The sequence below is a fragment of the Onychomys torridus genome, chromosome 4, assembly GCF_903995425.1.
Source record: "Onychomys torridus chromosome 4, mOncTor1.1, whole genome shotgun sequence".
Lineage (NCBI taxonomy): Eukaryota > Metazoa > Chordata > Mammalia > Rodentia > Cricetidae > Onychomys > Onychomys torridus.
In genome coordinates, this window is record NC_050446.1 from 139,797,825 (window position 1) to 139,942,003 (window position 144,179).

General features: G+C 43.0%; 3 protein-coding genes across 4 annotated transcripts; 1 reads left to right on the plus strand and 2 right to left on the minus strand.

Annotated features, from left to right (window-relative positions):
* Positions 1-10,468: 10,468 nt before the first annotated feature.
* Eif2s2 (eukaryotic translation initiation factor 2 subunit beta) lies at positions 10,469-28,005 on the plus strand. The gene is made up of 9 exons (XM_036185294.1): positions 10,469-10,636; positions 16,552-16,729; positions 17,104-17,207; positions 20,695-20,830; positions 21,424-21,524; positions 22,299-22,447; positions 23,807-23,863; positions 25,632-25,717; positions 26,388-28,005. The coding sequence occupies exons 1-9, from the start codon at positions 10,622-10,624 to the stop codon at positions 26,561-26,563; spliced, it is 1,002 nt and encodes a 333-aa protein (XP_036041187.1). The 5' UTR covers positions 10,469-10,621; the 3' UTR covers positions 26,564-28,005.
* A 2,610-nt stretch (positions 28,006-30,615) lies between these two features.
* Positions 30,616-82,570, minus strand: Raly (RALY heterogeneous nuclear ribonucleoprotein). Of its 2 annotated transcripts, XM_036186078.1 has the most exons (9): positions 82,512-82,570; positions 39,189-39,453; positions 37,175-37,247; positions 36,950-36,997; positions 34,910-35,076; positions 33,525-33,638; positions 33,144-33,385; positions 31,973-32,021; positions 30,616-30,942 (listed from the first exon to the last, which is right to left on the minus strand). In XM_036186078.1, the coding sequence occupies exons 2-8, from the start codon at positions 39,442-39,444 to the stop codon at positions 31,977-31,979; spliced, it is 945 nt and encodes a 314-aa protein (XP_036041971.1). In that variant the 5' UTR covers positions 39,445-39,453; positions 82,512-82,570; the 3' UTR covers positions 30,616-30,942; positions 31,973-31,976. The 2 variants fall into 2 exon arrangements, with proteins under 2 accessions (XP_036041971.1, XP_036041970.1); XM_036186077.1 differs by lacking the exon at positions 36,950-36,997.
* LOC118581956 (translation initiation factor IF-2-like) lies at positions 82,515-112,624 on the minus strand. Its single transcript, XM_036184347.1, has 3 exons — positions 112,574-112,624; positions 111,672-112,481; positions 82,515-82,594 (listed from the first exon to the last, which is right to left on the minus strand). The coding sequence occupies exons 1-3, from the start codon at positions 112,622-112,624 to the stop codon at positions 82,562-82,564; spliced, it is 894 nt and encodes a 297-aa protein (XP_036040240.1). The 3' UTR covers positions 82,515-82,561.
* Between the last annotated feature and the right edge of the window lie 31,555 nt (positions 112,625-144,179).

A 144,179-nucleotide genomic window follows, 5' to 3' on the forward strand; every position in this document is an offset into this window, starting at 1 on the left:
TATTTGCTGTTGTCCTAGAGCCAAATTATAAGGTGTTAACCCAAAATGAGGGGTTTGGCATACACATCCTTTGAAGTGGTCAGAAGCTTCTGCTGAAGCACCTTTAGGAACATTGCATTATGAAATAAGACTCGAAACTTGTAATGAGTATGAGACTAGGGATGCTGGAATGCTGTACAAACTGCTAATCAAAACATTGTCATAAGAGTTGTTTTTGTTTGTATCTATATGATCTTTATAAAAAAAAAAAAAAAAAAAAAAAGACTGTCAGGCATAGTATCCTGATTTTAAATGAAGAAACAGGCACACTGAGCAAAGAAAGGAATAACCAAGAACTGCAGTCCTGGTCTTTGGACATCCTGTTACGTGTCCTTTAAAATAACACACACACACACACACACACACACACACACGTTGTATTGTAAGCCACTTGATGTAGGTGCTGGGAACTGAACTCTGGTCTTCTGCAAGAGAAGCAAACGCTCTTAACCACTGAGCCATCTTTCCAGCCTCTTGTTCTTTGCCCTTTTATGTGTGGTAAGTGTCAGCAAGATGGCTCAGTGTGTAAAAGTACTTGCCATACAAGCCTAACAACCTAAATTCAATCCCCAGAACCCACATAAAGAAGGAAAGTTGTCCTCTGACACATGCCTGCTCGACACACTCATGCCTGAATTTACACACATTCACACACATCATACATACATGCACAATACACACAGTATTACAAATTAAATTAAATTTTTTAATGTGGTACAATACACATACTCTATCATCTTGTTCAATTTTATGTGCACAGTTAAGTTTTTCCTACTCAAAATTCTAGAATTCTTTTCATCCTACTAACTAAAATTCTATGCATCTTAACCAGCACTATCCCCTATCAGCCCCTGTCAACCAATATGAATTGTATTACTCTGGATGCCTTGTATAAAAGGTTCAAGAAGATATTTGTCTTTTCAAAAGATGTGTTGTTATCATGCCATGCTGGTCCTTGTTGTATTCATAGGTGTCATGACTGGGTTGGATTGTTGGTTGCTTCTCTCCTTTGGAAGCTTGCATGTCTTTTTTGTTTGTTTGTTTGTGTTTTTTTTTTTTTTTTGAGCCTGTCCTGGAACTCACTCTGTAGCCGAGGCTGGCCTCGAACTCACAAAGATCCTCCTTCCTCTGCCTCCCTAGTGCTGGGATTAAAGGCATGCGCCACCACTGCCTGGCTCAAGATGAATAAAATTTTAAAACCTGATATCTTTTGGTAGCACAAAAGCCAGTCAGTCCTCAAGAGGGGGCTATCAGGTCATATCCACCTTGGGGGGCTCTGGGCATGGTGTCTAAGGGTGCAGTAGCGATACATTCATGCCTTGGTAGTTAACCTACAGCTCTCTGGTTTGATGTAAGACACACTCAACAAGAAAGAAATCATGTCGTCAACTGCCCAGGGCTAGTCAAGTCATGGATCTTGAAGAATCTACAACCACCATTTTACTAAATCGGCATAATCTCTAACTACATTACTTATACCCACAAATAAGTGGAGTCCTCACGCCTCATCAAAGAGACTTCTCTTTGCAACAGGCAGAGACCATTACAGAAAACCACAACCAATCAAAAAGCAGGGTTGTGGAGCCCAGTCCCAACGGATACATCTGCCACACAACTCCTGCACCTGAAGCTCAGAAATCATTACCAGTGAGATGTCAGAAAGAACATAAGAACCAGAGGAACAGGGAGTTTGTTGTGACAGTGTGTCTCCTATAAATATCAGAAGTCTCACCCATGAAGTCTCACCAATATGATTGCCTCAGCATGACCTTAACAAGGAGGTCACCAACAGACATGCTAATGTAGATGGTGAAATAGCGTGAGGCCTCAATCCTAGACAAAGAATCACAGGCAACTAAGAAGTACTGAGAGCAGGAAAATTAGTCTTCCCCAGGGAAGAGCACACCAATTAGTTATCCACTGCCAAATGGTCAGCCTTGAAAACATATGCATACAAGTAACATTATACAGAATGAGCAGGGTGTATTTATGTCTTTAGGAAACACGCACATGGTAATATAACAACAATGAAAGAAAAAGAGACCATGAATTTGAGAGCGAGTAGAGTGTGGGGGCGGCATATGGGAAGGTGTGGAGGGAGGAAATAGAAGGGAGAAATGATATAATCTCAAAAATCATTCCAAAATGTGTGTGTGTGTGTGTGTGTGTGTGTGTGTGTGTGTGTGTGTGTGTCTAGAAAGGGGCATCAGATGCCATGGAGCTGGGGTTATATATAGTTCTGAGCCACCTGACATGAGGGTGGGAATGAGCTCAGGTCCTCTACAAGGGCAGTCTGTGCTTTTACTGCTCAGCCAACTCTCCAGCCCCCCAGTGTTTGTCTTTTTATAACTGGTTTGTTTCCTTTAGCAGACTATCCTCAAGGTTTATCTATGTTGTTGCATATAGCACAAGTTCCTTCCTTTTAAAAGCTCAGTGATGTTTCACTGTATGCACATAGCACATTTTTGCTTGTTTCTTTGGTGATAGATTGTTTCGTCCTTTTGACCATTGTAATAGTGTTGCTATGAACGTGGGTGTAGACCCTGCTTTGGGTGCTTTCAGATACATACCCATAAGCAGAATTGCTGAAACATGTGGTACTTCAATTTAAACTTTATTTTATTTTATTTTTTTATTTTTTGTTTTTTATTTTTAGGAATAGCCTTACTGTTTTCCATAGTGGACACAGCATTTAGCCTTCCTACCAATGGTGTGCAAGGCTTCCAGTTTCTCCATATCCTTGCTAACATGTGTCATTTTTTGGTGTAGGAGTTTTTTGGTTTCATTTTCATAGTGACCATTCTAATGAGTGTAATGTAGAATCTCATTGTGGTTTATTAAAAATCATCTTCTAAGATAGCAAAACATTAAGTAGCCCGGATACCACCAACTATTTATAACATTACAATCCTACTGGACTTAAGACACTTCGGGGCATACCTTTAACATTCACTATACTCATTTTTTTTTGTTTTTGTTTTCTGTTTTTAAGACAGGGTTTCTCTGTAGCTTTGGAGGCTGTCCTGGAACTCGCTCTGTAGCCCAGGCTGGCCTCGAACTCACAGCGATCCACCTGGTTCTGCCTCCCGAGTGCTGGGATTAAAGGCGTGTGCCACCACTCTTGGCTATACTCAGTAATTTTAAAGCTAGTTGTGAGCACTTGAGAGGCAGATCAAAGAGGAGGGTCATCCTTCACTGCATATTAAGTTTGGGGCTAGCTTCAGCAATATGGAACGCTATCTCAAAAAGCTAAAGAAGAAAAAAGAATTTTATAACCTTGTTGGAAAGAAGAGACAGATGTGGTCTAAAATAATAATGCATGATTAGGCGTTGTGGTACGTTTTTATAATCCCAGCTCTTAGAAGGCAGAAATAGGATTACCCATGAGTTCAAGGCCAGCCAGAGCTACACAGGGAGACCCTCTTACAAAAGAAAAATTAGCAAAGAACATTAAAGTGCCTATCCAATAATACTGATAAATATTAAATCATAACAGAAAAGGGCGAGATTGTGGTAGGCTGGGTTAATTAGGAAAAAGCTGTAAAAAGGAACTAGCACCTAAAGTCATTTTGAGAGGGTGGACTTAAGTGATCTAAGATGAGAGAGAGTGAAATTCTTTATTTGACTTATTAATTTGTACATCCTTTCAGATCCACTATTGAATTAATTCCTAATTCGTACTGGGCAGTGTGTGGAGTTTGGGGGTTGCCTCTCAAAAGCAAGGGAGACAATCTAAGGTTCTGAGTGAGTTCACGGAATACGGAAGCACTCCTTCCAGGGCCCTCTGAACTGTTAGGAATCTTATCATCCCCTTTTACAGTGAGTCATGAAGGGAGGGTGTGAAACACGTCTCTTTCTGGACTACACCCATACCAAACTGAACTCAGCTGGAAGTCCCCATTGTGTTCTAGAAATTAGGCTGTGTGCTGGCGATTTAGTTATGAGTCCTCATATCTACCACCTCATTAGAGTTTTTCATTCACATATATGTGCTACACTTTGGGAAAACAAAGAAACCTGAGTAGTACACAGATCCTATCTTCCAAGGCCTCAAAGAAAGCTATGCTATCGCATGATAAAGGCTGTGAGACAGTAATAGAAGAAAGGCCTTTTTACCGCCTCCTTAGAAATAAAAGTTTCCTTTGACCTCTATACACATGATATGTACGGCATGCACTCACACCCACACACCCAGTAAGTGAATAAATGTAAAACAGTTTGCAAATAATTCAAGGTGAAGACTGAAGGATCTTGGGTTTGAGGCTATCTTAGGATACATAGTGAAATCCTATGTCAATAAACAAACAAAACAGAGCAAGCAACAAAGAGACTGGACCTGGCATGGACTTTTGAAACCTCAAACCCACCCCCAGTGACACACTTCCTCCACAAGGACACATGTCCTAGTCCTTAAAATCTTTCAACAGTTCCACTCCCTGATGACTGAGAATTCAAATATATGAGCCCATGAAGGCCTTTCTTTCCTTTCTTCCCTTCTTTCCTCCTTTCCTTCTTCCTTTCTTCCTCTTCCTTCCTCCTTCCTTCTTTAAGATTTATTCAAAAAAAAAAAAAAAAAGATTGAACGGTGGTGGCGCACGCCTGTAATTCCGGTACACGGGAGGCAGAGGCAGGTGGATCTCTGTGAGTTCGAGGCTAGCCTGGACTACAAATCGAGTCCCAGGAAAGGTGCAAAGCTACACAGAGAAACCCTGTCTCGAAAAACAAACAAACAAAAAGATTTATTTATTATGTATATAGTGTTCTGCCTGCATTTATGCCTGCAGGCCAGAAGAGGGCACCAGATCTCATTACAGATGGTTATGAGCCACCATGTGGTTGCTGGGAATTGAACTCAGGACCTCTGGAAAGGCAGTCAGTGCTGTTAACCTCAGAGCCATCTCTCCAGCCCCCATTCTTTTTTTCTTGTTTTGTTTGGTTTGGTTTTTTGAGATAAGGTTTCTGTGTAGCCCTGGCTATCCTAGAACTCACTCTGTAGACCAAGCTGGCCTTGAACCCACGCAGATCTGCCTGTCTCTGCCTCCTAAGTACTGGGATTAAAGGCGTGTGCCAGCACTGCCGGGGGCCATTCTTATTCAAGCCACCATACCCAGCAAGCTTCTTTACTCTCTAAGCAATCCTGCCAACCCAAAATCTTGGTTGTAATTCAAATACTATAACAACTTTAAGTCATAGTCTCTACAGACCTGCTATTTTGTGAGTGTATTGTGTAGCTTTTCCTGGGGAGACATGAACAATGCCTATTCAACCCAAATGGGTTCCAATGACAGAACAAAGAAATGATCCCACACATCTTGTTTGTTGAACCATTAAGTTTATTGGAGTTAGTTACAGGAGTATAGTTGACTCACAGGCAGCTGGGTCACTGAAATGCCCACCCACCCCAACACGGGTGAGCACTTGCAAAAGCTGCATCCCTGGAGCTCTGGTGTTAGAGTTTTCCTGCCTGGCCCAGAGACAAAGTAAGTTTCCTCTCCCCCAAACTATTCCTTGCTTTATTAGATTTGGGGGAGGGGCTTTGTACTGTGTAGGGCTTTTGGAGATTTGTATTTTTCCTGCTCTCCTCTACAAGGGAATGTTTCAGGTAGGAGAAAATAGCTATACAACATTGGTCAACTGAAGAGAATAAGGACTGTTCCAAAGCCATTGAAAACATATATTTTAATATAGGGCAGATTAATTATCTCCATTAACTTACCATTCAGCGACTGAAGAACTGGGTTGATGCTAGGCATAAAGAGGAGTCCAGAGTAAAGAGTCCAGTAGACTAGTAGACTCTTGATACTTTTATAGAGTCCATAATTTGGCTTCTCTATTTAGAAAACAGGAAAACTATAGTGATTTCCCTCATGGGTATGAATTGAAAACTATTAAATGTCTTATATGTTTTACAGGGATTACTAAATGAAAAAAGCTACTAAAATACAAATGATTATTTGTGTTGATGCTAAGTGGGCTCTTATCTCTTAGAAAAACTAGAAAAGTTTAGCTATTATTGCTTTGTGACTTTGGCTACTTCACCAGGGAATCCTGGCTTTTCTTGGAAAGCAAACTACTACCTTGGAAGAAAGATGAAATCTCTGAAGGAAAATTTCCTTCAAGTGGACAGGTGAGGGTAGTTACACTGGATGCTATGCTGAAAAGAAAAACTTTTCACAGAAGCAATTTGACTGTTTTTGAGGTATACCAACATCTCCCAAACAGGGAGTAAAGGGACGAGAAGGTCTTATGAAGACTACTATCTTCCTTGGGATGACTATTGTTATGATGGAAAAAAAAAAAAGACCAAAGCAACTAGGGGAGGAATGGGCTTGTTTGTCCCACACTCCCACATTGTAGTCACTGAAGAAGTCAGACAGGAACTCAAACAGGAACCTGGAGACAGGAGCTGATGCAGAGGCCATGGAGGAGTGCTGTTTATTGCCTTGCCTGCCCCATGAGACTTGCTCAACCTGCTCTTTGGAACCCAGGACCACCAGCCCAGGGATAATCCCAACCAAAACGGGGCTGGGCCATCCCACCTCAATCACTAACAAAGAAAATGATCTGCAGGATTGGCTACAGTCCAATCTTATGGAAGCATTTCCTCAGTTGGGGTTCCTTCTCTCAGATGACTCCGGCCTGGGTCAAGCTGACATAAAATGAGACAGTACAACAGACTCCTTCTCAACTTGACATGCAACTTGTTTGTTTGTTTTTCAAGGTAGCATTTCTCTGTGTAGCTTTGCGTCTTTCCTGGAACTCACTCTGTAGCCCAGGCCGGCCTCGAACTCACAGAGATCCACTTGCCTCTGCCTCTGCCTCCCGAGTGCTGGGATTAAAGGCGTGCGCCACCGCCACCGCCACCGCCACCGCCACCGCCACCGCCACCGCCACCGCCACCGCCACCACCACCCGGCAAAAGTACACTTAGCTTCAGGATTTCTATGATGAAAAACCATGAGTAAAGCAAGTTGGAGAGGAAAGGATTATTTCACTTACTCTTCCACATCACAGTCCATCACTGAAGGAAGTCAGGACAGGAACTCAAGCAGAACAGGAAACTGGAGGCAGGAGCTGATGCAGAAGCCATTGGGGAGTGCTGCTTACTGGCTTGCTCCATGTGGCTTGCTTGCTCAGCCTGCTTTCTTATAGAACCCAGGACTGATAGCCTAGGGATAACCCCAACCAAAATGGTTCCCCCCCCCCCCCCCCCCATCAATCACTAATTAAGAAAATTCTCTGCAGGCTTGCCTACAGCCTAATCCTATGGAAGCATTTACTCAGCTGGGGCTCCCTCCTCTCAGATGACTCTAGCCTGGGTCAAGCTGACATCGAACTAGACAGCACAACTACCTTAGTGTGTTTGTTTATTAGAGTCAACTAACTCTGCTAGCATGAACTGAATTATGGAAGGGTGGTTCCGGGTAAACTTCCTTCCTCCATTTCTGTCACTTTCCCTTTATTTCTCCCTTTTTCTTTCAGTCTTAATCTTTGAATAAACAGGCTTTTCAGAAACTTGGTCCAGTTTGCTTCTCTCCTCCTCAAGGCCTCCCAACCCGGTGAGTTGAGGACACATTTGTTCTAGCTCAACAACCCAGGAGGGGATAAGATATGAATACAAGTGGTTCTCAATCAGGGGTGATGTTTACCCCACCCCCCAGGAGACATTTGGCAATGTCGTGAGTGGAAGAAGTGTACTGCTAGGATCTATGACCATAGAGCAGGTCCTGAGTGTCCTCAGTGCGGAGAACATCAGCCTGGACAGAGTTGTCTGGTCCAAGTTGCCAATAGTGTTACTGGTGAGGAATCCTGGTACACATATATGCTGCTAGCTGAAGAAGACTGTGGTACGGTGGCAGAAACTCAGACTCTCAAGGTAAAAGCGCAGCCACCAGTATCAAATTGTCTTTGGTTCTCTGTTATTGTTGTTGTCTGTATATAACTGTGGGTAATTTTTTCAATGCTAGACAACAGATTCTTCGTCCAGAAAAGGAGGCTAATAAAATAGCTCTCTCACTGAAGTGTGAGCTCCTTCAGGGCAAGGACATGCTTGCTTAGACTAGGAATGGATATGCAGCAGGGAGTATTAAATATTTGTGGGTTATCTCAGTTATTTTAAGGCCTAAAGCAGAGAACATATCAGGCATAATGAGGAGAGTAGCCTCGGATAGTGGGGGAGGTATGCTGCATTATTATCTAGGGTGCGCTGAACTAATTTCATAGAAAATTGTTTTAATTCAGTTTATTTGTTTTTAGGATAAGTTAATACTTAGTGCACAGCAAGGTGATTGATAAGAAGATCTTTTTCTTATTCTTTCTTTTTCTTTTCTCCCCCCCCCCCTTTTTTTAAAGACAAGATCTTTTTTCCTCTTTTTTTTCTTCCAGTCTTAGTCACCTTTACTGGTTTTAGCTGGATGCTCCTGCAGCAGCTCCTGCTGCTGCTACTGTAGTTGAGGTAGGCTGGGAGGAGGCATAAGCAGGTCCAAAGTTGGGGGTGTCTCAGTACCCTGAGGGCTGGAAGCTTTGTCCCAGATCCTGCATCGGCTGCCTCTTAAGCTGTGGTCTGCTCGCCAGATCCTGTTCACCTTCCTTCTGTTTCAGCAGCGTGGATTCCACAGCTGACGTCAGTCACTGCTTGTTTCTCTCTCTTCCAGGCTGTCTGGATGCCTGACAGAAGTGCATCTCTAGTAGCGGCAAGACCAGCCCATCCCTTCCACCATTTGAGTCTTGAGGATCGAACTCCAGTCATCCTGCTTGGTAGTGTTAGTTATTTAGTTATTTAGGTGCTCTTACCCCGCGAGGAGCACGTCCCGAACACGACAAATCCACAGAAGAGCTGTTTATTAATAGAGGATAGAGGATAGATGTGACAGGCCTGTGTGAAGCACACAGGTGAGTGAGGAGAGGAGAGAAGAGAGAGAAGAGAAGAGAGGAGAGGAGAGGAGAAAGAGGAGAGAGGAGAGGAGAGAGAAGAGAGGGAAGAGGAGAGAGCAAAAGACAAGATCTTACATAGTCTAGGCAGCCATGAAATTCTGACATTATTCTTGCCTTTATCTTCCAAGTGCCAGAATGGTAAGTGCCACCATGCCCAGCTTAGACAGACCACCCTGCGATTTCAGTAGATAAAAACAGATAAACAACTCCTACAATCATATATGAATACAAAAATAAAACCGAGGAGAACATTTGTGCCAACCACAAAAATAACTATTCCCCATCTCGTGTAATGAGGGGCGTTTCACCAATCTTCACTTGATTCTTCTTATGCAAGAAGCATTAAACTCTAATAATTACTCCCACCTCATGATAGCATGTGTTTACTTGAACGTGCCCCTCAATCACCTAAAAAGTCCAAACTGCATTCTTTCTGACAGTGATGCCTTGCTGATCCTCATAGTTACAAGCCCAGTTTGTCTAACTACAAGGGTAGTCTCCCACAATCTTAGGTTGTTTTTTTTTTTTGAGACAGGGTTTCTCTGCGCAACAGTCTTGGCTGGCCTTGAACTCACGTTGTAGATAAGGCTGGCCAGGAATTCAGAGGTCTGCTTGCCTCTGTCTCTAGAATTAAAGGCATGTGCCACCATCGCCTGGCTGTCCTCAATCTTTGACTGGATGGCACTGAAGATAATGAGACCACCCCTAAGTGGCAGCTGTGTCTCCCCAGGGAAATTGGATGATGCATCCAGAATTGTCTAGCAAAGGCTTCATAAACAAGTAGTCACGGGCCATATAAGGAAGCTTTTGCAAAAAAAAAAAAAAAAAAGAACATAGGACCACGGACCCAGATTATATCGCCCAGGACATTGTAGTGCCTTTCCTTGTGTGGTGTGAGGTTCGTCCACAAGCTAATAACCTACTGGACACATTTCTCTACATATCCCCTTCATTAAGAGAGTTATGAGTGTATTTCGAAGCTTCCTGACAGACTGTCGCTTGCTGGGTTGTTTGTCAGTCTACCTCAGGGGAACCAGAGAAGACACTTCTGAAGTAAAAAGCCAGCAAGTTAAACTTCTCACGAAGTAAAACGCCTTTAATGAGGTGCATGCCTCCAGTTCCCTTAGAATTCCTCGACTACTAGAACACCCCAGGGGTATGTGGGAAATTAGCCCCACGGGTTCATGTTATGGAGCCTCATAACCGAACTCCGGAAGAATGGCCCCAAATTCACGCTACGAGAAACCCAGGGGTTTCCGCACCGCTGAGGTACCCAGCAGCCCAAGAACCCGAACCTCCTGACTTTTGCTAAAACAGTCGCTAACGACCACGGGAAGTGCTTTAACTCCCGCGCTCTTTTCTTCCAGGCAAACTACAAGTCCCAACATGCCTGGCGCCGGGATGTCGCCTGGTAACTCGCGCCTTAAGAAACACGCGAGGTTGTCTCTGCTGTACGCCTGCGCTTTGGCGAGTTCTGCGCAGGCGCACTTCCAACGCTGGCGAGGAGGGCGGGGTGTCGTTCCCTTTCGCTGATGCAAGAGCCTAGCGCGGTGCTGGGAGAGGTTTCGGTAGGAGCTGCGCCGACTCCGGGGTCTGAAGCTGACCGGTCTGACTTTCCATCCGTGCCGAACCCGCTCGAACCACAGCCATGTCCGGGGACGAGGTGAGCACCTGAGCACGGAGCCAGTGCTAAGGACTGAGGCAGGAAGCCGAACCCACAGCGGTGTGGGGAGCCGGGCCTGCGGCCTAGCGGTCGGCGGCCGCCATGTGGAGCCGCCGGGCCTAGGCGGCTCGGAGCTGTGGAGCCGACGAGGACTCCGGATCCTCAGACTTGGCCGCTCCCAGCCGTCCTCAGGGCGACGGCGTCGAGGCCGGCCTCCTACCGGGATCGGCGTTTCGGAATGGAAAGCACGTTGAGGCGCCCCTGAGAGGGTTTGGACACCCCCTTAGTTTCCCCGACAAACAGGACTGGGGCCGGCGGCCCCGGCATTGCCCTCAAGACGCAACCGCCGCTGCTCCCATGCCGAGTGCCCAGGGCGCCTGGGAAGCTCCCCTCGGTTCCGGCAAAGTTTGTAGGCTGGCTTTCCCGGGCGGATACCTCGCTCCCGTTCCCCGCTCGAGGCTTTATTTCTTAAGACAGGGTGTGAGGATCAGAGAAGAAGATAATTTAGTTCAAAAAGTGACCATCCTTGGAGGAGAGTTTCCGGGCGCGAGTCCCTAAGTTCCCTTTAAAGGGCGAGGTGAGCAGGGAGGTCCGGCAGCGAAGCTGACTGGTCTTTCTCTACCGGGCTTGGGTCTCAGTAAAAATTTCAAGCCCCCTTCCCCCATTTCATCTTATTTTACTTTTTGCTCTTTCAGACTTATCCTACCTAGTTCACATAAAATTAAGTAACTTAAAAAGGGATTGATTGCAGTTGACTCAGTACTTATTGCTTAACATTGGACCTAGAGGCCCAGTCTTCTTCCTCCTTAAAAAAGTACTTTATGAAGAATTTGTGTTTACTTGACTTAGAGGGCTTTGGAGAGGGATAAGAGGAACAGTTGGAGGCTCTCTACATAGTTGGCTTTTGAGTAGGCTCTAGAGATGATTAGAATTTTCTCAACCAGTGAGAAAACTGACTGCAAAGCATTTATGGCCAAGAAAGGAAAAAGTGCTTAAAGAAAGTGACATATTCACCAATTTGGTTGAAGTAGATACTGGCTAGTTCATGGAGGCTTAGAAAACTGCATTAAGGAATTTGAGATTGATGCTTTTTTGTTGTTGTTGTTGTTTTTTGTTTTTTGTCCGTCCGTCCCCCCCCCCTCCCCGAGACAGGGGTTCTCTGTGTAGGTTTGCACCTTTCCTGGAACTCGCTTTGTAGACCAGGCTGGCCTCAAACTCACAGTGATCCACCTGCCTCTACCTCCCGAGTGCTGGGATTACAGGCATGCTCCACCACCGCCGGGCTGAGATTGATTCTTGAGGGAATTAAGTCCTAAGTCCTTCGTTGATTTCCACAGTTCTGTAAAATAAGGTCCTGTCGGTCCATTTTAGAGATGAGGAAACTAGAGTTGTACAGCACCTATAATCAGATTCCAAGTGGCTGAGCTAGTAGTAGAATCCCAGATCTGTGTGATACTGCCTCCATCTAAATGACCAGGAGTCTCTCCCAAGCTTACTAAGTAGTTCAGTCTGAAGGAGATAGATGGTTCTTACCTGAAAGACATGGTAGGCATTGCTCTTAGCTACTGTATTATGCACTGGAAAAGTTCTGAGAGGAAGGGTTTCCTACTTATGTTCCAAATTTCATAACTACCTATATACTGCTGTAGTCTATTTTTCTATCGTGTAGTAACAGGTAATAGCTAACACCTGTAGTGATGGGGTGGGGTTGAGAGGTCATTTTTGGTAACAAGATCTTTTGAAAGGTGTTGGGTAAGAATTCATTGCTAGAGGATGAACAGGATTTTACCAAGCAAAGATGGTGGAACCTGCCTTCATACCAGCAGTAGTCTCTTGAAAGTCTAAAGTATGTAGCTCTGCCCTTAGACCTGTCATTACAACTTCATTTTATAAATGGAAAGTTAGGGCCCAGGGAGGTTAGGCCATTCAGTAAATTGAATGGTCCTAGCACCCTAGCCTTGGCTTTACTCTCCTGGGAAAGGGAGAGGTGAACATGGGAAGTGATTCTGGTTTACCTAGTGAGTGCTGTTGACTAGGGAAGTGTTACCATTTAAGCTTTATATAAAGTGAACACATTTTTTAAAACCTGATTGTAATTAAGTGCCAAACTCAGTAAAACATGACTCCTTTTCACCTAGTAAAACCATTACCTTTAAAAGGTGTCATAGGAATGTGGATGCTCCTCCTTGATAAGGAGGGGAGGATTCCCTAATGTTCAGGCATTCAGAAATGTTCAGACTAAAGTTTTATTGCCTTGAGACAATCTTACTGTGACCCAGTCTGGATCCAAATTTACCATCAAGTTAGATCCTCCCACCCCCAAAAGCATGTCAGTATCTAAACCTTTCTTACTCCTGAGTCCCATTCACAAGATGTTAAGAGCATTGAGTTTTCAGATCCAGTGAGGTATTTTTGCCAGAGAAACTTAAACATTAAAAATTCTGATTATAGTCAGATCATACCTTTAATCTCAGAATTTGGGAGTACACAGAGACAGGTGGATCTCTGAGTTTGAGACCAAGCAGGACAACATAGTGAGACACTCCACCCACCCCAAAAAGGGTAAAAAGAAGGCTGAATATGTAGCTTCTTCATGGAGTGCTAAGCATAAGGCCTCAGTCCCCACTGTCATCAAAGCTAAACTTTTTAAAAAAGAAGAAAAAGCTTAAATGGTACATTGTCAGCAACCATTTGTTTCTTGAATCTAAAGTAGTCTTAAAATATTTGGAATGCAGGCAACTGCTAATTTGAAAGTCAGATATGAAACTTTTAGTTTTTGGTTTTTCAAGACAAAGGTTTCTCTGTAATAGTCCAGGCTGTTCTGGAACTCAGAGATCCACCTGCCTCTACCTCCTCTGGGATGAAAGATGTGCACCACCACCGCCTGGCCAGATGTGAAGCCTTTTTAAAGTCTCAATGTATATCTCAAGCTGGCAAGTATGATCTGGTGAATTGGGGAGCTCTGCTTTGGGTACTGACTTAGGATCTCTGGTTTTTTTCATATAACTTTTACAGGGTTGTGTGAACACAAGTAATTATTAGTTTATAAACGTGTAAATGTTAAGTACTCGGGGAAAGTAATTGCAGTACATGTTATTTCAGCATAGACCTTTGCCTGTTTACTACTTGTCTTTACTAGGCTACAGTCTACCGATTATAGACCTAAATAAGAATTTTCTTCAGGGATGAAAAGGTAATTGTGAAGCTATCATTGATCATATTAGGATAGCTCCCATCTTATCTCAAATCACAACCTCAGAAAAAGCTACTAGTAGGTCAGGGAAACTTAGACTTGAAGAAAATGAATGGATTGTAAGACCTGTCAGAATCATCCGTCCTTGTGCCAAGTCTTCCTGGTTCAAGAACACAGCTTATTTGATGAACATGGGATGTGATTCTGGTTTGAATTACAGCATTCCTTCCATGTTAGGGTGACTTCAGACCCTGTAGTAAGTCAGCACTGGACTTGCTCTTGGTAATGGTGCTACATGAAAATTTGCAGAATACCTTGTCCTGTGAGGACAGTAGCCCTCCTCACCTTACCTCAGACTACAGCTCAGTTTCAGTCCTGCTTACTAGTTTCCTTACTGTACTTGGGACATAAAGGAATTGCAGTTAATTATTAGAATCAATTTAGAGATTTTAAAAACAGTTTTGTGTTATGTTTGGAAAATCAAATCCCCCTAGGTTGAGGAAATTTCAATGACAGAACCAGTGTTGTATAAGTTATAATGGCAATCATTTGATTCTCCTAGTAACTTGGTTGGTTTCAGTTCTCTCTGTCGTGCAGATGAAGCATAGGATTAACCCACATAGAAGTTAAAGTCAGGATTGAACTCAAGGTAGTTAGGCTCCAGACCTGTGCTTTTGATCACTACACAGTGAACAAAATGCTAAGTTTAAGCATGGTAGGGAAAAAAATACTTTGGACTCAAATCCAATTCTGTGTGACTAAAGACTTTGCTTTCTTAGCTAGTAGGAATATGCCCTATATGTTCAAATTATTTCAAGGGATCAGTGCAAATAATCTACAGATTAGAAACTAATTTTTCACTTGTTCTATAGCCAGTGAACATTTTACATCCCATAACAAAAAACAGTAAGGATTCCTTAGAAATTTTTCTTATAGTAAGGGTTGCTGATAGGGTTTCTTAAAAGTTAAGATTGATATGAACTTCAGCTAAATTTAAGATTTTTTTTGGAATATTTTATTTTACTCTTTCATACTTTTTGTTTTTAATTTAATTTTCTTTCTGTTTTTTGAGACAGGGTTTAACTGTGTAGCCCTGGCTGTCCTGGAACTCACTCTGTAAACTAGGCCACCCTCAAACTCACAGAGATCTGCCTGTCTCTGCTTTTCTAGTACTGGGATTAAAGGAGTGCACTACCAATGCTTAGCACTTAGACAATTTCATACATGTGTACAATATATCTTGATTGCATTTACCTCCAAACACTCTTCAACAGATATTTTTTTAAATATATTTATTAAAATTTTTTTCATTTTATATACCAACCAAAGTTCCCCTTCCCTCCCCTTCTCCCGCCTCCTCACCTCCCTCCCACTCTACCCCCATCCACTCCTCAGAGTGGGTAAGGCCTCCCATGGTAGTCAACAAAGTCTGGCATACCAAGTTGAAGGAGAGCTTAGCCCCTCCCCATTGTATCAAGGCTGAGCAAGGTATCCCACCACAGGGAATGGGCTCCAAAAAGTTAGTTCATGCACCTGGGATAAGTCCTGGTCCTGCTACCAGGGACCCCACAAACAGATCAAGCCACACAACTGTCACCCACATTCAGCGGGCCTAGTTTGGTCCCATGGAGGTTCCTGGGCTGTCAGTCCAGAGTCAGTGAGCTCCAACTAGCACGGTCAGCTGTCTCTGGGTTTCCCCATCATGATCTTGACCCCCTCTTTTTTTGGAATGCCAAATGCCATTTATTGAAGGAGGGAGGAGGTCTTAAATACAGGCTTGTAGCACAATGGGAGAACCCAGGATGGCAGAAGTTCGCTTCTGATTTTTTTTTTTTTTTTTGAGCTGAGGATCGAACCCCGAGCCTTGTGCTTGCTAGGCCAGTGGTCTACCACTGAGCTAAATCCCCAACCCTGCTTCTGATGTTTTACAAACTTGCATCTAAGCTGTTAACGCCCTAGAGCTTCCCTTAAGCATTCAGGAGGATGGAATCTCGAAGGTAATTAGTATAGGGATGATGTCAAGGTCAGCAAGTAAGCCTACAGTTACCCAAAACGGGAGCCAGGACCCTACAGGTCCCCCCTATTACTAAAAAATGAGCTTCTGACTTAGATGCGTGGGATGTCAGCAGGTCACCTTACCCGTCATGGAGACACCTGTCCAGGCCACACAGGCGTTCTGTCTTAGGTTGGTGAGCCCCCCCCCCCCCCCAGGCATTACCAGTCTCTGAATACTCATTATCACACAGGCTTAATTGTGTGAGAGTCAACAGATAATTTTAAAAACTAAGTCTCAGGTGTCCTGGTGTTAACCACTCTAGATTTTAATCAACCTTAAATAAAATGTTTATCATCTGCTTAGACATTGTTGATCTCACCCATAAATGAGGAATACAACATAGTTGTTGCTAAGGTCCTTTTCCTAAACTTCAGGATTTACTCATGAAAATAAAAATGAAGTTATTACAACTTATGATATCTTATAAATTAGAAGACATGTGGGTGTAATAAGGTGAAGGAAGTTAGATGGACCTTTTGTAAGCCTGTTGTTTGTATTTTTGTTGCATGTATTGGATTCGAAAGAGTATGCAAACAAGCAAGTAGTAGCGGGAAGTGCTTTGATACTTTGAGGCATCTCCCAAGCTCCTCTTTTTGGGGTTTTAATATATTTGGAATGTGAACATCATTAAAAAATAATCACTTGGTCTTTTTTAAATTTAAATAGATGATTTTTGATCCTACTATGAGCAAAAAGAAAAAGAAGAAGAAGAAGCCTTTTATGTTAGATGAAGAAGGTGATGCCCAGACAGAAGAAACCCAGCCTTCAGAAACAAAAGAAGTGGAGCCAGAACCAGCTGAAGACAAAGATGTGGAAGCTGATGAAGAGGACAGTAGGAAAAAGGGTGAGTAGTTGTGTTGCTCACTGTTGTGGAAGCCTTAGTTGCTGCACTGGTTGGTAGAGCTGGAGCCAGAGATTGAGGGATAGAAGGTGGTGGGTACAGGCTGGACACAAGTAAAGAGGTACAGCGAGATGGTGTCTAAGAGCACTTTCTGACACAGTGTGGTCAGATTGTTGAGTTTGATGTTCTCAGCCAAAGCCTCTAACCAGATTTTTCTAGAAAGCTTTGAGTTGGTTTGTCAGTTTCTTCAGAACTATAACTTTGGTGGTAGTGGTAGGATTGATTGCCCTAGCAATACATAAAAGGAGTTGGTGTGACTCAACTTGATGTCTTGTCTTCTAATTGTTAATAATTGGAAATCTTTAATCTGTTTTTAGATGCTTCTGATGACTTAGATGACTTGAACTTCTTTAATCAAAAGAAAAAGAAGAAAAAAACAAAAAAGATATTTGATATCGATGAAGCTGAAGAAGGTGTAAAGGTAGTATAGCTTTCTTATTGAAGGTAAAATTGGAATTCTGGAAAGACTGCTAATAGCTGTTTTCCTCCTTCATCCCATCTCTTAATATCTGTGCTTTGGTTGTTTAGCATTTAGCCACTACTATTAAGGTAATTTTCTTAGGAATCTTATCTGACTACATTGTATAAAGATATAATAAGAGCCAAGCAGTGGTGGTGAATGCAGATGCAGGCTGATCTTTGAGTTCAAGGCCAGCCTGGTCTACAGATTGAGTTCCAGGACAGCCAGGCTACACAGAGAAACCCTGTCTTAAAAAACCAAAAAAAAAAAAAAAAAAAAAAAAAAAAAGGAAAGAGAAAAAGTGTATGTGAGATCAGAGGGATTTAGGTCTTATATATTGTGTCATTAAGATGGTCTAAAAATGCCCATTGTCTTTAACCATGCTAAAATTGTTTGGCTCACAAAAGATATCTCTGTAACTGAGAAATCTTGAAAACAAATATTAATATAGCTTTTTGTGTTAAACTTTGATCTTGTAGGGACTTGATCCATCCTCTCACATTGATTTCTATTACACAAATCTGAAAATTATTTGAATAAAATGTAGATAGGTAAGTAGGAAGGTGAATAGGAGGGTAGATGGATGAACAGAGTAGCTGGAAGACTATTCTTCCTTGCTCAAGAGCTACCACTTTAAAGGTAGGGGCTAGGGAGAGCACTCAGTGACTGAGGTGTCTACTGGGCAACCATGAGGGCCTAAATTTGGATAACCAGGACTGGCATTAAAGCCTGCCTGGCAGCATGCACCTGTAAGCCTGATACTGGGCAGGGTGAAAACAGGTAGTTCCCTGGACTCACTTTTTGTCCAGACAGTCAATAAAAATAACATGGAGCAGCAGTTGAAGAAAATATTCAGAAGTCAACCTCAGGCCTCTAACACACAGACATAGACAAGTGTATACTGACACACATATGTACATACACAGACTCTGCAGAAATCACTTTTAAAAAGCCCACACATTTATTTATAAAAAGCATATAGTAATTTTGTGTGTATGTCTGTATGTATTCACAAATATATGTTCGCAATGAAAAGAAAATCATATCAAAAGCTCTGATTTTTACTATGTATTACAGTTTTTCTTTGGTAGTTTGCTCAAACCTAAGTATGCGAAGTGTAGCCTACATGTACAGGTAATTTAGTTTATTTGGAAACAAGGTCATAATTTAGATGACATTCCATTCAGCAAATTGTATTGGTAATTACACTGAGTTGGTGTGCTCAATTTGCATTGAAATGAGTAAGATTGTTTTACTGGTGGTTTTGTTTTTTCCTCAGGTATTTCAAGGATAATTTAGAGTATTTAAAAACTATTTTTAGGATTTTTTTTTTTTTTTTAATGTGTGTATGGGTGTTTTGTCTGTGATTGTGCACCACATGCATGCAGCATCCTCAAAGGCCAGAAGAGGTGAGGTCATCAGCTCCCCTGGAACTGGGAGTTACAGATGGTTGTGATCTTGGTTAATACCTGACTTTGTTGATTGATTTCTTCTAGTAGTTTTTGTCCCAAAAGGTTACTGATGAGTTCCATTTCAGTTAAATGCTGTGATACTTTTTTCTCTCTTCTGGAGTTAAAGCCTGAAAGGATGTTACAAGTATCCTAGTTAGTTAGGTACAGTGTGCATGACTACAACCTTGCTGGTGTGTGCTTGCTTATATTCAGCATTTCTAAGTTTCTTATTTACTGATCATCATAGAGACTAGGTCACTATTTGATGTGGCACCAAAACTACACAGCTAGATTTAGGATCTCATATTTGAGTTTCACTTATTCCCACCTATTTCAGTTTATCTGCTAAGATCTGTGAAATTAGCCATTGTCAACAATCATTCAAGACAGACATACCAAAAATGTAATTGTGATCACATGTTGGCAGTATACTTGAGCAGGATAAGCTGGTGAGAAATTAGAGGCCAAGAAACATGCTGAGCCTCTGTTCTTTTGTGGAATTTATGATTCATCTCTTAAGACTTAATGTGCCTTTTTCACACTCAAGCCTATAGCCAGTAACCTTGGAGCCAGGCTGTATCATGTCTGTCCATTCATCACATGACCCGGATTCCCCATGAGTTGTCTTTCCCTCTTTCATGTTGTCATCTATTGAACTGATACCCAGCAACTTTTTCAGTTTGGTGCTAAGCTGATAATATGTAATAAATATAATGAAAAATAATTAGGTCTTTACTTCTGGTATCCCCACGTTCAACTCCTGAAAACCCCTGCAGTCTTCAAAGGTAATACTTGTTTACTCTTGAGAAATCTAGTGTCCATATAGGAAGATCAAACTATTACTAGAGTTTGGAATTTGAACGGCCTCTGCTACCTCTGTGGGTAGACAGTGTGGACGCTGAGTTCTGTCACCACTAAGTGATGGAATTAAAAAAGCTTCCAGGTTGGTAACCTCACAGAAGTGCTGATAGGGTAGCATGTTTAGATACTTGGCTTTTTTTGTTTTATACATTATTTCCATTTGGCTGTTCCTCAGTTAATCTTATATATTAAAAAAATAATAAGTAAAACTTTGCTGAGTGCTGTGAGTTTTAGCAAATTACAAATTACTGAATAGGGGCCTAAGGTCTTTGAATTTGTAGCTTAGCAAAAGTGTAAGTGAAACTTACTACGTCTGAAATGAAAGCCCTTAAACTACGAAGTCAAGTTTTTACACATACAGTATCTGATTAATTATTTCAGGTAATCAATATTCTACCTAGTTTGTATTGGGGAGTTGGAGAATTGTGTAAAATATAACAATGTATTTGATGTCAGTAGGAAAATTCCTTCCATTGACTGTCATATTTAGAAACTTAAAGGGGATGGGAGGAGTTGAGGACAAGGATCAGCAAAAACAAGTATACCTGCAAATGCAGTAATGAAATCCATGACATTGAAGCAAGAAAGTTTATTAAGGTATAATTCACTCAGCATATAATTCATCCTCTTGAAAACAAAGCCTGTGATCATTGTCACTCTCTACTTCTCACTAAACCCCAACCTGAGGCCTCAGCTGCTGCTAATCTACTCCCTCTGTAGATTTACCTATTCTGAACATTTAATATGAATAAAATACAGTGTGGGATGGCAGAGAAATTTAAAATACTCTTGAGCCTTGCTAGTTCCTGCTGAATATGGCCAGTCAGAAGACTGAAGAACATTCAAGTTTCTCAAGTGAGTCAGGTAGAGCTTGGTTAGAATACAGACAATAATAACAAGATCCTGAGACTAATAAAAAGGAAGAGCTGAAGAAAGGGGAACAACCCTACATAATTGTCTGGAGGAATATACAGTTTAAGTATTTGGCAGAGTCTGAGGCATTTTGGCCTATCTGTGGGATGCATTTCTCATCTATAATTTTAACTTTGACTATGTTAATATTTTAAAATGATAGTTGGCCATGTCATTAAATAGTTTCTAGTATCAATATATTGAGACTTACGTTAATTTCTTAGGATCTTAAGATTGAAAGTGATGCTCAAGAGCCAGCTGAGCCAGAGGATGACCTGGATATTATGCTTGGCAATAAAAAGAAGAAAAAGAAGAATGTCAAATTCCCAGATGAAGATGAAATATTAGAAAAAGACGAAGGTAACATTGGGAACTCAACATCTTGGTTTTAAATTACATAAGCCTTTGATCTGGGTCTCTGGCTGACTTGAGAAGCTTTTAAAAAATATTTGTTCTGCCTTTTATTTCCACTGTGTGATAAAGAAAAAGTGTCTGAACTTGATAATGGTAGACAAAAAAATTCATTTTATTAAAGTATAGTAAAAATTATATATGAAAAATCATTTTGATTCAGACAGGAAAATTATTGTAATTGAGTTTTAAACATTTACTCCCCCACCCTCCATGTAGGTTTTTTTTGTGTTTTGTTTTGTTTTTTTGGCTTATCCTGGATCTTGCTCTATAGACCAGGCTGGTCTCGAACTCATAGATCTGCCTGGCTCTGCCACCCAAGTGCTGGGGTGGCACCACTGCCCGCACATTTAAAATTTTAAATGTTCATAGTTTTATATGCTGTAGGGTTTTTAGAAAGTTTTAACAGTTAAACAGATGGGTTTTTATAGATATAGAAGTTTCTCTTAAGAGCAGCATGTGAAGCTTTCATTCTCTAGATCTGTGCTCCCCTCTGGTGGATCAAAGCCTACTACTGTTCATTCGTACTTTGTTATCTGCAGCTTTAGAAGATGAGGACAGCAAAAAAGACGATGGCATTTCATTCAGTAACCAGACTGGGCCTGCTTGGGCAGGCTCAGAAAGAGACTACACATACGAGGAGGTGAGGCTTTTTACTTTTCGGAGCTGAGGACCCAACTCAGGGCCTTGTGCTTGCTAGGCAAGTGCTCTACCACTGACCTAAATCCCCAACCCCCGAGACTTTTTGAGGAGGGACTTAAGGCTATCATTTGGTTCAGAGAAAAGTAGGAATTGATCCCTGCATTGGAAGAGCCACTGAGATACAGCTGGCAGTAAAACAGATTCTAGTAGGCCATGTAGCCGGTGCATGACAATTCACAATACCAAACTTGTGGGGCAGCATGCTCAAAATCTGGCTGTTACTAGTATTCACTAGAAGGTATGGAGCCCTCTGGGAATCAACGGGGCTTTGGTTACAAGTGTCCACTTTGTGGTCATTTTTTTCCCATGTGTCAGGTGCTTTAATGTAAAATCAGTAGAATGATCAAGGCTTATTTTCTTAACAAGGAATAATTGAGCATCCATTAAGGCCCAGATATTGATAAGTAATGAGCTGCTGCCCTCAAGAAGTTCCCAGAACATGTAGAGATTTACGTGTACATTTAATAAAATACAGCTAAAATACAGCTTTATTAAAGCAAAGTGTCTTTTTTTTTTTTTTTTTTTTTTTTTTTTGCTTTTCAAGACAAGTTTTCTCTGTGTAACCACCCTAGCGATCCTGGAACTCACTGAGATCTGCCTGCCTCTACCTCTTAAGTGCTAGGATTAAAGGCCTGTGCCACCACCATCGAGCTCAAATAGAAATTTTATACTCTTGCTATTACTAAGAATGTGCTTGAATTCCCATTCCTTATAGTTGCTGAACCGAGTGTTCAACATCATGAGAGAAAAGAATCCAGATATGGTTGCTGGAGAGAAGAGGAAATTTGTTATGAAACCTCCACAGGTTGTCCGAGTAGGAACCAAGAAAACTTCTTTTGTCAATTTTACAGATATCTGTAAACTGTAAGTGGGCTAGTGGAGACCCTTCATTCCAAATACCAACCACAACCACATTTTGTTGTTAAATGTTTTTATGGTTCTGTAGGTTGGAAAGTACGTAGGGCATAGATTGACAGAAGTTACAGTTCATGTCTGTTGTCAGCACATTTTATCTTGGCATCTAAAGATGAGAAAAGTAAGTTTAATACTGACTGAGAAGAGGGATCCTAGGGGCTGGAGAGATGACTCTGGTACGTACCCACAGGGCAGCTCACAACTGTCTTGTCTATAACTCCAGTTCCAGGGACTGTGATGTACAGGCAAAACACCCATACACATGGTGTGTTGGGGATGGAGTAGATAATAACCAGAGTCAGGAGTGAAGAGGGTGGATATAATCCTCAAGCAAGGGGTGGACCTACCAAATAAGCAGTGAACTGGGGAAGTAGCTGAATGTAAGCTTCCTTGATTGTCAGGACCCAATGGAAGAAATTTTTAGTTTTTAATCACCATTGCATCTTGTACTGGGGCCAGTCCCAGCTCACTGCCTGAGCCTGCCTTTTCTCAGATTTGTTCAGCTGTGTCCTTTCTGGCAGGTTTTCTCTATCCACTCACTTTATCTACTGTTTTTCAATTTCATAAGTCGTACTTGCTTGTTACAGAAGTGGCAACCCATTTTCATTACTTTCAGCATTATTCAAAATATTTTACTTTTTTGATGATAGCAATAGTGTCTGTTTACTAGAAACTAGAAAAGATACAGTAAGAAAATGATTATGTGCAAATCCACTTTTAGGAGGTAAATAATCATAGCCTACCTATGATTTTAATGTTTTGTTTTGCTTTCATGCTTTTAGGTGTTTACTTAGGTGTGTTTAGAAGTAGCACATAATAGTTTATTAGTATCAAACAGTAAAGCAGCATATATTATTTTGTTGGCTGGTTTTTTATTTATTTTTTTAATGTGTATATGTGTTTTGCCTGTCTATATGTCTGTGTAGCTTGGAAACAAGGCCAGAAGAGGGAACCAGCTTCCCTGGAAGTGAAGTTACAGATGGTTGAGCTGCCATGTGGGTGCTGGAAATCAAACCTAGTTTATCCTCTGGAGGAGCAGCTAATGTTTATCCAGTCTATTTGTTTTTGAAACAGGCACTCACTGCCCCAGGCTGGGTTTGAAATTGAGGTTGATCATCCTGCTTCAGCCTCTTGGATGTTGGGAGGATATTGGGATTATAGCTAGTGCTACTTACTTTTATGCACAAGTGAACTGTGCACTGAGATTCTCCTAATAACTGAGTAATCCCAGTAAAATAATAAACAGCATGGTTTCTGTTTTGTTCTAGGATTTCCATGAAATATTTAAGTATTTGATTTTCTTTTTAGATTACATCGTCAACCCAAACATCTCCTTGCATTTTTATTGGCAGAATTGGGTACAAGGTAAGAAACTGTACTCAAAGAGTATTGTTTGACACTCCAAAAAATTCATCTTAATTCCAGAGGATTATTACAGTTGTGGTTTTTACATTACACACATTGTTTAAGCATAGGGAGGAAAGGCAGCCATGTATTTTACTTCTCAGAATACCCTGCACTTGGTATAGAGGTGGGGTAAATTCTGGCAAGTTGTGACTAGTGAACTTTTTTTTTTTTTAAAAGATGAGTGTTTTGTTGGTTTTTTTTTTTTTTTTTTAAAGATTTATTTATTATTTATACAGAAGAGGGCACCAGATCTCATTACAGATGGTTGTGAGCCACCATGTGGTTGCTGGGAATTGAACTCAGGACCTCTGGAAGAGCAGTCGGTGCTCTTAACCTCTGAGCCATCTCTCCAGCCTGTGCCTAGTGAACTTTATAGTTAGTGGGTTAAATATTTCAGAGTTCTTGGGAAAATTCCCATTTATTTTCCTTCATTTTGGACAGTGAAATATGCTCTACTTTGGAATCAGGGTAGGCTAGGGAGGGAGGGATCAAGGGTAACAACGCATGGTATGTGATAGTAAATCCTCAAAGGAAAATCAGTTTCATCTGCAAAAATTCACTGTTTTAGCTTGTGATTTATCATTTTTAATAAGCAATAATGTCTAACAAGGCTGGCTCTGTACTCCTAAGCTCATGTAGTGATCCTCTTGCCTAATCTACTTGATGACTGGGATTACTGGTTCACACCACTATATCTGGCTTAGATTATTACTTATATATTGATGTTTTGAGAAAGGGTCTCAATATGTAGCCCAGGGCTGCCTTAAACTTGTGGAAGTCCTCGTCCTCCTGTTTCTGCCTCCCACATGCTACAGGTGCACACTGCCATGCTGATCTTCAGAATTTTAAAAATAACATCCAACCTTTTTTACACTTATACCTCCCTCATATTTGCAGTTGGTATGCATTCAGTAAGAATTTCTTTTTCTTATATTGAACAGGCAATCAGATCCACACAGTGTGTGTTTTGGACTTAGAAATCTGATTGTTAACTAGAGATAGCTGAAGTTGGATTGCATATTAAGAAATATGAGTATATTTTTAAGGAGCCTGGCAATGGTAGCACATATCTTTAATCCCAGCACTCAGGAGGCAGAGGCAAGTCAGGTGGATCCGAGTTCAAGGCCAGCTTGGTCTACAGAGTGAGTTCCAGGACAGCCAGGGCTACAAAGTGAAACCCTATCTCAGTAATAATTTTGAGGGGCTGGAGAGATAGCTTAGTTAAGAGCAGATACTGCTCTGGCAGAGGACTTGAGTTAGGGTTCCAGCACTCTTAACCACCTATAACCAGTTCCAGGAGATCCAACACTTGGCTTCCACAGGAACCAGCACTCACATGCACATAACTCTACACAGACATATACACAAAATTAAGAATAAAAATCTTTGCAAAAGATAAAACTCTTAAAATTGAAAAACATTTTGAGGCCAAGTACAGCAGTGCATACGAGTAATGTTAGCACCTGGACAGCAGAGGAAGATCAGAAGTTCTGGGCCAGCCTGGGACATATTAAGTTCCTGCCACACACACACACACACACACACACACACACACACACACACACACACACAAAGAAATAAAATTTGAGGATCTAGATAGTGAAACACCCTAGAAATTATCCTACACTATTGAATATATTTTAAGTTCATTAAGGTATGCAGGTGCTGGAATTGGGCTCCCTCAGGAAAACAAAAGTAATGGGGATATTTATGTTTTCTTTCATAGTGGTTCTATAGATGGTAATAACCAACTTGTAATCAAAGGAAGATTCCAACAGAAACAGATAGAAAATGTCTTGAGAAGATATATCAGTAAGTGTATAATTGGACTTTATCCTATCATTCTGAAATGGTCTCTTTAGGCTGTGGTGTTTTGAAATCCATTTATAATGAACCTGGGAAAACGGGGCTGGGCATGGTAGCACACATATTTAGTCCCAGTACTTGAGAAATCTGAGTTTGAGGCCAGCCTGGTCTACACAGAGAAACCCTATCTCAAACCCCACTTCCCAAAATGGGGAGAAGATGGAAAATGACAGTGAGGAGGTAGAAAAGCCCAGTTGATGCATCCTCTGCTGGCTGATTCTGGGGCTAAAGATCAAGTCGGAGAAACCTGCCTCTGATTCTGGCGTGGACTGCCTCAATCCTCTTTTGTTCCCTAATCATTTAAAATTGGCGTGTCCTGCCTGTTCTCACCTAAGGCAAAAGTGGATCCATAGATGGCCCCAATAGGCATCTGGCAAACTTCCCTAACTGGGGTATCTGAAGTTCTTTCAACATGTATCTTATTGCCAAAATCATAACAGACAGCTTAGTTTTGTATTTTATCCTAGAGTAGCTATGTTTACCTAGGCTTTCTTGCTTGGCTAGGGTAAACTGATCTCTGAGCTTCAGCTTATGAGATAGATGCATTTTCTGTGGGCAACCAGGAGCCTCTGCCTTACTGTATCTAGCAGATAATTCTGTGTTGCTTTTCCTGCAGAGGAATACGTCACTTGTCACACATGCCGATCACCGGACACGATCCTACAGAAGGACACCCGACTCTATTTCTTACAGTGTGAAACTTGTCATTCTCGATGCTCTGTTGCCAGTATCAAAACTGGCTTCCAGGCTGTCACGGGCAAGCGAGCACAGCTCCGTGCCAAAGCTAACTAATTTGCTAATCACCACCGATTTTTCCAAAATATGTGGTGGAGATTCGGCCAGCAGGTTACCATCAGAGTGGACATACCATTTGATTAAAAACAATATAGAAAAGCCGCCAAGTTCTTTGGCGAGTGATTGATCTGAAATCCTTGCAAGATGCCGATACTCAAGCTGTTGACATACTCGTTGCCTACTTTAACAACTGTCAGAGAAACGTGATGGGGTAAGGAGGTGCTTTTTAAAATCGTTCATAGATTTCTGTAAAATGCAAGATAAATTAAAGTTATTATAACAGTGATTCTTTCAATTTGATCTGTCCTTCAGTTTTCTTTCTACAATAAAATGCTCATTGAATTTGACCAAAAAAATACCAACAACAATAACAAACTTGGTTCCTGGACTTTGGCAAGTTCTTGGTCCTCAGAAACTGAATAGTTGCAGATCCTGAGCTGGGCAGCCATTCTCCCCTTCACTTTCTCGAGCTACACAGCTAGAATGGGTAGGACTTGAGTGGTTGGAACCTAAGACACAGGACAGCAGCCTATTTTTAGTATCCAGAGAATGAAGGCTTTGACTCTTTCCTTTTGTGAGGATTGTTGCTACTACCTCGCTGCCAATTCCTCATTTCCCTTGTGTGACCACAGTTGAAGCTGACTTCAGCTGAAGAATCAGCTTTGTCACACAAGGACTACCAGGTGCTAGGTTCCCGGTCCTTGGAATTCTTGTTACAGGCCTGTATGTTCTATACCTGGCATACTAAAGTGAGTTAGGCCTTTCCGTTGTTGAGAAAGCATGTGTAGTGCAGAAGTCGTCTTAGGGTCTAAATAGCAGCACTTAAGGAAGCTTCTTCAACCTGTGTTCTAGGTCAGTAAAAGATCCCCTCACATGCTTTTCTGTACTAAACTAACCTGAATGTGGCCAAGAAACCAAGAGATGCTGCTGCGTGTGGTCTTGCTATTACCTCCAGCTCTGCTTCTGAGGACTGAGCTAGCGAGGTATTTTCCATCGATGCACAGGAGGGTTTGTTCATCTTGTGGGTCTGTGCTGTAATCTGCCTTACTTGCACCCACCAGGATAAGGACATACACGATGCTCCTCACTTTCCTGCCACCAGACTGTTAATCTTGTTAAACAGCCCAAGAACAGTCACTCAGCCAGCCCTGCTGTCCTGACAATGTTGTTTTTAATTACTGTGACCCTGAAATTTTCAAGTATAGGCCAAGTGTTACCAAGCAACTTGGCTGTGAAGTGGTAAAAGGAACTTCTCCTCAACTAAGTAGGTCAAGAGATGAGCTAGCCATATACTGGCTGACCTGCCACCACTCACTGCCATGTTGATCACAACTGTTTATGACTGCAATTTTTTTTTCATTTCTTTTTTCTTTCTTTTGTACCTCTGCCCCTAATTCCCACTGTTGGCTATTATTGCGTGAATAAAGCAAGGATCAGTGCCTCTTGTGTAAATAGTGCTCTATTGATTTTGTGTGTTGTATGTTCTGTCCAATTCTTTTCTTGGTGGGACTCCTTAGGGGATGGCATGGGACAGTTTGACTGGTTGTATCTGCTAGTAATTCGACCACAATTATCAACTTCATAATGGTGAACATTAGGGGACTGGTAAAGGGCAAAGCTGTGTGGTAGCACACACCTGTGACCCCCAATATTTTGGAGACCTAGGCAATACCATCAAGAGCTCATAGCCAGCCTGGATATAGCTATTATAGATTAGATTAGAATCTAAGTCTCTACCTCAATAAAATGGGAGGGAGGGGAACAGCAGAGCCCAGGTTATTATAGAATCTGGGGCTGGAAAGGTGTAGCTCAGTGATTTAACGCACTGGCTACCCTTGGAGAGGGCTCAAGTGTGAGTCCCAGTATACACATGGCAGCTCACAACTATAACTCCAGTTCCCAATGTCCTCACAGGTAACATGAAAAAGAGCTTAGGCATGTTTAACCTGTGACCAGCAAGCAGGCCAGTCAAAGATAATTGCATGTAGTACAACACAAATTACAAGCTTTAAAGACATGACATTTTGCTGGGCAGTGGTGGTGCACACCTTTAATCCCAGTGCTGGGGAGGCAGAGGCAGGTGGATCTCTGTGAGTTCGAGGCCAGCCTGGGCTACAGAGTGAGTTCCAGGACAGGCACAAAGCTACACAGAAACCCTGCCTTGAAAAAACAAAGGCATTTTTGTGCTTTCTGCAGCTCAATCACATGGCTCTTTACAGATGGTAACCTCTTGTTGAAATGTCAAGAGAGGGATATATCTGGAACTTAGTAAGTTAAAAGTCCAGGCTACCATGGAAAAATCTGGAGTGGAGGACACAGACTTAGGCAGCAGGGTAGGGAATGGTGGCAACTGTACAGACGAGGGTTCACAAGGGAAAAAGACGAACACGCTGGACAGAGTAGGATTTGACTCGGGTCATTAAAGAGCAGTACTTCAGTCATTTAGGCTACAAGTGCAGATTTGCATCATGATTCCCAAATGACATGAGCGTGGAAAAACGTCAGTTCATCTCCACTTCTGGAAGATTGTAAGGGAGAAACTAACTGTAAAGAATTTAGCAGAGGGGCTGGAGAGATGGCTCAGAGGTTAAGAGCACTGACTACTCTTCCAGAGATCACGAGTTCAATTCCCAGCAACCACATGGTGGTTCACAACCATCTGTAACGAGATCTGGTGCCCTCTTCTGGCCTGCAGACATACATGCGGGCACAATACTATACATAATAAATCATCTTTTTTTTTTTTTTAAGTTTAAAAAAAAAAAAAAAGGAATTTAGCAAAATACCCATGAAATCTCTATCTTCTCTCTCTTTCAACACACACCCTCTAGAGAGCCAATACTACAAAAGCGGAGTATAGCTAAAGCAAGAATGAGGCAGGTGTGGAGGCACAGTCCTGTGATCCCAGCACTCAGGAAGTCGCGGTAGAACTTGAAGCCCAGCATGGGCTACATAACAATCTAAAAAGCTCCACTCATACAAGCAGTTGCTGAGTCATGAGCCACTTTCCAGAGGTTTCCTGCAGAATCTTAGTACTTCCCTAAATGACCAGAACAGCAGCTGAATTAAGGCCATTTCCCAAAAAGGGAAGGACCATTGCCAGGTCAGAGCAGTATCTAAACTGTCTTACAAACAAAAGGCCTAAGTTTACCAAAAGGAAAAATAATTTAGGGACTAGAGTTACATGCTACCTTGCCCATTTTAGAGTTCGCATAGATGCTCCAAAAATGGTACATTTGTGGGGTTTTGTTTTTGGTTGAGACAAGGTCTCATGGAGTCCCGACCAGCCATGAACTGATCTTTCTGCTTCCACTTACCCAAGTGCTGGGATGATAGGCATGTGCCATCACACCTAACTTTGGCGCAAATGGATCCGTACTGGACACTGGAGACAGTGCTCCTGGAGAAGAGAAGCTAGTGATGGCAGAACAGAAGGGTTGAGCATACCAGCTCTCTGGTGGACAGGAAGGCCGAATGCCTCTATGAGAAAGACCACAGGCTAGTGTGTTCTGTCTAATTGACACAAGCCAGAGTCCTCAATTGTGAGAACATTCCCCCACCAGACTGGACTGTGCTGCATTTTCTTGATTGCAGATTGATGCGGGAATGCCTAGCCCAATGTGGGTGGCTTTAAGAAAGCAGGCTGAACAAACCATGGGGAGCAAGCCTAGAAGCAGCACCCCTCCATGGCCTGTGTATCAGTTACTGCTTCAGGTTGCTACCCTGACTTCCCCAAATGATAGACTGTTACTTGGAAGTAGAAGATAAAATTAACCCTTTCCTCCTCAACTTTTGGTCATAGTGTTTTATCAAAGAAGTAGAGACAGTGAGAAGGCTCAATGGCTCAGTGTTTCCTGCCCAAGCCTGACAATCCCCAAAATTCACATAAAGGTGGAAAGAGGAAACTGTCTCCACAAAGTTGTCCTTTGACCTCCACATATGGTTTGACATGCACCCCACACCATACATGCACAATAATAATAAATGTAAACAAAACAAAACCAACCAACCAAATAAGCAAACCATTCCATCTCAGAGCATATTTGGATCCAATCTCTTTATTGTCAGTTGCCCCCCACCCATCCCAACCCCCCTACTTTCAAACCTATAGAAAACCCCAAGCCTAGGAATGCCCTGGGGAAGGACAGAATGTATTCTGCCCTTGGGCCCAGGCAGTGCAGACAGGAAGAGTGCATGGGGTAAGGGTAGGCCAGTAACTCCACTTGCAAAGGATGTAGCACTCACTGGCTGGGATGCATGGGGAAGAGTGCTTGCTGTCAGCTTTCCTCTGGTACCCGCTACAAACTGGCATCCAGAAATGAGTGCCTGGCTTGAGGCCTGAGACAGTGATGCCCTTCTGCTGGTGGCCATTTCTCCTGTCAAGGCAAAGAAGAAACTAAGACTGAGAGAGAGAAACTCTTTGATCATAGGGGGTAAGGAAAAGGGATGGCCTGTCTGCAGAGCTATGTCTGCACCTTGCCTAATTTCCTGACCACGAATTAAACATGGGAAAGGCTCAACCCCTTCCGTGAGCTATCTCCCCACCTGAGCCTCAATACTTGACATGAATTAGCTTCACAGTATATAATAAACAGTGATCTGGGTAAAAATAAATTCAACAAGTTTCAAGAGGAAAGGCTTATGAGGAATTTGCTGAACTAACCTAGAAGCTCTTACTGATAGAGATGCTGTATATTAAATGTGTGATCTATCAAGGCACCTGTCACCTGTAAACCTCTAGGGTAGGGCAGAACAGGATAACAGACAGTGGCCAGAGTGGAGGCTTTGGGGCTACATATTACTAAATTCAAATTTAAGCACCAGTTATGATTTTGGATTTTCATGAGACATGCTAGTATTTCATTCTACCCTTCAACATAGCATTACCACTTCTTTGATACACACACAATCCTAATCTTGCAGGGTCGAAGGAGAGCAGATAAACCAACAGCTCCTGCCATAAAAGGCTGGCAGGGCATCTCCTCCCTCAACAGAATTAAGCTGAACTTCTATCCCATGAGACACTTCCTAGTAACCCCCTCTGAAAACGAATGCACCTTCCCCTAGTCCTCAGGGCTGGGTTACAGAACAGGCAGCTCCTGCCCTGTCCTGCACCCTGAAGACGTAGAATGCTGTGCTCCAATAAGGCCGTCTGTCCTCCCTCTGGAGCGCACACACTAAGCTGCACAGCGTTCCTCCCACCGCCGCCAGCCTGCAGTTTTCCTCCATTGTCATCCTGATTCCAAGGGAACACTCTCTGAGTGGCCCTATACGTGGCCACTGGAGTGAGGCTACATTGTGAGGACCTTCGGCTTTGGCACAGTATGGCTCTCTAGACCCACGTCAGAAGAAACTGCAACCTCCACTTCACTGACCTCCTGTGAGGCTCCTTAGGCGCCCCCATACCTGCTTACTGCAAGGCCCCATCTTCTGCATCTGTGTCCTGGCTGTGCTCCTGAGAGGAAGAAGACAAGCTAAGATCATTCACTGCACGTTCCCAAGTTCTGCCCTGAGCTACCCGTTCAGAAAGGTCCCGTGGCTCAGAGGACTACCTGGGGACCATTAAAAAGGAGGTCCAATGAAAGGAAATGAGCCAAACTTAGGATCCTGAGAGGGTCATTTGAAGACCCCACAGGAAATGGAAGGCACCACTTATGGGATTTGCTGATCTAACAGGGACATGTTTCTATGCATGGAACAACCATGGACTACAGTAAGTTTAAAGCCATATATGTCAGTGGGCTGCCCAACTTTGGGGTAGGGTACTTTCTAGTCTTCAGAGCTTTCACTGAGAGTACTATGCAGAAGAGAGAATAAGATGAAACACCACGGTAGCTTAAAAAAAGAAAGGAAAGAGAAACGAGCGGAGCACAGGGAGGATTTGTGCTGATCAGACAGTCTACCGTGTGCTGTAAGCCAGCAGTGGGTAAAGGAAGAGCTCCAGACCCAGTCAAGTTCTAGGCTTCAACACAGGCCTTGCTCTTACTTGCTGTAAGGTCCTGGGCAAGGTACCTGGCAGTTCTGCATTTCAGCTTCTTCCTGGTAAATGTGGCCATTCTTATCTCATGTGTAGTTCAGGACTATTGTTAAGTTACAAAGTGTGATGATATTCAATTCAGTGTTCACTAAACAAGCAGCAAACACACTGTAGCAGACATCTTGAAGGTTCAAAGAATCGGACCTTTTCACTCAGTTTAGGCCCACTCTCATGGATCCTAACATCACCACGAATACTCCAGTATTCAGCTTTTAGAAAATTCTGATGTGAAATTAAAATTCCCATCTTCCCATGGCTTCCCTTGTCAACCCCTACCCTCCCTGAGAGGCTGTGTGCAATTCTTAGGCTCAAGTCTCTCCTCCTAGACTAGACTAGAAGACAGAGTGGGGCCTGGCTTAGCTGAGGTCTGCCCCAGTCAGTCTTCAGTGGGACTTCTGACCAGCAGCTCACACAGTGAACTGTACACTGCTCACTCTTCCTACTCCTCATAGGACTAAGGCTCTGGAAAGCAGAAAGGACGGAGTTTTTCAGGGGAACAGCCCCAGCCCTTCCAAGTCACACAGCTAGCCAGGCCCTTACCAGTTCCTCCTCACTATGTGTTAGCAGTCCCTCCTCATCACCATCATCTCGAGTTTGGACTTCTCCTTGGGGTGTGCCTGCCTCAGAGGCTGTGTCTTCGTGGGGAGCCGGTGGCCGGCTGCTGCCACTGCCGCCACCGCTGCCACTGTTGCCACCACTACCACCAGCACTGCCACTGGTGCCTCCACCGCTGCTGCCACCTCCTCCACCGCTGCTGCTGCTGTCACCCTTCTTCTTGCCATCTTGAAGGATAAGAAATAGAAAAGGGACTAGTGTTCAGCTACTCAGCACACCTAAGTGAAAGCTGGTCACTACGCAGCAGCTCTCGGGGGCCCGACCCTTGGGCACATTCTCTTCCCAAGCACTGCCCTCACAGCTGACCTGGGTTGGCCTTTTGCTCCTCAGCAATCTGTTCCAAGCGACCCAACAGGGCATCGATGTTGGACTTGATCTGTGTCAGCTCTGTTTTGATGGTCTGTAGCTCGCTGCTCTTTACTGGGAGTGGAGAGGAGACAATGTTATCACTTAGGGGCCCAATGCAAACAAAACCCCAGCCTCACAGTGTCAACAGGGAAGGCCATTCTTTTTTGGCTCTTTTCCAGCCAAGAGAAAAGGTCTCTTCTTGAGAGAACCAAGAGGTCATCCCCAGGGGTGACCAGTCCATACATATGAACCTGGCCATTTCCCTAGACCTCTCAATCCTTTATAGAAGGACTGAAGATGGATAAGAATGTAGGTTGGGGCCATATGTGCAGCACATCTGCAATTCCAGCATTTGGGAGGCGAAGACAGGAGGATTGTGAGTTCAAGGTTAATCTGGTTTAAATCATGAAATCCTGTGTCAAAAACAAAAACAATGTAGGTCTGTGGTGCATTCTAGGAACACCTAAGTAATGACATGTGTCTTTAGCTGTGTTAACAGGGTGGGGTCTGTTTTTAAAGGTATAAAAAAAAGTCTTTGCAATTAGATTTCCTGACTGCAGTATACAAAGACCAGAATAAATTTGCCCTTATCCTTACTAGAGAAAAATATGCTATCGATTCAATGGGTGTCACACAGCACTGGACCTTTTTTTTTTTTTTTTTTTTTTTAAGAAATGCATCCAAACACTTGATTGTTATGAGTAATTTCAGCTGCAGACTTCCTCCTTTATTTCCTCACTGTTAATAAAGTATGACTCTAGGGGCTAGAGAGATGGCTCAGTGACTGAGAGCACTGGTTGCTCGTGCAGAAGACCTGACTTTGATCGTCAGCACCTACATAACAGTCCCAGGGAGATCCATCACCCTCTTCTAGCCTCCACAGGTACTGTATATACACGGTACAGGGACATACATGCGGGCAAACACCCATACACATAAAATAAAAATAAAGATTAAAAATTTAAAAATCAATTTAAAAAAATGTGGTTCTATTATTTTAGTGATGATAAAAAAAAACAAACCATCCAAAACAGTGGTTCTCATCCTTCCTAATGCTGCAACTCTTTAATACAGTTCCTCGTTGTGGTGACCCCTAACTATAAATTTATTTCACTGCTACTTCATAACTGAAATTTTGCTAGTGTTATGAATCATAATGTAAATATCTGATATGCAACCCCCAAGGAGTTCAAGAGCCAATGATCTAGAAAGACTGGAAGATGTCACCAGGTCGTGGTGGCACACATCTTTAATTCCAGCACTCAAGAGGCAGACCCCGTCTCAAAGCTTAAAAAAAAAAAAAAAAAAAAAAAAAAATCAACAAACAAATAAAGGTTACTCACACTTGATCTTGGCTGAGCCAGTAGTGATGGCTGTGGAACGGGCAAAGAGCTTGACAGGTATTGTAGTTTTGACACGGCGAACCAAAGGGACCGTGACACGGGGTCTCTTCACTGGGACTGCCCTGGGCACAGGCACTGGAGAAAGGCGGCCTCGGTAATCAAACAGCCTGGGAAGACAAATAGACCAGAGGCTGCAGCATGGCCTGTGACCACCAGGAGGCACTACAACACTAGCTTTACCTGTGTACCCTGAAAGGGACATGGAAGACGTGTCTGCTTCCAACAAGCCCTGGTATGAAAAGGGCTTTTGGGATCCTAAAGGCTAGTGAAAGCCTTACTATTTCCTTATCCCCAGCCACGCCAGGAGAAGCAGCCTAGGAACAAACAGCCTGTTCGCAGAAAGGAGCCTCTCTTGAGGTCAGCAACATCCAGACCTACCTTCTACTCAGATAACTGCCACCCCAACCTGTGATTAATTTGTAAATGTCAAAACAGCATAAATCCCTACCTGGAAAGAGAAGGGTTTAAAAGTAGGTGGCCAACCCTTGAACTTTGTTTTCCCATCTACTTAATGAGGAGGGCTGTCCAAGTTCACTGTCTACCTGAGTGTGCAGTAAGGGTAGAGCATGACAGCCTGGTTACAAATACCTGAGAACGTATGACAAGTGAAAGCTGGGTTCCAGTGGACTGACACACTCAGTCGAGGAACCTACAGCCTCAGACTCTAAGCCCCTTTTTCCTTGTGGACCTTTGTTTTCTTCTTCAGAGATACAGGCCAAGCACTCAACAGTATTTCAAGGGTAGGCACTAAATTAGACCCAAAGTTCCCAGGCTGTGCCCTCTCCAGAAGGGCTTCTCTTCCTGAGAGCAGACAAACTCTGAAGGCTGCTGAGTAGGCAACTCTCCCACATCTGCTATGACCATGGTTCTGAAGGACACCAGACTTGGTCAGGAATATCCTCTATTTTTGGATGAGAACCTGCCATCACTAGGAAACTCAAGGTCCCATTTCTTGGTGCTCCTGTTTAGAGTCCTGCAGGTGGTAGCAGCCAGTATTCAGTCTCTGGGAATGAACTGAACTTCTGATCCTTCATTTTGACCCACAAGGGGAGGTGATGATCACCGAACCATAAGATTGCAAGAGCTTCAGGAGTCCTGAGAGACCATTTGATATAAGTCTATCTCACTGACTAGTAGGAGAATTTGCCCAAAGATAGCTAATCCATTCAGTGGCAAGACAGAGATTAGCATGCAAGACTTCTGACTTCCAGGTTAGGACACTTTGCACTGTACCACATTATTTCCTGAAAACACTGACAGCAAAGAAAATGGTTCAGAAAAGCTGTTTTCCCTGGGCTATCTGGAGAAGGAAGAGAGGTTCTGATTTAATCTTTACCGCAACTTCTAGTCAAGCACATGACCAGGAGCTGGCACTGTGGTTAGTCTTGTAATCCCCGCACTCAACAGGAGGATATAACTCGTTTGTAAAACTTCTCAACAAATGTGGCTGGGGCCTCTGAAATAGACTTCAAGGTTGAAGTCTAGGTAGGATTGGGGATAGATGGGGATAAAAGGCAGATCACAACCTATCAGGGGCTAATTCAGGCCTCCAAATAACTGTGACCTCTTAGTCACTAGGGTCAGACCAAACTATCTGTGTGGGCTTCCTTTCTGGCTGTGACACCTTACAGAGACAAAGAGACCGAGCAAGAGTTTGAGGGTTCAAAAACTACCCGTGAAAGCACTGTGCCTGTTTTTGTACTGCAGCTGCCCGGGTGTGTTACACTGCCTACACTACAGGACTAGGAAGAGGCAAGGCAGTCAGAATGGAAGAGTTGGTGTGACAGTGGGTGCTCTGGCCTGAGCACCTACAAAATGAGACTCTAGTCTTAGCTGTGTCCCTGATTTGTGAAGCAAAGACCCATTCAAAATTCTATGCTTCAGTTCCCAACTGGAGGACTTTGTTGAGCTATACTAGCAATCTCTTAAGACCCTTCCAGTGTGGCTATTTAATGCCTAGACACGCCCCTCCCTGCTCACCTGGCATAGAAGTAGTCTTGATAGTAATCATAGTCAAAGCTGTAGCCACTAGGAAAACAAAGGGAGATGGCCACTCAGCCCACTTCTCCATAGGTCCTCATCTCCAAATGTCTTTCTAAATTCTAAGCTTGGCACAATGTCACTCTCAGCATTTATGCCCTCTGTGAAGAGGGACCCAACCAATGCAGACAAAAAACAAGAACAAAAACAGGCATAGAGCCTCACCTGTATATGGCAGTCGCTGCTCTCTTTAGCCCCTTGGGTCTATTGGGCTTGGGCTCTCCAGCCATGTTGATATCTGTGTGGAAAGCAGCAGCAGAGTTGGAACGCTGACATGACAGCAGTACGCCCACACACATCACATTGTGCCACAATGTATTTACACAGTGCACACATGCAAGTGAGGTAGCCAAAGGTCTTCAGATATTTAATTTTCAAACATTAGAAGAATATCCGTATATCACATGGATATGCCTGGTTACATATTCATATACATTCAGGCACATATATAAGTCTTCACATACCATATAAATACATATTTTCAAGTACATTCATATAAATCAGGTATATATGAACACATGTACATCCTCACATATACATATCCAGGTAAGAAAGTCATACCCACATGCAAAAGTATGTGCTCACACATTCTCTACACATTCAATCACATGAGCATATCTAATATTCACTTCTACATGCATATAGATATACCTTCTAAAGCACATATAAAGATGTAAGCAAGCAAGCACACACACATAAAAACACTGTAAGGTAGACACCAACAGTCATTTCATATGTATGTGTAATCAATAAAGCGAAGAGTACACAGCTTCCCTTTAGTCCTTGTGTTCACAGCTCCTCAAAGATTTTAGAAAGGGTTCTAACCCATATCTTCTATAGACTGAGGTAACAGGTTATACTAGTTCATTTTGTTCCCGTTCTATGGAGAATCTGGATTTTAACTAGAACCAAAAACTTGTTTTTAAGAGGCTATGGGGGTAGATCAGTGAGTGCATTGCTCAACCCATATCTGAGAAGCTTCTTCTTGCAAGAGACAGGAATTAACGCAGAGACTCAGAACTAAACAATGTGAGACTTTGCAGCAAACAGTTCTAAATAGGATGTGTTCATCAAACCACTCCCCTCAAGGCACAGGGTCTATGCAGAAGAGGAGGTGGAAATGATTCTAAGAACCAGAGGTGAGGGATGACTCCAAATAAACAATGTCTTCCAGATACAACAGGACTAAGGCACACATGGACTCGGAGGTTATGGCAGCACACACAGGACCTAGAGGTTCAAGTTCAACTGGGTTGTAGCACTAAAAGAGGTTAAGTTATTTGCAACTGTTATCTCCCAGCAAGAGGAAGATCCGTTTCCTTCAATGCAGTGCCAGTGGGTCTATCAATCCCAAACAGGGCAGGCCCTACACCCAGGAGCAGCCGACCAACACAAAACTAAACCCATTGGTTTTTGTTTGCTTTTTTATAAGGGGGGGGGGCTTTTTGTTTCATTTTGGCATTTTAATCTCTCTGACTCTGTTTTACTATGTGATTTTCCTTGTTTTTATTCATTTCTTTCTTTTTTTGAGAGAAAGATGGAGGAAAAAAAACAAAATTAAATTGGTGAGTAAGAATGGGAGGAGTTGGGGATAGGAAAAAAAAGCATTTTATATATATATATATATATATATATATATATATATTTATTTATTTATTTATTTATTTATTTATTTATTTATTTTTAATTTAAGGGGAGAAAAAAAGAGGCTATGAAAACCAGAGAGAAAGGTGTTTGCCTAGAGTTTGAACCTTAGAACCCACATAAAGGTAGAAAGAACCAACTCCATAAGGTTGTCCTCTGATCTCTACACAGAAACCATGGTTTACATATACATGTGTATGTGTAAACAAACATACTTTTTTTCCCCTTCTGAAACAGGATCCCTCTGTGTAGCCCTGGATGTCCTGGAATGGACCAGGCTGGCCCTGAACTCACAGAGATCCACTTGCCTCTGCCTCCCAAGTGCTGAGATTAAAGGTACATGCCACCATGCCCAGAAACACAAATAATTTTTTTAAAAAAAGCATTGGGAAAGCAAGGGCAGGATAAAAAGGGGCATCTATAACAATCTCTTTATAGGCAATCATTTAAGAATTGATTAAAAATATAATTTATGTCTGTTGAAGTCATAAACTCCCAGACAGTAGCTACTCAGAGGACAGAGAGGTTAACTTACCCAGAGTCTGTCCAGCCAGCACCCGTCCATTCTCTCCCAGCACAGCTGCCCGGGCATGGCGCTCATTGGCATACTGGACAAAGGCATAGCCTTTGTGCACAGAACAGCCGGCCACACGGCCATATTTGGAAAAGATGGTTTCCACATCTGACTTCTTTACCACAGCTGTGTTTAGGTTCCCAATGAAGACCCGAGAGTTGATGGACTTGGGGTCATTCTTGTTGGTTACATTGCTGGTCTGAATCTTCAAGGACATGGTGTCCACCTGAAAAGATAATGCCAATGTGAAACTGGGTTCTCAGGCTAGGCATGAGGAATGTTCATGGCCCATATCCTGACTAGCCTGAATTCGCTCCTTGCCTTTCTAATTCTCATCCCTATGGCACCCATCTTTCCTGTGCTAGCATTCTGTTTTCTTGTTACATTATCAAGAGTTGCTGCTAATCTTATACGAGGTGCTTTACAGTGTTTCCTCATTTGGTACTCACATGATAGTGCATATGGGAAAAATCAACATAGGAAGGTCCCAGTGCTAGTCAACAGCAAGGCTGGGATTGCCAGTCTCTTGATGCCATTTTTTAAAATTATTTATTTTTATTTTATGTGCATTGGTGTTTTGCAGCAGGAAACTGAAATTACAGGGAGTTGTGAGCTGCCATGTGGGTGCTGGGAATAGAACCCGGGTCCTCTGGAAGAGCAGGAAGGGCTCTTAACCGCTGAGCCATCTCTCCAGCCCGACTCCCATTTTTTTTTAAACCCTGTATCTTTTAAAATGTTTATCACAAATGTTACCCCATTTAAAAACTAAATTTAATAATTTTCTACAGCTTTTTTATATTCCTTCAATGCAGAACTGTCATGAAAAGGACACATGCTAACTTCAACAGTCCCTATTAAAAAAAAAAATTGCTTAGTCTGATCTAGAAGTACTTCATCTTTACTAACTCAGTCAGTAAAGTCTAAAGAAAGTCTAAAGCACTCTATAAAGTGTGTTTACTAGCCACTGTAATACTGAATAATCCCAAGAACTCATGGATGAATATAGATTATTTTACCAGAAACTGAGACTCTGCTAAAAACTTTGTTAAGATTGTTAACTTTCTAATAAGAGGCATTTAAACACTTTTAAAGACCATTTCCGTCAGCTCCATCACTGCTTCCTAGAGTTAAAGCCAATTTAAATAGTTGAGATAACAAATTTACCCACGAATGGTCTTTAGAATTTAGTTTGTTATTCACTTTATACTGACTCAATCAGTTTGGCTTATAAACGAGTTTGCAGCTACTCCTGTAAGTGTGTCTATCTGCAGGTCCGTAGACAAACTGAGGTATCATGTCTCAGTGCAGTCCCCCTGCTTGTTATTGTGAGACTGTTTTTCAATCTTTTTTTTTGTTTTGTTTCGTTTTTCGAGACAAGGGTTTCTTTGTGTAGCTTTGCACCTTTCCTGGATCTCACTCTGTAGACCAGGCTGGCCTTGAACTCAGAGACCCGCCTGCCTCTGCCTCCCGAGTGCTGGGATTAAAGGCGTGCGCCACCGCCTGGCTGTTTTTCAATCTTTACTAAGTATGCTGACCTTGCTAGCCAGCAAGCCTAGCTCTGTTTCCTCCAGTACTGATATTACAAGTGCATGCCCCTATACTTGACTTCTTAAAATGTATGTCCTTGTTGGCCACAATGGAGCATGCCTTTAATCCCAGCACTCAGAAGGTAGAGAAAGGTGAGTTCAAGGCCAACCTGGTCTGCATAGTAAATTTCAGGAAAACCAGAAAAACTCGGTCTTAACTCTATGTTACCCCACAGAGCCCTTGTGCAGAACAGTTGCACCCTGGCATAAGGCCCAAGAAAAAGGGAAAAGGTTGTTAATTCCAGTAGGTAAGGTTTGCGGTCTGGTCTTGACATTTGTACTTCCTGGCCCTGTGTTCATCATGCAACTCCAAACATATCTCCTAGGGTAGTTTCAGAAGGTACTAAATAAGTCTCCAAGCAAAACGTATAAAAACCTTCATCAGCCAGTCTGTTTATTCTGCCTAATACTGAGGGGTAGGGGATTCTTTTCAGAGAATTAAGTAGGAATGCAAGGTGAAGAAATGTTCTTTTTGTACTATCCTAAAGCAAGGGCTCAGAGCTTATCTCACTTCTACTAATGAAGAGGCTGGTGTGAGCTATAGAACTGACTTGGACCAGACAGGCTCTTGTTTACTTTTACACCAAAGTTTATCAAGCAGTGAAGGACACAAGGAGATATCCACGAACACAATATCCAATATACTCTTCATAAACAACAGGGAATGTTTAACGCTTTCCCACTTTTCAGTTACAACAATCCTCCTACCTGGATGGTAAGTAATTCAAAGGTTAAGTCCTTGCCCATCCACAAACAAACTTTATAAGGTGACATTGTGACACTAGACATTAACTCATCCTGCTCAAAACTATGCAGAGAGATGCCACTTTGTTTGGCAGGAGGGAGACAACCAGGCCCAGGGTGAGGACTGAGAAAGAGGGAAGGAGAGATGATAGTTCAGATGTAATGGCTGCTGGCTCTGCATTTACCTGACAAGGACAGGACAGTGGTGGATTCCCTCAGATTGTTAGGAGCCTCCAACACAACTGCCCAGGAAGCACTCACTGAGCACCCCTGCGAAGGAGCACTGTGGATGGTCCAGCACTCACTGGTTTGCTGGAGAACAGTTCTTCAGGCTTGGCTCTGCCAATCTTTTCTCTCCTCACTTGAGCTTTGGGGCAATACATATAAAAGAACTTTGCAAACTGTGGAGGCCTTTACAAGACCAAATACTAGTACAACCATATGAATTTGTCTATTTTATTAACACCACCACTAGGGGGCCATTCTAGGTGAGTCATGATCAGACTGGAGCACACTCTTAGGATACCAAGACAAGTCAACAAGGTGACAACCCTGCTCTGATCTGTAGAGATGACACAGAGAGCATATATGCATGTGGTTGCTAAATGGAACATGCTCTGGTACCCAAATCCCAAACTATTTCCTCTCAGTTGATTTTTAAGTCATGCATGATGCTTTGGCATGTAGGCTGCATGCTACTCTGTAGACTCCCTAAGCACAAGAGGATAGACACATGTCTAGGGAGTTGTAGAATGTACCTGAATGGTACTTACTAAAGGTGTATGCCATACTCCCTAGTTTTCAGGCCTGGTTTTCTAGTCGGGTCCAAATGCCCATCCTCACAAACCAACAAACCCCAACTTCATAAACAGCCCTATTTTATATTTTCCTCCTTTATTCTCCCCCACCTTGCTTCAAGGACAAAATAACATGTAACTAAAGCTGGCCTTGAACTTGCTATATAGAGCCAAAGATGATGACCTTAAATTCCTGCCTCCTGCTTCTCAAGTGCTTGGATCACCAGCATTTGCCATCACATCTAGCTTCTTCCTGGATTTTTCAAGATTTCCATTTATCTCAGAGTATGGATCCTAAAAATATCAATATCCTTTTCAGCAAAATTACCTAACTTGGTAAGCTACTCCCCACTGCCAGCCAAACCTTGCTTTATAAACTGTGTAACTGAGCTGGGCGGTGGTAGTGCACGCCTTTAATCCCAGCACTCAGGAAGCAGAGCCAGGTAGATCTCTGAGTTCGAGGCCAGCCTGGTCCTAAAAGGCACTAAAAAGGACACAGATAAACCCTGCCTCAAAACAAAAACAAACACCCAAAAAACAAAACAAAAGGCTGAGGAGAGGTGGATGGTGGGCCTGGGGAGGTCATATAACAACCACATTTGTTATTAGAGATATCTGTAATGTCAGATTAGCAGGAACTCTGGTTCATAAACAGAACAACCAAGATTAAAGCCAGCCCCAGCCCCAGGGTTTGGGGTGTCCTCTAGCTCTAAGTCTAGTTTTTTGCTGTTATTTTTTTTTTTTTGCCTTGGCCCTTCAATATCTTTTCTCTTTCTCCCTCTCCACCCCCACACCCCACCACCTCTCTCTTTAAAGATAGTCTCGTACAGCTTAAGCTGGCCTTGAATTTATCTGCCTACTTCCACGTCCCAAATGCTAAAATGACAAGCATGAGCTATCATACCCCACAAGATTAGGATTTTTGTATTCTATTTTTCCTATAAGTGAGATGGGCATCCAGGAAAGCATGGAGCAGAAAACAAAGATAGAATCTCAAAAACACTGCTATGCTAGAGGAAAACTAGAGGGTTAGAGCTGCCTCCTAGGCCAATGTCTTCACTTTCACTTGCTAGATAAAACAACTGCTTAAAAGCTGGAGCCTTAAACTAATTAAACCCCTACCAGGGACAATAGCTTTGAAATGCAATTACAGCTCAAAGGGATGGGCCAGCTTCTTCAAGTTAGTAAGAACAGAAATTTGGCAAAAAGCAAACTGTTTTCCCAAGTTCAAATATTTCAGACAGAAACTATGTTCTTGAACACAAAAGCCAACACTAGGAAAAAACCAAAGAGCTTTGCAAACATACAAAAGTCCTAAAAGTACCTCCAACTCCTAAATTTTGGGTAATGGAGAATCTCCCCAAAATCCACTATAGTAAAAGGAGCCTCTGATTCTGAGTAACAGCGCTTTATACATCTTTTCTTATTTGATCTTCACATAAGGATTTATTTTAAATAGGAAAATGAGACAAAGTAATTAGTTAATAAGACAAAGTCACAACTGGAATTCAGATCTGACTGAAAAACAACAAACCAACCAACCAGATATCCACAGGGGCCAGAGTGTGTGTGCAAAAATTCCTGAGCTAACAGTTTCTAGGGCAAGAATACTCATCTCAATCAAATACACACCCCCCTTGTGCTTCCCTGCTTCTCCAATTCTTCAATTTGCACAGGACTTCTGTGAATACCATGGATGTCTGTGAGGCTTTGCATTTAGAACCTCATTCTTCCTTCAAAGTCTATGTTGGAACCTAATTCCCAATGTGAAAACATAGTAGCCAGACCTTAGAGATCTTCTGTCCATCCCTAGCTGCCTGGTAACCAAGACCAGCTAAACCAAGGAGCAGTAGATACTTATGGGCAAACTGCTTAGCTTTCTCCAGAAATGGTTATCTTTATCTCCAATAGCAACTTTTCTTTCTTAACCACTCAGATATTCCCAGGTTTAGAAGGTGATTAGGTCCAAAGAGCCAACTCTGCAAAAATGGGTTTTAGTACCTTTATAATATAAAGTCCCCCGAGAACTACCTTTCCCTTTCCACAATATAGGAACAGAACAAAACAACTTGTCCTGGAGCCACAGGCACACTTACCAGATACCTTCATTTTTGGACTCTAGAACTTGAAGAAATAAATTTCTTGTTCATAAAATATCAATATTCATCATAAAATCATGAAAGTACTAAAATAATATTGCTAATCACCTCCCCACTCCCCTTTAAAGGCTCAAGATTTTTTCAAAGTTATATGACTTATGTAAGGGCAGACAGCTAGGGAAGGGACTTGACATTCTTCAGTCCAGACTCATCTACTGTAAACCTGGCTGACTCTACACCTCCCTCGTTAGGCTTCCAATCCTGCCTCTCAGATTAAATCAGGTCTAGTGTTTGAACTTGCCCAGCACTGGACCTGTTCCTCGTGGAATGCTCACCTCTTAGGAGGAGCTGCTACTCTTGGCCTCGCTGCCCCAATGCCACTTAGTCAGTTTTAGGCAGTCATGGTGGGTTACTTCTGATTTCATTCTGCCTTTAACCTCAGATAACCCTAGGACAGCAAGCAGTAACTTGCTGTCAGTGATAGGAGCCTATCTCTGGAGAAAGCCAAGCAATTAGATGGGTCAGTGTCTAGGGACTCCTTAGTCCAGAGATCCTGGTTACCAGGCAGCCGTGGATGACAGAACATCTATTAATCTCATTAAACTCATCAGGCCCCCACTCATTAACACTGCTCAAATGATCATTACTGGCCAGACAGGACTAATTTCCCAAGTAGCACTGACAATTTCCACTCTCCTGAGAAACTCCCAGTTCTCACCACAGAAGGCTTTTAGAGGGATCAAAGTACAAGCTGAACTGGCTACAGACCCGTAAGACTCCACTTTGGCTTGGCTGTTCATGTGACCTGAAACAAGTCATGAGATTTCTACAAACAACAACACTCTTATTCTGAAATAGAAAGCATCTCCCTGATTATCTTTTCAGATCTGTACAGTGATTGAATAGGCTAATCAATTTCAAAGTGCTCTGTTGTATCTGTAATAAATTATGAAAAGATACAGGATTATGCCTGCTGTGGGACGTTCTGTATGTTAAATGTGTTGCTCTGATTGGTTAATAAATAAAACAGTGATTGGCCAGTAGCCATGCAGGAAGTATAGGCAGGACAAGCAGAGAGGAGAATGCTGGGAGGTAGAAGGCAGAGGCAGGAGATGCTGTGGGCCACCGCCATGAGTACCAACATGTAAGATACCAGTAAACCACGAGTCATGTGGCAAGGTATAGATTTATAGAAATAGGTTAATTTAAGATGTAAGAACTAGATAGCAAGAAGCCTAACACGGCCATACAGTTTATAAGTGTCTGTGTGTTTATTCGGTTGGGTCTAAGCAGCTGCAGGACTGGCGGGTGAGAGAGATTAGTTCTGACCGTGGGACAAGCAGGACTGGAGAAAACTTCAGCTACATACACCTATTTCTATTACTGCCTAATTTCTATTTCTCACATTCAACAATCATTTTTTGAGTGTTTCCTGTACCAGCCTTACTGAGAAACCAAGTAGAGACTGCTCTCTTGGTTGTCAAGAAGCCCTCTTTCACCAGACATGGTGCATGGGTCTTTAATCCCAGCACCTGGAAGGCAGAAGCAGGTGTGTTTCTGAAGTCAAGTCCAGCCTGGTCTAAGCAGTGAGTTCCAGGCCAGCCAAGGCCACATAGTTTAAGACCCTGCCTCAAAAAATAAAAATAAAAAAGCCTTTTGGGAACCCAGTTTTTGTTACTGTTGTTAGTTTTGTTTTTCCTGAAATAGCAAAAACAGCATAAACTTCGGAGTCATGTAGGACTGAGTTCCAAATCTAGTCCTGTCGATTTATGAGCTTGGCCATGTCTCTCACACTTGCTAGGCCTCAGAATCCTCAACTGCCAAGCAGAATTAAGGTATTCTGCTATGGCCAGAGTACCAAGCGGGCAGAGATGGCTCAGCTGGTAATGGCACTTGCCATCAAGCCTGCAGACCTGAGATCCACAGGACATTTACAGCAGAGGAAGAGAACCCGTTCTCTAAACTCCCGATGCGCACCCACAGACTGACTAAATAAATACATGAATCTAATTTTTAAGGAAACTTAAGTCAGGGGGCTGGAGAGACAGCACAGCAGTTACAGTACTGACAGCTGTGACTCAAATTCTAATTGGTCTTAATAATAAAAACCCAGAGTCAGATATCGGGGTAAATGTTGAAAGATCAGAGAAGTAAAGGAGTAAGCCATTAGAGACTTCTTACCTCTATGGAATCCTCAGGCAGAAGAGGAGTGAGCTTCTGTCTCCTCCCACCTTTATATTCCTCTCTCTGGCCAGCCATATCACATCCTGTCTCCACCTCCCTAGCGCTGGAATTCAAGGGGTGAGATCCCAAGAGCTGGGATGGAAGGTACTTGACACCATTGCCTGGCTCTGTTTCCCTTTTAGCTGGATCAATCTTGTGTAACCCAGGGTGGCCTTAAACTCAGAGATCTGTCTGCCTCCTGAGTGCTGAGATTAAAGGAGTGTGCCACCATCGCCTGGCCTCTATGGCTAACTAGTGGCTTAGCTATGCACTCTGATCTTCAGACAATCTTTATTTTTTAGATAACAAACAAAATATCACCACAGACCACTTTTCTGGAGGACCCAAATCCAATTCCCAGCACCTACATAGGAGCCCATTATCTGTAACTCCAGTTCTAGGGCTTCTGACAACCTCACACAGACATACATGCAGGCAAAATACCAATGAACATAAAAGAAAACAAAACCTATGTTTGTTCTTAAAAATATTTAAAATAAAAAAATTAAGTCAGGCATGGTGATAGACACCTTTAATTTCAGCACTCTGGAGGCAGAGGAAGGCAGATCTCTGTGAGTTCTATTGTTCATTGTGATGGCTATTCTTTGTTGTTAACTATATCTGGAAAATCCTAGTGGCCGGGCACACCTGTGAGGGATTTTTCTTAACGAAATCATCTGAAGTGGGAAGACTCACTTCTAATACGGATCTTGGAAGCTCACTTTCTCTCTGCCTGCTTGCTCTTACTTTTGCTAGCAAATCCATTCATTCACTGGCATTGGAGCCTACTTCTTTGGGATTCCAGTGTATACTGGGGACCAGCTGAGACAACCATTCTCTTGGTCTGAACAACTAACTACTGGATTCTTGGACCACAGACTAGAAGCCGTTCTAATAAATCCTCTTTTTACATAAGTTCTGCTTTTCTATTACCTAGTACATACAGTGAGTGAGTGCCAGGACACCCGGGGTACACAGAGAAATCCTGTTTCAAAAAGCAAAACAAGCGTAAAGAAGGAAGAGAGAGAGAAAAAAGAAAGTCAGAGATAGAAAAATTAAGTAGTATCTAGTCTAGTGTCAGATGCTGGTAGGTATTTCTTAAGAAATAGAATATAGCTGGGTGGTGGCAGCAGCACATGCTTTTAATCCCAGCATTCAGGAGACAGAGGTAGGAGGATCTGAGTTTGAGACAACCTGGTCTACATATAGAGTGAGTCCCAGGAGAGTCAGAGCTGCACAGAGAAACCCTGTCTTGAAACAAAAACAGAAGGAAAAAAAAACCAAACAAACAGAATGTTATGATTTGGATATAACAGCCCCAAAGGTTCATGTACTGAAGTCTTATCCCCCAATTAGAAATACTATTGTTTTTGTTTTGTTCAGGGTTTCTCTGTGTAGTTTTGATGCCTGTCCTGGATCTCACTCTGTAGATCAGGCTGGCCTCGAACTCACAAGAGGCCTGGCTCGGCCTCCCGAGTGCTGGGATTAAAGGCGTGCGCCAACACCGCCTGGCTTAGAAGCACTATTTTTAATGACTGGACTGTGAGGATGCCAGTCAGTCGATCAAGGATTAACCCCACCCACTGATGAGCTCATGGCCCAACTGGCAATAAAGAGACAGCACCCGGTTGGAGGATGTAGTCACCAGCAAGCATGTCTTTGAAGTGTGTATCTCATCTCTTGCCCTTTTCTGTCTCTTGGTTTCTGGCCACTTTAAGATGAGCAGCTTTGCTTTTCCATACCCTCTACCATGACATTCTGCTTTACCACAGACCTAGAAACAAAAACTAAATATGGGCTGAAATTGTATGCCAAAACAAACCCTCACTTTCCTTAACTAATTTATTCATGTCTTTTGTCACAGTGACATACACTACTAACACCTTGGCTAACCCAACGTGCTATGAAAACAGATTAATTCAGTCCAGTTCTGATGGTTTTTACCTGTGTCATCTCCCAATGCAGTATTATTTAACCTCAGAGTAAGAGAGTTGGAATAGGAAGTCTGTATCAATGCTCATATACCTTGTCTTAGTGTCTAGCTGTACTTGTGAACTTCAACAGTGTTTCCTCTCCATGCCTGTCAAACTGTCACAGCATAAGAAGGGATTTCAGGCTTTGCACAGGCCGCCCTTACTCATTTGTGCCGTATGGCCCTAGTTCTGTACCATTTCACTGTTGTCAGTATGTAGAAGGCCCTGAAGGAACATGTAAAGCAGAAACAGAGGCAGGGCTAGGCCTCAGGCATGAGTCAGAGTGCATATACCACCTCTCCTGTATCGTACACACAAATTTAACTTTTGACTGTGGCTTTAGGTGGAAGCTTAGAATCTATGAAATGTGTTCCTTAACAGTTATGGGGAAATGCAACATATAGTGGGTAAGTAGCAATCTTAATAATCTCTAAAACTGACTTAAGATACTAAGAGAAGTCACTCACAAAACTACCTAGCCATCTAATAATCACTAAAAATCCAAATTCTAAGCTAATTATGAACTAGATATTAGCAAATGAACTGTGTTTAATCATCTAGTAATTGGTCTGGTGACTAGACTCAAACAGGGGACATCCATATGATCACAAAGCAGATGTGCCCTGGTACAAGTCCACTGCCTCAGAAACAGCCTACACAAAACAAAGAGGAGAAACATGAGAGAAAGATCCACCAAAAAGGAGACTGAGATGAATCACCACTGAGGGGTGGCAAGAGAAACCATAGGAACAATATACAGAAGCGTGTCTTTCAAACTTAACCTCCCTCACCTGCTTCTGTAAATATATATACAGAGTAGGGCTGGAGAAAGTTTGAAATGGGAGAGCATCTCTGTTACTGTCTCTTATTCCCCTGACAGACAAATACTTATTCTTGTCTTGAGGAAGAACACAATACACAGCCACTTCACCCAAGACATATGGAAACTTTACACAAGTGATTCCTCAGGATGGATCCTGATCAACCTAATGAAATGAGCAGTATCCTCTTTACTCTGCAGGTTAAAAAACCGAGTCTCTGGCTGGAGATGTAACTCAGTAGTAGAGTACTTGCTTAGCATACATGAAGTCCTGGGTTCTCTCCCCTGTATCACAAAGGAAGACAAATAAAAAACAAAGACGCAACCGAGTCTCAGACCCACAGTAATGGGTATGATAAGAGTGGGAAGACTGATCACTGATGTTCTTCCTTCGCGTGAGATCACGCTCAGTGATTTCTCCATTCCCAAGAATGATCCCAGCTTTACCAGTCATGTTCATACGACCTCATAAAATACTCATTACACTGGTTAATTGCCATGTGCTACTTGAGCTCACTGAGAAGCTAGTCCTGGAATCAGAGTTCCCTTGCTGTTTCAGGTCCAAGCAGGTTTGTCTCAAAGTGTCTTCCAAGGCACCTTGTCTGGGGATAAGTTGGTCCCCTTAACTCTGCTGTAACAAAGAGAAAGAGTACAACAAAACAACCCCAAAGCAAAGCTACTTGACTTTGAGAATAGCTAGCAGGTAAAACATTCCCACAGAGGTAGCTACCATTTATCCCACAATACAAAACTACCTACCTGCAGTGGGAAAGAGAAGCCCAAGTCTAGCCATGGAGAGAAAGCACAGTTGCCTGTCTCAACGTCCCCAATTCATTTCTGCTAGACCTGAGTCCAACGTGATGATATTTTCTCTACCTGCTGGTGTTTGTCCTTCACTTGGACCTCACTCAAGGGGACACTGCTAGGGACTCACTCTACTGGGAAGTCTACCTGACTTGACTGACTTAAAAGAGGCTTCCCCAGTCAATTTCTGCTGGATGTTTTGAGAACCTGACATGAAATGTTTTGCTTGGCTATCTATCATCTATCTATGTATCTATATCATTTGCCACTATTCTTTTATTTTAGATTGCTATATACTTAGCTCACTTGTTCAAAAATATGTCTATTATAGGTCATTCTCTGGAACATGTAAAACACTAGATTTTAGAGCACAAAAGACGCTTCCAGGTCTGTATACATGGACAATCATTAAGCAGCTTACTGAGGCAGATGATGGTGTATGTTCAATGTAACCAAAGATAAGTTAGCACTTAGTCCTATTTAAGCCAGAGCTGGCACAAATCTGAGTAAGACCAGAGTTGGTTCTTTTAACCTCAGCCAAGAATGGATGGCTTCAATGCTGAGTCTAGAGTTGGTCAGCTTCTGACCCTTTAGGCAGATTCATGCGGTCCTTCCTAGAGCATAGTCACAAGCCCAAGAGCCAATCAGCACTTACTGGGAAATTGCAAAATGGCCCCTCCCACTTCTCATGCCTCATGAGGCTGGCTCCTCACAGTGATAATGTGGCAAAATTAGTCACTGCTTGCTGTTGCTTGATTATAGCTATTCTTTGCTGTAAATGAAGTTTAAAAGTCATCAAAGGGTTTGTCAGCTGTGACTTATGAGCCTTTCTCCTGCAGGGAAGTCAGTCAGTGACAAATGCCCCTCTCATTCTGCTATCCATTATAAGTTGCAAAGTGCCATGTTCCAATTACTGGAGACCCCAATACAGCACATGGAAAACCTTGCTCCAGGCTGCAACCATTACTCAGGCCTGGCAGGGCTGCCCTAGGCCCAAGTCCCATTGAGTAAGAGTAGACAAGAGTACTTTTTCTGACTTTTGATCCAGCCCCTTACACCCTTACTTTATATTAACCCTGGTGGTTTACTTTAGACACATTTCACAGTACCATATTGGTTGTCTCAAAGTAGTCAGGTTAGAGACTGCATAACATAAACAGATATGAGGAATTAAGACTATATATATCAGGTAAACAATATGAAACATGATCCTCCAGAGGAAAGGCAGAAGATAAAGTATCTAGGATGTTCAGATAAAACAAACTTAAAGGACCTTTAGAAAACCTTTACTATAATCAGTGGCCACAGTATTCAACACCCACAATATGCTAAGCCCTGTCATGATACATGCTAAGGAATGTAAGATGATAAAATATGGGCCCTCTATCATGGCAAGTAAATGAAAAAATTAAGAATCAGACAAAGTGACTTGCTGAAGGTCAAAACTAAAGTTAGGTTAGTGACAGACTCAGAACTCTACCTCTGGTGACACAGGAAAAGTAGAGGGACAAGAAGAGTTCCTCTACACATTCTACGCAGGAAATAGCACAGCTCCATCCAGGTCCCTATAACCTACCCAGTCTCAGAAAAAAGAGTGAGTGCAGACTTGCTTCAAAGTGGTGGAGAGGATTAAGGAATGTGCACGCAGTGCAGTGGCAGACACATATATTAAGTAACCCAAGTATTTGCCATCAAATCATCTACAAATCCACTCTTTGAGGTAGGTAGGTATTGACAGTTTAATAGACAAGAAGACTGAAGCTCTTTTCCACTTTATCAAACAAACCAAGTAAGCCAGTATTTCTCAAAACTATTCATAAAGGATCAGTTTTTTTTGTTTTGTTTTATAAAATTCTAATCTATTACACGTAAGTACTGATACAAGGAAATGTCAAGCAACCAATGTTTCTAAGTATTTACTCTTAATTTTCATATTTACAGTGAACTAGCAGTAACAGTGAGTTACAATTTAAAGAATGGTTCCAGGCTCCGCCCTATCAAACTCTATGAAAACAAAGCAAGAAAACAAAAGCAAAGAAAGAAAGAAATTAATTTCATTTCTTTCAAGTCATTTAGCTTCAATGTTTTAGACTTTGGTGTCAAAACTATTTTATAAAAATTGCCATCACCATCCTTTTAAGAGCGAAGAGAATAGGCAGGCCGGGGATGTGTTCTTCTAGAGGTAATTTATCTTGGTTATCTACTCTGTAGGCCATGTATGGGGAAGATGATTTAGATTTAACAAGGACTAAAACAACTTTCTGGTGCCAACGGCCTGAGAAGAGGACACATTCCAGAAGAACGATGTTCCTGATTATCTCTCTACACCAAAAGAAAAAAAAGAGTTATCTTTAACCTCTGTTACGTTCAGTCTTGTATCACGGCTGTTTGTACATCAGCCTCTTTTTTCATCTAGGAAGTTAAAAGTAAGAGGAACACCAAATTAACTCCCCAGAGCAGCTATATACCTAAGAGTGTGGTTAGCCAAGAATGTATACAAGAACTACTTGCATACGTTGTACCTTCTCTATACGTGGCTAAATTTTCAGTGTACAAACTTCTTTCTGCTCCAAGAATTTTTCTTTTCTTTTTTAAAGATAGGATCTCTTTATGCAGCCCTGGTTATCCTGGAACTCACCACCACACCCTGCCTTTCCCCACTTGCTCTAACAAAGCATACTTACTGTTATTTTTAGTACAACCAGAACTAACAAGACACATTAAAGAGACGAAAACAAGCCGGGTAGCAGTAGCAGTGGCGGCGGCGGCGCACGCCTTTAATCCCAGCACTCGGGAGGCAGAGGCAGGAGGATCTCTGTGAGTTCGAGGCCAGCCTGGGCTACCAAGTGACTTCCAGGAAAGGCGCAAAGCTACACAGAGAAACCCTGTCTCAAAACACACAAAAAAAAAAAAAAAAAGAGAGAGAGACAGACAGACAGACACAACTTGTTGAGTTGGCATTAAATGCATTGCCTGGGCTGGAAAGGCTCAGCAGTTAAGAGCACTGGCTCTTCTTCCAGAGGACCCAGGTTCAATTTCCAGCGCCCACAAGGCATCTAACAACTGTAACTCCAGTTCCAAGAGGCCCAATGCCCCCTGCAGATGTAGTGTAAGATACATGATGGCAAAATACTAAAGCACATCACATAAAATCTTTAAAAAATATATTTTAAAAATTAAAATAGACAGCAGGAAAGAAAAAAAAAAAAAAAAAGCCAGGCAGTGGTGGTGCACGCCTTTAATCCCAGCATTTGGGAGGTGAATCTCTGTGAGTTCAAGGCCAGCCTGGTCTACAAAGTGAGTTCCAGGATAGGCTCCAAAAGCTACACAGAGAGACCCTGTCTCAGATGGATGGATAGATGGATGGATGGATGGATGGATGGATGGCCGGCCAGGCTATGTAGAGACCACCGTCTCAAAATAAATAAATTAATTAATTAATAAACAAACAAACAAAAAACCCACACAGCCTGCCATGAAGCAAAAGTCAGCACTTGACTCTCTTTCCTTGTAAGAAACCATGAACTGTAGTCAAGGGTAATCTTTGAAACCACATCCTTTCACCCCATTACTGAACTAGTTGTATGGTGTAACCTTCAAGAAATATGCTAATTCTTTTGTGAGCCATCCTGTGGGTACTGGGAACTCAACCCAGGTACTCTCCAAGAATGACAAGTATTCTAAACCACTGAGCCATCTTTCCAGCCTCCAAAATATGTTACATTATTTGAGCAGATATCTCACCTTAAATTAGGGGTAGCTGTACATATCAATGGGGTTGTTGGAAGATAAAACAACTGAATTCATGTAAGCTTCCAAAACATTACAAAGCATGCAAATAAGGTTAGGTTTGGTAGAACAGGCCTCTAATCCTAGCACTCAAAAACAAACAAACAAAGCATGCAATACATTAGCTCCTCCTACCATGATTATTACTGATAGAACTTATAAAAAATTTATCCTTGTGATTACGATGAGACAGGTGGTCAGCTCTACTTTACTGGTAATTTAGTGCCAAACTATGATGAAGGAGAACAGTACTACACAGGGTACAATAATCAAGACTCTTCAAATACGCCACCAAATTCCAGTAGAGACTTATCTTCTAACATCACAAGGATGGTTCTGAACATCGCAGCAGTGGGTGTCTATCAAGTGTTCAATGAATAAATAATGAATGAGTATCTGAAATTTAAAAAGCAGCATATTGTAAGCAAGAACCTTAAAAGTTCTAATTAATAAAAACAAATGCAGGGCCAGGTATTAGGGTGAATGCTGAAAGATCAGAGAAGCAGAACAAGCCACAGCTACCTCACCTCGCCAGTTCCTCAGCTGATCCCATTTCCTCAGACTGGAAGCCTCTCAGTCCTCATCCACAATGAAGCTCAGCTGACCTGCTTCTCGAGAGCCTGAATAACCAGCCAAAAGCTTCTAGTTTCTGGTCTTCACACCTTATATACCTTTCTGCTTTCTGCCATCACTCCCTGGGATTAAAGGCGTGTGTCTCCAAGCTTGGCTGTATCCTTGAACACACAGAGATTCAGGTAGATCCCTGCCTCTGGAATGCTAGGATTAAAGGCATGTGCTACCATTGCCTATCCTCTATGTTTAATATTGTGGCTGTTCTGTTCTGACCCCAGATAAGTTTATTAGCGTGCATAATATTTCAGGGAACACAATACTAACACAGCATATAGCATCTACAAAGAATCCAAGTTGAGGAGAACAGGAAAAGTATCCTTAAATCCAAGATCCCCCAAAAGGCTTCCTTGTGCCTTGAGAACTAGACACACAGTTAAGTCTCTATATAGACAAGAAAGCCTTGAGGCTGAAAGTGTACGGCATCCCTATTCATTCAGTATACTAAAACTGCTGAAATTTCTACAGTCCGTGGCTACTTCAATTACTGCATAGGGCTGTGTCACAGTTGTGCATGTCAATTCTTTGGGGGCTATACTAGAGAAAGTAAAGAATAAAAAATAGAGAGGGTGCCTAACTCACCCCTTATCAGGCCGAAAGTTAACCCTAGGGCCTAAATCCCACCTCTACTAGCTAAGAGATCTTAGGAAGTTACTTTAACTTCTTCGAAGCACAAAGTTCCCCACCAGGTGGGGTAGTGCAGACCTCTAATCCCAGTGCGCCCCCTCCACCCTCTACTCTACCTCCTCAAGACTAAGGCAGATAGATTACCAGACCCAGCTACACAGTGTGACCTTGTCTCAAAACAAAAATCTCAAGGTCCCCCCACTTGGAAGTAAAGTTTCTGTCCTACCCCAGTGCAGAACAGGTGTTGTGAAGGTAGAAAGAGATTTCAGGCTGTGCTACCTGAGTGTGCTATGTAGCTGCCGGCAAGAAGACTTCCCCCACAAGGATGTCTTCACAGGCAGAGCCACCCAGGCAGGCAGGCGGTCAATTGAAAGCAGGACAGAATAGTACAAATTGGCATTGCAACCAAGTGTGCTGACTCTCTCAAGTATAAGGGCTGATTAAAATCCTTTCAAGTAGAATCAATATCTTCCTCATTACAACAATCCTTGAAAATTCTGACCACCATCCCTAACAGCCTCATAAAAGGCCTGATCCTAAAGACAACAAATGCACATGGCTATGGTTTTGTTTTTAATTTCCCACAATCAGGTGGGGACATGAGTGCTGAGTCAGATGTAATCTAGGACTCTGCTATAGTTTAGACGGTGAATGCCCCAATCCCACCACCACTGTCAAACGACCCATGCTTGGTCCTGGGAATGGTATTATTAGGTGGTGACTGAACTTTTGAGAGATGGGAGATCCTTGCTACTTGGATTGTCCGGTCAGCAACTGTGGTTCATTGTGCATTCCTGCCAGGGGTACAAAGCAAAAGAACAATACCCCCAAATTTCAAGACAATTTAAAAAATAAGTTAACTTACCTTAGGTTTTATTCTGAGAATAACTGACCGACACAGGCTCTGAGAAATCATCCCACAGTGTCATATGTTTGGCATAAAGAGGACCACTCAGAATAATGAATTGTTATTTTACTTCATTGTTTTAATGCAATAAAAGTTTCTTTTTTAAAAAGATAAAAAATGAAGTGTGTGTGTGTGTGTGTGTGTGTGTGTGTGTGTGTGTGTACGCAAATGCAGTGCCTACACAAATGCCACAGAGGGCATGAGATAGATCCCTTAGAGCTGGAGTTACAGGTGGTTGTGAACACACCAACATGGGTGCTGGGAACTGAGTTCAGATCTTCAATGAAATCAATGAGCACACTAAACCACTGAGCCCTCTCTAGGCCTCTGTTGAAAAGCTATTGCCTCCAAACTGAAGCACTTGGGGGGGGGGGGGGAGATAAGAATAATGATTCATAGACTCTTGAGCAAAGGAAATTCACAAAGCTCAGAAAGACCCTAAAACCTCAAAGATCCACATGGCCTGTGTCTAGGTTAAATAAACAGTAACAATTGCCAGGGAAAGAATTCTGTCACACTGAGCTACCTATAAACTGTGCAGGGAGCTCCAGAATCACCATCTACCCAGGGGTGGGCTTTGCTGCTATCACACCTACCTACACTCTAGTACGTTACCCACAATGAACTCACTATGTCACTAAACTAGTCTGTCATTGGTGCCCTGTCTAGGACAGACAGACTTTGGTTCACATTTCCCCAGAAAAAAAGTCAGACAATAGGTCTCACTCTGTCCCAGAATGGCCTTGAATTTGCAGCAATCCTGTTTCAGTCTGCTGAGAGGGCGGGGTCACAGCTCCTCTTGTGCCTTGGGTAACTAAGGCCACACACAGGCACTATCAAGAATCAAGTCCAACTCCCTAACAAAGCTTTAAGCATGGAAGCATTACTCTAATTGTTCTTTATCAATAAAAACTCAAAGGCTGGGCAGTGGTGGCGCACGCCTGTAATCCCAGCACTCTGGACCAGCCTGGTCTACACAGCTAGTCCAGGACAGGCTCCAAAGTCACAGAGAAACCCTGTCTCGAAAAACCAAAAAAAGAAAAAAAAAAAAGAAAAAAAATCAATAGTCAAGCCAGGTGGTGGTGGTGGTGGTGGCGGCGGCACACGACTTTAATCCCAGCACTCAGGAGGCAGAGCCAAGTGGATCTCTGTGAGTTCGAAGCCACCCTGGTCTAAGAGTGAGATCCAGGACAGGCACCAAAACTACACAGAGAAACCCTGTCTCAAAAAACAAAACAACAACAAATCAGGAGTCAGACATTGGGTTAAGAGCCTGAAAGATCATCAGAGAAACATAGAAGCCACCAGTCCTTCCTACCTGCTCCCTTCTTCCTTCAAATAGAGATCCAGATCCCTTTCCACCCTGCCTCACCTTCTCTGTCTTCCAAAACCTCCATGGTTAACCTTGGTTGGCTAGTGGATAACTCCATCCTCCAGCCTATCCAGCCATTTGAGTAAGGACTTGCTTCATGTAATGCCTATTACTTGAAATTATCATGCACCCTGCCCCCCAAACCCACACAAACCTCCACTTTCCTTATATTAATGACTGTTGTCAATGTGCTATTATTTCCTTCCAGTGTCTTTTCGTTGTGTGTTACAGAGTCAGATCATTTGCTCTATTTAATTTGTTCTATTTTGAGATATGGTTTTGCACTGTCACCCAAGATGGCACTAAACTCAATTTTCCTACCTCACAAAGATTACTAGCACACACAACCATACCCAGCATAACCTTTCTTTCCAAATTAGCATACTTAGACATGTACATATACTAGCATCTTTATGTGTTCATAGTTTTAAATAAGCATCATTCTATAGAACTACTGCTTTAATAACTAAATGAATTTATTCTAGACTGGCTTTTTTCCAACTTCTCATTATTATAAATATCATCTGAGGGAGAGTTTATTCTAGATACTGTGTATTTTCTTGGGATAGATTTCCAGAAGCAGAAAAACTGTCATATGTATGAACATTTTTACAGCTCGAGATATACAGCCTAATTGCTTTCCCAACTTACAGTGCTATCTTGAATGACTGCCGCTTTCGTAGCAAACAGGATCATGTATTGTATTGTGCTTGGGTGTGAAGTGTGCATTAGTAGGAAAACAAATTCTAGTTGGTGTTCTATGTGAAAATGAATGGTCATCTCATTTTATTTACTAGTTTTTTACTTCACAAAGTTTGAAAGCTACAAGGGAATAATTATAGATCTTTAGGCAAAGGAACAACAAAAGGATTTATTTACGGATTTATCAAGAAGGCATTTATTAGGGCAGTACAGATAACTCAGAGGTTAAGAGTGCTTACTCTTTTGCAGAGAGTGCAAGTTTGATTCCCAGTACCCACACCAGGAAGCTCACAACCCACTGATTCTCTAGTTCCAGGGAGGAATCATCAAGAAATTCTAATCTTGTTTGAAAGACAAAAAGAAGTCATTCTACATCTAGGGGAAGTGGAAACAGCAAAAAGTTATAGTTCCTTTGTAGCTTGAAAATAGTAAGTACATAGTCTGGGATGCATGTTGAAGCCCACTAGGTTTCCTAGTGGCTCTACCCAGCAGGACTGCGTAAGAGGTTGATTGAACCTTGGGCCTGTGTACCAGGTGTTTGTAAGGGTCTAGCTAGCAGGGGGAGGTCTTTTGCTCCACCCTGTGGCATTGTCATCAACAGACCTGGATCCAATCCAGGCCTTCCTGAGTCTATTCTCTGTTTTCTCTCGGTCTCTCCCCCTCACTATTTCTATCTAAGTCTCTTATCCCTCAATCCTCAAGAATTCCTGGGGTAAACAAGTGTGGGGGCTGGTCCTCCAGAGATGCCCAAGGATTCATGCTGCAAAAATAACACCAGAGAAACTGGATGACAGTACATCAAGAGAGCTTTATGACCACCAAAGAGTATGTATGAGAGCCAATATTTATTTCTGTGTGATAAGCCACAGTGCTCTGTAAGAAGGCATACATTAAGTGCTCTTTGGTCTAACCCACTAACTCAAGCCCTGGGCAGAGTGTCCTGTTCTCATGCGGACTTCTCTCTCTCATGTTAATCTTTCACAAAGCAGCACACAACTTTTCTACTATCTTCCACGTCACCTTGCACAGTGCTAGACGTAGCAGGGGTGCTAGGAATACTCACAGATGAATTATTTGGAAGTTCTTCACACATTAAAACTGAATAAGCCCTTGCTGCCTTGCCATAGCCTCTAATCTTGGAACTACTCAGTTCGTTGTCTGACCTCAGAAATCTTCCTACTTCTTGTTCATTCTGTCAAATTAAAAAAAAAAGTGCTTGAGTACAAAGAAACTACAATGTATGTGATAACTAAGAAGCACATCAGGGGCTGGAGAGATGGCTCAGAGGTTAAGAGCACTGCCTGTTCTTCCAGAGGTCCTGAGTTCAATTCCTAGCACCCACATGGTGGCTCACAACCATCTGTAATGAGATCTGGTGCCCTCTTCTGGCACGCAGGCATGCATGCAGATACAACACTGTTAAAAAAAAAAAAAGCACATCAGGTAGCTGGGCAGGAGGCCTAGGGAGACATAAGTCCTTTCCTAAAGCACAGTTCTCAAGCCAAGGACTCACTCCTCAGCCTTACCAGCATTAAAATAGAATTTACCAATTGAGTGTTGTAAGTCTCTTTTGAGGAAACTTAAATAATACCTTAAGATAGTACTGCTTTCTACATTAATAACAGTACCTCAAAGAAGGCAAGGATATTAACAGGGTTATTACTTTAACAATGAATATGAATGCCTTGCTGGCTGTGATATGAAGCATATGGGCTGTGGGTCAAATGTGCTGGCTAAAGTCCATCTGAGGAAACTGTTATCAAAATGATGTCTCAGTGTCATCTCTTCCTAGCCTGACTTCATCCTAATACAAAAGCAATCACCACCTATTTCACCTCAGCACCCTCCTTGCCCTTCAGGACAGACCCACAGTAGGTGCTCAAGGACTATCTACTAACTGAACTGAGCTAAAGAACCATGCACCATCACCCCTACTTCTCCACTTTCCGCATCCCTGCTTTTTAAGAAACAAAGCAGGGGAGAGAAAATGAGAAGACATCTTTGCAAAAGCTCAAGTAAGCCACATCAGCCTTTAGGAAAATGCTCTTTGTAATATAAGTAATTCTCACTTATCACATGGGATCAGAACACAGTCCAAGAATGGAGTTACGTGGGGAGATTCTGAATGCTTGTAAGAAAAGAAGACAAGAATCTTGTGACCTGTTTCTTCAAAAACATGGAGTTGTTCTTGGAAGTGCTTTTGTGCCCTCCCAGGTGCAGCAGATAGAAGTGAGTTCTCTTTAGATTATTCATTGCAGATGGCTATTGTTACCTGTTTTACATGCCTTTAATGGGAAAACGTGGTTTTGCTACTTGTGGCTTGTCCTTCTGATTATATACTTTCTTTGGGTGACTCTTCTTAATCCTCAAGAGTATAAATTGTCTGATGCTCCAAATAAACTTGGCTATTGCATGAGACTTTAGTCCACTTCATTTTTAGTTCCTGTTCTCCCAGGTTCCTGTTGCCTACTAGAGCAGTAAACAACATGGTTAAGTGCTTTGTTAAATATTTAACTTCTCAGCTTTACAACATTTTTTTTAAAATATGAAGCCATCTCTCCAGCCCTGGCTATACAGGTCTTGAAGGTAAGAATTATGTCAATGGTCTCAATATCCTTTGTGGGGGGTGGGAGCTTTTATTTTTCCTTTTAGAGGTAGGTCTGTTACCTAGGCTTGAACTTGTAAGCGGAAATGATCCTACAACCTGAGCCATCTAAGCAGCTCAAACTATAGGTATGCCCCACCATACTCACCAGGGGCCTAAGACAATGACCTGGGTTCACGATGAGCTTTATCAGGTATCAGTTTTATGATACTGGGTAAGTGATTTAACCTCTCTGTGCCTTAATTTTCTTATTTTTATTACATGGTAATTTATTAAGAGTGGGGGAGGGGCACATACATATACACACACAAGTCAAAGGTCAACTTGCAGGAGTTGGTTCTCTACTTCTACCATGTGCTGAGGATTGAACTCAGATCAGGCTTAGCAGCAAGTGACTTTACCCACTAAGCCATCTTGTCAGCCTAGTTTTCTTATTTGTAAAATGGAAATATTATAGGATCTACCTCATACATAAGTCACTTGGAGAACTTAATAAAGTATTAGAAAATTAAGTATTGGGAGAATTTTCTAAATAAAAACAACTGTTTTTAGTAAAAGTTACTGTTGTTCCCACTTACGAGATGGCTCCAATATCTCAGTATTAGTACTGAATGAGGTTAAGAGAACCTGGATATCTATAAAGCAGGACTGGAGCCAAATTTCAGACAGATGTGGTGATGGAAGCTGAGGTCAAAGGAATTTTCCAAGTACAAATCCCTTAATGCGACTGACAGCCCTGATGAAAACTTTACAGGGAAAAGCCTGTGTTTCCTATCATGTAGACCCTTGAGATTTTGAAATCCCCAAATTTTAGCTGCAGTATCTGCAGTCCTTCTGTCTGCTTCCCTGTACTAAATTCTGAAGTCTAAAAGAAGAGAGTACTATGTTACACTGCAATCCTGGCCTCCAACGCTACTACCCTGAAACCAGCCGGTGTTTGCTAAAATTTATGCCAACAAGTATGTAAGAATCCTACCAAAGCTGGGTGTGGTGGTACATGTCTTTAATCAAAGCATTCAGGTAGCTATTAGCTCAAGAATCTAGGCTACATAGTGAGTTTCAAGCCAGTCAGGGTTACACAGTGAGACCCTGTCTTTTCATTTTAGAATCCTATCCAAGTTCTCACAGCTTAGCTGTAGTTTCTAAAATGTATCCAAGTCCTTCACCCTTCAGTAGGGAAGGAGAGATATAAGACAGCGATGAGAGAAAACAGAGTTGAAGCAAAAGAATAAGCTGAGTTCATGACATTATTCTAAGCAAAGGAAAAGAGAGGCTGAGTACTCAGACCAGACTTCTGGCTTTCTGTGGTAGGAAGATGCACAAGGTCTTCACCAGGCAGAGAATAGAAAAAGCTAGAAAACACCCATCTGTCAGCAATCAACAAAAGAGAAGGAGACCCAGCTCTCCTTCTCTGTATTACGCAGTGATCTTCAATATGACCAACTACACTACATGGTGTCCCACAATGCAGAAACAAATACAAAGCAATGTTTTAAAAAGACATGAAGTTCATTCCTGAGACTGTAATGCCCCCCCACCCCCTCTTTGGAGACAGGGTTTCTCTGTGTAGTTTTGGTACCTGTCCTGATCTGGCTCTGTAGACCAGGCTGGCCTTGAACTCACAAAGATCTGCCTGGCTCTGCCTCCCGAGTGCTGGGTGGTTTTTCAATTAACTATTTCTTGAACATTAACCCCATATCAAGCTCATACTAAGCAACTGTGAAATAATAGTAAACCTATAAATGACTACCCCTTTCCACCTTAATGGCCTATGACAAGGAAAATAATAACTTCAATATTACTGGATTATTCTGAACACCAAGAGGTTTTGGAGCTGGAGATCTAACTCAGTGGTTCAGAGTACTGACTTCCCTTCCAAAGGACCTGAGTTCAATTCCCAGCATCCACATAGCAGCTCATAATTGCCTATACCTCCAGTTCCAGAGAACCCTACAACTTCACACAGACATATGTGCAGGGAAACCAATAAAAATAAGATTAAAATTAAAGAGAAAAAAGACAGGCTTTGAAGAGTCTCTTCTTTGGAGAGTCAATATAAGAGAGGTTTTTCTGATTGTTTTGTTTTTTTAAGACAGGGTTTTTCTGTGTAACGTTGGCTCCCCCTGGAACTCGCTCTGTAGACCAGGCTGGCCTCAAACTCACAGAGATCCACTTGCCTTTACCTCCCAAATTCTGGGATTAAAGGTGCGTGCCACCACTGACCAGCTAAGGAAATATTTTTTACTAACTAGATCCAACCTAGAAGGCTTAGAAAATTATAAAGACCCCACCAATTGCCAAAACAACTTCTCCCAGGACTGGATAAAATCCGAAAGCATAGACAGGAATAGTGGTGTACACCTTTAAACCCTGTACCTGGTAGGTAGATGCAAGTGGATCTCTGTAGGTTTGGGCCAGCCTAGTCATTGAGTTCCAGGATAGCCAGAGCTACACAGTAAAATCCCCCCAAACACTCCCACCCTATAAACTTGATGACAGAGATGATGACAAAGGAGCAGAAAACTGGTAGATTCTCTTTAAATTAGTGCTGCTATAATTACCGAGACTAGAGTGGTCTGCATTGGAAACTGCATGGTGGAACAATCTCAACTGACAGGAAGAACTGAATATGCCCAAGTCCTTCACCCCTCAGCTTAGTAGGCCAGAGGAAGAGGCAAGGCAGTGATGAGAGAACAGCCTGGGGTTAGATGCACCTTTGCAGACACTAAGCTAATTATCTAACAGGACTCTGGTCCTTCAACTGTTTGGAAACATTTGGTGGCCATTAAATCTGTTGTTTACTTACTTTCCTGCTCATTGGAACAAACAAATCAAAACAGAAAGCTTGATGCTTAAGTAATGCGCTCTGATTAGTGGCTGTAGAAATGTCTACAATTTCAGGATCTGCTAGTTAGAAAAGGAGGGATGGTGCAGTACAAATAATGCTGTGGTCCAGAGGGAGTTGCCATCTCCCTCAGTTTTATATAAATAGAGATTCAAAAAGCTCCATTTTGAACATTAACTCACCTGATCATGAAAATAAAGAAGCAAGACAAGATCAGTTGTGCAGTAATTCTTCAATGGAGACTAGCACCCTTTTAACATACTAGTGACCATTTCTCTGAAAAGGGCCAAAATCCAAAATGTCAAAAATATTAACTCTTCATCTCATCTATTTCCTGTCAGACTCAACCATCCCCTGCTAACCTTTCTCCCTCAACTGCTGTATCCCAGTCCCCACGCCAGTAGTCACCTCTGATCGTCCCAGTATCCTATCCTCCAACCACAGCAGGCACTCCCTGTGAACACAACTGTCTGTAACTCTAGTTCCAGGGGATCTGACACCTTCACACAGACATACATGCTGGCAAAATACCAATGAACACACGAACACACACACACACACACACACACACACACACACACACACACACTCAGTAACATCCAGCAGGGCAATATGTCTCCACTAGAGTCCAGCTATCCTACCTACCACAACAGGCCCTGAATATTCCAACATAAGCTGAAGCAAAGCAAAAGACCTTAAAACAGCCTTTATGAATATGACAGAGGTCCTTAAAGAGGAAATTAATAAATCCCTTAAAGAAACCCAGGAAAACACAAACAATCAGTATTAGGAAATTAATAAAACTGTCCAAGACCTGAAATTGGGAATAGGATCAATAAAGAAAACCAAACGAACCTAACATAATTACAGAACATTTCAACCAAACACAAAAGAATATACCCTCTTCTCTGCACTTCATGAACTTTCCCCAAATTGGCAAACAACTGTTAATCTCAAAATACTTTACACTAGTATGAATTTTGGTTTACTGATACAAATTTAAGGTCGATTCTGTTATACTATATGTATATTTCTATTCTTATTTAAGGTATTCTGATTATACAACTCATTTAAAAATGTAATGTGATGGGTGATGTTACTCTGTATGATGTGAATGTGTTGCTTTGATTGGTTGGTAAATAAAATGGCAATAGCGAGGCAGGAAGTATAGACGGGATAAGCAGAAAGGAAAATTCTGGGAAGAAGGCCGAGTCAGGAGTCGCTAACCAGACACAGAGAAATCAAGAGGCAGAACTGAGAAAAGGTACCAAAGCCACATGGCTAAACATAAATAAGAATTATGGGTTAATTTAAGTGTAAGAGATGGTCAGTAATAAGCTTGAGCTAATGGCCATACAGTTCGTAAATAATAAATCTCTGTGTGTTTACTTGGGTCTGAGCAGCTACAGGACTGGTGGGTGAGAGAGATTTGTCCCGAGAGTGGGCCAGGCAAGACACAGGAAAACTTCAGCTACAAATGTATAATTAAAAATACAAATTAAGCCAGGCGGTGGTGGCGCACGCCTTTAATCCCAGAACTCGGGAGGCAGAGCCAGGTAGATCTGTGAGTTTGAGGCCAGCCTGGGCTACCAAGTGAGTTCCAGGAAAGGCGCAAAGCTACACAGAGAAACCCTGTCTTGAAAAAATAAAAAAATACAAATTAGTCATCTATAGCAATCAAATTTATACTCATGTTAGATTTTCTAGATATGCAGAGATATATTTCAGATAGGTAATCTTCAAACACTTCAAAGACCTACAAAACATGCCATTTAAAATGTTTTAAGAACGAACTTAAGACTTTTCTGGGCAATGAAACACGTTTGCACCTGGCAGCACCAATTACTTCAATGAGGATGATGGGCACTGGGGAAACTCATCATGGAGTTTGCTTTTAATGTGGTAAAGGCTAGCCATTTGGGCAAGAAACAGTTCTTGCCTGGACTGCTTTGACAGTATTTTATATAAACTGTACCTGCACGACCCATAGGAAAATGACCACTGAACTTTGCCAAAACAAGGCAGGATGGTCCTTCAGGTTCCTGCTTCACAGAAGGATCTACCAGACATTCTGCAGGACACAGTGGAAAATGACTGACGAACTATGCTAAAATAGGTGGGACAGTTCTTCAAATTTTCTGCTTCACTGAAAAGTCTGCCAGATACTCTTCTAAATCTATAGGCTAAGGATAGATGCCCCAACATTACAAAAGAACTTTGGGTGACTGTCCAGGCACCAGACATCTCTTGTCATTTCTAGAGTTTTGGAAGTTGCTTGCAATGTACTTCCTGTTTACTCAGGTAACATTATATCCTTCTGAGGTCTCTGATGTAGTTGTAGATAGTTATGATTATAGTTTTACTTAGTTATGACAAAAGATGAATTAGATATGAAACTTTTAACTTACAAAAAGGATAAAATATTAACTTTAATTTTGCCAAATATAAATAGAAATTATAACTGTAATTCTCACTTGATAACTGTTTTGTTATGTGTAATTTTACTGTGTTAAAATGAAAACCTTCTTTTTTGATTAGACAGAAAAGGGAAAATGCTATGGGACGGTCTTTCTGTATGCTGTAAATATGTGTTGCTCCCATTGGTTAATAAATAAAGCTGCTCTGGCCTATGGTAAGCCAGGACAAGAGCCAGATGGGAAATCTAAGCAGATACAGGGAGAAGAGAGGCAGAGTCAGGGCAAATGCCATCTAGCCACCCAAGGAACAAGATGCCAGCAGACCAGTAACACCACTGCCACATGGCAAAATATAGATTAGTAGAAATGGGTTAATTTAAGATGTAAAAGCTAGCTAGCAATAAGCCTGAGTCATAGACCAAACAATTTCTAATATTAAGCCTCTAAGTGATTATTTTATAAGTAGTTACACGGCCTCTGGACAGAAAGAGAGAGAGAAAGGCATCAGGCTACACTCAGACACAAAGGAATTGTCACCAGATACAAAAACAAAACAAAACAAAACAAACAAAAAACACCTGAAATAACTCCCTGCTTCCTATCAGGCCAAAACAGATTAAAGCTGGGTATCAACAGAAACAACAGGAAGCTTACAAACTCATGGAAACTAAACAACTCTCTACTGAATGAAAACTGGATCAAGACAGAAATGAAAATGAATATGCATTATACTTATGGGACACAATGAAAGCAGCAAAGTTCACAGCACAAAGTGCCTGCATAAAAAACTGGAGATAGCTCATACCAGAGGCTAAGACACACCTGAAAGCTCTAGAATAAAAAAGCAAGCACACCCAAAAGGAGTAGACCTCAAATAATAATCAACTGATTATTCATATAAAGAATCGACAAAACTTGGGAGTCGTTTGTATTTTTTGTTGGGGGGGGGGGAGCAACAAAACAGACAAACCCTTATCCAAACTAACTAAAGGCAGGAAGAGAATATTCAAATTCAAATTAACATAATCAAAAACACTAAAGAGGAAGACATAATAATAGACACCAAGGAAATCCAGAGACTCATTAAGGACATACTCTAAAAACCTACTCTCCACCAAATCCGACAATCTAAAAGAAATGGATAATTTTCTTGATAGGTACTACTTACCAAATACAAATCAAGATCAGATAAACAATATAAATAGTGACATAGAAGCAGTCATTAAAAGTCTCTCAACCTCAAGGTGGTGGTGGCACACACCTCTGATCCTAGAATTTAGGAGGCAGAGGCAGGAGGATCTCTGAGAGTTCAAGGCTAGCCTGGTCTACAGAGTGAGTTCTAGGACAGCCAAGACTACACAGAGACCCTATCTCAAAAAAATTGAAAAGAAAGAAAGAAAAAAAAAAAAAGCCCAGGACCAGGTGTTTTAGGGCAGAATTCTACCAGACTTTCAAAATCAGCCTACCTCTGCGTCCCAAGGCTGGGATTAAAGGCATGCATAAGCATGCCCAGATGCCCAACTCACTTTATGAGGCCACAGGTACTCTGATACCCAAACTATGTAAAGACTCACAAATCAATTTCCCTCATAAACACAGATGCAAAAATACTCAATAAAATACTTGCAAACCGAATCCAAGAACACATCAAAAAGATTATCCACCATGAGCAAGTAGGCTTCATCCCAGAGATGCAAGGATGGTTCAATATATGAAAATTAGTAAATGTAATCCATCACATAAACAAACTGAAAGATCTCATTATGCAGAAAAGGCCTTTGACAAAATCCAGTATCCCTTCATGATAAACGTCCTGAAGAGATTAGGGATACAAGGGACATATCTAAACATAATAAAAGGCAATTTACAGAAAGCCTATAGACAACATTAAATAGAAACTTGAATCATCAATTCCACTACACTCTCTCCATATCAACTCAATATAGTGCCTGAAGTTTTAGCTAGAGCATTAAGACAACTGAAGGAAAGCAAGAGGATACAAATTGGAAAGGAAGAAGTCAAAGTATCACTATTCCCAGATGATGTGTCTACATAAGCAACTCTAAAAGTTCTACCAGGGAACTCCTATAGCTGATAAACACTTTCAGGAAAATGACTGGATACTAGATTAACATCAGGAAATAACACCTTTCACAATAGCTTCAGATATGAAATACCTTGGGGTAACTCTAACCAATCAAGTGAAAGACTTGTGTAATAAAAATTTCAACTCTTTGAAGAAAGAAATTGAAGATGGAGAGATCTCCTATGCTCATGGATTGGTAGGATTAACATAGTAAACATGTCCATCCTATGAAAAAGCAATCTACAGATTCAATGTAATCCCCATCAAAACTTCAACACAATTCTTTATAGACCTTGAAAGAACAACTGTCAACTTCATACAGAGAAAAAAAAAACCCAGGATAGATAGCTAAAACAAAAACCCAGGATAGATAGCTAAAACAATCATAAACAATCAAAGAACTGCTGGAGTTCCCACCATTGCTGATTTCAAGTTGTACTACAAAGCTAAAAGACACATTGATCAATGGAATCAAACTCAAGACCCAGACATAAATCCACATTCATATGGACACCTGAATTTTGATAAAGAAGCCAGAAATACACACTGGAAAAAAGACAGCATCTTCAACAAACGGTGCTGGCATAACTGAATGTCTGCGTGCAGAAGAATGTAAATACATCCATATTTATCATAAAATATGCACAAAACTCAAGTCCAAGTGGATCAAAGACTTCAACATAAAGCCAGATACACTGAATCTGATAGAAGAGAAAGTGGAGAATAGCCTTGAACGCATTGGCACAGGAGAGGACTTTCTGAACAGAACACTGATAGCACAGGCACTAAGATCATTAATAAATAGGACCTCATGAAACTGAAAAACTTCTGTAAGGCAATGAACACTGTCAATCAGACAATGTGACATCCTACAAAATGAGAAAAGACTTTACCAACTCTCCACATCCAACAGAGGACGAATATGCAAAAAATATAAAGAACTCAGGAAACTGCTTATCAAAAAACCAAGTAATACAATTAAAAAATGGGGTACAGGCCAGGCATAGTGGCACGTCTTTAATTCCAGCACTTGGGAGGCAGAGGCAGGAGGATCTCTGAGTTCAAGGCCAGCTAGGGATACAAAGTGAGTTCCAAGACAACAAAAGAGAAACCCTGTCTGGAAAACCAAAGCCAAAAGAACAAACACAAATGGGGTACAGATCTAAACAGAATTCTCAATAGAAGAATCTCAAATGATTACAAAACACTTTAAGAAATGTTCAACAGCCTTAGCCATCAGAGAAATGAAAATCAAAATGACTTTGAGATTCCATCTTATATCTGCCAGAATGGCTACGATCAATAACACAAGTGACAGCTCATGCTGGTGAGGATGTGGAGCAAGGGGAACACTCCTCCATTGCTGGTGGGAGTGCAATCTTACACAACAACTATGGAAATCAGTATGGCAGTTCCTCAGAAAGACAGTAATCGATCTGCCTCAAGATCCAGCTATACCACCGCTCTTGTTATACCACAAAGACATTTGCTCAAACATGTTCATTGCAGCTTTATAATAGCCAGAAACTGGCAACTTAGACATCCCGCAACAGAAGAATGGATAAAGAACATTCACACAATGGAGTATTACTCAGCTGTTAAAAAAATTGAAATTTCCAGGCAAATGGACGCAACTGTGGGGGAGGGGACATCCTGAGTGCAGTAATCCAGACCCCAAAAGACAAGTAAATGATAAACCCACAATCTGCAGACTCAGATGTCAGGTAAAGAGATCTGGGAGGATAAATGGATCTCTCTGGGAGGGAAAACAGAATAAATTTTACAGGCAGACTGGCCGACTTGGGGGGGGGGGGTTAAACTGGGGGAGAGACAGGGTGGAGGGAGTAGTGCAGGGAAAGACTGCTGGAATTGGGGTGCATTTGGAGGGTGGTGTGGAAACCGAGAGCAGTGGAAACTTCCGGGAGTCTTTGAAAGTGATCCTATGAGGATTCCTCATAATGGGGCATATGGAGTCTCAACTGGCCATTTCTTGTAGCCAAGTAAGACTTCCAGTGTCTGGACTGGGTTGAATTCAATTGAGTTATTGCCCAAGGGGTCCCATGGAAATCTCCAAACCCAAGCTGTTATTAATAAAGCAGTTGCTCTCAGCAAACTGACAGACCCCATTGCCAAGAACAACACCCACACAACTGGCTGAACATGGAGAAGTTGAACACGAAGCCTTCACCACCACGTTCTAGTCTCTTTGGTGTGAGAAGGTATTCTGCAGGCTACTGAAGGGAAACATGGACACCAGCCCAGCCATAAAACCTTTGACCTACTATCTGTCCTGCAAAATATACTAGGGCAATAGTGGTACAGAACTTGTATGAGTAGCCAACCAACATCTGGTATGATTTATGGGCCACTCCATGAGAAGGAACTCACACCCAACAGTCTGGGTAACCAAGAACCAGAGACTAGATAGCCCAGAGACCTTGGGTAAAACCAAACACTATGATTCTTTAAAAAATAGATAAATGAATGAATGAATAAATGATTCCTAATGATATCCTACTATGCTCAGATCAGTGCCTTGTCCAGTCATCATCAGAAAGACTTCCTCTGGCAGCAGATGGCAGCAGAGAGCCATACCCAGACATTATAAAGAGTCTAAATTGGAAGTCCATCAAATTCCTCTCCTCAGAGCTCAGGGAATCTCAAAGAGGGGGGATGGTAGTGGTGGTGGGGGTGGAGGAATCGCAGAACAAGGCCCTCTGAATCAACTAAGCAAAGTGCATATGAACTCACAGAGAATGAAGCAGCAAGCACAGTGCCTACATGGGTCTGCACCAGGTTCTCTGCAGATACATTATAGCTATTAGCTTAATATTTTTATGGAACTGACTGTTGAGAACAAGTGGGTCTTTGACTCTTGTGCCTGCTCTTGGGACTCTTCCTCCTATTGGGTTGCTGTGTCCAACTTCAATATGGTAATTTTTGTTTCATCTTATTTTGTCATGTTTTGTTGTTATCTTTTAGAAGCCTGTTCTTTTCTAATGAGAGATAGAAAGGGAGTGGATCTGGAGGGGAGGGAAGATGGGGAGGAACTGGGAGGAGCAGGAGGGGAAACTATAATCAGGATATATTGTATGAGAAGAATCTGTTTTCAAAAAACACAAATACGGGCTGGAGAGATGGCTCAGAGGTTAAGAGCACTGACTGCTCTTCCAGAGGTCCTGAGTTCAATTCCCAGCAACCACATGGTGGCTCACAACCATCTGTAATGAGATCTGGCGCCCCCTTCTGTATACACAATAAATAAATAAATCTTTAAAAAAAACCACACAAATAAACAATGTATGTTTAAAACACTGAAATAGAGGCAGGAGGACCACTGTGAGATCAAGGCCAGCCTTGAGTGAGACCCTGTCTTCCAAACAGAACAAACATTAAGTCATATGCCCACTAATACTCATTAAAATTTGACAGGATTTTAAACAATCAAGAAACATCAGTTTCTCTCAGTGTTGATCTTTCTTGAGGCTGTTTAGTAGTCATACTAAGCAGCCAATCTAATTCTTAAGAAGTTGAGAATAAAAACCAGAGAGTGGATGGAAGCCTGGTTAGGAGGCCTACAGCCAGAGTGATCTAAATAAAGTAGATGCCATAATGGCTGTGGAACCAGACTCATTAACCTCATCTTCAGACATGCCTGTGAAATAGGTTCAAAGGGTCATTTGGGATAGCAGACCCCAGGAGTCCTTACACTGAGGTCAGTACAGGAAAACTATATGGGACTAGGGGAAGGGAAGGGGATGCGAGTGGGAGGCTACAGATGGGAAGTAGACTGATTTAGCTAATTTTGCTTTGTTCTGAGATAGAGAAGAGCTTGGGAGGAGCCTAGTTTAAAAAACAAAAACAGCAGTAACTGTATAGAGTTCTCAATGTATCTTCTAGCTCTGTCTGAGATCATAACCTCATGATCCAAACTGCTGAAATGGCCATCTGTTCTCCCATGCTTTTAGCAACTAAAGCCACAAGCTATATCAAAGTGTTCTTGAATCTAGGCCCTGGCTGGGAACAGTAAAGAAACCAAAGTCTGTGTTCTTTTTTTTTTTTTTTCTTTTGCCAGAGCTGAGGATTGAACCCAGGGCCTTGTGCTTGCTAGGCAAGCGCTCTACCACTGAGCTAAATCCCCAACCCCAAGTACAGCTGGCTGTGTTCTTAATGAAGGAACTATACCTAATCTCAGGACTGGGACACAGAAGCCAATCACACTGGCTCTTAACATTCCCTATCTACTTCTCTAGTGAACAAATTCCTCACTGTTGGTAGTCATTCCTTTTTCTTGTCTGTCATTCCTTCTGTGAAATTTGTTCATGTAGGTGTAAATGAATGTATTATGGAAGTGGTTGTACACAGATGAGTGTGGCAACCAGAAGTCAGTCTTAGATGTTATTCTTCAGTAGCTGCCCATCTCTACTTCCCTAGCATTGGGATTATAAAGGCATGCCACCGCACTTAGCTTTTATGTATTTATGTATTTATTTACTTACTTACCTACTTAGTTACAGTCTTTTTTGAGATAATCTCACTCTTAGCCTTGACTGACCTAGAGCTGTTATGTAGACCTAGCTTGCCTTGACCTCTCAAAGGTCTGCCTGTCTCTCCCCACAATTAAAGGCATGTGCCACCATGCCCAGCAAGTTCTCTTTTTATTGTTGTTGTTTCTTTGTTGGGGGTGGGGGGGGGAGTTTGTTTTTCGAGACTGGGTTTCTCTGTGTAGCCCTAGCTGTCCTAGAACTTGCTCTGTAAACCAGGCTGGCCTCAACCAGCAACGGTTTTTTGTTTGTTTTTTTCTTTTTAACATTGGTTTGGGGAGCTGAACTCGGGGTCCCCATACTTACATGGCAAGCACTTTACCAATTGAGTTATTTATTCCGTCTGTGTGGTGGTCTTTCTAATCTCTAATATGGGAAAGGTACATGATTTCCTTCTCCTACCTTCACCCAACCCCATGCTTATTTTATCACAGAATCTTAGCACACAAAATGTGTTATATTTTAAGAGCTGGAGAGATGGCTCAGTGGTTAAAAGCACTGGTTGTTTTTCCAGAAGACCTGGGTTCAATTCACAGTACCCACATGGCAGCTCCCAACTGCCTATAATTCCAGTCCAGGGAATTCGAAGCCCTGTTCTGGTCTCCTCAAGCACCACGAAGGCAAAATGCCCATACACACAAAAATAAAATGAACATTATGTTTTATAATTGAATAAATGACATTCTAATCCTAAAAGTTCAAAATGGGTTCAAGGGAAATATTCTTGGCCCAAAGTCAGGTTATGCGAACTGTAATTTTACTATGAAAGTGTGCAGTGATCTTGAGGGCAAGCTCCAGTCATTCTTTGGACCATCTGTATAAATGAGTTATCGCTTATGATCTCAGAAGGTCCTTTCAGTGCTAAAGGTACGTGAGATTTAGACTCAGGAAGTACCAGGGATGATGTGCTTTCTCAAACCATCTGTTTATGCCATAGAATATAGGAGGTACAGCCAACACTCACAGCCCCCAAGACTACCAATCACATAGGAATCTGCTGTCAGCAGCACCACAGACTGTCGGTTTACTTAATTCCTTCTGATGAACTGCCAAGAATAAATTGAAGGTGAGCAGCAGAGCATTTTAATGAGTCCAGGGCCTAATGAATCTTTTCCTCCTGTGTCAATTAGAATTTCAAAGCTAGGATCTCCAAGGACCAATTTATTAGGAACAGAGAGAAAGCCTTTTGTTCACCAGCCGCTGCTTCCGGAACCACCTGCCCTGCCCTTGGTATCTGCCAGATAACGTCCTGCTTACTCATGTGTGACAAACGCTGTGACAGAACCTGACCTGAGGGCTCTTTATTTTTTTTTGCCCAATACCTCTGGGGCATGAAACTAAGAAGGAAAATGAACCCAGCATTTCTTAGGACAAGGGTGATTAGAGAAGAACAGACTCTACTGTCAGTCAGTCCTCAAAGAGCTAACACAAACAGATCAGCTTGCCTTAGTTAGCCTCTACTCAAGCAAGTTTTTCCCTTTTTTCCCACCCCCCCACCCCAAGATGAGGACCGAACCCAGGGCCTTGCTCCTGGCAAGTGCTCTACCATTGAGTTAAATCCCCAACCCCTCAAGCAAGTTTTATAGATTATGATATTTGCCAAAAGTATTTTGAATTCTCATACTAATCTGCTAGTTTATCTGTCACAATGACAAGTCATCTGAGAAAGTCAACTAAGGGAACAAAGATTTATTTTGGTTTATGGTTTCAGTTTATGGCTAAGTTATGGCTAATTAGCTCCAATGCTATTGGCCTGTGACAAAGGAGGCTACTCACCTCATGGCAGTTAGGAAGCAGAAGAAAGAGGGGCCAGCTTTATCTTTCAAAATCATGTCTTCAGTGACCTACATCTTCCAACCAGGCCTACTTCCTAAAAGCCCATTTAGTATGAACCTATCCATAGATTTAACCCATTGATGAAGTCATTACCTTCACGGTCTAAGAAACTCAATAGTGCCATCAGCTAGAGAATCAAACCATCAAGTCACTGGGGAGGCATCACACCTTCATATCTAAAAACTGTAACAATCTAAAAACTGATACTCTTAAGAGGGAAAGAACCAACCTAGGAACACAGGCAGGAATCAGAACTTTTATCAGTGTAATTCTGAAGACAGGGTTCTTTCCATCCAAGGACAATAACCTTGTTTAGACACCTGAGATGATGTCCAGAATGGCAGGTGGCCTCCAAGCAGCCTCAGCAACATTTGAACACTTGTTAATTCACTTTTACACAAGTACATGTAAAAATGTGCACCTGTTTATGTTGTGGAATATTCCTTTATACTGTGTGAAGGTATTTCACTGTGATTGGTTTAATAAAAAGCTGAATAGCCAACAGCTAGGCAAAATTTTCAGGGCAGAGAGAATGCTGGAAAGAAGAACAGTCACAAGGAGTTGCCAGCAAGAAATGGAGGAAAGAGGAAAGCAAGATGGGTAGAGTAAAGGTAAAGCCACGAGGCAGAAAGTAAACTAATAGAAATGGGTTCATTTAAATTAAGAGCTAATGGGGCAACCCTAAGCTATCAGTCAAGCATTCATAATTAATAAGAAGTCTCTGTGTGGTGATTTGGAAGCTGGCTAACAGAACAGACATGTTTATTCCACTAAGAATTGAAATTTCTAAATCCCAGAAAATACTAGCACTCCCCCCACCCCAAATCCTGTCTTTTATTTATTGATTTGTGGAGCATTTCCAGTTGTGGATTTAACAGCTCCTATGCACCTGATAATCATTTCTCATCCTGTTCTCTCCAAGTGGCATAGTGCCAGCCGGATTACTACTGTTCAATCATCAGTAATGTTTTGATGTGAGCAGACATAATCAAATCAGGTTTCCAAATGGCTATGAGGCTGACTATTAGGACTGATAGGAAAAGCAGAAGTCAGGACCTCAAACTTACATTGCAAAAAGGGGGAGGGGGACCACAGCAACCACGATACAGTAGTTGTTTGTGTTTATTCTCCATGTGTTTATATGCGATATTATACTGTATGTGTGTGTATGTATATATAATATACATGCACACACACACAACTCTAATATAATTGCCTTTTTTTTTTTTTTTTTTTTTGGTTTTTCAAGACAGGGTTTCTCTGTGTAGCTTTGCACCTTTCCTGGAACTCGCTTTGGAGACCAGGTTGGCCTCGAACTCACAGAGATCCTCCTGCCTCTGCCTCTGCCTCTGCCTTTTTTTTTTTAATCTACATTTTCTTCAGTGGTGTAACCACACTCTGTTGCCAGTACTCTAAACATGCTCCTGTAGTAACCCTACTCAAACTCACGGATTCAACAATGGGGTTGGGTAGGAAACTACTTAAGAAGAGGGAGGAGATCAGTAAAAGTAGGAAGGAAACAAAACAGAGTGATGGGACATGAATATGGTCAAATGTATGATTACATACATGTATGAAAATGTCATAAAACTCAATGTTATAAAGTATATGCTAATAAAGAAAAATTTTAAAGTTAACTCAAGGCACATCTAGTATTAATTGGTAACTAACCAGGGGGAAGGGAGAGGCTATTCTAGAAGAACATTTGAGAAGTTTTCCTAGTGCTCAAACCCAGATGTAGTCAACTTCAAATCTCAGTTCTCTTCCATGTTGCTTCTGTGGAGGTTAAGAATGGAGTCAGGCTTCAAACAATTCTGCACATCAACTAGAGTGTTAGAGCAAGCTGCTAGTTTAAGTGTGGGGGTCGCATTTACTATCTCTGCACAAAGTGGTAGTTCTGAGACAATGGCTAAAATAAAATAGCATGTCCCCATGACAAAGACCAAATAAAAAGCTAATGTAAGGAAATTTTGTAAAAGACCCTAGTTGCTCTTTCCAACCATGTGGGTTGACGACTAAAGAGAAACAGTATGTAGAGAATTATGAGAGAAGAAAACCTAAGAAAGGAAATCAAGTTATTTCTTCAGGGTTGGAGAGATGACTCAGCAATTAAAGTACTTCCTAAGGAAGGAAGACGCCCCAGAGTTCAGATCCCTAGAGCCCAGTAAATGCCAGTTACGCATGGTATACCCAACCTCCAGGCCCCAGAAGAAAGGTAATTCCAGGTTACATTTTCAAGAAGGTATTAACTAATTTTGGACCTAATTTAGAAATCTTGACTGAGCTGATTTTCACACTAATAAGTTAAACAAAACTTGACACATTTTCAGGAAAAAAAGTTGTTTAACTTAGGAGACCAGAAGACATTGGGTGTCATGAACTATTATTGTGGTCCATGACACAAATACAGCAATAGCAATTGCTAATTTGGGGTTGGGGATTTAGCTCAGTGGTACAGCGCTTGCCTAGCAAGCGCAAGGCCCTGGGTTCAGTCCTCAGCTCTGGGGGGAAAAAAAGCAATTGATAATTTAGATGTCAATCCACCAGATGAGTAATTCTCTGATGGAGAATCCTGCTGGAGCAAGACTAACGGGACCACTGGCTTTGAACAGTTGCTCCCGTCTGTGGTTTCACATGTGCAAAAGCAGCTGTGGTGTCCCCAAAACCTGCACTGTAGTGTGTAATCTCATGTGACATGCATACATAATCTCATGATTGCATCTCAATCTTATAGGCACATACACCTGTGGATGGTCAGGAAGATGACTTCTCATTAAGCTGTATAATTTTGATATATAGAAAATATACTAGGATATGCTTCATAACTAGATCTATTGTCCCACAGGGACTGTTAAGACACTTTAAAGTCTACTTTGTTCCTTGAACTCAGACTTTATTGGCCAGACTTGGCAACTCTGACCTTGTACATATCAGAAAATAACAATTTCTCCCCAGTCTAAGACAAGCTACATATATTTTGCTGATTTGAAACCTCAGAGCAGTTTCAAACTAGACTGAATGTTTCTGCAAACAGATCATAAGTTAAAAACTTTACAGATATGTACAAGGTCAGAGTTGCAGATATCTAACCAAAGTTATTAACTCAAAGCAACCTAAAATACTATACCAATTCTTCACTTGCCAAGTCTGGCCAATAAAGACCTGACTCCCTGTGGAGATCTCTCAGCAACCTATCTTACCAGGCACTGTGCCCACAGCCTCAGGTCACAGTTTATACACAAGGGATCTTGAAGCCAGGTGTTGCCACGGTTACTCACTCCCATCAGTTTTTGTACGTTATTTTATTGCAAAAAGTTTTGGTATTGAATGTGTATATAAGCTGTGGAGGACTAGAGCAGAGTAGCATAGAGAGAACTGAACTAGAAGGCATTATAACTGGGAAGAATTAGAACTGTAACAGAAGAGAAGAGCATGCAGGACCCAAACAGTTCATGTTCGAATGCATTCTGTTCCTAGGAAATATCCCTCAGTCAAGTCCTAAATGAAGTCTCACTCCGCTGTGAACCTTTGCTTTGAACCCTACTTGTAGCCTTTGGAGCTGGCCTCCACAGGCTGCCTTAGTTAGGGAAACTCAGACCCTGGCATTTCCCTCCCCTCCCAACCCTTTCCTCAACCTTCTGCTTGCTTTGGCTCCCCTCCAAACCTTTTCCTTTAAGATCCATTCCTTCTGCATGGCACCCTATGTGGCTGGAGAGATGACTCAGTGGTCAGTAGCACTGGGTTCAATTCCCAGCACCCACATAGCAGCTCACAACTGTCTGTAACTCCAGTCCCAGGGGGCCCAACACCCTCACACAGACATACATGCAGGCAAAACACCAATGCACATAAAATAAAAAACTGAATTATTAAGAAGTGTGACAGCATTCTAGAGAGAGAAAGGAGCTGCCTACTATGTTTAACAATAAAAACTTGGCAAGTGAGATAGCTGCAGGTAAAGGCACTTGCCCTGCAAGCCTGTCAACTGGAGTTCAATTTCTGGACCCCACAAAAAAACTGAAGGAGAAAATCAATCCCACAAAGCTGTCTTCAGATCAACATATATCATGGCATACAGCATACACATATACCCCCCCCACACACAGAAATTTTAGAGAAACCAAGGCATTTCCAGACTAAATAACCGCCCTCCCTGCAAAATAAAATAAAATAAAAAATTTTTTAAAATTAAAAGAAAAACAAAACAAAACTATTCTTGGTGCCTGAAACTGGTTTCAATAAGATTCTAAATATTCTGGAGCTAGACAAAGCCATTTAAAAAACAAAACAAACAAAAAAACATATACAGGCATTTTACCTGCACTTATATCTATGCACCACTTGTGTGCCTGGTACAGGCGGAGGACAAGGAGGGCCTGAGGCCTCTGAAAAGACACCAGTGTCATCTCTCCAGCCCCTAAAACTCAACTCTTGAAAAGCCTTCCTGCAGAGCTAGGAAGATGATACCGTGGTAAACAGAGCTTGCTGCTGGTGCAGATGACCAGTCTGGTTCGCAGCGCCCACATCAGGCACCTCACAACCACCGGGAGCTCCAGCTCCAGTCAGTTCTGGCATACACACCACATACACACAAATGCAAAGAAAAGAAAAGCCTTCTCACAAAGAAAACCTTCTCAACCAAGAGCAAAAGCCAGAATACAAATACAGCTTGAGAACAGGACAGTGGCTCTCTAAAGCTTTCTGCCTTGTTCCTCCTTTTACAGCTGAGGAAAGTGAAACTTAGGAATGAACTGCTTTCCCAAGGTTGCGCAGACTAAAGTTCAGAACCCACGTTCCCCTTTGTAAACTTAATCATTTAACACATGGTCTAAGGATTTATTTCAGTCACTGACAGGTGAACACCACTCTGTACCAGGCCTCTTCCCTTGTCCTTCTTTCTCTTTCTGTCTCTCTTCCCTGCCTTTTCTTTCTCTTTCAAGGAAGAAGTTTTTGATTTAAGGTTGCATCTTGTGAAGGACAATGTGGCAGAGCAGAGCAGTTTACATCATGGCAGACAGGAAGCAGAGAGAAGGGAATATGGGATCCTGGAATATACAATCCAAAAACATACCTCCTCCAATTAGCCAGGTCAATTATTTTTCCATCATCCATTAGCATCATAATAACCACAATAAGATCTAACTTCACAGATGAGGAAAACTATAGGTCAGTGAAGTTAGTCACTCAGGAGATAAATGTCACAGCAAAACTCAAATCTTAGTATACATCTAACTCCTTTAAGGCTATATGGTTTCCGGTTTGAAGAATATATTCAACAATGAAAAAGAAACACTAACTGACCCCCAAGTTACTTCCTCAAGAGTCTTTTGTCTCTCGCCCTATGCAGTACTGGGGCTCTTGGTAAGTTCAGCTAACTGCAGCAATGAAAGAAAATGGTAATAAGGGTAAAGAATGGAGACTCTGATAAGACAAAAATGCTGGGCAAAAACCCCAGAGACGTTTGTATGCTGTTCCTTCTCTCCAGGCTCATCCTCTGGGGGAGCCAGGACTGTAATCCTTCACCTCTCTGCTTTGTGTTAATGGAGTCTTTTGTAATAGGTTTTCCCACTTCCTCTACCTAACCCCCATTAGGCAAATTCCCTACAGCATCTCTTACTGATCTCAAAAATCTTTCTATCACAGTACTGAATTTTGAACCTAAGACGGAAGTGGCCTTGTACCTTCATGCATTTGTTCATTCATTCATCTTCTTTTTGAGAAAGGGTCTCCGGAAGTGTCCAGGCTGACCTAGCATCTCTATAACCAGAGCAGGTCCTGAACTTGTGACCCTCTGGCTTCAGCCTCCCAAGTAGCTGGCTGTGCCACCAGGCCTAGCTTTATCTCATGATCCTGGCACCACAGCTGCTAATAGACCGTGGTTCCTGAACTGAGATTCTGATTTCATAGCAGTCTTCTTAGGCTCAGGACTCCCTAGAAGTGCCCTTTCACTGATCTGAGCTATAGGGCCTATTAGTTCCTCTCTGCTTAGCCATCTTCTTCTCTGCCCACTGTTTCAGTAATAAAGGAAGAAAGAACCTTTTTAGTTTTAATAGAACAAGAAAAGGAGGGGCACATATCCACTTAGTAAAAATAATAAATGCAATTTCAAATCAATGGCCTAAACCTTAAGAACCAGAAAAAGAAACAAAGTACATAAAGCAAACAGAGATTAGGAAATAATAGATTAAAGTAAGAAAATCAATGTAACAACAAACTAATAAAACCAAAAATTGAGTCTTTGAAAAGATTATAAAATGTATAAACCAACAGACATAAAAATTAGGAAAATACAAATGACTAAAACTAGGAATAGAGATGCCCTGATTTTATGTAAAAGGAATGTTAAGAAAACACTAAATAATTTTAAGTGAACAAATCAGACAACATATAAACAAGTCTCTAGAAATTACAAATTATCAAGTGACTAAAAAGGAAATAGAAAATTCTAAGCAAAACTATAAAAAAAACTAAAATATTTTTATAATTAGTAATTTTAAGATGTTTTAAGAAAATTTCATGTCCACATGGCTTCAGTGGTAAATTCTACCAAACTTCTAAAGAAATCATCCTAATTCTTTACAAACTTTCAGACCACAGAAAAGAACACGATTCTACATTACCACTGATGGCTGTGCACACACGGCAAGGGATTGGGGATTTAGCTTGGTAGTGCTTGCGGAACAAGTGGAATGCCCTAGGTTCAGACCTCAGCACAGAATAAAAACAACTGCAGCAGGGAAGCAGGAAGTCACAACCATTTTACAAACTGGGGGATAAAAACTGGCCAGAGACACGTGTTGAGACAAGATTTAAAACTCAGGGAGGCAGAGGCAGGCAGATCTCTGTGAGTTCCAGGTCAGTCTGGTCTACAGAGTTCAAGGACAGCCAGGACTACACAGACAAACTGTCTCCCAGCATCAACCCAGATGTCTAGGTCCCTAACTCCTGTCGGCCCAACTTCTGAGATCCCTTCAGTTCTAGGTGTTTTCTTCTTCCAGTCACAGTTAGATAAACCACTGCTGCTGAAGGTCTTCCTGCCTTACATTTCTTGGTCCCTCACTGATCAAGGGATCCTAAATCCTCCTCCCTGCCCTGTTGGGCTCAAGTAACTTGAATTTCTGAGGAGGGCTGTCGTAAGTTTTCGAAAGAAAAAAGCAGTCGAGAGACAGAAACTGCAGAATTCCAGGGAAACTAGCAAGCAGTTCATGAAAAGTCTGTCACATCATAATGGTATTCAGTGAGCTAATCTAAGATCGGCTTTATAGGTCCCTAAATTATTTGTACTTCCTGGACCTCCATTTCTTCATCTATAAAATGGAGTAGTCTAGATAAAGGGAGAGCTAGCATAATAAATTCCCAACGTGGTGATTTCCCTTCCTATCTGAGTTGCCCAATGCCCACTTCACACAGCTCCACTGAATCACATCATCCTTAACCACTTATGATCACATTCTTCAAGGACAGAGAAGACTTAAAATTTCCTTATGCTAACCTGGGGCTTGGTAGGTCGAAGAGGCATAAGTCAAGAAGATCCCCAATGGCTGTTAGAACACATCCAAAGAGTTCATGACAAGTTAGGTAGAGGTTCTAGGTCCTGAGATTAACCTTCCCCCACAGCACGGGGAAAAAGCAAGAAGGAAGGAAGCCTTTTTTCCTGACAAATGATCCCAAACATTCTTATGACAACTCCAAGAAAGTGACCTCAATCCTCCTCCCTGGTCAGCAGGCCACCTATGCTCACATCCAATCTCTAGAATAATCCAACATATAGAAAATAGTAATCCTAAAATATCAGTGCAAAGGCTAAAAGGAATCCCTAAACTAGTTACCCTATCTTAGCCCAAGATTGCCCAAGTCTGCCCGAATACCCTCACTCACCTGTACCAAGAATGAGTTTAGCCAGCTATTTCGTCCTTAGGGTTACAGGGTCAACAGCAGCTGTCTCTAGAATCAGGACTCACCTGTAACAGAGAAAAGAGGTTTGTCAAGGGTCTTAGCCCTTACACATTTTGAATTCTGATTCCTATCATTTCAGACCTTGCTGGGTGCTATAAAGAAAATTTAAACACAGTCATGAAATAAAAAAACAAGTAGGAGTAGAATCTACTTCAGATAAAATGGCCAGAAAAAGACTTCCAAAGGATGCCATGAGAGCAGAGTGAGGGAAAAACCAAGGACTTTTCTTTTTAAAAGAATAGCAGTAATGAGCCATTATATACTTCGTATTTATTTTTTGAGACAGGATTTCATGTAGCTCAGGCTGGGTTTCAATTCACTATGTAACCAAAGGTGGTCCTCAACTCCTGATCCTCCTACTTCCACTTCCCAACCCTGTTGGGTGTAGACATGCACCACACCCAACCCTGGTTCTGGCACTGTCAGCCTATTGTTTTTGGTTTTCTAGTGGGTTTTTTTTTTTGTTGTTTTTTGGTTTTTTTTTTTTTTTTTTTTTTTTGAGATGGGTTTCTCTGTGAAACAGTCCTAGCTGTCCTGGAACTCACTCTGTAGCCCAGGCTGGCCTCGAACTCACAGAGATCTGCCTGCCTCTGCCTCCCGAGTGCTGGGATCAAACAAATTGTCACCACTGCCCGGCCAGCTGTCGGCCTATTGTCACATAGAGTTCAAAAAGGTCCATTACTTTTCTTTAACTTACTTACTTCCCTATGATAAAACCTGACAAAAGCCACTTAAGAGATGGCTCAGCAGTTAACAGCACTTGCTGGTCTTACAGGGGACCAGTGTTTAGTTCCTGGCACCCGCAAGGCAGCTCACAACCACCTGTAATTCCAGTTCCAGGCGATCTAACACCCTCTTCTGGCCTCTGCAGGCACCAGGCACACACGTGGTACACATACATACATACATGAAGACAAAGACACACATAAAGTGAAAATAAATGTTTTTAAAAAGCCACTTAGGGGAGGAAGACTCTATTTAGGCTTTAAGATGGGATACAGGGGACTGGAGAGATGGCTCAGAGGTTAAGAGCACTTGTTCTTGCAGGGAACAAGATTCAATTCCTAACACCCACATGGTGACACACAATCATCCATAACTCTAGTCCAAAACCCTCTTCTGACTTAAGCAGGAACCTGGCACAATATGGTACAGACATATATGTAAGCAAAACATTCTCACACATAAAATGAGTAAATTTTTTTTTTTTTTTGAAAAAAAGAAAGGTAGATAGCAAAGGGATACAGGACTGGCAAAATGGTTCAGTGGATAAAGGTACTTTACTGAGCCTGACCACCTGAGTTTCATCCACAGGATCCAAAAGGCAGAAGAGAACTGACTTACCAAAAGGGTTGTCCTCTGACCTGTACACACACTCGTACATACACAATTAAATTAATAAGTCAATATTAGAAACAAGTACAGAGGAGCGATACAGTCCACCATGGAGGAGGAGGGCATAACAGCACACCATGTCAGGAAGCAGAGGACAGGTAAGAAATGAGGCTAGGCTCCTCAAGCTCTTCCACAGTAACCTGCTTCCTCTAGGGAGGCTCCAGCTCCAAAAGTGTCTATATCCTTCCAAAAGAGTACCACCAGCTAAGGACAAAGAATTCAAATACATGAACTTACAAGGGACATTTCACTTTCAAACCACAACACAAGCTTTTACCATACTGGACCATATTTTCCCCTCATTTATTTACTTATGTGGGGTGGAGGTATCTTGCACATGAGCATGCTATAATACGTGTGTGAAAGGTCAGAAGACAACTTGCCGGAGTCAGGTCTCTCCTCTCATGATGTGGGCGCCAAGTATTAAACTCAGGTTGACACACTTGACAGCAAGTTCCTCTACCCACTGAGTCAGCTTACTGCCCTGCTTCCCCACCAATTAAAGATTGATTTTATTTGGGGGCTGGAGAGATGGCTCAGTGGTTAGGAGTACGTACTTACTGTTCTTTCAGCGAACTCATTTGTTTCCTAACACCTACATCAGACATCTCATAAACACTTGCCAAATGCAGCTCCCAGGCCCTCTCTGGCCTCTGTGGACCCCTGCACACATAGGGCATTTGCTCACAAAAACAGACACACATAAATAAAAATAAGAAAAATAAATCTTAACACACAGAAATAAAGACCATAAAGGATTAAAATTTATTTTTCTTATTTTTATTTATGTTTCTGTGTGGGTTTGTGTAAATGAATGTCAAATGTGTGCAGGTGCTTTTGGAAGCCAGAAAACATCAAATCCCCTGAAGCAACAGTTATAGTTATGAGCCTCTGGATGTGGGTGCTAGAAGCCTTACTGTGTTACTATGAAAGAGTAACAAGTGTTCTCAGTCACTTAATCACGAAGTCATTTCTCCAGCCCCTAGAGACTAGAAGGTTGAGATTATTAACAAGTAGGCTGTCCTGAAATATCTGATCAAAGTACCTTATACAATGATATGAAGACCTTTCTGAGAAATCAGCATTTACCGAGTCCTGTTTCTGGGAACACATTACTATGGCCCAGTTAACTGCAAGTTAAGACTGAAGGGAGTTACTCCTCCCTTAGGCCATGCTATTTATATTAAAGCACTCCATCTAAAATAGGGAACAGATTCTACAAATGTATAAGGAAACCAGGAATACATACCTAGAGGCTAAGGAAAGTCAGTCACAAAGTAATATAAAATCATGAGAACACTGGAGCCTGGGCAGCAAAGGTGGGAGAATTAAGCAAAAGGCCCGGAGAGGGCGAAAGGGAATAATACTCCAAGGGGTAGAAGACTTGACAGAAACAACCACCCATTTTCTATATTTGTAAACAAATTTTAAACAACATGTCTTTACAGATCCCCCTGGTTGTTTACAATAAATGATTCCAACGTCTAAAGGAGGGCTACTTCAAAGGAGGTGCTGAGGCCATCTTCCTGGGGGAAGGGGAAGAAGTAGGGGGAAAAAAAAGACTGAGTTCAATTGGTCTCTGGAGTAGCAACCAGGGCAGGAGAGAACAGCCACAGAAGATAATGGCAACCTAACCTACTAGTTCCAAGCTCCCTCCAGCAATGCTCACCAGCAGAGGGCCTCCTCCAATCCACTTCTGCTGTTCAGTCAGTACTTCTGGGCTCACATACCCACACACAGGGAATGAAAGAATAACAGAGCTAACAGTCATTGTTGAGAGCCAAGCTTGCATATGGATCTGCTAGTTCTATTCCAGCTGCCCTTAACCTTCCACTTTCAAAGCTTTCCTTAACCTTTCTATGAGGAGTCCTGCTTTTCTTAGCCTTGACCAAACACTATAGTCTTGCAGTTTTGTTTTTACCTTTTTTTAAAATTTATTTTAAAGTCTTTCAGTTCTTATAAAACTTCTCCCATTCACAAAAATACCTAACCTTGACTCAAATAATAAATCCAAATGTTGTGTCCAGGTCACCAAATGGTCCAGCAAAATCCCACCCTACTCTCTAACAAAGGTGGGTGTCAGAATACCTGGCATAAGTAACTTATTGTCAGACAGTAAGAACATAATATATGCCGCAAAAGTTCAATTGAAATTCAATCCAGGCAGTCTCCAGCCTGCCTGGAGGAATGTCCTAAGAATACAACAGATGTGCAAATTCTTGCCTTTGCATATTCTGGGAACTAAGTAAGAACATTTCTCCTTCCTCAGCTGAAGCTGTCTCCAGTTTCCCCTCCTCCTTCCCTAAGAACCAATCCTGCAGAAATTATCAAGGGAGGCACAAGTAATTACTGTTTTCTTTCTCCATGCTAATGAGACAGTTGGATGGTTCCCCTTCCCCCTCTAGAGCTAGAAGGAGAATCTTGGGCTTTATAATCAGAAACCAACAATGCCAGACAGTGCTCTGTGCAACTGAGACTATACAAAAGATTGCTTTTCTATCTCTGATGAGAGCAGCACTGAAGGACTGTACCACTGACAGGAGAGGTCAGACCAGAGCCAAGAGGAGATCTGTCTAAAGTCAGAGGAAAGTCAATGGCAAGGAACTTCCTTATTCCCAACCAGTGTGCTTTCCACATTATCCAGACCTTGTACTGTAGAATAATGTGGGCTTCTCTCAATGTGGAGGCTGGGAATGTAGGTTTCAAGTTCATGTCGGTTTTAAACAATGTTATGTAGATGGGGACTCAACCCAAGAAAACAATCAGGATCTGAAACAATGATAATCTTATACCCTTCCACCAAATTAACACCACAGGGGAATAGGATAGTTTCCACAAAAATTAAAAAGAGAATGTGTGGATTTTAGTTGGGATTCAGGTCATTTATATGAAGGGAAGATTATCCTAGGGAAGAAAGAACCTCAGTTATAGTAAGACCCTAAAGTGTCTACACTAGGACCTCAGGTTGCTTGTTCCCAGAAGAAACTATCAGAAGCTTCACAGATCAGAGTCAAAGGTAAAACAGAGCCAGCCACGGTCAGTGAAAAAGTCATGTCTCTAGGAAAAAGCACCAGGTTTACAAATACTAAGCTGTAAAGAAAATCGTTAAAAGTGTTTTAAGTGGAATAATTTATATAATTTCACAAAGCCTGGCTTTTTTGTTTGTTTTTGCTGGGAGGGGTGCTTTGTTTTTTAACTTGAGACTCACTTCGTGCTCTCCTTAGCTACCACAGCTCTACCATTTCAGGTTGGGACTGAGAAATTTAAATTCAGTTATCCAACGAATTATGATTTCTCCTCCTTCCCGTAAAGCCTGGGAATCAACCTTTCCTCCCTGGTATCTTACACTAGGCTATCTGTAGGGCAAGATCTCAAGGGGCACAATCAGCTGACAATCAGGTTTACTATTAAAATAGGCTCAGGCCCATTTGAAAGCCCCTACTGTGTCAGCTGCCTTGAACGTAGGTCCTTCCTAAGAAAAGAGCACATCTCTGAACCCAAGGCCAGGCTGCCCCAATGGCCAGTCTCCAAAGGCTATTCATTTGCTACCATTTCCACTGAGTTAATTCCATTCCCAAGCTCCTGTAAGAAAAGGCAGCAAAGTCCAGGTGAATAGCAAGAAAACAGATCTCCCTCTGAGCCCTGGCTGGAACACATGAACTGCGACAGAGCTTTCATCACTCCTTTCTGGTCTGTCTCCTCTACCACTTCTCCCTACTCTCAATGAGTCAACCACTGAAAGCCACTGTCTACACCAAACTACAAAATGAAGTTTTTTTGTTTTTTGTTTTTGTTTTGTTTTGTTTTGTGTGTGTGTGTGTGTGTGTGTGTGTGTGTGTGTGTGTGTTGATATGTGTTCCCCAAAATATTGTGCACCCTAATAAACTTATCTGGGGTCAGAGAACAGAACAGCCACTAGATACAGAAAATGGTGGCGCACACACCTTTAATCCTAGCATTCCTAAGGCAGAGATCCATCTGGATCTCTGTGAGTTCAAAGCCACACTGGAAACAGCCAGGCATGGTGGCACACGCCTTTAATCCCAGAAAGTGATGGCAGAAAGCAGAAAGGTATATAAGGCATGAAGACCAGAAACTAGAAGCTTTTGGCCTGGTTAAAAAAGCTTTTAGGCTTTTGAGCAGCACCAGTTCAGCTAAGATCTATTCTGGATGAGGACTCAGAGGCTTCCAGACTGAGGAGACAGGATCAGCTGAGGAATTGGCAAGGTGAGGTGTCTGTGGCTTGTTCTATTTCTCTGATCATTCAGCATTCACCCCAATAACTGGCATCAGGTTTGATTTTATTAATAAGACCTGTTTAAGATTCGTGCTACATATATGTGTACATACGTGTGTACACTCACACACGGACCCAATCTGTACCTGGTTGTTCTTTTGGTATATCTTGGATATCCAAGGCCAAGTGTCTGCCTGCACTGAACTAAACTGCCCACTCTAGAAACATGTTTTGCTGAAACTCTAGGAACAGCTGGATTTGACTCTGAGGGTTTAGTTCCACCCCAGTAACTGAATTCTGCCAATTCCTAGACTCTTTGCTATTAAGAACAGCTACAGATGGATACAATCTTCACTGTTAAAGGTAGTGAATTTCACACACATGAAGATGCATGCACAAACTCATACTCTACATTAAAAAGGAGAGGGAAACTTTCGGAAAAGGTTAAAAGGAAAAAGGATGTGCTTTGACACTAACCTTTTGAAGAGAAATCTCAAATCCCCAAAAGTGGCCATCCATACTGGAACTTACAAGAGCCAAAGGCATCCACCATGACGGATTATGTACCCTAAAACCACTAGCAAAATAAAAGATGCCTCTTCTCCCTGAAGGTACTTTTTGTCAGCTACTTGGTGACAGCAACACAAGAACTAACAGGGAAAAACTTGGGAGCTGAGGCAATGTCAGCAGTTAAGAGACCTTCCGGAGGACCAGACTGAGTTCCCGACACCCACAACGGGCAGCTAACAGCCACCTGTGACCTAAACTCTGGAGATTCAACACCTCCTTCTAGGCTCTGCGGGTACCCACATGCTTATGTGCATACACATACATAGATGGACACATACGAAAAAAAACAATGGAATCACCTGTAGCAGGAATCTTAACAGGTCTTATTAATAAAATCAAGCCTGAGGCCAGTTATTGGGGTGAACGCTGGAAGATCAGAGAGACAAAACAAGCCTCAGCCACCTCACCTCTGAACTGAGGAACTGTTAAGACCTGTTAAGATTCCTGCTACAATCACCGCTGCCTTAGACCTGACCCATGTGGTCTGCAGGATTTTGAAGAGATTTACAGGAGGTATACAGGAAAAGAACTGAAGACTAGAAAAGAATAGAATGGTAGAAGCAGAGCTTAATGGGTCATTGTGGAGGGCTCTTCTAAGGGGACCTCCAGAGACTAGAAAGAAAACACAAATGTAAATAGTAAAGCCAAAGTCTCAGTAAGCAAGGCATTTGCCACAGAAGCTTGATAACTCAACATCAAAGTGGAAATAGGAACCAACTCCGCAAAGCTGCCTCTCACCTCTACACTTGTACTATGGGCGTGCCCTGGCCCCCATTCTTTATTCAATAAATAAATAAATATAATTTTTAAAAATTTTTAAAGAATTTGTTTTGGTTCAAAGTCTCAGGGTAGACACTGCAGCAGGAGCACGAGGCAACAGGCCACACTATGACCCTAACCCTGAGGCAAGGCTGAGCCTGACACTGGCGCTTAGCTTGCATTTTCCTTCTTATCCAGCCTGGGACCTCAGCCTAGGAAATGATCCCATCCACATTCTTCCCTGCTGTTAAGCCTTTCTGAAAACACCTTCATAAACACACCCAGAGAGGTGTGTTCCCACGGTGATTCTAAATCCCAAATTGACAATGAAGATTAGCTATCTCTATCTGGAATAGACTAGAAACCATTAATGTTTCACTTTGGTAAAGCATCTGGCTCTGTTCTATGTCCTGGAAAACATGAATATGGTGAATTCAAAGGTAATAGACTAATTTGGTGGAAGAAATTCCATGACAGTATAACACAATAGACTAATTTGGTGGAAGAAATTCCATGACAGTATAACACGCTGTAGTACGGTTACTGCTTGTTCCATATACCTAGGTTTACAGCAAGAGAAAGCAACATGTAAAGCAAAAAGATGAAAAATGAAAAAAGGAGCTTGAGTCTGGTTAAAGTTGAGAACAGGGTAATGTGGACAATGTAGCTGTCAACTGTTGACAACATTAGCACTTTTAAAGAGAAACCCCATGCTCTGCACTTGGGACAGTAAGAAAGGTGCCCTGAGTGCCGGACTTGGCCTAGAGAGAACTCTGGGCAATCCTGCCCCAACTGTCACTTAGGGATGTGTTTTCTGTCCATCAAGAACAGAAGCAGCAGTTGTAATGAAGAGGACCATGCTACATTCCAAACTGGAAGAACCTGGTGTCACCCACTGGTGCTGATTTGCAAATATTTTGCATATTTTGCAAAATGCAAACTCCAATCAGCTAAGGCACAGGTCATAACCCAATACTAAAACAGAGTCCCAAGGTTTGGTATTTGACCCACTATGTTTCAGTCTTACTTTTAGTCTATTATTGCTTGGTATCCTCCCAATCTACACTTTTAGAATGGAAACGTCTCCTTTGTGCCACTGTATATTATACAAGTATGTAACTTTGTTTTTTAATATTTACAAGGGCTCAGAGCTAAGAGTGTGTCTCATGGCTCCTATGAGGCTTTACATCTACAAGGACTTTTATACAGAATACATTTCTCATTTTTTAAAAAAGATTTATTTATCTATTTTATGTACATGGATGCTTTGTCTTCATGCATACCAGAAGAGGGCATCAGATCCCCCCATTACAGATGGTTGTGAGCCACCATGTGGTTGCTGGGAATTGAACTCTGGACTTCTGGAAGAGCTGCCAGTGCTCTTAACCACTGAGCCATGTCTCCAGCCCATATTTCTCACTTTTCAAATGTAAAAAAATCCTCACATTGATCCTCCCCATCTGATGGTATTGTTTAAGGAACAATTGTGGAACTTTCAGAAGGTGGAGTCTAGCTAGAAGAGGGGGGTCACTGTGATGTGGGCCCTAAGGCTTAGTCTGGTCACTTAACACTCTTACTGCTCTGCTGAGAGCCACTTCTGAGGTCCTGCCTTTCCATGATGGGACTGTACCTTGAAATATTAAGCAAAATAAATTCTTCCTACCTTAAGTTGTTCCTTTGTTGGGTGAGCTAGTTTTCTTTTGTTGCTATGATAAAACACTGATTAAAAGCAACACAGAAAAGGATTTATTTGGTTATACTTGCAGGTCACAGTCCATCACTGAGGAAAGCCAGGGCCAGAACCACAGAGGAACACTGCTTGCTGGCTCTCACTCTGGCTCATGAACTAGCTTTCTTACACAGCCCAAGACCACCAGCCAAGTGGTGGAACTGCTTGTGGTGGGCTGGTCCCTCCTGCATCAACTAATAAGACAATCTACCACGTGCATGCCCACAAACCAATGTGGTGTAGACGATTCTTCAACCGAGGCTCTCCTGTCCGATGACTGACTACAGACTGCACCGACAAGTGCCGCTAACAATACAAATGTCAATTAGTGCTTGTGCTCGTTTCTGGCTAGGGATAAATCCAGCCTTTGGTTTTTGGCAGTTGAAGGATAGAAACAAATTCAATCTGGCTAAAACAAATGTCAGCAATAATAAAGGAGAAGGGTACACAGTATTTTGAAATTACTATGAGCCCTTCCCCTACACATCCAGGCACTTTCAGTCACCAAACCCTCTGCCCAACTTCCTTTTGAGAAAGGGTGTCACTAAATATCCCTGGCTGGCCTTGAACTCAGGTCCACCTGCCTCTGCCTCCCAAGTGCTGGGATTTAATGTGACACCACACCTGTCATCCCTCATCTAACTCCAACTACCTTCTACAACATTTGCCTTTCCAACTGGAAGACTTATAAAATTCCGTAGGGAAGAATCAAACTGGTGAGGCTTTTCTTTATCCTGCTTATTACATTATATTCATCTGAGCCTCTAAGCAGTTAGATGACTAGCTAATAAAAGTACATCTGTACTTATCTACACATCAAATGCCTTTTTCTGACTATGATGACATTTCAACAAAGTTGGTTTTTACAAACTTGAGAGGCAGATAGGACAAGTGCTATCTGTTAAATCATATTGCTAACTTTTAATTTTATCAACCTATTTCAGGCTTAGTTCTAACATTTATCTTCTCTTACAAATCCTATATAATTACCTAACTCAGGTATCAGCCAACCCTTTCTGTGTAGGGCTAGACAGTTAGAATGTTAGGCTTTGTGGGCTACAGCACAGCTTCTGTAGTATTCAACACATCACTGTAATGCAAAAGCAATCACAGGTGAACACGTAAGTTCTATGGGTCTGTGCTATATATCAGCCTATGATCATAATTTACTAACACTTGTTTTAACTAATCTACTTATCTCTTCTACCAGAAAATACACTATATGCACTGCTATCTCAGCCCTGTACCTTCTCAATGAATTCGATTTAAACTCTAACCTCATCATCTACCATAGCCTTTCCCTGTACACTTCTCAGATCATACCAGACAGCCATTGCCTGACAGCTCCTAACTTTGGCCAGGCTATTTCCTAATACCTGCAGTGCTTGTCTCCATTCCTCTATTATTTTCTATTCAAGGACAAGCTCAATGAAAAAGGCTGTGGTAAGTCTTTGTGGATGATCAGTGGAAAAATTAATCCTTTCTCACTTTCATGACCAGCCTCTTCTCCAGGTAAATCTGTCCTGCAGTTATCACCTACATGTTTGTACTCAGAAGATTTCCTGTGTCCCAGTCTGCCTGTGGTTGGGACAAATCTCTCCCACTTGCATACCCCAAGTAAACACACAGAGGCTTATTATTAATTATAACTGCATGGTCATGCCTCAAGCTTTTCTCCAGCTAGTTCTTATATCTTAAAATTAGCCTATAACTATTAATCTATGTATTGCCACATATCCTGTGGCTTTACCTGCATCCCATTATATGTTGTTCCTTGGGCATCTCGCTGGCATCTCGCCGGCATCTCGCCTTCATCCCGTCTATCTCTGAATTTCCTGCCTGCCTCTAAGCTGGCTTGCCTTTATTTATCAACCAATCAGAGCAAAACATATTCGCAGCGTACAGAAAGACATTCCCCCATCACATGCTGAGTGTTACAATCAACTTTTCATATGCCTACATGTTTTAATTTATTAGGCACTCTTCAAAGTAGAACGTGTATCTGAAATAACTATGTACTCATTTCAGTACCTCATATACATAAGGCACTCAAACTTTCAGGTTTATTCTGTCCTGCATAATTTGTCATCTACGAATGACTGCACCCTAAGGTTCTCGGGAGCAGGGACTGTGTCTTACTCAACTATATCTCTAGCTATTACCATAAAACAAAGCAGTCAGTATCTGGTAAGTTAAAAGGCTTCTCCGATTCTAGCAGAATTCCTGACTTAGTATCAACTGATTCTTCAGTTAGCTTCATAGGCTTGGACCTAGTCCTCACCCTAAGATCTTTTTTGAAGGTAGCCAGGTAATTAGTTAAGACTAGGCATCCATCAAAATTGTACAAAGTTAGAGGAATTGGAGATACATGAAAAGACTTCTGTTTTCAGACTTTCTTGTTCCTAACCTCAAATTGTTATAGTTTTGTTTAATTGCTTTTGAAACAGGTCTTGACTAGCCTTGAATTCCTGGTGATCCCCTTGTCATTAGTCCCCTGACTGAAAGGATTACAGATGCTCATTACCACAGATGCCTACCCTGTGTCCTTAATACTAGTCACAAACTTACCCAAGAACAAGGTCTAGCCTAGATCAGTCTTTTAACAAGTGCCACTTCCTTGATCTTCAAAACAGAGAATTTCATTCAAAGGCTTAAGTCCAATTTAAACTGAAGAAAAAAAAATGAGATCTATGTGGTAACAATCATCTTGATCCTACCTCAAGGTACACCTCTACAGAGACTGTGTCCAGGGTAAGCCTGCAGCACACCACTCACTATACCTCCCCTAGCTTGGTGAATCTGTGGGAGCAAAGACTAAGCTGCTGCTGAGAAAAATAAAAGAATCTTCCTGAGCCCAGAACAGAACAACCTTTCACCTGGGTAAGCGAGCCTGTCACAGGCCTGGGGTACTTACTCTATCTGCCATTTCAGGATTACAGCTGTCAAGCTTTAATTAGGGTAATTAGAGTTAAAAATGTAATTTCATTTCAGAGGTATTCTGAACAGATTCCATTAATTTCTTTTTTAAAAAGCATACAGAGAGGAGGGGTGGACTATATGGAGCTAATGCGATTTTGCCAGAAAAACCAACCAATTTGCCCAGGCCAGAATTTTCAAATCACTGCCAAGAACTCAGCACCTCTGGCAGGCTTAATCCAAAAGATTGCTGGTTTTCAGCTTTCCTCCTTCCTTCCCTCTTCAGAATTCTAGAAATTTCAATTGGTACCTGCTAATAAATCTAACTCTTCCTCCTACATCACTGCCATCCAATGGCTACAGCTAAAATGTGGCAGAGGGCAAGGGCTCAATCTGATTTGTTCGGTTAAGAACTACTAACACCTACTCCTTTACCCTGGGTTCTTGAACATAACTTTCTGCTTTAAGGTAGGTCCCTTCCCTACCTTAACTCTTACTTTTTCAATGCACATAAAATAAAAATAAATCCTAAACAAAACAAAACAAAAAGGGAAGAGCCAAGTATGACGGCATACACTTGTCATCTCGGCATCTGGGAAGTAAGGTGGAGGGATGAAGGGCTACAAGGACAGGACTTGGTCTTCAATTGAATATTGAAGGTGGGCCCTGGTGAAAAAAAAACAATTCAGCAGCTGGATTTACAACTGTGTCTCAAATGTTGTTGGACGCCACCACAGACAATATGTTACATAACAATAAACAGTCAAGACTTTTTGCTCTGACCTCTCTCAGCTTCCATTTCCTTTCCTAACCTACTCTGGTAACCTGGAAAAAATTAACATGCAAAAGAGCTTACTCTACTATTTAATAAGTGTTAAGTATTAAATAAGTGACTTTTCCATCTGAGGAGGTGGTCTGTAACGAGGCACTAGCATGATTTTAGGTAAGGAAAAAAATAACAAAGGAGGATACAAGTTCATCCACCTTTTCACAATTTGTTCAGGGCAGCACTGCCTGCTACTGATCCCAGGAGAGGACTACATTTTCAGAACCATAGTGCTAACAATTATAACATCCATTTCATGGTAATCAAGAGTCTCCTCCATTTCTAACTAGGAAACACTGCAACACTTCTGACAATCAGGCTCTAGGTAGCCTCTATTGAAGGTCCTGAAATGCCCTGCCCATAGGAGAATCTTGTGAGGTTGAAGATTCTAGACTATTCTAGTGACATTGAAAAAAAATCCAAACTAAATTCCTCATAAAGCAGTCAGATGTGGTAGTACATGCATTTAATCCCAGCACTTGGGAAGCAGAGGCATGTGAGTTCAAAACAAGGCTGATCTACAAAGTACAGTGGTTCTCAACCTTCCTAATGCTGAGACCCTTTAATACTTAATGTTGTGGTGACCCCCCCCAAACATAAAATCATTTTTGTTGCTATTTTGTAACTGTAATTTTGCTAGTTAGGAATGCAAGTATCTGATATGCAGGCTATCTGATATGGCATCCCTGTTGAAGATCCAAAAGGGTCACAACCCAGAGGTTGAGAACTGCTGTTCTAATCCAATCTTCCTTCTCCTCTACCCTATTTTCTAAAGATCTGCCATAACCGGCTCAGATGACAGACAATCCACTAGCTAAACTGTGTGAGTTAGCTCACTCTGTGAGTTCTAGGCCAGCCTGGTCAGTTCCAGGACAGCCAGGGCTGTGTAGAGACTCTGTTTCAAAAAAAGAACTTTAGCATCGTTAAGAACTTAGTCAGATACCTTGAGTTACACATATTTATTGGCATCCTCTTTGTCAAGTATTCCACATCCTACAATGACCATGTTATAATAAGAAGTCTCTTGCTCAGAAGACACCTACTTTTCACAAATAGGAACTGCTGCTCATTGCACATAAGAAAAAGAACCAGGTACTAACTCTTAACAGGTTTTATTTTAATCAGATGTCATGGCATCAGACCCACTTCCTCCACTACACATTCCCAGTTTACAAGTATTAGGGATAGGAAATGCAATTTTAACAAAGATAAGGTCTACTAAGCCTTGGCTATTTTGCTATTTTTATCAAGTCCTATGATGACAAGTCAGGACACAAACTGAACGTTCCTTGTAAAATAAAGAGATCTCACTTAGGCCCAGGAGATTTAACAGCACAATAACTAGTTGAAGTCTCTTTAATGTTAAGAGTTCAGCCAGACACACCTATAACCTCAGCCTAGCACTTAGTAGAGGGAGGAAAAAAATATAAAGTTCAAGGTTATACTTGGCTATACAGGCTAAATAGGTTAACAATATGAATTCACCAAGTTTCAAAGATAAAAGAGAAAGAAAAACAAAAAGAGCAATTGATACACAGCTTGGGTATCAGTGAGACAAGTAATAAGTGTGGGTCTCATAAACTTGAGGACAGATACATTGCTGTCTAAAGAAGCTTACCCATATAGAAGTAGTAAGAGAAAACACAAAGACTGTGAAGTTGGAAACTCAAGGCTTCTTCCATGCTAGAGTGATGCTGGCACAAGATTTCCCAAAGAACCCGTTTACAGGGTCCAAAAAAGTCATGTGAAAATATACACAGACAAAGCAACAAAGAATCACAAGACAGGAAGGAAGTCCTGGTGGAGGACTCAATGAATGAACCCTTCTGAAGGGCCCATCCCCACTCTTCTCACTGGGACTCTCATAGTTCACATCAGACTCCGGCCCCTGCTGCTCTCTATCCCAACACCTATATCAGGCAGCTCCCCCATGCATGGAACTCCAGCTCCAATGGACCCTCTGTAGGTAGGCACGCACGCACACACACACACACACACACACACACACACACACTTTTTAAAGAATATTCTTGTTCTAAAAACATAGTTTGACTTCAAGACATGGGCATAGACAATGACTTCCTGAAAGGTTCCAATACCAAAAATTGACAAATGAAATTTTTAAGTTCCTGCAAAGCAAACAATCATCAAAGTGAAGCAACAGCCTACAAAATGGGATAGTTTTTGCCAACTATACATTAAACAAAAATATACCTCAAATATATAAAAGTGCAAATTTTAAATACAAAAAACCCACATCCATTCAATAAATAAGCCAATGAACTGAATAAAGTTCTCAAATACAAATGGCCAACATGTGAAGAAGCAGTAACTATTCCTTGCCATCAGAGAAATCAAAGGATAACAAGTGCTAAGAAGGGCATGAGGAAGGATGAATCTGCTGGTGAAAATGTCAACTGGGGTACCCACTATGCAAAAGTCAGTGCGGAGGCTCCATAGGGGTGGGAAAACCTAAAACTAGAACTACCGTGTGGCCGAGCTGTATCACTCTTGGGTACACACCCAAAGGACTCTTAAGTGAACATACTACAAAGATACTTGAGCATCCATGTTTATTGCTGAACTACTAAAAACAGCCAAGAAATGGAACCAGCCTAGCTACTGATAGGTGAATGGATAAAGAAAAAGCGCTACATACACACAATGGAATTTTGTTCAGCCACAAGGAAAAGCAAAATCATGACATTTTCAGTAAAAATGGCTACAACCAGAGAGCATTATGTTTGGATAAGCAAGACTCAAATAACCACATTTTATCTTATACAAAGACTCTATATGTAGGAGTAGGGGTGTGTGTGTGTGTGTGTGTGTGTGTGTGTGTGTGTGTGTGTGTGTGTGTGTGTTAAAAGTAGAAAGATCAAGAGATCTTCCTGGGAGGGACTGGAAGGGGAAGAAAGGGGCAGGGGGAGAAGAAAGTAGAAATGGGGGCTTTAGGGAAGGATAGGGACCAGGAAAAAAGGAGGACAGAGAGCATAAGGAAAGGCAGTAGGGAGGTAGGGTAAGAACAAATTACAATATATATATGGAAGTAAAATAATGAAACCCATTCATTATTTTGTATACTAACAAAAAAAATTTTCTCTTCACATGTTATCAGTCATTCTTCTAACACACATGCCAGGACTATCTCAGGATCTAACTCAAAATAAAAATGCCATAGGTCAAAGACAACATGTACTCAGGGTCTGACAACCCAGGGGCCGCCTGTTTATGATCTAGAGAATAAGATACTCTGAAGAGATCTAGAACAGAAAGCACTTGGTTGTCCCCAGGGTTAAAGGAACTGTTTTCTCTCAAAGGGGCTGCTTCTCTCAAGTTCACAACTGACATTTTCTTTTCTTTGCAAAAGAGCCAAACTGCCTTCATTAGATGCCCTTGGGAGTGAACAGTCCCATCTAAATGTTTTCTACCCCTTGAAGCAGGATGGCACTCCGTTATTCTACTGCCTCTGGATTCCTTCAATGTTTCCACAAAAGCAAAAACACCTTTGCCCAACAGAGAAAAAGATTAGTTAGCCATGAAATAGTAACTCAATCCCAAGAAGGTTTATTGCTAGAAAAACATTTGTTTATTTATGGTCACACTACACACAAATACACACACACTACACACACACACACACAGGTTTATAGGACTCAACAGAATCTACCTCTTAGGGCTGAGGTAGAACCAAAAAGATTTTTAAAGGGCTTAGCACATAGCTTTGAGTATCAGCTCTACTAACACACATACATGATACCATGAATGGCATAATTACAAATGGGCACACACAATTCATTGTAGCTATTAATATAAAGGCAGATTCAGAATCCAGGTCAGACTTTTTAAACAAATATTCAAACTGACCAGTAGCCTAATAGCCCTCTGGTGAATGTCTCTAGTGGAAACCCCAACACCCCCAGACTTTTAACAAATTCCCTACAGACACAGCTGACTAATGTTTAACATTAGGGAACAGCCAGGACCATCTATTTCCCCCAACCAGGTAATTTAAGGTACATTTTCTACTATTTGCTCATGGAACAAAGAAAAAAGGTTCTAAGACATGATCTATGTTCATGCCAGCCTTCAAAGCGATTTGGTAAAACTACAGAAAATAAACACCCAGCAAGGTTCCACTGGCAGGATAAAAAGCTAACAAAGAAATGGTCATCTTTCTCTGTGCAAATACACAAGGAATAGGTGAGCTGAGAGACTGGGATCTTTAAGTCTGTGTTTCCTTTCCTCCTCCTGCACTTTAAAAGAAAACAATCCCTGTACATAAAACGGAAGAAGGAATCTCAACTGAGAAAATAGCTGCATAGACTGACCTATGGCAAGTCTGTAGGGCATTACTTTGATTAATGACTGATGTGAGAGAGCCAAGCTCACTGGGGGTGATGCCACTCTGTGCAGCTGGTCCTAGATAGAGTAATAAAAAAGCAGGCTTGGGGCTGGAGGGATGGTTCAGCAGTTAAAGGCACTTGCTACTCTTGCAGAGGATCTGGGTTCAATTCCCAGCACCCACAACCATTTGTAACTCCAGATCCTTCACTCTCTTCTGATCTCTATGTGTGTACACACACACACACACACACACACACACACACACACACACACACACCACACAAGCAAAACAGTCATACACATAAAGTAATACATATTTGGTTTTGGACAGTATTTCTCTTTGTGTAGCCCTAGCTGTCCTGAAACTAAAAAGCAGGAAAGAAGGGGGGCTGAGTGAGCAAGCCATGGGAGCAAATCAGTAAGTTCCTCTGTGGCCTTTGTTATCTGTTCCTGCCTTCAGGTTCCTACCCTGACTTGCCTGGCTGATGGACTAGAATCTGTAAAAGAAGGGAGGAAAATGATTTACTTTAAGTAAAAAAAATGTATGTGGGTGCTTCTGGGTAGAGTCTGGGGAATAGAGTCCAGAAACAGAAATACTGGCTTTTAATCATTTGTAAATGGAGTCAGACAGAATACTAGAAACAAGGTGCATCTCAAACCACAGCCACTATCCTTATACAAGACTGACCAGCTCAGACATTCAAGTGATTTCTCCTGATTCTAGAGACGAGCTCACATAACTCTTGCTCATTACCACACTCAAAGATTTCCTTTCCTATGGAAACCCCGCCAGTTACCCATTACTTCTGACAAATGACTCATGGATTCTTCACATTAAACGTCCTCACCATTTTGCTTCGTGTACTTTTAGTAACATCACCTAATTTTCCCTTTATATGGTAAGGAAAGCAGATACAAAATATTAACCCCACCTTATAAATGAGAAAATGAAGTTTTGTAAGAAAAAAGCATTTCTCCAGTTTACCTTATCAGTACCATCTAAGAAGAGTAGACCTTCTTGTCCCAAGTTTAGTTGTCCAAGACACTAACTACCTCATTATCCACTTTTTTTATCTCCCCCACAGAGAATATAACATCACTGAAGACCAGAGAGTACCTGAATGGGCTCCAGTTTGGCCCACTACCTTCAACATTATCCCTAACCTTCAAGGATTAACAAAGGCATACTTACTAATCTTTTTGAAAAAAATATTTTAAAATTCATATTTTAATTATTTTATTATTGTATTTTATGTGTATGAGTATTTTGCCTGCATGTTTGTGTGGCACTTTCACGCAGAGGCCAGAAGAGGGCACTGGGCCCCCCTGGAACTGGATTTACAAGACAGATATAAACCACATGTGGGTGGTGGGAATCAAACCAGGTCCTCTAGAAGAACAAATGTTCTTAACCACTGAGCCATCTCTTGCGTGCACACGGGTGTGGGTGTAGGGTGTGTGTGTGTGTGTGTGTGTGTGTGTGTTTTCCAGAAGCTCATTCTCTCCTTAAACCTTTACATGAGCGGCAATGCCAGGCTTGTAGAGTTACCCACTGAGCCATCTCAAGAACCCACTTATTCCTTTAGACCCCCCAGGCAATGCTCAATTGTTGGAAGAAATCATGACCACAATGCACTATCCTAAGTAATTTTTCTTCCTTAAGAGAAGAAAGGAGTCCTTCAAGATGAGGAGAACCTCCATGTTCCCTCCATTTCTATTTTCATTTTCTAGGACTCCATGCAGCAAAGCAGTCAAAGGCAGTCACAGTGATGAACTTTGAGAATCACAATTAGTAGACTACAAATTGATCAAATTCCAAAAACACAACTCAACTACTGCAAGCAAAACAGAGACCTATTTCACATCAAAAGAAAGTAGTAGTCAGCCAGGTGGTGTGGCGCAGCCTGTAATCCCAGCACGGGGAGGCAGAGCCAGGTGGTCTCTGGGAGTTTGAGGCCAGCCTGGACTACAGAGTGAGTTCCAGGACAGGCTCCAAAACTACACAGAGAAACCCTGCCTTGAAAAACCAAAGAAAAAAAAAAGGGGGAAAGTAGCAATTCAATATGAAACTTATTTCCCCTTTTTCTTAAATCAGAAGCTAGACAACACCAAATCTTTCTGGAAGCCAGTCAAATAAGTGATATAAGAATTAGAGAAGGTGCTAGGCAGATGGCTGGACCTTCAACAAGGTCAGTGTTCTCCCCTATCCTAATGTTCTTGACTTTACTTGCTAGGGACTGGACACATTACACATGGACACACTGGACACGAAAGATAAACAACTGAGTAACAGGCAGAGAAAAAAAGAATATCAAAAACAAATCAATACACTACACAAGTCAAATAATCAAAGCCTCCTTACCCAGTGATATTATCCAACAATTATGCTATTTCCAGTATGAACTTCAACTCAGGATCTGGCTAGAGAAGCAAAGGTAGAAGTGGGATACAAACTGTCCCTCTTGTTAACTGTATTAGGGAATGTGTGTAGTGTTCTCACCAAATACCCATGTGGAGGTCAAAGGACAATTTGCAAGAGTTGGTTCTTCACCACATGTGGATCCCAGGAATCAAACTCGGGTCATCAGGCTTAGCAGCAAATTTCTTTATCCAATGAGCCATCTAGCCCTACCCCTGACTTGTTTTACTTACCCATTTCCCTCCCAGTATTAAAAATAATTGCAGATAGAAATCATGTCTTACTTGTTTTTATGTTCTCTATTAGGAGAACACACAGTAAGTACACAAACTGCTACAATAACCAGATGAGCGTAGAGATGGAAGACAGGCTGTTGGGATTTCCAAACATAGTTGTGATACACCATTAAGGTAACACAGTAGCCCTATTTACAACCCTAACTATAAAAAAGGGGCTATTTTAATTGTTGTGAAAAATTAATAATTTAAGGTGAGACTTTTAAGAAAAGTTATCTTGTGTTCCACTGACTCATTATTGTGACAGCACGATTCTTCAGTGATAGCTTACAGCTATCTAGAAGAACAAAGTCCAAAAGCCTGAAAATGGTCTGTGGTAACAAGCAACATTTGACTTCACAGACCTAATACAAAGAAAACCTAGACCTACAAAACGATGAGTTACAGAAATGACTCTTTTTTTTTCCCCCAAAGATTTATTTACTTATTATGTATACAGGAGAGTGCCAGATCTCATTATAGATGGTTGTGAGCTACCATGTGGTTGCTGGGAATTGAACTCAGGACCTCTGGAAGAGCAGTCAGTGCTCTTAACCTCTGAGCCATCTCTCCAGTCCCCAGAAATGACTCTTTTAAATCTACTGCTGGGCTTACTTTCACTAGCACCAAGAATTACAAAGCAAATTAGACAAACAGATGAAGAGAAACCAGGCAAACATCACCTTTAACTAAGCTTGCAAAAATCTTTAATAAACAGGAGACAGCTAAATACCAGTATAGTGATATTTTATTTGTATTGAAATGTGATTTTATTTGTATGTTAATAAAGTTGCCTTGAGGTTAGAGCAAGCCAGAGTAGAAGCTGGGCAGTAGTGGTGCACGCCTTTAATCCCAGCACATGGGAGGCAGAGCTAGGCGGATCTCTGTGTGTTTGAGGACACAGCCAGCATGGCAGACACACGCCTTTAATCTCAATACCAACCATAGAAGACCTGGAGGTCTGTACAAACAGGCAGTGATGAGGAGGTCATGTGGCTGGGTTTACAACCAATGAGAAAACAGAACAGAAAGTCTATAAAAAAAAGACAGGACACACAGCAGTAGGTCTCTTGCGGAGAGGAGGAACCGCAGAAGCAGTGTAGGGTAAGGTTTTCCGCTCTTGCTCTGACTTCATGGTTTTTAACTCTGCAACTGGCTCTGTGTTTCTTATTTAACAAGACAGTTACATCTACATACCAGATAAATGCCTCCAGAATGAAGAAAACCTGGCCAAAAACATTAAGTGCTAAACTTGGCCTTCTAAAAGAGAATATTTGGAGTAAAAGTAAAGGCTTCACAAACTTAAGATTCATTCTCTATAGATGTCATTTCAAAGGCCAGGTGTCTTGAAGTAGAGTTACCTACCTCATAAAGCTCTGCAAAAATGCTTGTTTGGGGGCTAGGCATAGCGGCACACACCTTTAATCCCAGCACTGAGGCGGCAGAGGCAGATGGACATCTGAGTTCAAGGCCAGCCTGCTCTGCCTAGTGAGGTAGCCAGAGCTACAAAGACCCTGTCTTAATAACAAACAGACAGACAGACAAACTGTCTTGGGGCTGGTATTTTCCACTCCTACTGTTTCTACTTCCCTTTCATTATGATTTTCAGACAGTTTTGTACACATTTAAATTTAATATTCTATATAGTTTTAGGCTCCCAAGTTTGTCACATAGGATTTCAGCTCCAAGATTATAATGGAACTCAGCAGATAATTTGATAAATTAACCTCATATTTTTTCAGTTATCTGTCTAATCTTAAAAGCAGTATCCACCTGTTTATACAGTAAAAGGTTGATTTGATGACCCTAGAATTTAACCCTGACATATCTTTTAATGCTTTAGGTAAACCCCTTTCTCCTTCCAAAGAAAAATTCCTAAGCCACTTCCACAAAACTATAGTAGAAATATCATTTAAGATTATCTATTTCAGCCAGGCGGCAGTGGTGCACGCCTTTAATCCCAGCACTCTGGAGGCAGAGGCAGTGATCTCTGTGAGTTCAAGGCCAGCCTGGGCCACAGAGTGAGTTCCAGGAAACGTGCAAAGCTACACAGAAAAACCCTGTCTCAAAAAAAAAAAAAAAAGATTATCTATTTCAAACCAGGCAGTGGTGGCACACACCTTTAATCCCAGTACTCTGGAGGCAAAGGCAGGTGGATCTCTGAGATGGAGGCCAATCTTGCCTACAAAGTGAGTCACAGGACAGCTAGGGCTATACAGAGGAAACACTGGGATGGGGTGGAGGGCAGATTATCTATTCCATAGCCAGCTAGATGGCTCAGCAAGTCAAAGTACCTGCAATGCAGAGCCTGAGGACATAATCAGATCCTCAGAATGGAGGGTGAAAGGAAAAAAAAAAATCAACTCCCAAAAGACACTTGAGCCATAACAGACATGCCAACTGACACAAATACATCATACTCGTGTGTGTCTGTGTGTCTGTGTGTGTGGACACACACACACAATAGTATATAATAAAATTTACAGAAGGAAGACTAAAATTCCAGTCTTAGGTAATTGTAACTAACGTGAGTTCAGATAGCATCAAAAGTCCACCAAATGCTATTTTAACCCTAATAGAACTCACTAGACATGCACTTTCATCAACTCTCAACATTCCAAATACACATGCCATCTGGGAAACCTATGTATTCAGCCACAACCCTGATTTCTTATCCTACCATCTAGAGCAGGGCACAGTAGACAGCTTCAAGTGTTCTTCTAAGAGATGGAACTAGAAAAAAGAAGACTACATCTCCTTACTGTGGGATGTTCAAGTATGTCAAATGTGTTGCTCTGATTGGTTAAAATATAACACTGATTGGCCAGCAGCCAGGCAGGAAGTATAGGTGGGACAGAGAGGAGAAGTCTGGGAAGTGGAAGGTGGAGGCGGAGAGAGACTGCCAGCTGCCATGACAAGGAAGATGTAAGGTACTGGTAAGCCACAAGCCACGTGGCAACTTATAGACTAACAGAAATGGGTTAATTTAAGATAGAAGAAGTAGATATAACAAGAAGCCTGCCACGGCCATACAGTTTGTAAACAATATAAGTCTCTGTGTGCTTACTTGGTTGGGTCTGAGTGATTGTGGGACTGGCGGGTAAGAGAGATTTGTCCTGACTGTGGGCCAGGCAGGAAAACTCTACCAACATCTCCTCTTCCTCTTTTTCCTCCCCAAAGACACAGCACACATTTTACTACAAAAGCAATTATGAAATGACAAGATGCTTAACCTAAGTGCCATGGAAACAATGAGGAGAGTTAATGTTGGTGCCTGGGCACAGCCCTATGGATTCACCTAAGAGGAAAGAGGGAGGAGGAGGAGGAAGGGACTTCCAGTCCTGTTCTGTCACCATTTCCTATCTCCTTCTCATAGATTACTTTATGAAGAAAAAGAGATCAGTGAATAAAGAGGCCTGTTCAATCCAACACACTTAGGATCAAAGGAACAAACCAGATAATCCTCAGGCTATCAATCTTCCAACTTACAATTGTGTCCTAACTCTCTGTGAGCTGCATCTGGAACACAGATCTCAAATTTTCCTTTCCCACCTAAGCCCTCTTGCTATCTCCTCCCCTACCCAACCCCTAACACTGTCTAAGACGTCTGGGAGGGAAATACCTTTCCTGGAGATAGTGTCTAAATGACCTAGTCATAAAACGTTACCGCTAGAAAGGACCTTAGTTATTCAGATAACAAACCTGAAAATTTGCCACCTAATAGAAAGTCTGAAAAGTAGGTCTCTAGACGCCTATCCCTAATAAAAACAGTCCCTGATACAGTCCCACGCTGTTCTGTCTTGTTCAATCCCATCATCCTCTCCTCTCCCCCTTCGCTGCTATTATCGAAGTCACTAAGATCCGCTGCTCTTCTAGAAGGAGCTCCTTAGGCTCTTTTACTCATTGTAAGAGAGCAGCACACCAGAAGAGTATTGTCCAGAACACTTAGGATTACCCTGGCTTGACAACAGCAGTCTTTGCAGCCGGACAGAATCTACATGCCTAGCAACTGTTTCCCTTTGCACAGCTAGTGTTTGCACCACTCAGTCAGCCCAGTGGTTCTCAATCTTCCTAACCGCTGAACCTTTAATACAGTTCCTCGTGTTAGTTACCCCCAGCCATTTTCGTTGCTACTTCATAAACTAATTTTGCTTTGGAGTGGTGTTTCAGTGCTTAAGACCATTGGAAAGCACATATTTCCGATGGTTGTGACTGCTGGTTTAGCCAAACTAGATTCTGAAGTCACACGAACACCCATCTCCCTTCACCACTGGCCCCAGCTCTGATAAAGAACTGGTGTCTCTAATAGAGATTCATGAAAGGAGACCTAAGGTAACCACCCTATATGACAAATCCTCCCCTCTCCCTTCCGTGCTCCTTGTTCGGTTCCCACTTAAAACTCCACCCAAAGGACTGATTAGAGCGTGCTTCTTTCCATGTCCTCCACTCCAGCCACCTTTCTTACTACTTGGCTCACTTCTGTCACACATACACAACGCTGTGGCCTCCGTCATCTCAAACACCAGAACCTTGGGCCAGTGAAACTGCACCTGTCTAACTGGTCTCTCTACCCATAGAGCTCCAGCTCCCAGTCCACTCCCCAGTAAGGGACCAGAGAGAGCCTCCAAAAGATGCACAAAGTCACGGGCCCTCACCTCAAGCTAAGGTCCAATAATATCCTTCACATGGTCAAAAGGGCCCTTCTGTGAGCTGACTTCTACTCTGCCTACCTTGCCAGGCTCACTATCACCACATCCACTCATCCAAGAAGCTTGAGAAATTCATTTAATCCCTCTGAGATGGTTTCCTCACCTACAGGATGGCAATAATAATTTCAGCTATCTCTCAGGGAAGAGGTTAACAAATGTAAAATGTCTACAATTGTACCTGATACAGTAAGTAACCAAAAGTCTCACATCATTATCATTACCATTTCTAGAATTGCAGTTGGTTTTTTTGTTTGTTTGTTTTTTTCTTTGTTGTTTGGTTTTTCAAGACAGGGTTTCTCTGTGTAGCTTTGTGCCTTTCCTGGAACTGGCTTTGTAGACCAGGCTGGCCTCGAACTCACAGAGATCCGCCTGCCTCCGCCTCCGGAGTGCTGGGATTACAGGCGTGTGCCACCACCGCTGGCTAGAACTGCAGTTCTGTCTGCCTTGAATAGTGTATCTCTGCCTCTAATGTGACTCCCCAAATTTCACTTTCCCTGGCTTGTGTTTAGGCCTAGCCAGCTTCTCCAAGGATGCCCTCTTGACCCAATGATGTTGAATCAGATGTCACTCCTCTCTGCTGTCATGATCCTGTCCTTATCACAACACTTCTCATATGCCTGTTTCTCTGCCTGACTGTATGTACCCAAATCCTCAAGCCTAGTGTTATGTTCAGTAAATGCCTCAAAACTAGTCTATGAAGGAAGGCACCAGTGATACTTCTTGTAACTTCAGGCTAAAGAGAAGTACCCTAAGTTCCAAGACAGTCTTAGCTACATAGTAAACCCTTCCTCAAAAAAACTGTTTTAATTCAGGAAATGATGAAAACTTTCCAATAATGATGTGTCCATTGAAACAATTACATTTGAAATGTTAAAAACAAGTCTGGTCTAAACAGCCAAGCAGACCTATCCAAGGTTTATCCAAGGTCTGAAGATTGCTCAATGATTAAGAGCACTGGTTTCGGGTTAGAGAGATGGCTCAGAGGTTAAGAGTACTGACTGGTCTTCCATAGGTCCTGAGTTCAATTCCCAGCAACCACATGGTGGCTCACAACCATCTGTAATGAGATCTGGTGCCTTCTTCTGGCCTATAGTTATACATGCAGACAGAACACTGTATGCATAGTAAATAAATAAAATCGTAAAAAAGGAAAAAAAAAAAGCACTGGTTGCTCTTCAGAGGATCTGGGTTCAATTCCCACCACCCACATGATAGCTTATAACTATCTGAAACTCCAGTTTGTCTAGGGAATCTGACATTATCTTCTGACCTCCTTAGGCACTGCATACACATGGTGCACGGACATATATGCAGACAAAACACCCATACACATAAAATAAAAACAAATCTATGCATAAACCCCATGTTCAAGCTCAAGCACCACAAAAGAAGAAAGAAAGAAAACAATGGCACTTTATCAAACATATTATTCAACACATTCTGACATTAGTAGATAGACAAAGTAGGCTACCAGATTTTTAGAGAGCATAACATAATCACATTTGTTGTTCTATTCCCCATCTATGGAACACTCCCTACTCCAAAACCACATTACTATCAGAACAAAATTCTAGCCAATTTTCATAAATATAAAAATCTCACTACAAGACACAGAAATAGCCGGGCACTGGTGGATCACGCCTTTAATCCCAGCACTTGGGAGGCAGAGCCAAGCAGATCTGAGTTTGAGGCCAGCCTGGTCTACAAAACAAGATCCAGGACAGGCACCAAAACTATACAAAGAAAGGGGGGGGGGGGGCGGCCAGACACAGAAACAGATTAACCAAAGTGAATTTTGAAAGGCTAAATGTAACACCTAACCCCACCCTAACCACCTACCGCAGTGAGGAACCATAAGAACATCTAAGACTCTAGACTCCAAACTCTAATCCTTTCTGTGTGCCTTTAGGGAAAGAGGGACACAAAAGGGGAGCTTGTCATTGAGGTAATTAATCCACCTAATCAGCTGACAAATTTTAATCCAAGCTGCTGTCATAGTCCTGCTATTCCTGATCACTACAGTTACATGCCAAACCCTGAATGGCCAAATAAGCATGCAGAGAGAATATGGAATAGTCTGGGTTCTAGTTCAAGAATAGAAAGTCTCCTCTGAAAATACAGGGGCTAGTATAATTCCAGAACTGGCAGAGTGCTCGCCTAGCAAGCGCAAGGCCCTGGGTTCGATCCCCAGCTTAAAAAAAAAAAAAAAAAAAAAAAAAAGCTTAAACTGTATAGTGGAGAGGGGCTTCGCTGGAGTTCAACCAGGCCTGGATTCCTGCTCTAGGGATGTCATTCTCTGCCACAGATGAGAACTAGTAAGCCATTCTGCATTTACCCAACACTGTGAAATGAAGACAGGCAATGCTAGCTTTGGCAATCACAAAAGGACAAAGATTGAATTATTTCACTTCACTGTGAAGGTCCTCGAGTACTCAAATTTACAGCAGAAAACAGAATGGCGTTTGCCAGGTGTATTCAACAAGAACTTAGTGTTTGATCAGGAGTTTTGGTTAGAGAAGGTTAAGATAATTTGGGGATGTCAGCTGTACAGCAATGTAAATATACTTAATCCCATAGACTTGCACACTGTAAAACTGTTGGGATGCCAACTGTTTAAAATGACATACATACATATATGACACCACAATTTCTGAAAGGATCTAACTTTAATGTTACTGTCCCCAGAGTGAATCCAGCTCGACCAATTACATGGCCCTGAGCAAGTCATGTAACCCTTCTTTAAGCCTGTTTCTTCTTAGTTCATAGATTGTTCCAAGGATCAAATGACATGGCCCACTAAAAACATTCAGTCCTAGAACTGACTCATAGGTGTTATTACTGTAAGAAACATTTTCACAATCATTTTGTCTCCACAGCACCCTAAGAGACTTTACACTTAAGGAAACAGACTCAAAGGGCCACAGGAATGGCTCAGCTCCTTGTAGAAGTCAAATTCTGTGATCCTAAGGCAAGTGTCCTAATCTGTCTCTACTGCCTGACACCACAAAGACTTAAGTCAGGCCCTGCAAACTACTTCACACGAAATTAGAAACCAGGTAAGTTACAGCAGAGTACCTAAACCATCAGGAAACTCCAACAACGTGATAACTAAAGAAAACAGACAGACACCTTCCCTTTAGACATGAGGTACAGAAAGCGGCTGAGACTACACAAGGCCTTTTGAGATGTCCAATAACCTGAGACTCCTGATCTTGAGGCCTGAAAAAGTAGTTCATGTTCAACAAATGACAACATATGGGAGAGGGAAACTGACTGAAAGAAAGGCTACCGGAAGTCTAGTAATCACCAAGGTGGTCAGTTTATTTAGACAACCTTCCCCTTTCAAGGATGAGTGAATAGCAAAGTAGGGGTGTACTGGCCCCTCCTTACTGCACCACTACTCACTAGAATCTTAGGAACGGATGAAGCACAGCGGACCCATAACGGGTACAAACATGCCGTCTCCTCAAGACTCAGCCCTGTCTGACTCTTCAGATGACCCCCACAACCAGTATCAAACTCACCACCAAGGGAAACAGTCGCCAAAGTTAACTTTAGTTCCCTTTAACCCCTTCTAGGCCTTACTGGAAAAAAAAAAAATAACAACACTATTTGAAGGCAGTGAGTTGAAGGAGTTGACTTGAGCTACCTACATCCCAACTAAGAACATACAACATTTGAGGTTGGCAGAGAGGGAGACATGCAATACAGTAAAAGGTGGACTTCGGTGAGGTCCTTGAGCTCAGAACTTCATTTGTGCTTGAGGCTTACAGATCTCTGTATCTGTCTAACCACTACACTAGCAAAAAGAAAAAAAAAAAAAAGAAAATTCATCCTAATCACCTTTCCCTCAGAGTTCGATAGCAACAAAAGGGTAGGTGAATGTCTTAGGCAGGAACCCAGAGTTAACGTTTCTTAACTATATGGTGTTAATCCTAACGGTAAATCAAAATGCCCTCTGCACAAGAGATGACACATGCTCCTATCAGCAAATTAAGTTACTAACAGCTTTGCACTTCTCCGGCTGTTTCATTTCTCTGCACCTGGATTTCTGCTCCTTTGAGTAGGGACAACCCTGGAAGACCGCTGTGGACATTAGGCGATACATTCACGAAGTTCCTGGGTCGGTCTCATAGGACGTTACCTGTTGGCATTTAACGCTTCGGTCATGCACTAACTCCCTCCCTGAATTCACCAACCCCCTTCGAGGCCGCGTCCACTCTTGACCCCATGTCACCAAGGAGAAAACTGAGGCTTTTCCGCGTTCGAGGGCTGGAATAAAGTGCGGGACCCAGTCCCAGTTCGAGGGCTGGTCGTTCCCTTCCGCGCCCCAGGTGACAACGACCAAAGGCTAGGCAAGGGTGGCGGGCGAGGCTCTCACACCGTGGGGGCGAGGGGAGGGGAGGGAAGGACCAGTTTTGCGCGCCTAGGGGAACCCAAAGAGCTGCCCGGGGCTGGGAAGCCCGAAGAAGCCCGGGTCCCCGACCGAGGCCAGGGCCAGGCCCCAGCCCGCCCGAGGCCTCCCCGGCGCAACCTCCTCCGCTCCCTCCCCTCCTCCCCTCGCCGGCCGGGGCGGGGCGCGAGCACAAAAGACTCCAACTTCCGAGCGGGCGCCCGCCCACCCCCAACTCCTGGCCCCGGCCCGGCGGGCCGGCCAGAAGCAAGCTGCGCACGCCAGGCGGCCAGGAGCGAGCGCAGGTGGCCCCGGGCCGGCGACCCCGGGCCGGGGGAGCTCAGAGGGAAGGGGCCGAGAGTTACGCCGGCTCCCAGGACTCCCGGAACGGCCGAAAACAAGAGTTTCTAAAAATAGGCAGCGGCCCGCCGGAGGAGGGGAGGAAGGAAAAGGCACCGGGAACAGCCCGCCCGCACTCCTCCGGAGCGGCCCGCGGCCCCCACTCACCCGCGCCGAGCTCTGGAGGAAGCCGCGCGGCGCGGAAGGCGACGGCGCGGCCGCTCTCGGAGGCCGGGAGGGAGGGAGGAGGCGGGCCCGGCCGCCGCGTGAGGAGCCGGCGGAGCACACGCGCGAGAGTCGCCACCGCTTCCGCCCCCCTCGGCTCCCCTCGGCTCCGCGCCCCGCGCCGCTCGCGCGCCCCGCCGCACTGACAGAGGCGCGGGCCCCGCAGCCACGAGTCCTGCTCCTGGCCGCCACCACTCGGCCGCGCGCGGGGAGGGGAAGGCAAGGCAGGCCCTCGGCACGCGGCCTGCCCGCAGCTTCGGCTCCGGCCCGGTTCTCGTCTGCGTCCTTCTGGACGGATCGTGCCACCGGAGCCACCCGAGCACTCGGTCCTCGGCGCCGCCCTGCCCCGGCCCGGCTCTCCAAACGCGTGGGCTCCCCGCGCACCCCCGCGCCTGGCTTTGGAAAGGTCCCGAGCTTGGGCGCCGAGAGGAGGAGGGCGGGCCCGGGGCGGGGCCTGACGGGAGGAGGGGCGGAGGTGGCTGGCGGGGGGTCCCGAGGGCTGGCGGGCCGGACGACACCGGGGAGGAGCGTGCCCAGAGGCGGAGCCTCGGGGGCCCCGGGCGGAGGCCCCGGGCGGAGGCCTACGGAAGCGGAGGCGGTGCGGAGAGCAGCCCGGACGCCGCGAGGTTGCGGCGGGCCTGAAGGAGGCGGGCCTGGAAGCACAGCGGGCGGGAGGGGGTCTGTGGGAGACCCTGCGCAGGAGCCGGAAGGAGAGAAGGAGGAGGGTCCTCCCGGAGCAGCGGCGGGGTGGTGCTAAAGGGGCCGGGGCCACGAGCGGGGACCCTCGGGGTAGCTGCGGGCGGTGCGGGCAGGGTCCTGAAGTATTTGGGGCCGGGTTCTTTCACTTTCTCGGAACGAGAGCGCTGCCGCGAGGCTGGGGTTGGACAGAGAGGCATGGTGGCCGGGGTCTGCCTGGGTGCTTGCTCCTCAAAGGGGGAAAAAAAAAGGCTTAGTAGAGTAGTTTTCCCCTTACGGGGTCAATGTTTTCTTACTTAACCTGGGTGTTGGTTTTCCCTCCTAAATATTGCTTATGTCGGGATTTCCCATTTGGGTCTCCCACCCACATCCCCTCTCTGGCCTCTCCAAACAATCAGAGGTCTTCTGAGAGCACAAGAGGACCATTGTCGGTTCTAGCTACAGACCTCCCAGAAGGCCGGATTCTCCCATCCCCTTCAGATCTGTGATTTAATGACCTTTGGGGGGCAAGGAGACAGGGAGTTTAGGTCAGGGACTCGTGTAGCTCAGTCTGGCCTTGTGCTTGCTCTTCAGCCAAGGGTGATGTTGAACTCCTGATCCTTCTGCCTCTACCTTCCAGTTGCTGGAATAAGCAGCGACGCCAGGCGTTTTTAGGTGGGTGATTCAAACAGGTTCTCAGACTTGCAGAACAATCACTCTTGCCCACTAAGCGCCAAGACCAGGAATTCTTTCCTGATTTTTGTACCTTGCTGTGTTCCCAAACCTGCACAATGCCTGTCAGAGATTAAGAAATGTCTAGTGTTCAGTCAACACTTCCATCAGTCAGTCCAGCCTACTTTTTCTTATTTTACCCTACCCCTCACTCCCTTCTCTATACGCTACTCTTACTGTATTTGCTCGAATATATCTATTTTTGGTGTGTGTGTGTGTGTGTGTGTGTGTGTGTGTGTTTCAAAACACGGTTTCTCTGTGTAGCTCTGGCTGTCCTGGAACTTGCTCTGTAGACCAGGCTGTCCTCGAAGTCAGAGATCCACCTGCCTCTGCCTCCTGAGTGCTGGGATTAACAGTGTGCACCACCACCAGGCTTTGACTATACCAATCTGTTAACACCTTCTGTTGTGGCCATTTCACTTCCCCGCTTCTCTCCAGATACTAACAGTTCATCCGCACTCAGCTCAGGAACCACCTCTGAGAAGCTTTGAACTTCCAACCCCACTGTTAGGCAAGTTGCCGCTGTGGCCCTGCTCTGTCCATGGCTTCCATTATAAAACCCTGCAGGAGATACTCACTGGCAAGGACACATTCTTCAAGGGCCTGTGGACTTATCACTGGCTATCCTGATGTGGTAGGAGCTTCAGTGTGCTGTCTTGCTGCAGATACATTTTGGCCCTCTTCCTGGTCTTCTGACATACTGCTTCTTCTGGGCCTTTGCCTTTGCTGTTGTGTTAGCCTCAAGTATCTTTTCCTAGATATCGGGACAGCTCACTCCTCACCATCCTAACAGTTTCTTTTTCTACTTTTTTTAAAAAGGTTTTTTTTGTGTGTGTGTGTGACAAGGTCTCACTATGTAGCTCTCTAGCTGTCCCATAACTCATATTTTAGACCAGGCTGGCCTCAAACTCCCAGAGATTTCTCTGCCTCTGCCTCCTGAGTGCTAGGATTAAAAGCATGCACCACTATGGCCTATCATCATCAGACTTTCTAAAAAGAAGTCTTATGTGGTCAGGAGTGGTGGTGCATGCTTCTAAACCCTGTTCTTGGGAGGCAGAGGCAGGAAGAGCTCTCTGGGAGTTTGAGCCTGGTCTACATATCAACTCTCAGACCAGCCAAGGCTATATAACAAAATCCTATCTTAAAATAAATTAATAATAAAAGTCTTACCTGCCCACATTTTAGATAGCAACCCTTGACTACTTATACCCTTTCCGCACTGGATTTCTCCATAGCAACGTCCCATCTGAAATCTGTATATTTGCTTATTGCCTGTCTGCCATACCCCACTTTCCACTACAGTGTGATGAATGTAGGGACTGGCTGTTGTCTATTTTATTTGCTCTTCAGTGCATAAAAGAGTACACCCCTCGTTTCGTATTTGGTTTATGGCTGGCTATAACAAATTCAGCAAAGAAATGTCAGGAAGACTCTTAGTATTGCCTAAAATAAATTTTAAAAAAAGTTTAAAACCCAGAGCAATTGATCAATAAAAGAGAAGAATGAAAAAGAGATATTCTTTTGTTTTCTGGATAGTATAATCTAGTATGATACCTACATCAAAGCAGAAATTTTTTCTCAGTTACCATGAGAGGCAGCAGGCAAAACACAAGATGTTGTAGAAGTTTTGGAAGACAGAACCTAGACAATATTTCTGAAAAATTGAGCCAAAAACTTAATGAAACTGTTCAGAAGATTCACTTACTTCTGGACTTTTTACTTGGGGTAATGGTACATGTGTATATGTTTGTGTATGTGTGTGTGTGTACACAGGTTGACATGGGTGTTCCCCAAAATCTCCCCCCCCCCCGGTTTATTTTTTAATTTAATTTTATTTGCATGTATGTCTGCGTGAGGGTGACAGATCTTGGAGTTACAGATGGTTGTTAGCTGCCATGTGGGTGCTGGGAATTGAACCAAGGTCGTCTGGAAGAACAGACAGGGCTCTTAACCACTGAGCCATCTCTCCAGCCCTCTTCCCCCCCCCCCCCCCCCCCCGTTTAAAAAAAAAAACTTTTATGCTGCATTTATTCCCAAACTGTAAATTTTTTGTTTCTTCTGAGATATCTTTTTCTTCTTGCTTAGGAACTGTTTGTTCCAGGAGCTCATGTATGGGCTAATCTGACCCTGAGCTCTAAATTCAGGGCTGCATCGTATGTACTTTGTTTATCTGGACATGTTCAAAGACCAGAGACTCCACATCCAAATAGTTGAGTTCAGCATTACTCTGCATTTTTAAATATGTGCAGCAAAAACTCAACAGCTTTTTCAGGCCATCATGTCCAGCCATAGTGTTTGGCCTCAGCACACCCCCCAGCTCCACCATTATACTGAGGGAATGGCACACACACATTGCTTCTTTAAAGTGACATCTTCCAGACTTGGTGACTTCAAATATGCAGACCCTTGAGCAGCTGTGTGGGCAGTTTTACAGGTATTCTTATCATATGCATGAAGGCTTGATTTGCATGAGTTTGTAGTGTTTTTTCACAGGTCACCTTGGACTACTTACACTATAAGTATAGGAAGAGACTTTTTTAAAAGATACATTTTTACTTTATTAATATTTTACGTGCAGAGGTATTTTGCCTGCTGGTATGTCTGTACACTCCATGTGTGCAGTGCCCTCGGTGGCTAGAAGAGGGCATCAGATCCCCCTGGATCTGGAGTTACAGATGGTTGTGAACCACCATACAGGTGATGGAAATCAAATCAAGGTCTTCTGGGAGATCAGCCAGTATTCTTAATGACTAAGCCACCTTCAATGCCCCCTACCTTATTTTTTGATATAGAGTTTCTCAATCTGGAGCTCATAACTTGGCTAGATAGTCTCTGCCCCCCAGCACTGGGATTACAGATACATGCTGCTGTGCCAGCTTTTCATGTGGTGTGGCAGATTCAAACTCAGGTCCCTGTGCTTGCCGGGCAAGCACACTAATGGCTGAGCCGTCTCCTCCACCCACCTCGGAACTTCAGCCGTAATGGACACACCTTCCTAGTTTGAATGGTTTTTCTAACTTGACGCTGTAATTTCCTAACTAAAACCGATGAGTAGGACCCACATTTTTATAAGGACTTCCTTTACAGAAGTCTCCCTACGCCAGAAGAAGGAAAAGGAAATGGGAAGAAGATAGCATGAAAGAGCTCCAGGGCTCCAGAGAGTGGCGCATGGCTTGAGAAAAATAAGAATAAAAAGCAGACTAGCTCTAGGGACTGGTTTCTACATTCAACTGAATACAAAAATTGTTTCTAAAGTGTCAAGGGTGGGAAAACATTCAAAATAAATTTTATTCAACTGTCTTTTTAAATCATATCAACCCTACAAAGTCAGTTTCTCCCCCATTTCAAGGATGAGGAACTGTGACATGGCCAGCATCTTACAGATGGTGGGTGAGGGAACCAGGATTTAAACCCACAGCTATCTGAGCCCTGTGGCAAACATTCAGCCACTTTCTCTCCTCAATGTCTGAGTGCCATTCATTAACCTGTCCTACTGTGTGGGAAAGTGGGAGATACAGGGAGATCTCAGAGGCTCAATTAGAGCCTTACAATCAGAGAAAGGGAAGGAGCATTTCCCATATGATGGAGCTCATGGTTCTGGACAGGCAAAAGAGTAGATTTTTACTACACATGCCCCAGAATCACCCCCACCGATGCATTACTCACTCTCAGCTCTTATCCTTTCTCTCCTCAGAAGCCTCCAGTGCCTTCTCATTGCCATGCCAACAGCCTGAATCAAAAATTCAAATGCCTGCAGGGGTCAGAAAGCATGTTAGGAGCAAGATAACAAGGAGTGGGGGACCTTGGTAAACTAGAGAAAGCCGACATAGATAGGTGACAGTTAGCCAGCTGTTGCTAGGACGCAGGTGTGAGGTGTGAGCTTTCTCAAGAGAACCTCTAAATATGGATTTTCACATGAAATCTCCCAGTTTCTAAGTATCAGATCATGTTTTTAAAATAACCCTATGCAAGCCAAATAATGTCTGCTGACCAATAATGGTAGGTTGTGGTCTAAAAACTGGCAATAAACCACCTCAAAACTTGGTGACTTAAAGCAGTGATTTTTACTGTTTTCAAATTAATTTTGTGGGTGTATGAGTGTTCAGCTTGTATGTATGTACACTATGTGCAGGCAGTGCCCTTGGAGGGCAAAAGAGAGCCTCAGATCTCCTTGGAACTGGATTTCCAGATGGTTGTTGGCCACATGTGGGGGCTGCATTCTCCGGAAAGACAGTCAGTGCTTTCCATCTCTGAGCTAGCTCTCTAACCCCTGACTTGTTATTTCTTACAAATTTATGGCCTGGTCATCTTCTGTTTCATGTGGTTTGGGCTGGAAAACCTCCCTTCTATTGCTACCTCGGTATGTTCTGATTCTTTTTCAAGTACCAAAGGTGCCTCTTGCAGGAATCTCACCTTACCAGCCTCCACACACATGCCACTGGCTACACTGAAATGAAACACTCTGTCTTCTCAAGTTTGTGTGATCTTTATATACAACTAATCGAGCATACATGTCCAGTTGTCCTAGGACCAAGGCCTTGTGTCTCTTTGTGTCCTTCAGCACACTCACGCGGGATGTCCCTAACGAGTGCTGTCAGATTGCATTGCGATGAACTGGGACTCCAAATGACCTTAGAATATTTAGTCTAGCTTTCCCATTGTACAGAGATAGGAGGTCCACAAAAGGGGACTCACTTAGACTGAGAGCTGCCTACCAAAAGAACTACAGAACAGGGCAAGAGCTTCACATCTTGACTCCTAGTACAGTGCAGGCTGGTCTGTGTTGAATCCTCATCACTGTAAATGTCTGAAACTTGAAGACGTTTCTCATTTCAGATGCATCCATTAGCAAGCCTGAGCCAGGAACTTGGCCCTCCCTACTGTTCAATAATGGATGACACTGGAGCCAGAGGTCCAAATGAGCAGGCCTCTGTTGAAACCCCAATCCTGCCACGTATGGGACAGGCTCCTGTGGTCCTGTGGACCCCGATTTTGTCCTCTCTCTAGAAAGTGGATACATGTAACATTTACCTAAAATGTTATTTTTAGAACTAGAAATAATTATCCTGACACATAGAAGGTACTCTCAAGTGAGAGCTCCTAATGATTGTCATGAGATGCAAAGCAAGAGCTCTACTTACTAAAGGGGGAAATCATTCTGAAGCTCGACTCTTGGAGAGCATAAATCCATGTTCTTTTCCTAAACACATCCTTTGGGATGAAGGGAGGGAGGAAAAGGGGAGAGGAGGAGGGAGGTTTGGCAGGTTGTGACTGTTTTTCTCCAAACCTTGTTCTGTTCTCTCAGCCCAACCTCCTCACCGCCATGCTGACCTCAGGCCACAGGCAGACATGCTGGTATGAGACCACTAGTTCTGAGCCATCTTGGCTGAGAGAGAAAACAGTATATGTGACAGAATCAGGGCACCCGAGGATGACAAACTTGTAGCACGCAGCCTCCACCCTTGTGACTGGTTGTTGGGGTCTCAGGATTAGAGGGCCAGTTCTCCTAAGTTAAGCAAGGCATGTGTCTCTCATTCTAAACTGGCTGGGTTCTCAGAGTCTTTGCTCCCTTCTGTCTTGCCAATGGTCTCCACATTCATTTTATATCAACCAGGAGGCGGGCTGGCATCTTTAAAGTATGGTCTTCATTAAGGAGGCAGTAAATCATTCCCCATCTTCCCCTCTTTGCCAAGGGCCTGTAAGCGCCCTCACAGAGCGCTGCTGCCTCCCACACCCTAGTGACCTCCCCCGCCCTGCACTGCATCCAGGAGCGGCAGCACCCAGATCAGAGGCAGCCGCATTAATTGAAACGGACATTAAGGGCTTGCTTGCTCAAGCAGAAGCACATTAGAAGGAATATAAACAACGACACACTGCATTCTGTGGTATTTGTTTTAACTAGAAAGATCCATTTCTGAAGCATCTTATTTTTAAAAAAAAGAAAGGAAGGAAGGAGGGAGGGAAGGGAGGGAGGGAGGAAGGAAAAGACCAAGTGTCCAGGAAATGATAGCTACATAGGTCTTCCAGCCCCAGCCCACTCCTAGTGTTCAGAAGAGGCCCATACACTGCCAGGGACTCTCCAGTTACCTTCAGCTCTGCCCTCCCTTCCAGCTACATGTCTGCAGGTCTCACGAATCATATTCCCCATCTGCTTCTCCAAACCCACTTCTCCATATTTTGTTAAAAGCTAATGGCCGGATGTAGGTCCCACATGGTTTTCTTTGCTGCACTTCAGGAATTCTTGATCAGGTAACCTAAAAACTTCTCAGTTTTGAATCTGGTCAGGGGACTCAGATGGTGCCTGATTCAGACCTTGCCAATCAGAACATTCTGTCCTCCTGCCCACAGTGGAATCCTTCTCCACATGAACGCAGTCAAGGCAATCCAAGTGATTAAAAACTAGTTCAAACTTAGTCTGAAAGCCTGACCTTTCCAGGCAGAGCTGCAACATTTAAGTCTGGGCTGGTTCAGAGATAAAAAGCTCTGAGAAAGGAGACAGAGACTATCAAATTTCACCCTAAAAGTAAAGGGGGTTTCCTTCTAGCCATCGTGCATCATGAAAATAATGTGGTAGACGATTATTCTGGTAGCTATGATCCAGTGCTATGCTCCAGTATTACAGTCCACTTTGGGAGGTTGAGGTCCGAACCCAGGGCCTTGCATGCATTAAACAGGGACTCTACCACTGAGCAACCTCTTCAGCCTGGTATCTCACACTCCGATATCTGCTGGGGATGGGCCCGTGCGACCTCAGCAAACGTAAGTCATACAGAAGCAAGATAAATGTTTGCACATCAAAGTTTGTCCTCCTGGAATTTGGAACCCTGGACAACTATATGAGATGTTAGATGTCATGATGGAGAGAGCATACAGAACAAACACATAAGAAGAGACTAAAACCACATGGAGAATCATGGCAGCTTCCCTGCTGAGCCCAATGCTTAACCAATACAAGAATGATCTTAAGCTGGGCAGTGGTGGCACACCTTTAATCCCAGCACTGGGGAGGCAGAGGCAGGTGGATCTCTGAGTTCGAGGCCAACTAGTCTATGAAGTAAGTTCTAGGATAGCCAGGGCTACATAGAGAAACCCTGTCTTGAAAGAAAAGAAAAAAAAAAACAACAATTAAAAAAAAAAGAATACCGAACAGCAAAAACAGTTGGAAAACCACCCAGCTGAGCCCAGTCCAGACTGAAAACTCACAAGCAAATCAAGTTGTGTTTCAAACCTCAAAGCTGCAGGAGGGGTGCTTTGTTAACAGAGCAATAAGCCACCAAAACAAATAGTCATGTTCAGTAATGTTGCCTAGCTCCTCAGCTCTCAAAACCTTCTCTCTTGGGCCTGGAGAGATGGCTCAGTGGTTAAGAGCACCTCCTGCCCTTGCAGATGGACCCCAGTTCAGCTCACAGCTGTCTATAACTCCAATTCCAAGGGATCTGGTGCTCTCTTCTGGCTTCTGTGGTACAGACATAGACACAAGAACAGGGTTTTTGTTTTTGTTTTTGTTATTGTTAAGGGAAAAAACGAAAACAAAAACAAAGCCCTCTCCCTCCTCCTGAAAGATACTGTTAACACTTGCACCTTATAGGCGAGGAAGCTGTGGCCAGCAGGAGCAGAGAGCTTCCAAACCCCTGGATCAGCTCTTTTGACTGTGAGAGCTCCCACCCAGATGAAGACGCTCAGAGGCAGCCAAGGTAGAGGCTCGCTCGGGGAGTCACCGTGACCTAGTTTCTTAGTTGCCCTGTTCTGGGGCTGTGTGAGCAGAAACAATTCAAGCACTGTTAGAGGTCCAGTCTTCCCAGTTGGTGAACGCAAGTGCTTTGAGAACAGCAGCTGGACAGACAAGGGAAGGGGGGGGGGGGGGGTGAGTACTGTGATGGTGACCACATGATCCCTGAAGAGCAGTGAGTGGTCACTGCCCAGCTCTAGCCAAGGGTCGCTATGTGGATCTTGGGACCCATATGACCAGGTTAACTATTTTGTTTTGCTCTTTTTTTTCCCCCTAGAGAAACAGGAAACTTAGTTTACAACATGAAATTTCCAAACCTTGAAATATTATTAATTCAACTGAAAACTTTAAAGCTACTTAGGCCTACAGGCTGCTGATCTGAAACCCTTGACCATGTAATCCCCCTGCCCCCTTTTTTTTTTCCTTTTGGTTTGGTTTTTCAAGACAGGGTTTCTCTGTGTAGTCCTGGCTGTCCTCTTGAGTGCTGGGATGAAAGAGTACGTACGCCATCACTGCTCAGCTGAGCACAATGACTTAAAAACGTCCTGCCAGCATTTATGCCAGCATCAAAAGGTAACCACTCAGCCCACCCTGACCTTCCACACCCAGAATGGTTCCAGCTGTGTAACCTCACCCAGGTAACAAGGCCTGAAGACCAGGGAACCCGTGGGCGTGGTTGTCCTCATTCTTTGAGTTCTCAGCTCCAGCTCTCCTGTCCCTGTGACTGTAGGGGAAGGGTGCAGCAGCCCAGCTTCAGCTGCACCAAGCTGGTGGGACCTCATAGGAGAGGCAGGAGAGGAAACCAATGAATGAATGCTCTGTAACATGATAGAATGGAAGGACCTGAGTTCTAATCCTGACTCTGCCACTTCTAAACTGTGTACTTCTGGACTAGTTCTTGTTTCTCCCTGTCTTGATTCACTCATCTGTAACAAATGGTGTTTCTAATTCGTAGGTGACACCTATTATAAGTTGACTGTGTCCAAATTCTTTAGTCTTCCTTGCCAAAATCTGGCTTTATTTCCTAGGCTCTCTGGCAGGTGGAGTTGGCCATAATGATGAAGTCTGGCTGATGATACACAAGTGAAACTAGTGTTACCAGAGGAGTTTTTTGTTTTGGTTTGTTTGGTTGCTTTGTTTTGAGGCAGGGTTTCACTGGGTAGTCTGGAATTCACCCTGTGGACCAGACTTGAGTTCACAGAGATCTGCCTCCCAGAGTTCTGGGATTAGAGATGTGTGCCACCACACCTGCCTGGCTTTGGGTTTGGCTTTTCATCAAGATTCAGCTGGTGTTCTTTAGCCTTTTGTGTGGTGCCCTCATCCCCTCCCCCCTTCCTTTCACCCTCCACTCCCTAGCGTCCCGTTTTGGTTGGAACTCAGATTTGCTCCACTGAGGCACAGCAGCCATCGTGAAACCTTGAGGCCAAGAACTGACTTGACAAACCTGACAGGGAAGAAATACAGAGCTCAGATTCTGAAGACGTCCTGTTATGTGAGTCACGCGCATGTGCACTCAAGCACACACCATAAGCATGCCTGGCACCATGCATATGAGGCGCCAGAAGAGGGCAGAACTAGAGTTACAAATGGTTGTGAACTACCATGTAGGTGCTGGGTACTAAGTCCAGGTCTTTTGGAAGGGCAGCCAGTGCTCTTAACTGCTGAGTCACCTCTTCAATCCCCTTATCACCTTTTGACAATGTTTTAAAATTACATTTATTTATTTATTTATTTATTTATTTGTTTGTTTATTTATTTATCTATCTTTTTTTTTTTTTGACAGTGTTTCACTATGTATCCTTGGCTGACCTGGAACTCACTATGTAGACCAGGATGGCCTTGAATTCACAGAGATCCGACTACTCTGTCTCCTGAGCGCTGGGACTAAAGACTTATATCACTGTGCCCAGTACATTTATTTATTTGTATGTGTATGTGTTCGTGCACACATGCTTGTGATGTGTCATTCCATCATGTGGAGATCAGAGGACAACCTGTTGGACTCAGTTTGCTCCTCTACCATGAGGGTCGAGGGAATAGAACTCAGGTTGTTTGGCTCAGCGGCAAGCGCCTGCATCCACTGAGCCATCTCACCAGCCCTCTGTCACTTTCAAGTCAGAGAGTCTTTATGTATACCCTGGCCCTTCTTCTACTCAAGTGGGTGTCCGCCAGTCCCCTTGGAAAACCCTTTATTATCCCAAGAGACCAAAGATGACAAATGGACTTCCACATGGTTTAGAGGAGTGGAATTCACTGGTCACTGACTGACCACTTCAGACATGGTTACTTCAACCAGGACGCTGCTGAGGGGTAGTCCTGGCTATATCAATCTTGGTATACTCAGGGGACCAGACCGGAGGACTGGAGATGAAATGCCCACAGAGATATCCATCAGCCAATGACAGGTGGTGAATTGATGGTGACCTCCATAGCCTTTCCCACGCATGGCATAGGACAACTCTGAGGAACATAGTTGACTGTCTCCCAGAGGCCCACAGCAGAACTGAGCCTAGTTGCTTTCAGTGGAAACAATAACTTACTGGCAGCCTTTCCTTCCTGTCCCACCCCTTACTAAACTGCTTTCTTGGGATCCATCCCACCAATAAACTACTTGTTTTCCATCTTGGGGTTTTTGTTTATTTGTTGCTTTTGATATGGTGTCCTTGTGTTGCTAAGGTTGGCCTTGAACTCCCAGCCTTAAGCAGTCTTCCCCACTCAGCCTCCAAGTAGCAGGGACTATAGGCATGCACTACCACACCTTACCTTTATCTCTAGTTCTTGTCCTAAGGCATACATCTAAAGAAACCCTGAGACATCATTCAATATTTTAAAATATCAGATCCATTATATATTCTATGGAAGGCTGATAGGCAAGAAGAATATGATAGAATCAAGGCAGATATTGTCTGTCATTCAACAAACTAGTTCAACTGTGGATTCATCAAGCATATAATACATATGTATCTTAAACATTTTTAGTTTATTTTAAGATATTTAAGTGTAGTTATGTGCCAATCTTTTGTTTGATTAATATTGGTAGTAGTTTTTTGAGACAGGGTTTTTCTGTGTAAGTTCCTTGTCCTGGAACTCGCTCTGTAGACCAGGCTGGCCTCGAACTCACAGAGATCTACCTATCTCTGCTCCCTTCCACCCCAACTCTCCACTGCTGGGATTAAAGGCATGCACCACCACCGCCCTGCTTGTTTGATTTTTTTTTTAAAGATTTATTTATTTGTTTGTTTGTTTGTTTGTATGTTTATTTATTATACAGTGTTCTGCCTGCATGTGTCCCTGCAGGCCAGAAGAGGGCACAGATCTCACTACAGATGGCTGTGAGCCACGATGTGGTTGCTGGGAATTGAACTCAGGACCTTTAGAAGAGCAGCCAGTGCCCTTAACCACTGAGCCATCTCTCCAGCCCTTGATTATTTTTGAGGAAAAAAAAATCCCTATATTACCCAGTTGGCCTAAAACTTGACTCAAGTGATCCTCCTGCTTCAACTTCTCCAGTGTGGCCATTTGACAATCTTGACGCCCTTGGCTAATCTTAAAGTTCCACACTGCTCATTAAGATTTCTAAGTGAATAAAGATGTGACTAGGGGCCTTGAAGAGGAATCCAGGAGATGACAGACAGGGATTTGATCAGATGTGACTGGGGACCTTGAAGAGGAATCCAGGAGATCACAGACAGGGATTTGATCAAATGTGACTGGGGACCTTGAAGAGGAATCCAGGAGATGACAGACAGGGATTTGATCAGATGTGACTGGGGACCTTGAAGAGGAATCCAGGAGATGACAGATGGGGATTTGATCAGTGGAAAGGCAGAGCCAGGAAAATAGATCTAGAATTAGCAGTCAGGGCTGGTGTGGCCCAACCCTCAATCCAGGTCATTTGCCAAGCCCCAAACAGAGATCACTACAAAGCTGGCCAGGAATCATCAGTTCTCCCAGGAGTTCAAGGTCAGTGGGTACACATGTTTCCAAAAATGTCATCTCAGAAATCCAGGTGTCTGCTACTCTGGCAGTATTTTATCCTTCTGGAACTGGAAGCCCCCAGATTAACTCTTCCTTTTATTTTATTTTATTTTTTAAAATAGAAACCTATCATTGTATAGATGTTTATTAACTCAAATTGACATTTTGGAACCCAATACTTTTTTTTAAGATTTATTTATTTATTTATGGGGGCTGGAGAGATGGCTCAGAGGTTAAGAGCACTGACTGCTCTTTCAGAGGTCCTGAGTTCAGTTCCCAGCAACCACATGGTGGCTCCCAAGCATCTGTAACGAGATCTGGTGCCCTCTTCTGGCCTGCAGTCATACATGCGGTATACATAATAAATAAATAAATCTTCAATAAATAATAAAATGCTTTTAAAAAAAGATTTATTTATCATGTACACAGTATTCTGCCTGCATGTGTCCCTGCAGGCCAGAAGAGGGCGCCAGATCTCATTACAGATGGTTGTGAGCCACCATGTAGGTGCTGGGAATTGAACTCAGGACCTCTGGGAGAGCAGTCGGTGCTCTTAACCACTGAGTCATCTCTCTAGCCCTAACTCTTCCTTTTATACACTGTCTTGATAGTAGTGTTTTATTACAGTGCTAGGAAAGTAACTAAGGGCCAGGTGTGGTGGCGCAAGCCTTTAATCCCAGCACTTGGGAGGCAGAGGCAGGTGAAACTCTGTGAGTTCAAGGCCAGCCTGAGCTACAGAACAAGTTCCAGGACAGAAAGAGACAGACAGTCTCAAAAAAACAAAACAGAAAAGAAAAGAAAAGGAACTGAGACTGTTCTCTGCTCACCTCGTAGTTCTGGTCCCGTAAGGAGCACAGGGTTTCATGGTTTCCTGTGATTTCCCCAGTGTTCCTCACCTGTATTCCGCTAATGATTGGACCAGGCCATAAATAAGCAAGTGAGTCAAACCAGGCCACTTAATGGCATCACCTTTTTACACAGGTGCAAACTTACTAAAGGTGATAGGTTCTCTGGCCTCCAGAAGCTCCTAAAGCCCAAAGGCTGTAATTCTGGAGTCTCCATTGTCCTTATTCTTCTCCCTTAGAGAAGGGAAGAACATGGAGGAGTTTGGATTTCTGAATCCAGGTATCCTTCAGATCTTCCCTATACATATAGACCAGTGAATATATAGGCCACATATAAACCAATACATCCCCATTTTGCCCAAACTAGTAGCAATTGTGTCTCTATCTCTTCCAACAAAGAACTTTTGACCAATATATATGTTCCCCAAAATAGGAGAGACACCTCCAGAAGGCCTCCATGGCAACACATGTTCACTTGTCTACTGGTATGGGTGGGACAAGAGAGAAGCTTAATGATGGCTGATAACAGGTGGTTTCGAGCACTTAAAAATATTTTATGGACCTTCTAGGAATTCACATGCCCCATGATGAGTTATTTTTCACACACACACACACAGGGGGGGGGCAGGAATAAAATCTTTAGGAAAAGGTATTAACATAAGGCGACAATCCCAGGTCAGATGCCATACTGTATAACTTCCCTGTTAAGCCCATTCTCTAAGTCTCTTCAATCACACAAGACAGCAAAGAAACTAGATGACTTAGCTATTGTTCTGAGTCTTATTCTCTCTCTCCTTTTTGGATCATTTCTAAATTAATTTATTATGTCTTGTAACCTTATATAACCATAAAAGCTAGAACAAAGCCATTCTTTATGAGGAATTGCACAATGCTCAATTCTTCTCAAAGAGAAGATCTTGTGTGCATTTCAAAGCTGAACAGAAGGCCCTGGGCTATTGTCAAGTCCTCTAAGAGACAGCCCCTGCCTGCTCTAGAAGTGCAGAGGCACAAACTGAGTCAATGTTGCAACGTCTAATTTCTTTATTATTGGGAAGAGATTATTGGTTAACTAGAAAAATGGGTGTGACTTTTTCTAGAGCCCTCTTCTGGCAGATAGGAGAGGAAAGTATTGTGAATATTCTTTTTTTGAGGGTTAATTGTATTGTGGCATTTTAAAATAGAAGGGAACATAGAGAAGATTTATAAAGAGAGCTTAAGTTCCCATGTGAATAAAAGCCATTATAAGAAGAGAAACCTCTTGCTTTTGATGGTGATAGGTTCTACTGATGCCAGGAGCATGGCCTCCCTCCCCCCACCTCCATAGACAGTGCCTAACTTCCTTGGCTTAACTGTGAGCCTGGCCATGAAACTTGCTTTGGCTGGTAGAATGTCATCAGACTTGAGCAAAAGGTTCTGAAACATGCTGGCCCTGCTGGGCACATTCTCTTGCAACTCCATCATCTCCAACCACTAAATAAGCTCAGGTTAACCTGTGATTCCAGAAGGAGGATGGGAGACACAGTGAGCCAAGCCACCCAGCTGACCAGGAGACTGATAACCCCACAGTAATGCTATATTTGCCAGTGGGTGTGTAGTTTTTTGTTTGTTTGTTTAATATGTAGGTACAGTGTTTTGCCTGCCTGTGTTTACGCACCACAAGTGTACAGTTCCCCCCCAAAACCAGCAGGGGGCCTTAGAATGGAGTTACAGACCATGGTTAGCTGCCATGTGGGTCTAGAAACCTGGGTCTTCTGGAAGAGCAACCAGTGTTCTTAATTGCTGAGCTACCTTTCCAGCCCAAAGGGAGTTTGTTTTTATTGTTCTGTGAAATCGCTTTAGCAATAGCTCATCGACACAACCCATCTCTATGGTTTCCTTTGAGTACAAAATTGGAAAGGCCCTTTAAAAGGTTTGATAAAAATGTTAAAAATCATTGGAGCTAGACTTGGTGTCTCATAACAATAATCCTAGCACTCCAGAGGCTGAGGCAGATGGATCAATCACCATGGCCAGCCTGGGCTACAGAGTAAACCCCAAGACAGCCTGAGCTACAGAGTAAGACCCTGTCTCAGAATAGATAAATTACTTAATTAATTAATTTAAAGTGCTAAAATGAGTCATTTGCTCAACTTCTAAAATTTTTTAATTTTATTTTTATTTCATGGATATGGATATGTTTTGCATGCATGTATGTCTGTGTACCACTTGCATGCCTGGTACCTGCAAAGCCCAGTAGAGGACATCAGATCCTTTGGAACTGGAGTCACAGATATTTGTGAACCACCATGTTTATGCTGAAAATCCTCTTCCAAAGGACCCAGTGCTCTTAACCACTGAGCATCTCTCCAGCCCTCAGCTTTTGTTATTATCAAGTAAAATGGAGTCAAGATGAACCCAGTAATACCCTAGCCTAACCACTTCTCAGACTTTGGACTTTGCTTCCAGAGTAGGGAAGAGAATTTTGAGGTTTCAGATCTGGGAGCTCACAGACCTCATGGGCTGATCCTGGTCATGGGATTTGTGAGATGGGTGCACATGGGCTGTGAGCATCCCTCGATGTTCTTGCTGGGTGTGACAAGAAGGCCAGGCCACAACTGCCCTTTCCCAGGCCATGTGTCAAGTCAGCAACCTTGAGGGATGCAGTCATGTGTTTCCCCAGACAAAGAACAGGTTTGAGAGTGTTTATTGTGAAAGAGTTAATTTCTCCAAACTCAGTTTTCCCGTCCTGTTACACTGTGTACAGGCCACCTGCATTGCCTCCTCAGGATCTGGGCAGCATGGAGAATTCCTGTGAACGTGTGGGTCTGCTCCATCTTCTCTATGAGGAATGTAGTTCCTTGAGTCTCAGCCAGGAGTCTATTTTGCCAGTGTCTATAACAGTCTATCTGATGAACTTGCTTGTAGGGTAAAATCTCAGTGGGTCACCTCCATGAATGTTAACTATCCCACCCATCATACAGGATGAAGTTCGCAAACTTCTTCAGAGAAAAGAGGTTTATGGGGAAACATACAAAGGCAACCAGAGACAAGAGAACTTCAGAAATTCTCGACTGTATAAACTAGACCTATGGCTGGTAATTTTTGATATCACACACATACACACACACACACACACACACACACACACACAAACACACAAACACACAAACACACGCACAAGATTTCTCTACTTAAGATGCTGTCTGATACTAACTAAACTGTTAAAATTTGCTTGCTCTTATTTCTTGATCCTTCCGGGTTTTTTTTTCCATATGCATACCAATTAGATAGTTCTTTAAACACTGTGGCACACAGTGGAGGTGTTTTACACTTCTGCGACTTTCAAAAATACAATGCGGGACTAAAGGTGTAACAGTGATAGAATGCTTCCCTAGCATGCATAAGGCCTGAGGTGCAATGACCAGCACTTAGAAAAGTCAAATAAAACTATGCTGAGAGCCAGGCACACAGCCGTTAGTCACAGCTGAACTATCAGGTGGACACTATGATGGCCTTGTTGTGTGCTTTTGTTTCATTTTCTGTGCTTATTTGTTGAGGAGGCATCTTGCTCCTTAAGACTGGCTGACCTTAAATCACTATATAGCCAATGTTAGCCTTGAATTCATGGCAATCCTCCAGCCTCAGTCTCCCAAGTTCTGGCATTACAGGCTGTCCAGATGTCATATTATACTTTTTAAAATGTTTATCTTTTATTACATTTCATATGTTTGTTTGTTTATTCATTTATTTATTTCTTTATCTATCTATCTATCTATCTATCTATCTATCTATCTATCTATCTGTTTATTGTGTGTGTGTGTGTGTGTGTGTGTACTACCTGTGTGAGTGGAGAGCAGAGGAGAGCCTGCAGGATTCTCTCCCTTCACTGTGTGGATCCAGGAGATGGAACTTAGGTTGTCAGGCCTTGAAGCAAGTGTCCACCCACTGAGCATCTCACTGGCCCATATAGTATTACCAATGCACCCTCAACTTGATGACTGAAGGGTTTTTTGTTTTTACACTAACGGGATTGGACCTAGGACCTTGTGCATGCTGGTCAGTCACTCTACCACTGAGCTACATCCCCCAGCAGTTATATTATACTCTCAGCTGGAAGATTCAATATAGCAAAAATGTTAGTCCTCCCAAATCCATAGTTTCAATGCAAGTACTATCAAGGTCCTGCCTGGCAAGGCTTTGTGTGGACATAGACAAGATCAGAATCGATACTGAGAACAATGAAATGGGAGGACTCGCCCTGCACGAAATAAAGCCTCCCGTGATGATATGGTAATCTCAAGATGGAGGCGCTCACAGAGATAAGAGACACGGAATGAAGAAGCCAGAAATCAACTAGCGCAAGCAGGCCACACTGGCTTTCTTGGCAAAGGAGCAAAATAATTCAGTGGAAGAAGGATGGTCCCCACCCCCACTCCTGCTTTTGTGTGTGTGTGTGACAGGGTTTCTCTGTGTAGCCCTGGCTGTCCTGGAGCTTGCTCTGTAGCCCAGGCTGGTCTCTAACTCACAGAGATCCGCCTGCCTCTGCCTCCTGGGTGCTGGGATTAAAGGCATGTGCCATGTTATGTATATTTTATTATTACTAAGTATGCAGCTCTATACAACCCAGCAGCTGCATACTTGGACATTTATCCTAGAGAAATGAGTGCTTATATCCATATGAGAATCTGGACAGAGTACTCATGCAGTTTTGTTAACAAGAGTTCAAAACTTCAATACATGTATATATGCTTATTTGTCTATTTATCGAGGTGTCCATGGACAAGAATGTGCTGTGGTATGTTCGTGGGGGTCAGAGGACAACCAGCAGGGTCCTTGTGGGGGCCTGGGATGTACCTTAGTGAGGATGCTTGCACAGCATATGCAAGCCCCTGGGTACAATTTCCAGTACCCCTAACCCCTACACACACACACACACACACACACACACACACACACACACACACACCCTAGTTAAAGTGATCCCTCTTTATGTTGCATGCCTTTAATCCCAGCAGTCAGGAGGCAGAGGCAGGCAGATCTCTGTGAGTTCAAGGTCAGCCTGTCTACAGAGTGAGTTCCAGGACAGCCAGGGTTGTTACACAGAGAAACCCTGTCTTGAAAAAAACAAAACAAAACACCAATGTGTGTGTGTGTGTGTGTGTGTGTAGAGAGAGAGAGAGAGAGAGAGAGAGATTCCTTGAAGAGGGAACGGGAGGCTGGGATATAACTCATTGGTAGAGTACTCGCCTCGCTTGTGCAAGACCCTGAGCTGGATCCCCCAACACCTTGACCAGGAAGATCAGAAGTTGACAGTCATGTCAGCTACATTATGAGTTCCAGGCTAGCCTAGGTTACATGAGACCCTATCTCAAAAAAAACAAAAAACAACAACAACAAAACCAAACAAACAAACAAAAAACTCAACAATAAAAAATGGAGAGGGCGGGAGAGATGAACTCTCTAGAATGTTTGGCTTTTTGAACTGCATGGAAAAACTCAAAACCTGGAAAGATCCCTGTACTTTCTGTGTGGAAAATGGGCTGGATGGCCCAACAGTGATATTAGACCCTAGAGGGATGTCACAGTCACCTGGCTAGAAAATAGCCCAATTATATACTCTTCAGTACAGCTGAGCTGCTCTTTGAAGACAAAGCCCACAGCTGTCCCTGTGCAGAAACCTGCTTCACCTCAGGGTGACAGCCAGCACCTCAGCATGAGTTGGAATCATCTCACATTGTAGGAGGGTGAGCAGGGTGGGGTGGGACATCATCTTCCCAAGGCTACCTCACCAGTGCTCCCAGTCACTGAGTGCATTTGGATGTGAGGACCTGAAGGACTCTTGGCGCCTTCTCCCACACTGCCCCTGCTGCTGGAATGCTAGTCCTGTGTACTTCAAAATATTTTTAATATTATTTTATGTGTGTGGGTGTTTTGCCTGCATATATGTCGGTGTACCACATGTATGCCTGGTGCCCACAGGAGCCAGAAGAGGGCATCGGGTCCCCTGGAAACGAAGTAACAGATGGTTGTGAGAAACAAAGTAGGTGCTGGAAATCAAGCCTGGGTCCTCTGGAAGAGAGGCCGGTGCTCTTAACCAATGAGCCATTTCTCCAGCCCCCATCCCCTACATACTTTAATCTATTTTCTCTAATTTGTGGGTGTGTGTCCATATGCACGAAAGCATGAATGCATGTGGGCGTGTATGTGTGGTGCTAGAGTTGGAACCCAATGCCTTACAACACATAAGTACTTGGGTAAGTACTTTACCACTGAGCCACATCTGACCTTGATGATGATGATGATGATGATTGTGTATATGTGCATGATGGAAGGCATACACATATGTGGAGATTGGAAGACAATTTGGGTGAATAGCTCTCTTTCCACCGTGGGTTCGAATACTTAACTCCGGGCGTCAGGCTCACACAGGAAGCACTTTTACCCAGTGACTCCTCACACTGCTCCCAGACCCCACTTCTCTGAGTTAGTAGTTCACCATGTTGTCCAGGCTTGGCCTCCTGAGTATGTGGGCTCACAGGCATGGGCCACCGCAGCTAGCCGCAACTTCTAACGCTTTAAGACTAAACTCAAGCTCCTCTTTCCTGAATATGTCTGCAACGAACCATCCGCTGAAGCCCCAGGCACAACTAGGCAGGGCTAGGCTTCTCCAACCACTTTCTCTAACTGCCGTTTGATCACTTTGCAGTATTGGCATGCACTCAGATGGCCCTTTAATTAACTGTTATAAATATAGATGTTACTCCATTTATGATGGGGTTATGACCCAACAAACCCATCGTAAAGTCAAAAAAAAAAAAAAAGTCACAAGTCAGCTATAATTAGCTGAGTGGCCATTTGTTTAACATCATCTTCTCCACGAGAATGCCAGGTCCCAAAGTGGAAGTTTAGAGCCCGTGTCTGTCATATTACATTGGCAGACAGTATCTAGGATCCTGGAGCTCTCTGAAGGGCCTGGGACACACATGTGTGTGTGCATGTGCCTGTGTGTTCATGTGTGGTCAGGTCACATGCACATGCATGTGGAGGTCAGAGGTTAACCTTGGGTGCCCTTGCTCAGGGGTGATCCATGTTGTTTTTTGAGATGCTCTCTCACTGGGACCTGGAACTCACTATTACACTAGACTGGCTGGCCAGTGCGTCAGGAATCCTGTCTTCACTCTCTCGGGGCTGCGATTCCAAACATGCCACCATGCCCAGCTTTTTAGGTGGGAGCTGGTCCTCATGAGAGTATGGCAAGCTCTTTGCCAAGCTAGGCTTTCTCTCCAACCCCAGCCTGACACCCTGAGCACCCACCAGCTCAGCAGGTTCATGATGGACAGAAACTAATTGGCTCACAGTCCTGGAGGCTGGGAAGTCTGGAACGAAGGTGCTGGCAGACTGGGTGTCTGGGAAGGGCTGTTTCCTGCTTCCAGGGCAGCACCTTGTTGCTGCCAAGATGAGCTGTGAGCCCTTACACTGCAGAAAGAATGGAGGGATGAACATGCTTATCTCCTAAAGGTCCCGCTTTTCAGGCTTCCCTGTTGCCTGAGCACTAAGGTTCAACATGAATTTTGAAGAACCTCAATGTTCACACGATAACACCCACTCATCTTAAAGGAGCAGCATTTTATTCTTCATGGCACCATCCAATGTGTTCTAATCAGCACAGGGAGAGACAAAATGACTGACATGAGTTGTCTCCCTTATATGATCCTATTTTGTTGTTCTTGCTATGTGTGTACATGTGTGTGTGTTCATATGTATATGTGCACACGTATGTGCAAGCCTGTGGAGATTAGAGGATAATCTCGTCTTGTTTCTCAAAGGCCTTCCATCTTTTTTGAGACAGGGTCTCTCACTGGAATTCACTAAGTAGTCTAGGCTAGCTGGCCAATCAGTGAGCCCTAGCCATCCAGCCATCTCCACTGCCCCAGCACTGGGTTTTGTTTTATTTGTTTGTTTGTTTGTTTGTTTGTTTGTTGTTTTGACATAGACTCTGAGGATCCAGCTCATGTTCTTGTGCTGGCAAGACAAGCGCTTTACCAACTGGGCCATCCCCAACCCAGCCCTGTCCTTGGTGTTTTTGTTTTGGTTTGGTTTCAGTTTTTTTTTTTTAATGAAGTTTTGTTATATAACCTCATCATATAAATCAGATTAGCACCAGACTCATGGCAATCCTCCTGCCTCTGCCTCCTGAGTGCTGAGATTTCAGGTGGGAGTTACCATGCCTGGCTGTGTGGTCCTTTTTACCTAAGAGGATGGCAATATAAACCATAAGCTTCCTGGGGTTCCAGGCCAAAGGCTGCCAGAGCTAAGGCCCTGCCCTCTAGTGCAGTCAGAAAGCATAGAAGAGCCTAGAACTGCAAGTCCACCAACCATTATATCAAAACTAACTACAGTTAAATAAAAACTTAGGATCTTCTGTCAAACAAGCCATATTGAAACATTCAGTAGCCACTTGTGGCAAGTAGATTTTGTACCAGACAGCTTGGAATTATAAAACATTTCCATTATGACAGAAAGTTCCATTGGATCTCAGAGGGTAACTTTAAGCTCTATCAGTCATTTGCTGTGTGACTTTGAACGAGTTACTTCACTTCTCTGTGCCATATTTTCTTCAACTCTAAGTTGAGGGAATCATACATCCATGTTATCAGGTTGCTATGGGGGTTCAATGAGAATATATGTCAAACACTTAGAATTCCACCTTGGCCCTTGGTCAGTGCTCAGAACCTGTTGTCTTTGTTCCTCCATTAGATGGATGCTAGCATGATTCCCACTTGCAGATATGGAAATCAGCATCAGAAAGCTGGAAAATTTGTCCAAAGCCACGTGATAAAGTGGTGGCCAAGTTGGTTTTAGATTCCAAAGCCCATGACTTCTAGACTTCCAGTTACCGCCCCCTTGAAGAATGAACGTGGATCTGCTCCCAGGCCCAGTAAGAAGGAACTGGTTTTTGTTCCATAGCTTCCTGGGCCAGATAGGCACCTGGCAATCCTGCTGGGGGCTCTAAGCACTTGATTAACAGACACTCTGTCTCCATCAATGTCCACCTCTACCCGCTATCAGCTGGTGTCCATCAGAAAGCCTGCTCCTCCTGTCCCCCTGGATGAGACACTGGACCCAGATCCCTGTGCAAATAGAACATGAATTCTGCTGACAGGGTAATAATAAGGCTCCTAAATCAGCGCCTGAACTTTCTGCTTTACATATATTACTCAAATTACATGTCAGGGATTAATACACATTATAAACCAGCTGTGCCGCTGACATATTTCTCTCAGAATGTCTCTCTCGGGTGCCTCCTGGAATCACTGGTGGTGTTAATCACAGTCTCCCCACCATCCTTGGGCCTGGGTGGAGCCACAGAGACAGCAGGGGGTCCAGAGATGGGAGAATGGGAACAGGAAGGGACCCAAAGCTGATGTCCCAGCATTGGACTAGGCCAGCTTGGTTGAGTTTCAAAACCACTCCAGTATCTTTCTGCTGCACAGGGTGTGGATTTCAAACTGAGATCCAATCACTGCTTGTCCATGTGGCTAAGATCCAATGCAGGCTGAGGTCTTTAGTACTTGGCTAGGCTCTGACACATAGTGTGCATCCAGAGAAGGACAGAAGCTGCAGGTCACCTACTCTCGCTCTGTTCTCTGTTTCCAATGAACAGAAAGAACCCTGATGTTTTTTGGGTCTTCCCCGTAGCCATCTAAAAGTATCCCATCTCATTTCCTTTGTGACTAAGAATTTATGTGGAAAGCCGCTCTGGCCAGTGAGATAGATAAAGAAATATGCTGGGGTTTCTGGGAAGTTTGGATATAAGGACCACCCCTTACCACATTCTTTTCCCCTTCCTGGAACATAGGATGGTCACAGTTACAGCTATCTTTTCAACCAATGAGGCAAAACTTTCCATGCTAAGAAAAGATGGAAAAAGCCTGAAATCCTGTATGTGTGTATATATATATATATATATTTAATCTGTGTCCTGACTCTGTTCTTCATACTTCCAGATATACGATGACATAATAAGATGAGTCTGAGCCTGTCTTCAGCTGGCAGTCCCTGGAGGCTCACTGACATCCTGAAGCGTTTGCTGTCAGTGCACCTGACATCCAGAGGGAAGCAACCGTTGGGGGAACACCTGCAATTCGTACTTCTCTGAAGTGTGCCCGAGACCACACACCCGTGTCAGGGAATGTCTATCACATTCTCTGCCGGACAGGCCATCGCTGACTGTGCTGAAGGAATCAGCCCCACCCAACCAGGCTGTAATTTCAAGTGGACCTAGAAACCCACATGAAGAAACAACAACTGTCCCCTCCTCAGTCTGCTGTGACCTCAGCGCAGCGTGTGTGTAGCTTTTCATAAAGCACCAAGCTTTCCGTAAAGATCGGAATTTCTGGTTTTGCTTGAAATAGCGTGAAGCCTGGAATCTCTGGGCTCACAGTCCACTCGGCAGCAAACGGCTATTACTGATCAGTGGCTTCCCCCTGGAGACAGACGTGGTTCCTCTCACATCCTCTCTAGCTCCCTCCTTGCGCCACTGTGTTTGCATAAATGACTCCCCGGCACTTGTCCCTGCCTGCCTGACTCCTGCAGGTATTTGAGCTGATGACTCCTGTTCTAAGTAGGCTCCAGAAGGCCTCTGAATCATGATGATGGTGATGATAATGGTGTGTATAAAGTTAATAGCAGCTGTTATTGATGGTGACTAGGAGCCAGGCAGCTTAATGAGACTTCACACACAAGTTCCCTCATCCAGTCCTCAAGACAAGATCTCTCCCACTGGACAGATAAGGAGACAAGAGAGTTCACAGAAGTGCGGTAACTTGACTCCAGCCTCACAGTGAGAAAGCTCTTCATGTGGGATTTTGATCCATTAAAGTGAATGCCTCCTAACTCACAGACTGTATAGCCTCCTTGTGAATTAAGTACAGCTGGAGCAGACATGGAGGATCGGAGGTTCAAGGTCATTCAGCCGGGGCTACCTGAGACCCTGTGTCAAAATACCACCCCCTTTCCCAGTGCACATTGGAAAATAACACAAGTGCATCGAGGCAGGGGGAAACTGAGGAAGGCACCAAAAAGAGAAGCAGAGGTAAGGCCTGACTACAGTCTGCATTTGAGGTAGGAAACCACCCCCAGCTGGGATTCATAAATGCAAGTTAGAAGCTGACTCAAATCTAAGTAGAGTAGGAATCAAAGGACAAGCGACTAGAGAGTTTGGGCCCTGCTGGGAGGCAAAGGAACTTGGATCTGGACACTGTGGTAGCAGAAACACAGGGCCCACCTGATGATAGTCTTGTGTCCTGTGATGGAGGAGGCTAGAATCCTCATCAGGCCCCTGTAAGGGTGCCTCAGAGCTGGATGCCAGGAACAGTCATTGACCCTACTGCCTGGGTTATCCCTAGAGACCCAGACTACCTCCTCAATGTCCCTGTGTCTCTGGCTCCTTATCCAAAGTCTAGTTTCCCTAGCTGCAAGGGAGTCTAGCATTTCCACATTCTACATGGGGAGCAAGCTCTGCTTCCCACCAAGACTCATACTGGGAGAAAAGTCTCCAGACAAGAGTATGTGTGATTCTGAGCCTATGTAGCCAAGAGGAACAATAATCCCTGGAAGCTCACTGGTGCCTCTTTAAAGACACTGGCTCACATGGTTGTTACCTGAGTCTCATCAGGACGTAGATGATACTAGATTGGAGCCATCAAGGCAAAAATTAAAGTGTAGAAAGGGTTAAGGGAATTCAGCAGTGCTGGGAAGCCATCTCAGAGGTTGGAGCATTCTAAGGGGAAGGGGAAAGAGTTCTGGCCTGTAGGGTGCTTATGGGGGTATGAAACCGATTGACCAGGAAGTCATCTCCAGGGCTTGGCTCCAGTGGAAAGTGAGCTAGGAAAATAAGCTTCATTCCTCCTCCTCCTCCTCCTCCTCCTCCTCCTCCTCCTCCTCCTTCTCCTCCTCCTCCCCTACAAGTCTTCCTAAGGGCAACAGAAACTCAGAGAGCAAGAATACTGGTTAGCCCCTGGGCACAGTGCTACCTGGTACAGAGGCTGAGGGCAGCTCTGAGGAGCTAAACAAGTGGGTATGATCTTGTCTTATCACTCAATCACTCCGGACCTGCTTTCCACTGTTCACAGGCCCAAGCATGTGAGTTCTCTTGGTCACCCCCACCCCACTGCTGTAGTTTCCTTCTGTTGCTGTGATAAAACACTTTGAGCAAACGCAGCTTCAGGAGGCAAGGGTTATTTGGTTTACCGTCTTAGGTCACAGTCTCTCACTGAAGGAAGTCAGAACAAAATCCTAGCTTTGGAGAAGCAGAAACCCTGGAGGAGCACTCACAGGCTAGTGCTTAGCTAGCTTTCATGTACATAGCCCAGGCCCACCTGTCCGGGGATGGTACCGTGGACAGTGGGCTGGTCCCTACTACATCAATTAAGTCAAGACATTCCCCCTAGACATGCCTATAGGCTAATCTGATCTAGGCTGTTCCTCAGTTAAGACCCTTCTCAGATGACTCTAGGCCGTGTCAAGTTGGCATTAAGGAGGACACCTTCACTGGCTCCATCTGCCGGCACCTTTTGTCCTGCCTTAACGGTTTGTCCCTCTGACAGACTCCATGTGAAGTTCAAAGCCTTCCCTTTCCAAAATGCTGGGCCTTTTCTGTGTTCCCAAGGATTCTTTGTTGTCAGTGGAACCAAATTCTCTGTCCTCATTCTCAAATTCTGATCTGAGAACTCCACAGGAATTCTGCTGTACAAGCTATTGGCCCTTATCTTCCCAGGTTTGAAGGGCTGTTTTGAGGGGCTTTTCTTTAATCCATAAATGCCTCCGTTGGTCTATTTGATCCTTCAGCCAAATCCTTGCTGGCTTGCCCCAGGCCCTATGGAGTGATCTATGACCCCAATCTCTGCTCCCCTCTCCTCTGTAACTATAAGGAACGGTGTCATCGCCTTGCCTGTCCTGGTGATGTCTTAACATGGTTTGAAATTGTTCTTGCCACTTACCTAGATCTCACATGGGATCTTCATTCTTTAAAGTTCTGAGCAGATGATTCTACAAACATGAACAATACTCATGACAGCAGAGTTCAGAGCATCACAGCCTGTGTCCCAACAAGCCAGGGTCCACAACCAATCCTCGATAAACCAATTAATAGGAAAGCATAGGGGGAAAAAAGGTATATATTCTGTGTGGCCACACAGGGAAGAGGCACAGTGAGACCCAGTGATCCCCAAAACTCCATTTTCAGGGCCCTGAAGTGAAGTTGAGGTATAAGTCACATCAGAATTCCGTATAATCAACAGTCTCCAGGCAAGGTATGGTCCCACACATCATTGTCTGGGCTCCAGTTGCTCCAGCAAGGTAGTATGAAAAAAACTGCCATCTACTTACTGGATTAGAGTTTTCGCTCTGGCTGGCATTTTCTTCTCCCTGCATGAGTTTCCCATGGGACTTCCAGTTTTTTTGGGTCTGTTGTTTTAATGGTCTGATTGCTGGATTAAAGGACACAAGTGTGCCTTTAAAATATCTTTACCCCTGCCTGGATAGTCACAAGAGGACAGACATTTAGCAGTGTGATAATATGAAATCTGCACATAATTAAGGCAACTCATTCAATATAAGGTCCTAAATACTTAAAGTGTGCCTGTATAGTAAACGACATTGTTGTGTAAAAACTGAACGGGCACCAGTGGAGCTGGAGAGATGGCTCAATGGTTAAAAGGACTGGCTGCTCTTCCAGAGGACCCAGTTTTGGTTACCAGCACCCACAGTGGTAGCTCACAACCTTCTGTAACTCCTGTTCCAGAGGACCCAATAGCCAGCTCTGGGCACCTCAGACACCAGGTATACACGTGGCACACAGACACACATTCAGGAAAACACCCATATGCATAAAAAAAACTTTTAAAAATTAAAAATAGATGTGAATGGAGAGATGGCTTATCAATCAATAGCATTTGTTGCTCTTGAAGAGGACCCAGGTCCCCACTACTCATGTGGTGGCTTACAACCATCTGTCATTCCAATTGCAGGTCAGCCTTTTTCTGATCCCTTTGGCCAATAAGCACTCACATGGTGCACATACACACATGCAGACAAAACACTTACATACAGAAAAATAAATCTAAAAAGCACCCCCACCAAAAAATAATTGGGACCAGTGCTGGGTGGGGAAGCATACAACTTTAACCCCAGCAGAGACAGAGACAGGTGGGTCTATGTAGTAGGACAAGCCCACAGGATAGAGGAAATTAGCTCAGACCAATTGTCAAGGCAAGCACCTACTTCCTTATGAGCCAACCTGGCGCCTACCTGAGGGCCTAGCAACAGGTGCTGTCAGAGTTCCTGATCGTGCCCAGCCAATGAGGGACAACCACGCAATGCCACCAGATTACGACACAGAATGGGTGCTGGGAGATGGTACATAAGGCCTTCCCTGTTATTAAATAAATGAGTTTGATGTTTGCCTTCAACTGACTCCTGGTATCTGTGCCGTTGATGCTACATCTTCTCACCCCCTCTCCCAAGGGAGCTATTAGGATCCAGCAACAAGTCCCTGTGACCTTAAGTCCACCCTGCTCTGTATTACCAGTTCCAAGCCACCCAGGGTTGCCTAGTGAAGCCCATCATGTGGTAGTGCAGAGGCAGAAGCAGGCAGACCTCTGTGAGATCCAGCCCAGCCTGGTCTACAGAATGAGTTCCAAGACAGCAGGGCTACACAGAGAAACCCTGTCTCGAAAAAACAACAACAAAAATACTCAAACACGCAAAGACTCAAAAAACAAACAAAATTGGCACCAAGAGCCAGGTGTGGGTGGTATGTACCAGTACTCCCAGCACTTGGAAGCTGAGGCAGCAGGGTCATAGACTCCAGGCTAGCCTGGGTCACATAGCGATACCCTGCTCCACCTCTCCCCAGAATACCACCACAGCTCTTAAGGAGACCTGGCAGAGGAGACAAGCCCTGTATTCCATACAGACAGAATGGGAACTTAGTGCTGGGGTAGCCATTGGCCCAAGACTATCAGACACAGATGCTCTTGAGGAGTTAACTTTTCGGCTCCCTCTTTAATGATTCCTATTACAGTAATTGATCAGCTCAGAAGCAAGTTGGGGTTTTATCCCCTTGCCCCAACTCAGGACGCCAAAGTGCTCATTGATGCCTTAGTTCATAAAGGGAGGATTCCTTCCATCCTGTCCTGAAGCCTTCTCCACAGGTGTCACTTCCAAGAGCACTCTCTCCCCCCCACCTCTCTCTCTCTCTCTCTCTCTCTCTCTCTCTGATTTATTTTTATGATTTTTTTTTTTTGAGACTGGATCTCTCCATATAGTTCTTGCTATCCTGAAACTTTCTATGTAGACCAGGCTGGCCTCAAACTCACAGAGATCCGCCTGCCTCTGCCTCCCGAGTGCAGGGATTAAAGGCGTGGACCACCACTGCCCGGGTGCCCAGCTCTATTTTAAATTTATTTTAGAACGGGGTGAGGGGGGGGAGATGGGGGTGGCGGCGGCCGTGGTGGCGGCACTGTACGCCTTTAATCCCAGCACTTGGTAGGCAGAGCCAGGCAGATCTCTGTGAGTTTGAGGCCAGCCTGGGCTACCAAATGAGTTCCAGGAGAGGCGCAAAGCTACACAGGGAAACCCTGTCTCAAAAAAAACAACCAAAAAAAATTATTTTAAATTATGTTATATGACTGGGCGAGGGTTGCAGGGTGGTATGCACATGTGAGAATAGGTGAATGGAGGCCAGAAGAGGGCATCAGACACCCTGGAGCTGTGAAGCAACAGTGGCTGCTGGGAACAGAACTTGGGTCTTCTGAAAAAGCAACAAGCACTGTTTTTTTAGATAATTACTGTATTTTATGTGTATTTGCTATTGTATGTGTATGAGTGTTTTACAAGCGTGTGTGTGTGTGTGTGTGTGTGTGTGTGTGTGTGTGTGTGTGTGCATCATGTGTGTGTCCAGTGCTCACAGAGAGCAGAAGATCCCCTGGAATTGGAGTTATGGATGGTTGTGAGCCACCATGTGGGTACTGGAGATTGAACCCCAGTCCTCTGGAAGAGCAGCAGTGCCCTTAACTGTTGAACCATCTCTCCAGCCCGCTATCCTGTTCCTGGAGTCTGAACTGGACCAGAGCTGGCCACCAGAACGAGGCAGAAACCATTATGCCAATCTGAGCCTGAGACACCAGAAGCTCTGCAGGCTTCTGTTCTTAGAGCCCTGCTGTTCTCCAAGGAACAAGCCCAGGCTAGCTCACATAGCACGAGAGATCCAGCAATTCTACTTATAGAAATTTTAAAAGGAAACTCTTACAAGTATGTCCAGAAAACACATACAAGAATATCTGCTTTTTGCTACATTGTTTGTCAGAGAGGAAAATTTGTAAAAACCTTAACTGTCTACAAGTAGAGTTTTGCATAGACAAGTTTATAAATATTCATGTGATGAACTGCTACATAACAGTTAATATGAATGAACTGTATATATCTGTGCCTATATATATCATCAAAGATAGCTCTCAAGAATGCATTATTGCATTAAAAGCCTGTTGCAGAAAATAAAATATGATACAATTATGTACATCTTAAAACCATGCAAGACAGGCATTTATGATACAGTAGATGTATGAAAAGAAGTTTTCAAAGGGTGGATATCAAATTCCTGTGGATCTCTATAGGGAGGTGGGTGTACACAAGAGATTTCACTTTATATCCTATTAGATTTTTTTAAAATCAGAAGGAAACGTTGTAAAGTGATAACATTAAATTCCAATTTGGAGGGCACAGGCATTTATTAGATTAGTCTCTGCTCTTGTCTGTATTTAAAATTTTTACCAACTGAGGAAAAAAATCTAATTATACCCATGAACACTTTTTGTGATTTGAATTGTTATTTGTTGGTATATGTGGCTGAGTTTCACATCTGGGTCTCTGAGATTCATACCAGAATCAGGAAAGCAGATTTTACTGAGCAGGAGTCCCCTGGGGGCGCCCAGCACCTGAGGAGGGAACCTGTGGCTCTACAGGCCATGGAACTGAGCCTGAGCCCATCTTGCTGAGATCAGACACAGCATGAGCCACTGGGGACATCTGGGTTACATGTGTAATTGCATCAGGTATTGACATGGGCGATGAGCAGGTCTCAGAGTGAGTGGTGAAAACAAACAGAACAAACGCCTGCTGTTCTGTTTGCTGATTTTCCAGGGTCCGTGATCAGGCCTGATATAGATGGTTTTCTCTGAATGGGCCGTGATCGCACGTATTTCAAAGAACCTCTCTGGAAATGGCTGAGAGATGAATGTTTGTTGATAAGTAGAGACAGATGTGGTGGGCTGAGGATGTAGCTCTGTGGGTAGAGTGCTTACCTGGCATGCACATGGCCCTGAGTTTCATCTTGAGCACTGCATAACCCTGTCATAGTGGTATAGGCCTACAATCTCAGCATTTGAGAGGTGAGAGCAGGAGGATCAGAAGTTCAAGGTCATCTTTGGCTACATAGACAGTTTAGGGCCAGCTAACCAGCATTAGACACTGTCTCAAAATCCATCCATACAGAGAGGGAAAGAGCACGAGAAAAAGAGAAATTAAAAATGGCACTGATGGGGGTTGGGGATTTAGCTCAGTGGTAGAGCAAGACCTTGTTTTTAAAGACAATAATAATAGTAATAGTAATAGTAGTAGTAGTAGTAGTAGTAGTAGTAGTAATAATAATAATAATAATAAGCACTGTGGCGGCATTCCTGCTGAGCTCCTGGCTTGGCTCCAGAGAGCAGCACCTAGCCCTAATCCTTCCTTTATTCAATCACACCTTTTGTTTCTCTTAAGTTCGTTTCTTTTATCGTCCTATGTGAATCTTGTCCAAGAGTCAAGGATCAGAGAGTCCCCCAAGGATCAAAGAAAGGCCTATGCAAAACTTGGTCCAGGAAACCTGAAAAACTGAGGTACCTGATAATTCAAGTAATTTGCACCTGGCATTTGGTCTCTGGGAGCTCCTTTTGGGTTGCTTTGAAGGTAGGAAATTAACTATCTAAACTGTAAAAAAGAGTAAGTAAATATGCCCTAGATTAATGGGAAAGGGCTTCAGTCCGTCCGAGGCTGGACCCCCCTACAGCCATGAAAGGCTAGATTCATTCTTAAGATGCCTTTGTGTCTTCATTCCATGGACCCTCATGAACCCACACACCCTGTAGTGACTCACACAGTTACAAAGCACTAAGTAAAGAAGTTTTGGGTGAGTTAGGAAAGAAGAGGAAATTCACACCAAGCAAGCTCATGCTTCTCAACAGGTCTCACTTTGAGTACCTGATTTACACTCTCCTAGGGTCTCTCTGGCTGAATTTCTCTCCAAGAGCCTCCTGCCTAGGGAATGGTGCTGCCCACACTAGGATGGGTCCTCCAACAATTAATATTTAAGGTAGTTGTCTTAATTAAGGTTTCTATTGCTGTGAAGACACACTATGACCATGGCAACTCTTATAAAGGAAAACATTTAACTGGGGTGTCTTACAGCTCAGA

Bases quoted from the DNA above. Each gene is read 5' to 3' on its own strand.
- Eif2s2 (XM_036185294.1), top strand. The intron at 21,525-22,298 runs GTGAGGCTTTTT...CATTCCTTATAG, and splicing joins GAGACTACACATACGAGGAG to TTGCTGAACCGAGTGTTCAA. The intron at 25,718-26,387 runs GTAAGTGTATAA...CTTTTCCTGCAG, and splicing joins TGTCTTGAGAAGATATATCA to AGGAATACGTCACTTGTCAC.
- LOC118581956 (XM_036184347.1), bottom strand. From the start codon at position 112,624: ATGCCTCTCTGTCCAACCCCAGCCTCGCGGCAGCGCTCTCGTTCCGAG. The intron at 112,482-112,573 runs GTGAAAGAACCC...CGGCCCCTTTAG, and splicing joins AGCGCTCTCGTTCCGAGAAA to CACCACCCCGCCGCTGCTCC. The intron at 82,595-111,671 runs GTGAGTGGGGGC...TCTCTGTTACAG, and splicing joins TCCTCCAGAGCTCGGCGCGG to GTGAGTCCTGATTCTAGAGA.
- Raly (XM_036186078.1), bottom strand. From the start codon at position 39,444: ATGTCCTTGAAGATTCAGACCAGCAATGTAACCAACAAGAATGACCCC. The intron at 37,248-39,188 runs GTAAGTTAACCT...CTTTCCACACAG, and splicing joins GCTGGCTGGACAGACTCTGG to ATATCAACATGGCTGGAGAG. The intron at 32,022-33,143 runs GTAAGGGCCTGG...TCTTCCTCTCAG, and splicing joins CACATAGTGAGGAGGAACTG to GAGCACAGCCAGGACACAGA.